This window comes from Triplophysa dalaica, chromosome 20, assembly GCF_015846415.1.
Source record: "Triplophysa dalaica isolate WHDGS20190420 chromosome 20, ASM1584641v1, whole genome shotgun sequence".
Classification (NCBI taxonomy): Eukaryota; Metazoa; Chordata; class Actinopteri; order Cypriniformes; family Nemacheilidae; genus Triplophysa; species Triplophysa dalaica.
Window position 1 is genome coordinate 16,172,307 of NC_079561.1, and position 105,453 is coordinate 16,277,759.

Consider the following 105,453-nt stretch of genomic DNA (forward strand, 5'->3'; position numbering starts at 1 on the left):
CACATTACTTTAGTAAAAACATGGTTAAGCTCTAAAAATGGTTTATATCCATGCCATGGATGCCATGTGTATGCCTTATGCTTATATTTTGGGAACAGTGGTTTGCACTCTAAGGCAAAGAGAACGGCATTCTACAGACACAAGGCCGATTCATTCCCTGCCTGTCTGTAACAGCACCATTTCTTATAGAAAAAAACAAGCTGCTCCCCAAAATGTGTGGGACAATAAATTATCACCAAAATACAATCCCTTAGAGAGGTTATAAAAATAAACCTACAGATATGAGTGTAGTAAGCAGAGGGAATGGTTCATTCATCACCTAGACTGGCTGTTGAGCTCTAAAATGTATCAAGCGCACACACACTGTGTGTTGTGGATTGAAGTTTATTGTGATGAAGTCTATTCGGCACTCCACTCCAGCCATCACTGCACCAAAGCGAAGACTTCAGTAAAACCCCGGCAAATTCACAAGAAAAAACATCCAACAAGTTTAGAATGACACAAAGCGATTTATGAAAGGTACAAGATCAACCAAGATGAACAGTTAAAATGTTAACCATCTATTTAAGTCTCACTTGTATTTCTGTGCTCACAAGTAGGTTCCTACACAAGGCCATGTCTTAAACCAGGTGCGACATCAGCGGTTAAAACTTTCTCTTTGCATGAGTTTTTGAGCTGACACTGAAAGTGCAGAGTATAATTTTGTGTCGTACTTGGTTAGGACGTGGTGTTAAGACATTTCAATACGTTGTGCTATAATGACATAACATAGCAATTCATGACAGCACCGTAAAACACACTGACAAATATCTTTAGTTCAGCTTCATGAGTAATGGATTAAAAAAAGCATACAAAAATGTCTGTAATAAAAACAATATATAAACATATGCGAGTACAATCTAAATAAATTTAGTTCAAATTATACATTGTCTATAAACTAATACAAAGAATTGAAAGGAAATCATTATTTGTTAAATAAAAAAGGCTGTCAAACGATTAATCGCATCTAGATTAAAAGTGTGCGTTTACATAATACAAATCTGTTTCCTATGCATATACATTTTTGTTTTATAAAAACTTACATAAATATATTTAAGAAAAATATAACAATGAATAAACATATATAGATAATTTCAATTATTGGTTGATATAAATAAACACATGTTAATATTTTCTAATAATGTATACATGGATGTCTATGTGTATGCATTTATAAATACAAAATTAACATGCATAGTCCACAAACATATCAAAATTTTATTCTGGATGTTTACTGATTGCGATTATTCCTTTGACAGCCCTAATAAAAACATTTTAGTCCACACATTAAATTAAAAAATCGATAGCGCATTAATGTTTACATTTAAACATGATAATTTATGCATAAACTAATTATATCAACTGTAAACCAAAAGATGGAAATCTATTTTAAATTAATTGTCTACACCGTAATTTAATGAATGAGTAAGGGCCGATTCAAATTTTGCGTCTTTTGCGTGCGCAAGTTCGTTTTAAATGTAAACATGCAGCAGGCGCATTTTCTATGCAATAGTTCAACCCGCACACAATCATTAGAATAGAGAAAGCGGCGCGGCTCGCATTTTCCACCAGTTTTATCCGCAAAATGTGAATCGCACCTTTATAAGAGATTAGATTAGACCTAAAAGCTGTTTGTCTGAATTCTAATGATAAACATTATTATAATATTAGGAATTTCTTTGCACGAACAAAACGGTATAAAATGATCACGTCCTGCACAGTTTGACCTGTTCAGTTCCATTTTTCTTAGAATGACAGCATTTATGTATCATTGCAACACATTTTTTTAATCGAGTTTATAAATACCAGTTTAGCTGCTAAAGGAGAGATATTGGCAGTCATTACTCACTGACTCACATACGTAGCAAAGACAGCTAAGATAAACATCTAAAAACATTAATTTGTCAACTAAACACTTATTTTAAATGTCTAGCCTTTTTAAAATTATTTTTTTAGACGGTTTACATCCATTTAAGTATAGCTGACCATTGAGGGCACATGTTTCTGGATTCTCCTGAACTGACTGATCAGCTTTGTAGATATCCAATAGTGTTTTTTAATGCATACTGCTACAAATATACTAAATTCACCACGATGCTAATCTTACTATTCCTGCAGTATATAATAAATTATATATACTGTGCACAGTATGCTAATTTTCTGTATGAAACTTCGGTGAAGAAAAATTTGTTTACCGGGATCATTAATTTTGATGATCAAGTTTGTGTGATGTAATTCTCAACAAAAGCATTTTTGGGGAAATGTGGACATTTAAGCATCTTATACAGTAGGTTAAGACTATTTAATGTGCTATGCAGCTTTGAAATGCCTTAAAGAAACTGATTAAAACAAATAAAAAGCTGTTATAAAATCTAAATAAAGAAATGAAACTATACACCTCCAACGACATCTCAATTTAAAACCACACATGTCAGACGTGTCCTCACAGGTAAGGGAACTGATTGAGTTTTCTCTGACTGAGGGGATAAGCTGCAGCACGCTGGTATGACTGCGCAGACAGCTGCTGCTGGTATGCAGCTGAGGTCGGGCACATGACGCCAATCACACTGTTCTTCTGCAGAAGACTCAGAGAGGTGGAGTACGGCCCGGCGGTGCGCGCATGGCGGCTGGAGGAAGAGGAACTGGCCGAATTGTGCAGCTGGTCCACTGCTTGAGACACGGAGGCCAGAGCGGCCGAGGCGGGGTATGCGTACAGGCTGGAGGTGGAACCAAAGAGTGACGCCTCATGTAGCCTGTAGGAGTGGGAGGGCCCGGTTGGAGGGTAGGTGGGCTGGCGTCTTAAGGATCCACCCCCTGCACGATCGTGAGATGACATCATTAACTGCTGTGCCTGTGTAGGTGCAATGAATTAGCAATGAATCACTTGGTCCCCCCTTTTTTAAATATGCGGCTATGTTCCTAGTTTCTAGTCAGTTTTTATCCATTTCACCAGTTTCATCATAAATGAATGGAGGCACAACTCTACAAACTACACTGTGGTGCATTAAACTTACCTGGATCAGGTTAAGAGGCTGATTTTTGTTGGACGAACCCCTTTGATGCCGGTTGCCACTGGATTGTGAGCTTACCCCTTTCTTTGATTTTCCAGAAATATTACTGCTTTGTTCTGAAATTCAGTACAAGAAATATTGTGAAGAGGTTTTGAAATAATATTACCAATGTACTATGTAGATTTTCGTCTCTCATAAACAGGTGGTCTCTTGTCGAGCACTGTTATGGGTGGAAGATTAAGTAACTCATTTGTTGCAAGTAATTTCCTGGATTTGTACGATATTTCACCGTTCATGTACAGAAATCATTTAAGAAATGAAAAAACTGACTGACTCAAGGAGCTAGCCATTTGCGATATATGCCTGTAAAAAGCATGCATTGATACTAGTTCATATTTGTTAACTCTTCTCAACTGAACTCAACTCAACTTTATTTATATAGCGCTTTTTACAATTTTCATTGTTACAAAGCAGCTGTACATGAGACACATTGACAGGGATGGGCAGTATTTCAAATACATGTATTTAAAATACGTATTTGAAATACAAAATAGTATTTTGTATTTTGTATTTTAAAGCCTTTGGAAAAATCTAATGTAATTTGTATTTAAATACATTTAAGATGAGTATTTTTGTATTTTCAAAATACTCAAAATACTTTGAGCCAGTCAACCTTTTTATCAGGGTGTTTTCGTGCATCAACCAACATAATTCAGGCCAGACACGCCCTTCCCCAGCCCTAACATTCATGCACGTGAGCTTCAGCTGTAGCTACAACCCAACAATCTGTATTGATTGTGTGCATCTGTGATGACACTGATTAATGATACACCACACAAAATCTTTAGCTTTTAGTAGAAAAAAAACAACCTTTGGTTGAATAATGCCAAATTCTAATTTTATTTATTTTTTATTTTAGACAAACTTTCTATTTTTGTTACTGAGTTTGAAGTTATGATGGTGATAAAACATCCATCCATCCATTTTCTACCGCTTTTCCGAACTACCTCGGGTCACGGGGCATCAAGGCAGGATACACCCTGGATGGAGTGCCAACCCATTGCAGGGCACACACACTCACTCATTCGCTCACACACTCACACCCTACGGACAATTTTTCCAGAGATGCCAATCAACCTACCATGCATATCTTTGGACCAGGGGAGGAAACCGGAGTCCCGGAGGAAACCCCCGAGGCACAGGGAGAACATGCAAACTCCACACACACAAGTCGGAAGCGGGAATCGAACCCCCAACCCTGGAGGTGTGAGGCGAACGTGCTAACCGTTAAGCCACCGTGGGTGATAAAACATAATAAAATAAAACATTTTATAAAGTGTCTTTTTTTGTAGTTATGTATTTCCTACCAGGCAGGGGAAGGGAAGCGGTAAATAAAATGAAAACGAAAGTTTCTTAGCAGTTAAACACATCATGCTTTTTGGCATTTAGAATAGGCCCAGATAGATTTTAGCCTAATAGGGGTACCTGCACTGAATCACCAATTTCACATGTATTTTGTGTATTTTCAAAATACAAAATACTGTATTTGTATTTAAATACATTTTTCCACACAGTATTTTGTATTTGTATTTAAATACACTTTTCCACACAGTATTTTGTATTTGTATTTTAAATACATTTACATGTATTTATGCCCATCCCTGCACATTGAATACAAGTATGAATACAAGTATGAATTCTTCTGCACTTGTGTACTGTAGCTATAGCTATTCTAAAGTAATAACTATTCTAAAGTAATGTCAAACTGATTCAAAGTCAACATAAAATGAAATTACATGAAAACATCCAGTCCAAACCATGACTACGACATGTCCAACAACCTTGTATAAAAACGCAGAGAGACAAAGTGGAGGGCAAAAGTGGAATACGTAGAAAAAGAAAAGTATTACCAACAAACATAAACCTGAATTAAGTTTTGCACACTGACCTTTCGAAGGTTCATCCCAGAGTCGCGATTTTACTGACGGCATGACCACAGCCAGAGATCTGGAGGAGCGCGCATAGTTCTCTTTAAAGTTTGGGAGGTGTCTGGGGCTGAGGGGAGTGCTGGTGGATGAGTCTGAATCTTGGGAGTCATGGACCGTCACACAGCTGATGACGTTGGTTCGCTGGTTCATGCTGCAGCTGCCGCTGAGAAGAAGCAGGTAACTCAATTCATCTCATGATTATTTTGATCAAGCTGTGATAAGTGTATGAATTATTTTCCACCTCATCCTACAGTAACTAGGCACATGATAAAGTGTTGAGTTATGAATCACATCTCCATCATGTTAATAATAAATGTTTTGTCCTAAACAGCCACAAGTGTCAAAATATGTGTAAAAATATTGCTTTATATTTCTAGTGTGATATACCATGTGGTTCCATGAACGATAAAATATCAACTGTTTAAAAATCCTGTTCCACCTTGTGTTGGCTGAGATGTTGTCATGTCATGACGAATTTGGTTTTATTGATAATTTATTGATCTTTATGCTTAGTTTGTGCTATAGTAAGATTATCTACATCGAGTTATTTTGCAAATGTAGGAGGTGTGTGTGGATTTCAAGTACAAGTCTTGTCTTAATAAAATAATCAAAAATGTTTTAAATAAGTCTATAACCACAGAATGAAGAGTTTTGGTTGTGATGCAAAGGAGAACGTACCTTTCCGGTGGAGACTTTCTGTCGTCCTCATCCTCTGTGTCACTGTGGATGGTGATGATGCTGACAGCAGGGCTTGGCGTGTCTGAGATGATGATTGGCTGGGACGCATCACCGCAGTTGTGTGATGCTGAAGGGGCCGACTGCAGAGAGGACACGGGTCTGCAACAGAATCATACTTTTACATTAAATCATTTTAAATGACGTTTAATTTTTTATATCAACAATGCATTCTTATGTCTAATGTATTTCAACAGAGTAAATCTGTAAAAAAAATATTTTAATTAAAATAAACAATATCAATCCAATAAATAAGTCATAACATGCTTATTGTTAGTTTATAAATAATCAAAAATGTATGTAAACTACCATCTGTGGCAAGGGGGGCGTGGTTTAGTGACGTCTGCACCGGACCTGAGAGAGAGATCAACTGGGAGATGCTGTGAGCACTCGAGGACTTTATCCGAATCATACGGAAGCAACCAGGAATAGTCGTGTGGACTTACGCCTTGAAAGTTATCCATTGAAGTTTTGTTAAGCGCAGTGGCTCTAAGTTTATTTTGGAACAAAATAAAAGTCTCTCGTCTCCCAGAAAGAGCCGACCCCGCGTCCTTCCTTCCAACCTCTATATAGAACCTGTTTACATTGGTGCCGAAACCCGGGTAGGAAGGACCAGTGCCGCCGCCATGTCCCAGCCAGGATCGCCATTTGCTGACGTGATCCAATCCCTCGCTGGTCTTCATCGCGAACACCATCAAGCGCTGCTTGGTCTTCGTGAAGACCAAGAACGGCGCTTCCAAGCACTCGTCCAGGCCCAGCAGGAAGACCGCGAGGCGTTCCGGAGCTGGCTGGACCAGGAAGCCACCACCAGGGGACTATCGGCCAGCTCACCAGCGGTAAGTATGCCGCAGCATAAAATGGGGCCTCAGGATGACCCGGAGGCTTTTCTGGAACTTTTCGAGAGGTCTGCGGAGATTTCGGGCTGGCAGCAGGATGTTTGGTCGGCCCGGCTGATTCCCCTGCTGACGGGCGAGGCACAGTTAGCCGCCCAACAGTTGCCAGTTCAGAATCTGTTAATCTACGCAGACCTCAAGAAAGCCATCCTTCAGAGGGTCGGCCTGAGCTCCGAACAACAGCGGCAGCGGTTCCGGTCCTTGGACCTGGGGGAAGCTGACCAACCGTTCTCCCTGGCTCAGCAGCTCCGGGACGCCTGTCGCAAGTGGCTGATGGCCGACGGAGGCGACGTCGACAAGATCCTCGACCGAGTGACACTGGAGCAGTTCGTGGCGCGGCTTCCGCCGAAGACCGCCCAGTGGGTCCAGTGCCACCGGCCGGCGTCTATGACGGAGGCCATCCAGTTGGCCGAGGACCAGATGGTGGCGTGCCCCGGGGTCGGCGTACCCCAAACACCTCTCTCTCTCTCTTCTTCTGTTTCTTCCTCTCTCTCTCCCCGACCTGTACCCCTTCCCAGGTCTCCGGCATCCTTCAGTCCCAGGCCCGCTCCAAGGTTAAGAGATGCGGGGGGAAATGGACGACAGCCTTTCCGGGGACCCGGCCGTTACCACCAGCCTGCAACCTCTCCTCCACCACAAGCCTCTCCTCACCAATCCGTCGGCCTATTTCCTGCCGCTAGGGCGGCGGAAAGGCCTGGGCCGACCTGTTGGCGGTCCGGGGAGCCGGGTCACGCGATCGATCGCTGTCCAGTGATGGAGGTCGGGACGGTGATCCGGGTCCCCGACGACCCACAGGTTGCCCTCGATCCAGCCGGCCTGTATCAAATACCTGTGAGTATTAAGGGGAATACATATCAGGCCTTGGTGGATTCGGGTTGTAACCAAACCTCCATCCACCAACGCCTGATTCGGTCCGTGGCAAAGGATAAGAGCCGCATGGTTAAGGTACGGTGTGTACACGGGGATCTGTTGAACTATCCTCTAGTGGCGATGCCCATACAATTAAGGGGTCAAAAGCATAGAGTAGAGATGGCGGCTAATCCCCATCTCAAACATCCGCTAATTTTGGGGACGAATTGGCCGATGTTTTCTGTATTATTGGGGAAATTATGTGCGGATGTTTCCTCGGGAAGTCAAGGGCGACGGAAGAGTGCGGTTGTGCAGGCGGGGGAGGCTGAGCCGGAACCTCGGGCGACTGCCCCAGGGGAACGTAGTGCTGTAGAGAGGCAACATCTCTCTCGGTGCGATGATTTTGCCTTGGAGCAGTCTCACGATGACTCGCTCAAAAATGCGTTTGGCCAGGTTCGTACCATCGACGGACAGCGTCTCAACCCTACACAGCCGCTTGTCTACCCGTATTTTGCCATTCTAAAAGACAGGTTGTATCGAGTGACCCGAGACACTCAATCAAATGATACAACACAGTTAGTTGTCCCAAAGAGCCGCCGGGAAATGCTTTTTCAGACGGCTCACCGTAATCCAATGGCGGGTCACTTAGGACAAATAGCAACATTAAACCGCCTAATGGCCCGCTTCTTTTGGCCGGTCATTCACGAGAACGTGCGCAGATGGTGCGCGTCTTGTCCTGAATGTCAGCTGGTAAACCCACCGGCCACTCCTAAAGCACCATTGTGTCCTCTTCCGTTGGTTCAGGTCCCCTTCGAGAGAATTGGTATGGACCTGATCGGGCCATTAGAGCGGTCGGCACGAGGACATGGTTTCGCATTGGTCATAGTAGACTATGCGACACGATATCCCGAGGCAGTGGCTCTCCGCAGCATTTCGGCTATAAGTGTTGCGGACGCCCTGTTTCGTATTATCTCCCATGTGGGAATCCCGAAAGAGGTTCTCACAGATCAAGGCACGGCGTTTATGTCACGGACCCTCCGCAAACTATACGGGTTATTGGGCATTAAAGCAGTTCCTACCAGCGTCTACCACCCACAGACGGACGGGTTGGTCGAACGCTTTAATCGCACCTTGAAAACAATGATCCGGAAGTTCGTACACGAAGACGCCAAAAATTGGGATCGGTGGCTCGAACCCCTGTTATTCGCGGTACGAGAGGTCCCCCAAGCCTCCACGGGGTTTTCCCCCTTCGAGTTATTCTATGGACGTCAGCCCCGTGGGGTGTTGGACGTCCTAAGGGAAGCTTGGGAGGACGGACCCTCGGATAGCAAAAATCAAATTCAGTATGTCCTGGATCTTAGAGCAAAACTCGATGCACTGGGGCGGCTCTCCATGGAGAATTTGCTACAGGCCCAGGATAGGCAGAGCCGACAGTATAACAGGGGTACTAACTTGCGTAAATTTGCACCGGGAGATAAAGTGCTTGTATTGCTCCCCACCTCGAGTTCCAAGTTACTCGCAAAGTGGCAAGGGCCCTTTGAGGTCACACGGCGAATAAGCGATCTCAATTATGAGGTAGTACGGTCGGATAGGAGCTGAGCACATCAGGTATATCATCTCAATCTCCTTAAAAAATGGAATGAGGTGAACCCAGTGATGCTGGCGACGGTAGTGAGCAGAGAGGATGATCTCGGACCAGAAGCGAGCTACCCAGTTCCATCCCTTGCTCTGGCCCCGGGGGATCACCTCTCACCCTCCCAGCTCACTGAGGTAGCCAAGTTGCAGGCAGATTTTGCGGATGTGTTCTCACCCCTACCCGGTCGCACCAATCTCATCGAGCACCATATTGAGACCAAACCGGACGTGGTGATTCGCAGCCGGCCCTATAGGTTACCTGAACACAAGAAGAAGGTAGTTCAGGAAGAATTAAAGGCAATGCTCGAGATGGGGGTAATAGAAGAGTCCCATAGTGATTGGGCCAGCCCGATAGTTTTGGTCCCTAAAACTGACGGCTCAGTCCGTTTCTGTGTGGATTATAGAAGGGTGAATGCTGTGTCGAAGTTCGATGCATATCCGATGCCACGGATTGACGAGTTGCTGGATCGACTTGGCTCGGCTCGTTTTTTTTCGACACTGGATTTAACTAAAGGATACTGGCAGATCCCCTTATCTCCCCTATCCAAAGAGAAAACCGCCTTCACCACGCCGTTTGGATTACACCAATTTGTAACACTTCCATTCGGCTTATTCGGAGCTCCGGCCACCTTCCAGCGCCTCATGGACCGCCTGCTGCGACCACATGCGGGGTATGCGGCGGCATATCTAGACGATATCGGTATCTATAGCAACGACTGGGAGCGGCATATGCAACATCTGAGGGCGGTCCTGAGATCGCTGAGAGGGGCCGGGCTGACGGCTAACCCGAAGAAGTGTGCAATTGGGCGTGTGGAGGTAAGGTATCTGGGCTTCCACTTGGGTCATGGTCAGGTGCGTCCCCAAATTAATAAGACGGCAGCAGTTGCAACCGCACCGAGACCCAAGACCAAAAAGGAGGTGAGGCAGTTCCTGGGGCTGGCGAGATACTATAGAAGGTTTGTACCTAATTATTCGGAGCTCACCAGCCCGCTGACTGACCTTACTAGAAAGGAGGCACCGGATACCGTCCAGTGGCCGGAGCCATGCCAGCAGGCTTTTACCAAAGTGAAGGCTGCTCTCTGTGGCGGACCGTTATTGCACTCCCCTGATTTTTCTCTTCCTTTTTCGTTGCAGACGGATGCGTCGGATCGGGGCGTGGGGGCGGTTTTGTCCCAGGAGACGGGGGGTGAAGAACGGCCGGTGTTGTACCTCAGTCGGAAGCTCTCGAGAAGAGAGACAAAGTACAGCACCATCGAAAAAGAGTGCCTGGCGATCAGGTGGGCCATACTCACCCTCCGCTATTATCTCCTGGGGCGCAAATTCACGCTCCATTCGGACCACGCTCCCCTCCAGTGGCTCCACCGCATGAAAGATACCAACGCGCGGATCACCCGGTGGTATCTGGCGCTACAGCCCTTTAAGTTTCAGGTGATCCACAGACCGGGGTCTCAGATGGTCGTGGCCGACTTCCTCTCGAGGAGGAGGGGGGAGGCTGCAGTCCGGATGGGGCCTCGGCCTGAGTCGGGCGGTAGGGGTATGTGGCAAGGGGGGCGTGGTTTAGTGACGTCTGCACCGGACCTGAGAGAGAGATCAACTGGGAGACGCTGTGAGCACTCGAGGACTTTATCCGAATCATACGGAAGCAACCAGGAATAGTCGTGTGGACTTACGCCTTAAAGTTATCCATTGAAGTTTTGTTAAGCGCAGTGGCGCTAAGTTTATTTTGGAACAAAATAAAAGTCTCTCGTCTCCCAGAAAGAGCCGACCCCGCGTCCTTCCTTCCAACCTCTATATAGAACCTGTTTACACCATCATTGATGAGTAAGCTTTGAAATTTCATCTGCTGTAAATTATGGAGCAATCCGACATCATCGTATTAGTATTCATGATGAATCTAGAAATGTGGGTGGAGTGATACCTGGCTCTGCTGTCGCAACGGCGACCCTTTGACTTCTTGGATTCATTCTGCTGTGTGTGACTCCTGACTGCTCCCGTGAGTGAGACCTGTGCGCCGGCGTTACGACCCTGTGCAGAGCCCTGCTGCTGCCGCCCATCACACTGACCTCCATGTCGACCCCTGACAGAGAGCATTAAACAAACACTTTTATGAGAATAAGGATTGTACAACGACCCTTTTACTTGGTGTGCAGCCATGGTCAGAAAACACATGTTATGCCTACCAAAACGTTTCACACTAAATCCTTTTTAATAAAGTAATTTTATACAGGAATAATCTGGAATAGAGTGCAATAGGTGTTGGTGAAGAAGGTGTGTCGACCTCCAACTGGTGTTCTGTTGGGTGTTGTTGTCTGAGACCAGCGGGGAGTTGGACAGCACAGGGTGGCTGGGGTTGTGCATGGCCATGCCTGACATCTGCTGCCATGAGGAGGGAATGAGGATTTGCTGTGTGCCCGCTGGCCAGCCTTGCTGAATACAAACACACAATCATACAGACAGATTAACAAAACATAAAGTCATCTTTGAGCAACATAACAAATTTAATGAAAAAAAATTAGACTCCAAATTTCATTTTACTGGGTTCATTGTATATACAACCTGTTTAATACACATTTTACATTTTAATAAATTGATAGAATGACAGAATTATATGCTAAAATATAAAAATTGTCATGTTGTCAACAAATGCTTTTAAAATCACGTAAACATGTATGTTACCACTATCAGTATATCACTATGTTCTCGCAACAAATTTATTTTGAATTAAAGGGATAGTTCAACCAAATATTCACTCTCAAGTCATTCTAAACCTGTATGACATTCTTTCTTCTGCAGAACACAAAAGAAGATATTTTGAAGAATGTTGGTAACCGAACAAGATTGGACCCCACTGACGTCTATTGTATGGACACAAAACCACGGAGAAATTTCAAAAAATATCTTCTTTTGTGTACCACAGAAGAAAAAGTCACATGGTCGTGAATAAATGACAGAATTTTTATTAAACGCCTTGAAAACACTGATTCGATGTGGTTGACAGATGCACAATAAGCACAGGATGAACAGGTTTTGTATAACGGCTATACATTTGTATAATATTTATCTCTTTGAACATAAAAGGTGATCATATCTAAAAAGCTTTTTAAAAATCATGCACAAGTAAAACACTTTTTAACAAAAAATTTAGGAAGGTTAAATTAAATATCAAAAGAACTAAGAGGTTAGTTAAAAAATATTATACTGTAAAGCAAAATGTCAGCAGAAGCGTATCTGTCCTAATAAAGTGGTGAATCGACCATTCGTGAAGAAGTGATCAAACGACACATGAAAGAGAGTAACATTTGCATTAGGAGTATAACTCATAACTCATTAATAAAGCAATATAGCTTGACAGGGTTATCAGTTATCATGAATAAAAAGGATCTGATTGGTGAGCAGCAGAAGGGGAAAATATGAGGACATCTGTTGGCACAGGAGTTGGTCTGCAACTGAGGTGTCATTTGGATTGCAAACAGCCAAGCAGCCATGCTTCAATGGATCAGGCCCCGGGGTCCACGATGGATCCCATTAGAAAAACAGCGTTGTTAAATCATGACAGAGAAAAGAAACTAAGCCTGACACTTCAACTTTTTTACAAATCACAACAATTCATGTTATAGCTTGAAGTTGCAACTATGATCCTGCAACATCTTCGTAATATGCATTGAAGTCCTACAAATTTTGCATGGTAATAACATAGACCTTGTGTAAAGGTACATTTACAGCCCGACATGCAACTCAATGAGAGGTAAAGTGGAAGGAAATAAGAAGATGGGCAGGAAACGAGGAAATAGTTGCTTATGCGGCAGGCCTGAGGTTTACCAGCATAGCGGGACTCTTCTCCAGAAGCCGAGAGCCCAGCGCTGTCAGTCCCGCCGCCGGAAGCCGCAGTGAAGCCACCGTCAGTGGCGTGCTGGCGCTCTGGCTGGGGAGGGGATAGAGTGATGTGTGGAGGAACTCAGGATGGAGGGACAGGGTGGCAGGGTTACAAAACGCTGGCTGAGCTGATGGAGAAAGTGACTCGCCAAGACTTTCCACCATCATCATTATAATATTGCCAAAACAGTGCAGATGTCTAAGTCAGATTAACATGAGCTATAGACGGCTTCACACAGCCAGTGATGTTCAGAGAGGAAGTGACAGTGCATTTTTGTTTAATTAATGTGAGTTTGTGATTGTACTATTTTATTATTGTTGTGGTTTTTAATTAGAATAATAATGAACACAATTTCTGTATTTCAAGAATTGGTTTTGTCAAGAAAAATCTCCACACAGTGGAGTACAGACAGAATGTGATGGAAGTAAAGACATGAAGAAGGAATCATAGACCATTTTGCAAGACATAAACACCTCCAGAAACTGATCCAGAAGCACTTCTTAAAAAGAATAATTTTAACACTGGACAAATGTTAAAACAAATACAACCAACAGAACATTTAGAACTGAATTGCAACGTATCTTCAAAACTTATGTGTAAAAAAATAAAATTTAGCTCTGGACTCTACCTGTGTCAGCATGCTGGGCTGAATGTGCAAGGGTTGTGTGGACTGATTCTGAGGGACTATGGGAACAGTGTTATCCATTCTCACCGGATAGCCAGCTTGTTTATTGGAAGTCTGCAGTCCTGGTGAATTAAACATGACAATTGTGTTATTTATACAATGCAACAACAACCAAGAAGTCACAAAAAAAGGATTTGTGCCTGCATGGCAATAACACCATGAATTTTAGACATATTAAAAACAGGGATGCACGATCAATTATCGGCCATAACGGTAATTTTTTATGTTATCAGTTATTATTATTTTAGCCAATAAATCATAAATCAATTCCTCTGGTTAGACTTCTTCAGCTGCATGCTGCTCAGAGTTAAAATACTGTACAGTACTATCTTTCTTTTGTGATCATTCAATAACTGCTGTAAGCAAAACATGTCGATGTAGGTAAAGTACTGCATGTAGAAGTTACCGTCTTTATGAATGTGTAAATTATAGGAACAAAAAAATATAGTTTGAAGCCGATAGCTGTCTGAATGCTTTCTGTCTTGAGACCTGTTAGACATGTGGCTATTAACAACATTTATCTGGGTTGCTCTGGAAGAACATATATAATTTGTTTATTACATTAAAAATATGGCAGAAATGTTTGAAGGTTCAAGAAACGTTAACTAGTTTAAAGTAGGCTTGGATAGAAGTAACGGTTACCCTGTTTTCTCCAGTCAATGTTTTCAAATAATCGCAGTTGTCCACTTTTTGCCTTTTGTTTCAGTCTTAGGGAATTTTATAATAATATTAAGATACTGTATATCAGCCATCATACTGATTATGGGTATTCAATATTAAAGAATGATAAGTAACCGTTATCGGCCAAAATGTCCGTATCGGGAATCCTTAATTAAAAGTACCATCTTAATTACTTACAGAATATCACATTGCAACGACATTTCCTGAGCAATGAAGGTCTTAATAGGATAGCAGGGTGGAGGTATAAGAGGGAAGAATGGTTAGGTAAAAGGGGTTGGAGCTCACCCTGTATGGTAGGAGGGCACACAATGAGGGTTTGCTGGAAGGGCTCAGACTGGGCACACAGTTGAGTGGAGCGAGCTTGTAAAGGGACGCTCTGCTGGGCCAGGCCTGGTATATTTATAGTGGCCTGCTGGTACAGACCAGGCTGGTAGTTCAATAAAGGAACGTTGCTGCTCAGAGACAAGGACTGACCCCCCGTGGAGGCCATCTGGTGGTTATGGAATAAGAGGGAGATTCTTAACATCGCAGTCTATGTACAGAAATGGCACTAAACATCTAAATACACAGCGGGCATGCACATACAGTACTATGCTATAATGCACGCTACTGCGTCTTGGCAGGACATGTGCCATTTTTTTGCATAATTCTTCAAGGATCAGTTCATGCAAAAAAAAATTATGTTTCAGTCATTTTCAGTTTAAAGCAATTTTGAATTACAATCAAATCAAATTTCCCACAGTGCATCTGGGCCTTAGTACACACCTGATTGTGCTGATTTAGCTGACTGCTGAAGGTGACGGTGAGGTTGGTAGCTGCGCTGGGGCCGTTATGGCTGGTGAACAGGTTCTTGTTGTTGTCGAAGACTGTACACCTGCGCTTACAGATCTCCATGTTCTGGAAACAGGATTTCACGCTACACACCGAGAGATGGAGATGTTGAAAGTCCTTCAAAGATTACATACGCTGTTTGTAATGTGAAAGATCATCGTCGGGTACTTACTGTGAGCTGTGCGGGAAGTGAAGAAGGTGAGCCATCGTCACAAATGGGTGGTTCAGGGTCCTGGTGGGCGTGATCCTCTTGTCTGCGTCTAGTGTTAGCATCTTCTTCAGCAGGTCAATGAACTCTCTCCTATCAGCCTTCTCTGCCAAGATGTCTGTGCCTTCCAAAGTAGTCATGTTGACCTAAAGTGAAACATGAAAGGCAATTAAACCATGTCAGTCTGTATTTTTTGGTAACACGCAAAGCTTATTGCTTTGGCTTATTATGGATTTTTTTGCGTTGCAAGGTTTGGATGTTTGAATGACCCAATTTTGTGGCTTTTTTATATAAATAAATCTAAATCTCTCACAACCTTCAAAAAAACGACTTAAAACCCATCTCTTATGTGAATACTTGACAGACAAAATATAAATGAAATAAAGCTAACCCTCTCTTTCTCTTAACAGGTAGTGGTTTAGCTTTTGTTGAAACCAGTAACTTTGTATTGGCACCTACCGATTATAGCTCCTGTATGACATATCGCTTATTGCTCCTTAAAACTCTTTGTAAGTCGCTTTGGATAAAAGCGTCTGCTTAATGACTAAATATAAATGTAAATAGTCTAACTCCCTATTTTTAAAATGTAAAATGAGCAAAAACAACTTGTTTTCCACACTGTGGCCTCCTTTAAAAACTTTATGGTTTAGAGAAAATCTACAGTTTAATTCATGGTTACGAATCATGCAGTACACAATTTCTTTTGACAGGCATTGTTTTTGACATTTTAGTTGAGAATCAAATTTATTCCATCATCTGATCAGATCATCTTTTCTTGCAAACATCATTACCTGCATCATGTCATCGAGGCAGTTAAAGATGTATTTGCGAGCCTCTTTGGACTTGATGCCATACTCTGCTTCATGCTCTGCAGGAGTCTGAAAACAGAAATAGACCAGTAAGGATTTACTCATAAACTGATGCCTTCTGAAATAAAACACACGGTTAGCTATGTAGAGCATGCCTTGAGTCTCCAGAGAGGATAGCTGGAGTCTGGACCTCTGTTGAAGAATCGGCTGGTTTTAGTGCCTGCGCTCAAGAGATACTCGGCTGGCAATCCTTGAGTCTGAGAAATATACCGAATCTGATGCAAATACAAGAATACACAACGATATGATTATATAATACAGGACACACATATAAGATAACTACTGACTTTTTTTATACCTTATTTACAATTTGTAAATAAAGTACTGATATCTCAGGCCTTTTTTATAAGCATAGGTTTGGTCAACACCTAAATCTACCGCCATCTCCATCAATTTGGTGTAAACAAAAGCTCAAATTATCAGCAAATAGTTGGAGTCGTTCGGAAACCTTGTATGTCCAAATTTGCTGTTATCAGAAAAAGGAAAAAAAACACTAAACCTTTTTAATGAATTGTTTAATCCTTAGATATTTTGCAAAACCCAGTGACAAACATAAAGGGTGACAAAAAATTATTTATGGCAAAAAAACAGCAGCAAAATGTGACCTTTTTACTGACCTGATCGTACTCTGAAGCTCCAGGATATAAAGGCCAGCCCAGAAACAGCTCCGCTATGACACAACCCAGTGACCACATGTCAATGGCCTCACAAAACGGCAGACCAAGAATAATCTCTGGAGCTCTGCACCAAAACCAACAAAATAAAGATGTAAACATGTGAGATCACATTATGAACATCTGCGCATGTTTTCTGCAAAACTGCTTTGCAACAATGCACACTCATCAAACGGATAGATTCATTCATCCAAAAATACATTTCTATCATGAATTACTCACCCTCTAGTTGTTCTAAACAAGTGTAAATTGCTTTGTTTGGTTAAATACAAAGAAAGATATTTGCAAGAATGTTAGCAACCGACACTTTCTGGGCCACAATTGACTACGATGGTTATCGTAGATGGATTTTGTAATTTGTTTTGCTCTTATGAAATATATTTCAGAAGATTTTTTGAGAAATTTAGAAAACCAAACCTTTGAATATCATTAAAAAATTTGTACTGTGGTAGTCAATGGTGGGGGGCACGGTGGCTTAGTGGTTAGCACGTTCGCCTCACACCTCCAGGGTTGGGGGTTCGATTCCCGCTTCCGACTTGTGTGTGTGGAGTTTGCATGTTCTCCCCGTGCCTCGGGGTTTCCTCCGGGTACTCCGGTTTCCTCCCCTGGTCCAAAGACATGCATGGTAGGTTGATTGGCATCTCTGGAAAAATTGTCTGTAGGGTGTGAGTGCGTGAGTGAATGAGTGAGTGTGTGTGCCCTGCGATGGGTTGGCACTCCATCCAGGGTGTATCCTGCCTTGATGCCCGATGACTCCTGAGATAGGCGCAGGCTCCCCGTGACCCGAGGTAGTTCGGATAAGCGGTAGAAAATGGAATGGAATGGAATGGTAGTCAATGGTGCCTCAGAGCTGTCAGTTGCTAACATTCTTCCAAATATCTTTCTTTCTGTTCAACCAAATAAAGAATTGTATACAGGTTTGGAACAACTAGAGGGTGAGTAATTCATGATAGAAATGTCAATTTTGGGTGAATGAAACTGTTCCTTTAATGTAATTTAATTCAATGTGCATTGTTGCAAAGCAGTTTTACAGAATACATAAATGAGGACAGGATTTTCATTTTTGGGTTAACTATCCCTTTAAAATGACAGATTTCCGTTTCTAATTGAATATGATTAAATAAGTGAAATGTTTTTACTTTATTATTATTATTATTTATTCATATGTGAGACAAGATATAGAAAACATAAGCAAGCTCTCAAATCCGTATATTTTTTGTAAAATAATTATCAGTCTCCTTACCTTATTCCAATTTACAAAAAAGTTTATAACAAAGATTTATAAGTTGAGCTGTCTAATACGATTTTGAGTGAGACGTCAACGTGATTTCTTTTGACTTCAACAGACACAAAGAAAGGTTTAGACAGCAATGCACAATATTTAAGTGACCGTATGGATCTGCCGCTCACCTGTAGTATCTAGACTGGAGGTAGGTAGAGCACACTGCTTTAGACACGTGGCTGGCGGAACCGAAGTCAATGACTTTGACTTTGTATGGTTGTCTGATGGGGTCCACCAGCATGATGTTCTCAGGCTTCAGATCGGCATGAATGAGACCCAAACTCTTCAGCTTCATCAGAGCCGTGGCCACCTGCTGCAGGACCGGCCGGATGCACTTCAGAAGCAGTGGACTGAACTTGCTGTGCTTGAGGAAGTCATAGAGGTTCTGTTCCAACATCTCGAACACGAGGCAGGTGTGGTTCTTGTGCTGGAAGCACTCGTAGGAGCGCACAAAGTTGAATTCATCTGCGTTCTCTGTGCTCAGACGGCTCAAGATGCTCACCTTAAAAAAAGATGATTTACAGTATATAACCTGGTGGAAACATCACGTCATAGCACAGCTAAAGCTCTTCTTTATCAAAGCAGTACTCACCTCTATCTGACCCTGGCGGGCATACGACGGATGATTCTTGAGAATCTTAATGGCCACTATTTCATTAGTCCCACGTTTCCAGCATTTGGCGACCTGTCCGAACGTCCCACGTCCCAGGAACTCAAGAACTTCATAGCTGTTGGACACAGAGCAAAGGATCTCGTGTTGAACCAGCTGATAGTCACCTTCACTGTGAGAGTTGCTGCTCTTGGTGGTAGACGCGGAATGAGTGATGGACTGAGCTGTAGCGTTGCCTCTGGGAACACGGTTGGGGAGCACAGGAGCCGAGAGCTCCTCTAAGATCTGCACGCTGTCGCTGCTGTCCACCTCCTCGCTCTTCCTCTTCAGACTGCCCCGTTTCCTGTTACCCTCGGAGGCCAGGGAGGTGGAGCCCGCGTCTTTTCCATGCCGACTTGATAGGGACGATGAAGAAGAGGACGACGAGGGCTCCGGAACGCTGCCTGTGCTGTCGGCGGCACGTACCACAGTCTGCTCCCGTGGTACGACCAGGCTGGAGGAGTAGTTGAAGAGGGATGTAGAGGGGGAGGAGCCATTAGTCTGACTCGGGCTCTGCTGGTAGCAGGTGCTCTCGTCTGATTGGCTGCTTATGTTCCACACAGGGTTTTCCAACTTTAGTTTCTTAGAGCGGGAGAGGCCACTGGAGGACACAGAGGGGGAGGAAAACGCTTGGAGTTGTGAGGACATACCTGGAAAATTCCAAGAATGTGAAATGTGGAAAAAATCTTTGGTGACTTTATTTATTTAAAGCATAGTTCACCCAAAAATGATTGGTGTGTAAGAGAAAACTATTCATATTTTCATTATTATTTACTACTGAGACATATTTTCTTTTGTGTTCGACAGAAGAAAGAGTCATATACAGGTTTTGAGGGTGAATAAATTATGAACGGTTAGGTAACATCTAACTCAAATCTAAAATTTACGTATAAACACACTATGGAATTTCAGTTCCTACTATATATCATGAGGTTCCCATAGATTCTGTTATGTTATCTAGGGTCGTTGCTATAGTAATGGCTGTAGCCAGGAGTTGTCGTCATAGCAACGGATAATAAGGAGGTGTGGCAGAGGTGGGTTTTTAGTATTTGATATAATCTCTAACTGAATTACTACATGCACGGATTTCAAATGTACAAGCCAAAGCATAACAAAACATATTTTATATAATCGGACAGTGTCGTCTAAGATGTCAACTGCAGAACATATGACATAGATATTTACAACAGTATGAATTTTATAAAGAAACAGTTATGCAGGTCGTGCAAATACGGCATTGAAAAGATCGTGACACAGATCGCTGGTTGCATAAAACCCCTCCTTAAAACACATATGGGATGCAACAAGATTGCATAAAACCTTGCATTTCCTCAGCATGTGCAAGCCAACGTTGTGTCAGATCAGCTGGTCTTTGTAACTCACCTGCTCTCAGCCTGAGACTTCCTCCGCATTTTCTGGAAAAGGCCTCATTGTTTTTCTTTTTTAGGACAATCTGCGGCTTTGAAACACTGCATTGTTCGAGCCGACGAGCTTTCAGAGACCGATAAATGCAGAAATAGTCCAACAAACCGTCAGGCACATCGTTAAAACATTAATATTCTGCAAGGACATCGCACAGAAATATGATTGACACTTGGAAAGGAATGTAGGACATTTAACTGGGCACCATTTCCGGCCTGTGAGGTCTAGCGCTGATTGGTCCGGCGAGCGTCACATGATGGATAAATCACTGGTTCAGACTTATTTTGGGGTTCTGTTCCTGTTGATGCGACAAAGTTATGTGGATAAATCACGCTTTGCATTTCCATTAATGCCCGCACAAACCAGGAGTCAAATGTTTGCACACACTCTTTTGAATCGGTTTATAAAAAAGTTTGAAATATCGTAAAGGCTAACGAGGAAACGCTTGACAAAAATGTGCATGTGAGTGCTTTATGACACGTAAATTAAAAGTGTGGCTACTTAATGGTGAATATACTCAATAATGACATTAACACGAACTGTGTTTCTTCTAGAATTTTTTATCAACCTTGATGACATGGACTTAATGAAGCAACTTAAATTAAATTTTTAAACATTTCAAGATGTAACATTTCATTAATCAATGCATATATTTTCATATATATTTCAACCAAATGAACTTGTCGTTTCTAATGCATACCTGTCTATATTGATCTAAAAGGTCCAATACAATACAATACAATATGTAATTCAACCACATCATATGTAAATGCAATTTTCTAAAAATAAAATCTCTTCCTTTAATTTTTGTTCTGGGAAAAAGTAATTAACAGTTATTAGTTCCTTAATAACCCATGAAACCCAATACTAAAGATGATTCATCAGTCAGTAAGTCGAGTTTGCATTGTACTTGTTTAGCTTTCTGTTAGTTTGAGATAGTAATGAAGACAGTGGAATGACAAGAAAGACTGCTTTCTTTAACAGAATATTATTTATTCAAAATGTAAACACAACATGACTATCTCAGATTACACGCTCCTCTAAGGGAAAGGATATTGAGCAAAAGTGTCCATGAAGATGCTGGAAAAAAGCATTACTTCTAGTATTTTTGACATGTGGGAACTCATCAAAAAGACCAGAACATACTGGTGTGATGTCACCTTTCATACTCTCGAGTCCGAATGAATGGTGACACGTCTGTGCCATTCAGAAAGAGATGTTCTGCAGTGCATGTAGATCACAGCAAACTAGACTTTGACTTATTCTTATTTGTGGAATAAAATGATTTTGGAGGAAGTAACTCACATTTTCCTTAGAAACACAAAGTTTTAACAGTACAACGGGAACAGTAAGAACCGAATGAGCTCAAATGCATATTCTCCTGCCTATAAGAAGAAAATTTATTTCAATTGAGAATTATTGCATAAATCACAACCCTTGAAAATAACAAGAAGTGCTGTATATCATGAAAGTCGAATTTTGCCAACAATCCTACATATTGCACAAAAAAACATAAATTATAGTGTTACATGGCATGACAAAATGAGTCTATATGCTTTTCTTCTCGCTGACACTCATCTTCCGACAGAAAGTTAATATACACTTGGAGCGCCGCATCGCAGACAAAAAATAATACATTTCAGGCCATTTCTGTCCTGTCCTAACTGGTTGTTATGGTTGCCGTAGTGCAAGCAAGCACAAATGCGTTTAAGAACAAATGAAGTTGCGCCAGTAAAGAGTCTGGGTTATCGGCCAAAGTAACAAATTTCACGGCACACATCAGAAGTGTAATATTTGTTTTAGCTTTAGGAATGATTGGACTACATTTTTTTTGCTTTAATCTTCCACATAAAATGTTGCTTGCCGTCCTACACGCAAATTTTAAAATCTTACATATCAATGAGAAATATGAAAAAATAACAAATGCTGACTCAACCGACAAAGCTTAAAATGCCTGTTCGGATTTAATTTGTGGTCACACGGGATTGGCTTTTCTAAGGAACAGGGTACAGTAAAAAAGAAATTGAATTTCCTTAAATATCAATAAAGCCATAGTGTGACGTGACTTTGACTGGCTGTTACACAAGGTGTGGTTTTCTTCCTTAAAGAGGAAATCACAAAGCTCTCAGTTTCATTATGGGACTTCTTCATTTTATTTGGTTGTGAGAAAACCTGATTTCGCGCTACCTATTTTGGTCGTGAGAACAGCTCCAGTCTCACGTCCCTCCTGCCAGATTTTCTCATGGGGCGATTCATTCCTGCGCGATGCTCCGCAGAACGTATTTGACCGTGTAGGCGAAGGCGGCGAAGCCCACGATGACAAACAAGTTGGCGAGCGCTCCACCCAGGAGTCCATGGTTACGATTGACCTGCTGTAGGTCGGGTGGGTGGGCCGCTCCCGGGGCCACATGCCCATTCAGGGGCAGATGGCCATTTTGCGCATTGTGGGCTTCGCCATCGGGCACCACGTCGGGGAGAGGCAGGGCTTGAGAACGAGACCTGAGCTCTTCCTGCATGCGCTGCTTCTGTTTGATTTCCTGTTGAAAACATCATTTGGATTGTTTCAATGGCGGTCTATGTGCATTAGATTTTTTTAAAGTAGTTTTACAGATCCTACACCTGTGCGAGTGTCTTGCACAAGACTTACTTCAACAACTTCTGGAAACAGTTCGCAAAACACTTTGTCTTTGATGTTGAACACAAGGCTTTGAGAGGCCAGCTGTCTTTTCTGTGAAAAAAAAACAAATGTTACAAAAGTTTCAATGCACTATATTTTTAGTACTAAAATACAAAAAAGTAATGATACCCAAATCTGCTCGCAGTCTGATACGCAGCTACTTATACTATAAATTATGTCCAAATTAAATATTTAAGCGAAATATCTTTTTTCTTCTTCACTCACTGTGAAATCAGAGGTTTCAATACTGCCGAGGGTGGGGCCCTTCTCAACCATGAAGCTCAGGAGCCCGGTTAAGATGGTGGAGACGGACCATGCTGGGTTCCATGTATCAGGGTGAAAATCTGTGATGGACAGACATAACCTGAAAGAGAATGTAAATCATCCCGTCACTAAAAAAACTGTATCGTGATCGTTCCTCTGACTTGCCCTGTTAAAATGCCCTGTAAATTACCTTGTGTTACATTTAAATCTTCCATTGGGTGTGATCATGTATATACTCGGAGGTTTGAAGGGGAATTCCCGTGGAAAAATGAGTTTGCCGTGATAAAACCCACCTGCAAAAATGACAGAAGAGAAAGAATGAAGCTCCTGCACATGATAAAGGAAATCAAATGAAGTGAAAATGAAACAGAGAAAAATCACCTTCATATGGGGTTTTCTCAGGACCACGTACTAGATAATGCCTGAAATGGAAACCGAACAAGATATATTTTTCATGGTAAAGACAAACATGAACATAAAGATTTAAATCAATGTGAATGTGATCAAATGACTATAGGAATTCAATTTTGGGAGATCTCTTTAAATGGAGGAGTAATGGGATCCCAACAGATGTTGCATATAAACCGAACTTGCCATTCCAAAATATTGGATGGGAGAGGTTCTGCGCAGATGTACGGGACCGGATCTTTCTTGATGCGCAGATAGTCCTGTTTTAACCTCTGTGTCGCTGTTGTTGGGGCCCTCTTGTTTAGGTTGTTGCTCATCTGTGAAATCACATGGCATTCATATTATGCAACACAAACACGTTTCCTTTCTGTTCAATAGAAACAATGTTTGTTGACATTAATATAAGCATATAGTAGAGGCGAATGCTAGACATCTGTACTAAGTTTACAAACTGACTGTTTATCACACGTTAACACGCTTTCCAAAAACATTTAACTGTAAGTGTAACAACGACAACACACGTACCGGTGGCATTTGGATAAATTATAAGTTATCCGCTTAATAGTCTGCAACTGATAAACATGAGACTGCAGTCAAATAAGACGACAACAACAGGGAATCTGAATAACGTTAAATAAAAACAATACAAGCACACGGCGAGGCTAATGCGCGTGCAAAGCTTGTATTTTATAAGTGAGCGGAACATCCCTGGGCATAGTCTGATCGTACCTACTGTATGAATAGACCGCTTGAAACGAGTCTATGATGACTGAAGTTGTTGTCTAGATAGGCAAGCAACTTAGCAGTAACACAAACACACTGAACGGGTATTTTTAACGAGTCGCTCTCACCTCTTTCAACGCCCTCCACGGGATCGACAAGGGTCCAGTTGTTGTGATATATCAATATCCTTTTATTTTATATCGAATGTGTCCTTGAAAAACTTTCAAAAATAACAAAAATGAAGCTCTTTGGCTAAGGTGAAATTGTCATCTATCCCCCATATCAATATGGCCGCCACAACACAAGGAAGTGATGATGTAAAAGAGAAAATAAAAGCTCTTGAGAAGCTTTCGGATGTTTTTCAAAATAAAGGTAAATAAAATAATACGACATCGATCAAGCGTAAAAATCCATAAAAAAGTGTATCTTATCTTGGAAGGTCGAACAGCCGTGTTTTATTATTTTATTAAATTTAGCGATATATAAATAAATGTGTTTCATGTTGCTGAAATATATAATGCAGTATAACAATGAACCGTCTTTTACCATCTTTCTCGCTTTGTTTTAATATGGAAGCCCGTTTCCGCCAGGGTTGGGAATTTTTTTTCGACTTACTAAGTCATAATAATGAGATACTAAGTCGAAATTTCGACATACTAAGTCATAAAAATGAGATACTAAGTCGAAATTTCGACTTACTAAGTCATAATAATGAGATACTAAGTCGAAATTTCGACTTACTAAGTCATAATAATGAGATACTAAGTCCAAATTTCGACTTACTAAGTCATAATAATGAGATACTAACTCGAAATTTCGACTTAGAAAGTCATAATAATGACTTAGTATCTCATAATAATGACTTAGTAAGTCATAATAATGAGATACTAAGTCGAAATTTCGAGTTAATAATGAGAAACTCTCTCAGAACAATGATGGCGTTTATGTATGCACGCATGCGCAACGGTTCCTGTTGCAAATTTTGAAATAGTGAACACATATGAAAGTAAGTATACACACAAATACACATTCAACGAGCTCTTCGATAGTTTATTCGTCTAAAATACCAGTTCTATGAAAGTTTACAGTTACATTCGCCAAATGCAGAGACGAGCAGTGCCGAATAAGTCTTCGGAAGCAAACAGACAATTCCCGGTAGCCTGCCGACTGATTGGCCGGCTGACAGAAAGCGCTTATTGCTTATGTGTACCAAAGAGAAAATTTAGGAATTTTGCATTCGAAAGGAAAGTCATCAATCTGTTTTACATGATTTCACAATGTAGCACAATATGCCCGTAGACGGGGGATGGGTTGCTGTTGGGCTACGCTATTCAGAATGAGAAAGTCCTTTATTGCCAAGTAACGTTATGTTTGCACAAACAAGGAATTTGTTTTGGTGACAGGATCATCTATCTAGTACACAACAACAGCAGTACACAGAGAAGATAACGCAAAAGAATACAGTACACAGATTTTCAAAAATATTGGGCTGCACGTTCCCGCTCTCTTTCTTTTTTCCGACAGCGAGTTGACAGACTTGACTCGTCTGCGGCAGTTATAGTGAAAGTAAAATATTATGTTATATAGAGTAATGTTAGAAAAGATGGAGAATACAGTCTCAGTAACACATCTGGCGCTTGGTGAACACTCGTTTACGTTTCCCATGTTTACCATAGCGCTCTATGTATGTGCATTGACCAATAATTTCATCCACTTTTTTCATTTGCCCTGCTTACATGTTCTTAATGTTAGAAAGATGCCTAGTACAGAGTCTCCGCAACAGTTCTCATGTTTAATGCACGCGTTTCTGACTTTATGAGCGCTCATCAATGATTTCATCCACTCGTCTCATTCGCTCCGGTTAAGTTGATGTTTGAAATGATGCTGGTGATGGTAAAGTCTCTACAACAGTTCTCGTATGTGATACACGTTTGCACTTTCGTGTTAACCATAACGCTCTAATCTGATGAATGATTTTCATCCACTCGTCTTGATTCGCTCAGGTTAAACGTTGTTAAAGTTAGAAAGATGGCCAGTGCGAGTCTCTGCAACAGTTCTTGCGTTTAAAGTTTGCGTTTCTGTCTATATGTATGCTGATCAATGATTATATGTGAATAAAAGGCAAATATTTTTTTATCATTCAAATGTAGGCTTTTGACATGTAATGAGCAATGAATGAGCAATTCAATTGTTCAAGTATTTATTAAACTCTTTAATCTCTTTATTAATCACTCAACTATTTATGTAAGCTCTGGTCCATTAATACTGAAAAATACATCTTTGATTTTAAATAGTAAATGTATTAGTACAATTTACATTAGATAACAAATAATACATAGTAGACAAATAATACATAATGTAAATATATACAGCAGGTATGGCATGGGCGTGATGTGCCTTGACATATGGCCATGGTTTTAAATAGAGCTAACCGGTTGGAGACGAATGAAAGAAAAAATGCCAACAACGAAAGCAAAATAAGAGTCATGTGCTTTTGTACTATTTTAAATTCTTATTTTGTTTTATCCAAATTATGCAAGTACATGTTTACAATTTCAGTATTTGAACACTGGCATAAAGTTGCTTGACGTTGGACGTTGACATTCGTGAATTTAGGTACCGTCTCCAAAGTTACATTAATACACGTTTCTAACTTCAGTTCCATTTAAAGGGAATAACTTAGAACACAAAACCATCTAAATGTAGGTTCAACCATAATGCACACCTTTAGATTTTTTATATTTATCACAATAAACTGTGGGGGGGCACGGTGGCTTAGTGGTTAGCATGTTCGCCTCACACCTCCAGGGTTGGGGGTTCGACTCCTGCTTCCGACCTGTGTGTGTGGAGTTTGCATGTTCTCCCCGTGCCTTGGGGGTTTCCTCCGGGTACTCCGGTTTCCTCCCCTGGTCCAAAGACATGCAGGGTAGGTTGATTGGCATCTCTGGAAAAATTGTCCTGTAGGGTGTGAGTGCGTGAGTGAATGAGTGAGTGTGTGTGCCCTGCGATGGGTTGGCACTCCATCCAGGGTGTATCCTGCCTTGATAGCCGATGACTCCTGAGATAGGCGCAGGCTCCCCGTGACCCGAGGTAGTTCGGATAAGCGGTAGAAAATGGATGGATGGACAATAAACTGTCAACTCATATGTAAATATTGCTATTTGTTTTGCTGTGTATATATATATATATATATCTTTCCTGGCTCATATTAAGGTGGAGCCATCCTGATTTCGTACACATGTGTAGGCCCACTGTACTTTTAAGTGGCTTAACCAAACACTTTACAAACAACATGTACACAAAAACAGTCAAATACTGCCTTAATTAAAATATGATATACAAATATATCCTAGGTGAAATAAAATAAATTGTTTTTAAGCTCATCATGTTTTTAATTTATTAACAAATCATTTTAATTTTTGTATTATTCAATTATATACCTAAATAATCTATATTAAAGAACAACATTTAACAACATTTAAAAGCAGACGATTGGATTATTTCACGTTCACAACATATTTGTTGTGCATATAATACAAAACCTCAACAGGCCAGTAAAAAATTAGCAGCATTAGTCGTTTTTTGGTGTCAAAAAATTATGTGATTGGGTGTCATGAAGTGCCGAAATACTTCACTGACATAAATGTCTTTTTCACCAGAAGCTCCTAAATGTCACTTAGTGTCTTTGACCAGTGACCCAGGCAGCAAATAATCCATTTATTTCATATACTTGAAGTCTGCCATGTTTGGTAGGATTTTCTCCCACCCGTACGTTAAAAAGTTTATTGAGATTTTTTCAGTAGGCTACTGTACATTGGACACTGGACTGCGAGAGCATCCTATAAGCATGTATCAGTTGGCTCTCAACTCTCTCCCGCGGTCACATGCTGATTAATCAGTATGTCACATGCTTCTGCCTTATACGGCCAGCCAGCGAGAAAAGCACAAATATCTGATGTTTGGCTGATATAACAATATAATTACTACAAAAAAGCATTTAAACATGGCCACCGACTCACAAAGCTCTCGGCTCAACAGAAATGTTCCGGATGAGATATTACTGTATATATACAGTTTAAAGAAAAAGTATGTGAACCCTTTGGGCTTACTTGGATTTCTTCATAAATTGGTCATAAAATGTGTTCTGATCTTCATCTAAGTCTCAGCAATAGAGAAACACAGTCTGCTTAAACTAATACCGCACAAACATTATACGTTTTCATGTTTTTATTGAACACAACATGTAAACATTCATAGTGCAGGGTGGATAAAGTATGTGAAACCCTAGGCTCATGACTTCTCCAAGAGCTAATTGGAGCCAGGAGTCAGCCAACCTGGGGTCCAATCAATGTGATGAGATTGGATGTGTTGATTAAAGCTGGCCTGTCCAATAAAAAACACACACCAGTTTTGAGTTTGCTGTTCTGAAGAAGCGTTGTCTGATGTGAACCATGCCTCGCACAAAATAGCTCTCAGATGACCTACGATCAAGAATTGTTGACTTACATAAAGCTGGAAAGGACTACAAAAGTATATCTTAAAGCCTTGATGTCCATGTGTCCACGGTAAAACAGATTGTCTACAAATGGAGAAAGTACAGCACTGTTGCTACACTCCCTAGGCGTGGTCGTCCTGTAAAGATGACTGCAAGAGCACAGCGCAGAATGCTCAATGAGGTGAAGAAGAATCCTAGAGTGTCAGCTAAACACTTACAAAAATCTCTGGCACATGCTAACATTTTTGTTGACAAATCTACAATAAGGAAAACATTAAACAAGAATGTACTTCATGGGAGGACACCACGGAGGAAGCCACTGCTGTCCAAAAAAAACATTGCAGCACGTTTGAAGTTTGCAAAAGAGCACCTGGATGTTCCACAGCACTACTGGCAAAACATTCTGTGGACAGATGAAACCAAAATTGAGTTGTTTGGAAAGAACACACAACGCTATGTGTGGAGAACAAAAGGCACAGCACACCAACATGAAAACCTCATCCCAACTGTGAAATATGGTGGACGGGGCATCATGGTTTGGGGCTGCTTTGCTGCCTCAGGCCCTGGACGGATTACTGTCATCAATGGAAAAATGAATTCCAAAGTTTATCAAGACATTTTGCAGGAAAACTTAAGACCATCTTTCCGCCAACTGAAGCCTAACAGAGGATGGACGATGCAACAGGACAACGACCCAAAGCATAGAAGTAAATCAACAACAGAATGGCTTCAACAGAAGAAAATACGCCTTCTGGAGTGGCCCAGTCCTGACCTCAACCCGATTGAGATGCTGTGGCATGACCTCAAGAGAGCGATTCACACCAGACATCCTAAGAATATTGCTGAACTGAAACACTTTTGTAAAGAGGAATGGTCCAAAATTTCTCCTGACCGTTGTGCAGGTCTGATCTGCAACTATAGGAAACGTTTGGTTGAGGTTATTGCTGCCAAAGGAGGGTCAACCAGTTATTAATCCCAAAGGTTCACATACTTTTTCCACCCTGCACTATGAATGTTTACATGTTGTGTTCAATAAAAACATGAAAACGTATAATGTTTGTGCGGTATTAGTTTAAGCAGACTGTGTTTCTCTATTGCTGTGACTTAGATGAAGATCATAACACATTTTATGACCAATTTATGAAGAAATCCAAGCGAGCCCAAAGGGTTCACATACTTTTTCTTTCAACTGTATATTATATATCTCTTTGCTGTTTATTTCTGTTAATCATTTCAATGAAAATAACTTTTAATTATCTCAAGGGGATACTTCACCCAAAAATGAAAATTCTGTCATCATTTACTCAAGTTCGAGTTGTTACAATTTCTTTTTTCTGATCAACACAGAGAAAGGTATTTGAAAGAATGATTATAACCAGACAGAATTTGCCCCCCACTAACTCATATAGTAGGAAAATTATTTTATAGTTTTTTTTTGTTTGTTTTGTTGAATACAAAATAAGCTATTTTGAAGAGTGTAGGACAGCAAACAGTTCTGGTGCACTTTTGACTATCATTGTATTTTTACCTACTATGGTAGTCAGTTGTTGGAAATATCTGTCTGGTTATAAGCATTCTTCCAAATATCTTTCTCTGTGTTTATCAGAACAAAGAAATTGTAACAAATGTATGAAATGTGCTATATGAACAAAACCTTGTTATTAGGGCGATGGCCATAATAATAAAAAATGAACATATATGTTTACAGGATGGAGAATCTCATTGATTTTTTGAGACAGAGGAATGTTCCTGAAGAAACAATAGAGTTACTGGAATGTGAAAAGGTGAGTGATATGTGTAAACCTAGCCTTATGAAATAGTTATGCAGTCATTCATACATGACACATTTACAAGCATTGCAAACATTTAAAAGTTTAATTATGTTTTTTTATATTATTTTTAGATTGATGTTAGTGTCATCGAACTAATGACTGATGAACAGCTAAAGAAATACTTTCCATCTTATGGTGATCGTCTTGCCGTACTGGCATTTTGCAGAAGAAAAACAAAAGAACCCAGCAACAGGAAATCTAAACTTTTTGAGTGACTGAAATCTAAGATATCACAAAATCGAAAATGTGATGATGATCCCGTAACTAGTCAACTAACGACAACAAAGAATGCTCAAAAAAGTATGAGAAAGATAGAAATGGGATGGATGAATTATGATGAAGGTGAAGAAACCTTCAAACAAGTGAGAACAAGAAAGGGTGGTGGCACTCGGAAAGTAAATGTATCAAAAGATTCCCAAAAATCTGATTTAATTCAGGAAGCAATTCAGCTGTTTTTTTTGATGGAAAAAACACTTTAGGAGACATTACTGATTTTGAGGTTGATTTAAAGAATTACAAAGATTTGTCTGTGGATGAACACACTACAGTTGGAAAACTTTATGCAGAAACCAAACTGCCAATTCTGAGATTCTACCTCACAACAAAGAAAAAAAAACATTCCCTTTCAGATGTGGAGGAAGATTTGGCTGTGACTGGGCAGGAATTGGATATCTCTTCACCAACAGAAGAAGGTACAGGTGACCCAGATGTGGGTTACATTGGGAGCAAAGCAGAATCAGAGGTGTCTTTCCTTTATTCCACAGAGCTAACTTCTTCGAACCTAGTAAACATTTTAGAAGACTGCAACATTGTCACTCTGGTTGAAGACATTATAAACTTTGGGGATCAAAGTTTGGATGATACGTTACCTCTGTCACCTGTTAACAACACACAACCTGAAAAAACAAAGAGGATCTTAGTAGTCCACCTTGGCCATGTACTCCCAGAGCTCATTGCTCATTTTTCTGATGAAAGTGTGTTAGAAAAGGACATAAAAATTCAACATATTGCACCGGATGGAAAACTTGAGAGGGGCCATGATGAAGGAGGGGTTGTAAGAGATTGCCTTGCAGAGTTTTGGAATGAGTTTTATGACCAATGCACTTTGGGCAGTTCTTTCAAGGTGCCATTCCTTCGCCACGATTTTGGACAACAACACTGGGAAATTGTAGGTCGTATCATTGTCTTTGGATGGCAAAAGGAAAAATACCTTCCTGTGAAAATTGCTCCAGTAATCATGGAGCAGGTCGCTTCTGGGTGTGTAAAAAGCAATATCATTGAAAATTTCCTGAAATATGTATCTGAGCCAGAACGAATAGTGTTTCAAGCATGGCAGTCAGACTTTAACAGTGTTGATAAAGAGGAATTACTTTCTATTAAGTCTTGGATGTCCACAGCTGTAGGAAAATGCCTACAGAGAATAACGCAGAAGAAGTCTTACAAGAACTTGCTCACAAAAAACTAATCCAAGAGCCTGCTTATGTCATTGAACAGTGGGCAAACATATTCGCAAATGCTGTCATCCGTATTGAAGACATTTCAAGCATGTATGAAAACTTGCAGCCCACAGTGAGGAAAGTTGTAAGGTCTGTTTCTTTTCCAGAAAACATGAATGCCCAGCAGAAGGAGATTCAGAGGTACTTAACCAATTATTTTAGGGAGTCCAGCACACAGGGTCTGTGCAGGTTTCTTAGGTTCAGATCTTTTGGTGGGAAAAAACATCACCGTTAACTTCACAGAAGTTCAAGGATTCCAAAGAAGACCCATTTCACACACATGTGGCTGTGTTTTGGAGCTATCTGTTTTTTATGATAGCTATCCAGACTTCAGATCTGAGATTAACAAAATCATGGAATCAAATGTGTGGGTGATGGACATAATATCAGTGGCGTAGACAGGGGAGGGGCCATGGGGGCACTGGCCCCTCCTGAAAACTGATTGGCCCCCCGGTGTGCCCCCACCCTTCTACTTGTCTGTCACTCAAAAATTCAAATCATAATCTTTCAGCTTGTAGTAGAATAATTTATGATTCCGCGTCGCGATGCTTCTCAAAGAGGACCAAGAATAGCAAACTGTTTTACAACGGAAAAAAACACGGTAAATTGATCTATTTTATACAGTTTATTTTCTTTCGATTAGCAAGTTGTTGCAGTGCTAGAGTTTGGTAACGTTACCGTCTTTCAGTGTTAGGACAGACCAGGCTCGATGTATTCTCTTAGAGCAGACCAACATAATGCTAATAATTACATTTAACGTTACTATGCTCCTGAGGCTGAATGTAACAGGGTTTTCCTGCGTTATGATTTTTTTCCCAGCCGATAAGCAAGTGATATTGCAAGCGAGGTGCCGAATCAAATCGTATGATGTTTATCTAGGCTACCGCTCAACACTTTAAAAGCTAACGTTACGTTAACTTTCAGAGGTGGAGGTCTTGAGTTACGTGACTACACTCTAAATAAAGAAAATTAAGTTACATGACATTGACTTCGAGTCTTGAGAACGAATATTCTAAAGTCTCGAACCGCATGCCTTGATAATGACTTGTTTTTTGGGGGTTTAAACATTTTACCTGTTTTTAGTTTATAATTTTCCAGCTGGGCTGGTTGTGATAAAAGGTAAAGTTTTTGTCATCCGCCAATAAAACCATAGCATTTAAACAAATAGTAATTTCCTCCTTTTTACCTCTGTTATCTCAGGCAGTGTAACAGGACGAAAAGGCAGGGAGATATTCAGTATTTTTTTGCAAAGAAAAAGCCATGCCAGCCAGTGAGGGAGAGTCCGCGTGATGGTTTAACGTTACACACAGTGAGTTCAGAGCCTGCCTGCTCAACAGGAGACCTCTTGGTTCAGGAAGATTCGAGCATAAATCAGAACAGCCCTGTACACCCAGGTTAGTAGACAAGCTAGAAAGTGGACAGTGACTAGTGATGCGTTGTTCGTGAACGAACGAATCTTAAATGTGACTCGGGAAGAACGGGTCGTCTTGGAAAGTGATTCGTTCAGTCGCGCATGCGCATTGCGCAACACGCTCCGACGTTTAACAAATGCAGTCAGAGCCGGAAAGAGAATTGATTAGTTCACCTCTCGAGTCTTCGGGTTTGAGTCGTTCGGTCTTTTGTAATGTGACGTGACTGCTTTGGACAGAGAAATTAGCTAATTTACAACCTTCCTAACAAACGGGTGAATAGCCTAGCCCTAGTGTTTGTCTATTGATAGAAAAAGACAGTGAAATGACAAATTAATCAAGATAAGAGGTGAGGTGAGCTACTCATAGACTAAATACCCATGTATACAAGTAATTCATCTTTTCTGTTTATTGTAGCATTATAGTTTTGTATTTGTTGTAATGTGATATTAAATAACGTTTGAATAAGTAGTAGATTTGTTAGGAAAGTGACATGTAACATTTTAATTATACTTTGCTTAAATGAACGAAAGGAACGATATGACTCGATAAAAGATTCGTTCATTTTGATGAACGAGACTCAAAGGTCCGAGTCAATAAAATGATCCGAACTTCCCATCACTAACAGTGACATGACTTTGGTAGGCTGTATTCAGGGCTACGCATTTATTTATATAACAGAATTCCCTATATTGATATATTGGTACTTTAGTATATTGGTAATTTCAGTATCATACAGAAAAAATGCACTCCTGATTGTTATTGTATGAATCCATACAGTTATGTAGTTAAAATCCTTGTATTTTACTAATATGCCTTTGTGTTATAGCTGTCTCTAGGGATGAAACAGATGAGAGTGAAAGTGATGTGAAAGAGATGGATACTTGTCACCCACCTTCAGAAGTGGAATCTGAGCTTCCACTTACTTCTGATACTGCTCTTACTGGACCTGATGGTATGTCTTTTTTATTTTACATGTAAAATAGCCAATACATAATTGCATTAAGGAACTGTTGCTAACTGTGTGTCTCATGTGCCTTTGAAACAGAAAGTTTGGGGGTAGAATTGTTGCATATTACCAAATAAATAGATTAAGATTCACAAACAAATGTAAAGAGATTCACAAAAGTATATCAAATTCACAAATAAATAGATTAAGATCCACAAATAAATGTAAAGAGTTTCACAAAAAAATATAAACTCACAAATAAATAAAATGAGATTTGCAAATAACATTTTTTTTACAAATGTTTTATTATTTTACAAACACAACTCTGCCTGGCATTTATTTGTGAATTGCTTTCTGTGCATTTGTAAATCGCTTAATCTATTTATTTGTGAATTTGATATACTTTTGTGAATCTCTTTACATTTGTTTGTGAATCTTAATTTATTTATTTGCTAATATGCAACAATTCTACACCCATAGGAAGTGCCTCTGTTAATTGATTCCCATTTCCTAATGCTTCTTCCCAGACATTGGATTATTTTATTTATTACAGTTTTTCTTTCACTTTTGTAAAGTGATAAGTTAATATAAATTGTATTTTATTGTTTTGATTTAGAGCAGTGAATTACTGCTATTAAAAGATAATAGGGTATCACTGTTTATTGCTGATTTTAAAGCTTACTGAACTTAAAATGATTTGGATATCTACAGTTCTACATAAATACACGACATAAGAATGGCCCCTCTATATTAATTGTGGCCCCTCATGTGCCCCCCAGTTGAAAAAATCTAGAATCGCCCCTGCATAATATAATAGAAAAAAAATGTAAAAAAGGTTTCTGAATGTATGTGAAGTGTACTACAGATGCAAATGCATCCACACAGACATCTTTTAATTTCTGTGATAGTGTCTGTATATGTGACTCTTTAGATGCATTACTTTAGTGTTCGGATACATTTTGGATGCACTACTCTAGCGTTTGGATACATTACTTTAGCTAGTGTTTGGATACATTTTAAGCACATTACTCAAGTGTTTGGATACATTACTCTATCCAGTGTTGTTTCTTTCTAATGATACATTTTGATCATACTATGCTACTGTATGGGAACATTTCGATTCGCTAGTCCATTGTTTGGCTACATTTGGAATCAACCATCTAGTATTTGGATACATTTTGAAACATTTTTATGCAGAGTTCACAATGTTTTAAATTAAAGTGTTTTATTATATTTTAAGATAACATTCAATGTTTATGTTGGAAAACTGTTTCCTTCTGAGCCTAATATGCTGTTTATGCTGCTATATTTAAAAGCTGCTTCCTAAGTTACACAGTATAAAAACCCCAGGTAAAAAAAGTGCATTCCCATAATGTACTTAGTGCTCTATTTTCTCATATTTTGTACTAAATATACAATAAATTATTTTTTAGTACTTCTTAAGATACTCTTAAGAACAGCTAAGAGTACATAACTGTGCTATATTGAGACCGCATAAATATGAACTAAAATGTGCTTTTAACATACTATGAAGTATACTTCAACACACTTGGGTTCAAATGTACTTCAAGTGGTAACTAAATACATTTTTTAATTCAGAGACAGAATGTTAAAAGCACATTTTAGTTCATATTTATGCTGTAGAAAATACAGTAAGTACAGTTGAGTAAATTTAGATGTTCTTAAGATTATCTTAAGAACTAATATAATTTTAAGTGTATTAAGTACAAAAATAGTACGCAAAAATGGAGAACTTTAGGTACATTATGGTGGGGACTTTTTTGCCTGGACTTTTTGCTATTGTTTTCTTTATTTTGTGTTTTAACATATAGGCCAAATTGAAAAGTTTAGTAAAGGTTACACTGTATAGAGCATTAAAATGTGACACCATGACATTATAAAGTTATGTGTAGTTCTACAAGTGATACATTTTAATAATTTCATAAAAAATACCATTTTTGTCGTTGTTTTTTTGTAATTTGAAACATGGGGGTTTGAAACTTCAAGTTTTAATCTCAATTTACTGACGATTACACATAAAAACATGAACAATTGACACCAACAAGTGGGTATCATTATGTGTAAGTCCACAAGTGATACATAATTTCATAACACTCTTCAACTGTAGTAGACTATTAAAAACGCAACGTGAAAGCTATTATGCTATACTAAAGCCCTTATGCAGTACAGAGTTCAGTATTTGTTTGTGGAAAAAATTAAGTGCAGTCAAAAAACTGAAACCAGTTCAGGCTTCTTCAGTCAGTTCATCATTTATCAACTCCCTGAGTTTTATGTAAACATCCAATGTTGAATAGACATCTTTTGACATATCCAGGTTGTGTTCTGCGATGAGATGAACACACACATCAAACACATCTTTGTCACAGGGATAGTCTTTGAACACACATTCTTCCAGACACACGTCAACCTCTTCGGGGTGAACAGGGTGCAAGTAATCTCTCGCACCATATAACTGAGGTACAGCATGCATAATAGTTGGACGGCCATTTGGAGATCGGGAATTATGAACTGGCCTTATTCTGTGAGTGTTCCACAATGATGTCACTTCATCCAGTTCCTCCTAAAAGAAGAAAAAAAAACTTTGTACATAGGTGGAATGTTAAAGTACCTTTAGTTACACTTTATATTAAGGTACATAACATTCATAATTAACTACTTGCTTATTGACATGCATATTGGTTGTATATTAGTAGCCTACTTGTAAAGCAGATATTACTGCTTTATTCTGCATTGCCTTGCTCTACATCCATTTATCCTACCCAATACCTAAACTACCTAATAAGCAGTCAGAATGAGTTTATTGAGGCAAAAATTGTAGTTAATAGTTAGTGAGAATTGCTCCCTATTTTAAAGTGTGATATAACTTTTATTGTGCTATCTCAACATCATTAGAATGGTAGGCAGGTGCTTTTAATCTTATCACTAACGCCTAATACTTGTATAAGTAGAATTTTACAATTACTTTCAAGCAATCTTTTTCAATTGTCACGTCTTCTTTAAAACATTACATTAAACTTGGTTACTATGGTAACTCTTTTTCTACCATGCTAAACAGTACCCAATGGTAACTAGGCACATATAAAACTCAGGTGGCAGGAGCAACTAATATCACATACCTGCCACATATACAAGTGCCAGCTCATATATACAGAACCATACTTCGGTTGAGAAGTGTAAATGTTATGGTTTCATCCAGAAAAAATGCAGCTCCTGCATTTTTTTGTGTTTATGGGTCAGTTTTACTTTGTTCAATTTTTCATCGCATTTAACCTGCTAGGCAGCTGAAGTGCCCAAAACGCTGTTTAAGCAATGACTAAACTTAAACGACAATTATTTGTTTAAATAGACACAATTAAATAAAATTATAGACTTACCTGAATCAAGTTTTGAAAACAGAACTGAATCAAACATTTGTCTAGAAAGGTGTCAGCATAATGTCCGTCCTCTTTAAGGTTGTCAAAAAGGTTCATCCAAAATTGGATGCACTGACTCCTAAGTATGAGCCACCACCTCTCAATCCGCTGATTTCCTGTGCTGGGCCCAAAACTGACAGATAATGAATTAGAATTATGCAGAACTTTCTGCATATCTGCCACATGACCGTTCTCAGTTCCAAGATCCAGTCTCACCCGTGCAGGGCAACCCTCTGCCTCTGTTACAGCTGTAATAAAGTATCCAGCAATGACCCGTGGATCACTGTTTGGTCTGTACGATTCAAGCCAAATCATTTTTCTAGAGAATCCATCTATGCACCCACTAATTCCAATCCCGTATAATTTAGTCATTTGGCAGACGCCTTTATCCAAAGCGACTACAGTGCACTTATCACAGGCACAATCCCCCTGGAGCATCATGGAGTAAAGTGTCTTACTCAAGGACACACTGGTGGTGGCTGCGGGGTTCTAACCAGCAACCTTTGATTTACCAATTCAGTGGTTTAACCCACTAGACCACCATCTCACATATCTCCGTATGGCTTTAACTTGTCGTATCCATCAATGTGCCATACTTCGTTCAGGTCCACGGCTGAAATACACTCGTCGGCGAAGTCTATTCCTAGACCTTAGATCAACGCCACTGCCGTCTAGCAACCGTAAAATAATTATTGCAGTCTCTCTGTCGGTGATTATTCCATTGATCCAGCATTTCTGGTGCATCCACCTGTAACCATGCAACTACCCTGATGTCTGTAATTGTCCTTGTATAAAAGCTGCCACCTCAGCTTCAGGAGTCTTGTTCTTCCTCCTCCAAAGCTGGTGTTTGCTTAAAAGTCGCTCAAGAGTTCGATTGCTAATTTTAACACCATGTACATTCTCCAGTAGAGTAAGAATTTCACTATTTGCAAGGCCCTGTCTGAAATAATGCTCTATGTGTATAAAATCCATGAATTACCACAATGCTGATCAAGGAGACTGCACATAAAACATAAGGACATACGATCAAAACCACATGGTGTCATAGAAGACATGTGCATTTACAGATTAGGCCAATATTATGAGAAACTCATATGAGTAAGTTTCTCATAATAATGATTTAATAAGTCAAAATTTCGACTTAGTATCTCATTATTATGACTTACTAAGTCATTATTATGACTTACTAAGTCATTATTATGAGATACTAAGTCATTATTATGACTTACTAAGTCGAAATTTCGACTTAGTATCTCATTATTATGACTTACTATGTCATTGATATGAGATACTAAGTCATTATTATGACTTACTAAGTCGAAATTTCAACTTAGTATCTCATTATTATGACTAAGTAAGTCGAAATTTCGACTTAGTATCTCATTATTATGAGAAACTAAGTCATTAATATGACTTAGTAAGTCGAAATTTCGACTTAGTATCTCATTATTATGACTTAAATTTCGACTTACTAAGTCATAATAATGACTTAGTATCTCATTATTATGAGATACTAAGTCATTATTATGAGATACTAAGTCATTACTATGACTTAGTAAGTCGAAATTTCGACTTAGTATCTCATTATTATGAGATACTAAGTCATTATTATGACTTACGAATTCTAAAAAAATTCCCAACCCTGGCAGAAACAGGCTTCCATAATTATTAGTGTAATAATGTTTGTTATTGTTTTTTTATTATAATAAAGTGTTGGGGCAGTGTTCACCAGATAAATGTAAGTAATTTAAATAATTTCTGTTAAATTTACCTGCAAAAAATTTAAGTACATCATTTTTTAACAGTTTGTGCGTTTTTCTTAGAAAAAATACATCAAATTATGCTGTTAAATGAAAATAAATATGTGATTATTCAAAAGTAAACCATTGGTGTCTATTTCTTCAATTATTGAAAATCTATGTAGAAGTCAATATAATCTATGATCCAGCAAAATTGTTATTAGTATATAATACTTTATCAGAACAAAGTAAAAAACAAACTACACAGAAGATACTTTATTTCACACATCAAACAGTTCAAGATATTTTACATTGTTACAAAATACCATTATTTTAAGATATATTATCAATTTGCACCTAAAAAGACAATGTACATTATTTGCATTTGAATGTGCAATGATATGTTTTTGTACAGATTATAAGAACAAGGTAAATATAGACTATGCCAGCATAGTCAACAGAGAAAAGTACATGATGGAACCCTCCAAAAAGAACTTTGGAAACCCTTTCCTATTAAAATATTCAAAGCTGGATATATTTCTGTAATAAAAGACATGATATGATTGTTTGTAATAGTATAAGATAAAATGTAAAATGGACTAAGATTCATGTCCTGTAGCCATACATAATCCATACATAAATCATATACGTTTTCAAATGAGACAGTTTAATGTTTCATAAGTGCTTGTTACTGATTTTGGCTAAACTAAAAAAAGGAGAATTCATAAAGAAAAGAAAACAAAACTGGGGGTTAGTCCCGCTGACAAATATAAAACAGCATTAAAATCATTACATACATTCAATACAAAACCATACAGTATAAAATTCTTCACACAACATTTCTATCCCGTTTATGAAATCAGCAAGTCAAAGTGTTTTCAGCTCCAGCTTGCTTAAAGTTGTTTAGTCAAACTCTAAATTATGGAGAAACAAATATTCTATTAATGACAATTGCATTAATATAACAGTACATGAATTGATCCATGTGACACACAGCTACCTGAAGGAATGACGGAAGTGAACACTCCTCCGTTTCAGCTTCTCAGGATTGTGCGAGGCCATATGAGAAAATTCACGGAAAATATCCAGGTACGTGGTGTCCCCTATAAACCCATGAAACACAGTTACACAACATTACATTTATGTGCTTATACAAGATAAAGCTGTAATGAGCTTTTGATCTTAAACAATACAATCACAATTATTTATTGAGTTTTTTTACGTAATAAGAAGATAATAGATTTGACACAAATAGTATTCAAAATAGGGTCTATTTTTTGTTACAAAAAAAGATGGTAAACCTCCATGTAAATATGCAGTTGAAAGAAAAAGTATGTGAACCCTTTGGGCTTACTTGGATTTCTTCATAAATTGGTCATAAAATGTGTTCTGATCTTCATCTAAGTCACAACAATAGAGAAACACAGTCTGCTTAAACTAATACCGCACAAACATTATACGTTTTCATGTTTTTTTCTTCACTATGAATGTAAACATTCATAGTGCAGGGTGGAAAAAGTATGTGAAACCCTAGGCTAACGACTTCTCCAAGAGCTAATTGGAGCCAGGAGTCAGCCAACCTGGGGTCCAATCAATGTGATGCGATTGGATGTGTTGATTAAAGCTGGCCTGTCCAATAAAAAACACACACCAGTTTTGAGTTTGCTGTTCTGAAGAAGCGTTGTCTGATGTGAACCATGCCTCGCACAAAAGAGCTCTCAGAAGACCTACGATCAAGAATTGTTGACTTACATAAAGCTGGAAAGGGCTACAAAAGTATATCTAAAAGCCTTGATGTCCATGTGTCCACGGTAAGACAGATTGTCTACAAATGGAGAAAGTTCAGCACTGTTGCTACACTCCCTAGGCGTGTTCGTCCTGTAAAGATGACTGCAAGAGCACAGCGCAGAATGCTCAATGAGGTGAAGAAGAATCCTAGAGTGTCAGCTAAACACTTACAGAAATCTCTGGCACATGCTAACATTTTTGTTGACAAATCTACAATAAGGAAAACATTAAACAAGAATGGACTTCATGGGAGGACACCACAGAGGAAGCCACTGCTGTCCAAAAAAAACATTGCAGCACGTTTGAAGTTTGCAAAAGAGCACCTGGATGTTCCACAGCACTACTGGCAAAACATTCTGTGGACAGATGAAACCAAAATTGAGTTGTTTGGAAAGAACACACAACGCTATGTGTGGAGAACAAAAGGCACAGCACACCAACATGAAAACCAAATCCGAAATGTGAAATATGGTGGAGGGGGCATCATGGTTTGGGGCTGCTTTGCTGCCTCAGGCCCTGGACGGATTACTGTCATCGATGGAAAAATGAATTCCAAAGTTTATCAAGACATTTTGCAGGAAAACTTAAGACCATCTTTCCGCCAACTAAAGCTTAACAGCGGATGGACGATGCAACAGGACAACGACCCAAAGCATAGAAGTAAATCAACAACAGAATGGCTTCAACAGAAGAAAATACGCCTTCTGTAGTGGCCCAGTCCTGACCTCAACCCGATTGAGATGCGGTGGCATGATCTCAAGAGAGCGATTCACACCAGACATCCCAAGAATATTGCTGAACTGAAACACTTTTGTAAAGAGGAATGGTCCAAAATTTCTCCTGACCGTTGTGCAGGTCTGATCTGCAACTATAGGAAACGTTTGGTTGAGGTTATTGCTGCCAAAGGAGGGTCAACCAGTTATTAATCCCAAAGGTTCACATACTTTTTCCACCCTGCACTATGAATGTTTACATGTTGTGTTCAATAAAAACATGAAAACGTATAATGTTTGTGCGGTATTAGTTTAAGCAGACTGTGTTTCTCTATTGTTGTGACTTAGATGAAGATCAGAACACATTTTATGACCAATTTATGAAGAAATCCAAGTAAGCCCAAAGGGTTCACATACTTTTTCTTTCAACTGTACATTATTAACATAAATTATTTAAACAATTATATTAATTTAATATTATAATTAGCCTAAAAGTAAATCTATTAAATATTAATGTAAATTCCTAAAATGAAAAAAAAAAAAAAAACTTCTGAATATTTTAATATTAAAGAATTACTTCAAAATCATTGGGCTATTTTGTGTCACTAATGTTTAAAAATGTTACGACACCAAAGCGTGCATAATTTGTATTAAGTGCCACTTGCTTTTCACGTGAAAGGCAAAATAATTGCACAGCTCATTGACCCCGTCCCCCCATCATCACAATGAACCAAAGTAGCACCTCCTCTAGTCTTGTCTCAAAATAGTTGTACCATACAAGGTCTTTGTACTGTTTATGTGACCATAGCAACGGCTGAAACTATGAAGAGTCAAAAGAAAGGGTTCAAACCCCTTTCCACACTGTGTGAATTTCTCATGCTAGATTTACAATGAGGATTCTGTGCGTGTCTGAAGTACTCACGCATACCGAGTCTCCCCAAGAAGAAAGATTCTGGGTTAAATGTGAATAAAACTCGATTGCTCATAGCCTTTGTGAAGTCTTTCAACTTCTGGTTTTGATAAAGTGAAGTATTTGGTGTTTTTGTGGTGCCATGGTTGGTATTAAAAAGGTTTTCATCCCTTCTTAAAATATATAAATATATATATGCCCTATAAATTAAAAAGTAGTACTGAAAGAATCCCACAATCATTAATATTAAGAAATGAATAAGAAATACATGTAGCAAAGAAACTGACAAGGCAACTACTGGAAACTTCCAGTGATGAATTTGAGAGTTCAGGTGTAAGTTGAGTTAATGCAGAAATAAAATAGGCATGTAGTGTTATATAACAGAGCACACTATTCAGAAGAGCACTAGACAGACAGCAAGAGAGCAGAAGGAAATGCAAGCACAAGTAGTTAGTAATTGTCACATTTTTCATTTATTGTCAAAATCTGTTTCTGTTTAAGAAGACAACAGATAACAGGGTAGAAATGCAGAGCAAAAATAAAAGGTTGCAGTGGATTACAGAAGAACGTTCAGACGTGTACAATATTGACACATATTTTACAAATCTCAGCATGATAGCGAAATAAAAATTACAGAAAGTCAAACCGAATTTTTAAAGCAAGCAGTAGAAGATTTTATGCAACATCCACAAAAAAAATCGGTGCATTGTTAATTCAAGGCTCTTGGTTTTTTCAACCAATTTTTATCACTTCAGAAGAGTGATTCTAAATTCACAAAGTGATTGTTCATGTAAAATATACAACCATATTACAGAACCTGCTACGATTTAATTGGCCGGAGAGATAAACAACACACTAGCAATCCAACACAAAGTCTCTTTCAGCCCAAATGTTCAGGCATAAAATCAGAAGCTACACATTGTATTTATACACAAACCTTTTCTTAACAAGTCCTGTTTATATGATTGCTTTGGGGAAGGTGTTATTATACACAAAGATGTAGGCTGAAATTTGGAATTACGGTGGCGACAGTAAACGGTCAATAGTCAAAGGTTTGGACAGCAAGTTGAGTATCACATACACATGGAAGTTAAACAGCCATACAATGAGAACACATCTCATAAATATATATTAATGAGTCCAACATGATCACTGATTCCCCCAGGGTTAAAATATATGACATCATGAGTTAGCTTGTCATGCTATTATAGCATTCCATGCATTGTAAAGCAGAAGTTTTGGCATAGTATGACCTTGAGACCAAAGTATGAGACTTGTTAAGTCATTTTTACACACACAGACCAGAGCAACAGCAATAACTGTACTAGAAATAACATTTAAATAATTATCTAGAAATTACAGTTAATTACAGGTGGTATACATTAATCGTAAATCAGAAATCACTAGGCATTTACAAAAAAAGGAATATTTCAATAATCCTTTTTCCTGCTCTGTGGGTTGTTGTTTCTTTCAATGTCAAACAATGACTCATTTCTGGGGGCGTTTAGAGTTCAGTTCAAAGATAATTTATAAGTATAAGTATATATATGCACTTAGAAAAATACAATCTGTTTTGACAAATCATAATATAAAAAGCACATCACATCATTGCACTTGCTCTGGACGGTTCTCGTAAAAGCTTAAAAGTCTTGTTTGAGCCGTTTTCTATAACATCATCCTAACAAGCAAAAAAAAAACAGTGAATAAAAAGTGCATAACAGTGGCATTCACTGTTGGAGGACCGATCACATTTTCTGTTGGTAGATTGTTAGTTGCTTGTAAACATGTAACATATAATAATCACAGTTCACTTTTTTCTTCAAAATAGTTTGATAGCCCAGTCCGTGTTTAAACCATGAACAAAATGTACAAATAATGCCACTTGAACACTGCTAAGATAGATGTAGACACAGCTGCCTAACGTACTATATATGATCATGAGTAAACTTTAGGTAAATAGAGTAAAAGTGCACCAAAACGTTTCACATGGCACTCTGCAAGGAGCCTTTGCTTTTAGGCAGGTAAGTATCGATCAGTTATAAAAATGTGGTTTGGATCATATCTCTAGCTGTCCAGAATGATCTGTCTGAACGGTCACATTAACGTTTTTCCGACCACATGACATGCGACGTACCTGAAATGCATCATTAGGGACACACCTGGAATGTATGCCTTAGAAAGTTCCTGTCCTTAAAGCTTTACAATCTCACTCTTCAACTCATTCTCTTCTGACTGATATCACCGTGGGTAGGACCACAGTCTGTTTTGAAATGGACAGCACCATAGCTTGCTAGATGTCAATCATGTCAGTCTGCAGCTTATTGTGATGTCAAACTATTTCTAAATAAAACTAGTTGGATGAGACCATGAAGCTGGAAAAAACAGCTTATACCAGTTTAAGGTGGTCTAGCTCAGCAACAAGTCCCCACCAGTTATGCCTAAGTGGTTTGCCAACCCTAACCAGTTTACCCAAGCTGGATGACCTCATCCAAACTTGGTAAACTGTCTGATCATCAGAAGTTGGTTTTCTCTGTTTTTACCAGCAAGGTCATCATTTTCAGACCCACAGACTGACTGTCCCTACAGTACACGAACATACGGTAGGTCTCTGAAAATAACATTGGTGGGACAGATGGAAATGTGTTCTGCTGGGCTCTCTAGCACTCGGCTATGTTGAGACAGATAAACTCTTGTATGCATTTCTTATACTGCTGTTCAGTTGGACTGCTGCTAGAATATTGACCTGGCTGACCGAACGGACCCTCCGACTCCCGCATCTCCTCATTCATCCGTGCCAGACGCAACCTGTCGAGAGAATTAGAGAGAGAAAAAAATGGTGAGATCAAGTTCGATTCAATCCATCCATTATTATTTTTCAATGAGACTAAATGGAGGGCAAATTTAAACTTCTGAGTCTCCTGCTTCTCAGATTGTAGAAAGATTCAAAATAGGGAAGGAAGGAGACAGAACCGGCAGACATTTAAATAAACATTTAATCAAATAAAATCAAAAGTAAAAACATAGCCGGCCGCCCCTCACGGTCGACGGCCGGCGAATAAAACATAAATACAAATACAAACATGTTCGGGCCTGGTCCTCTTTCTTTGACGGTCCGGTCGCTCGTTCTCTTATATGCTCCCGATCTCCTACGTCAGCGGTTCTCAACCCTGGTCCTCGCGCCCCCCCGCTCTGCATGTTTTTTGTAACTCTCTTGTTTAACACACCTGATTTAAATCTCTAGCTCTCTAACAATCTTTCTCTGGGAATATAAAGCATATTGTTTCAAAATATACTACACATCACATATTCTATAACTTACAGCGTAACTATGTCAGCGTTAGCGGCTTGCACGGCTATGCTCAGAGGGTCCTGCCCATCCTCATCACCATCATTCTGTGTCGCTCCTCGTTTCAGGAACAAACACACTTGACTGCAAATCAGATCCAGAAACATTGTCAGTTAACCTTGTGTTATAGTTAGATTCGTGTTATGACATGTTTTTCAGCATGCACTCACCCAGTGTGACCTAAATATGTAGCGTGATGCAGCGGGCCCCTCCCTCTGACATCTCTTTGGTTGACGTCTGCACTATTTTGAAGCAGGAACTCACAGGCTATCAAAGATCCCTGAACACAAAAAGCAGAGGTTTTACTCTATACAATTATTAAATATCTAGATTACAAAAATGATGGTTTATGAATCACCCCAACAACCTTAAGGTTTCATGACCAGAGGCTACAATATGTCCACTTGCAATGCATTAAAAAATAAAATAAGGATGGACTCACGCCAATCACAGCCTGAATGAGCGGGCTTTTCCCCTCATCCTCCTCATTCACTGAGTTGACGTCAGCCCCGTGCGCCAGGGCTTCAGCCATGACCGGCAGATTCCGGGCCTGGCAGGCCTTGCAAAGCAGCGCTCTGGGATCCAGATCTCTGGAATCCTCCAGATCTGACGCCTCCGGCTCCACTTCAACTTCATTGCTCGAGTCTTCAGAAACCTCACACTCTGATACAACATTCAAATCAACACATGAGATCATTCATGCTTTGAATAAAACAATCTGCTAAATGCAGGAATGTATTAGTGAATATAGACTGAAAAAAATAACATGGATACATTTTTAAGAAACATTTTCTACTGTAATTCAAGTATAACTTACTAACCAATATAAAGTAAATTATAGTTATTAAATACATTTAGTTTTTGTTAAAATATCAAGTAAATGTTACTTAAAGTAAAAAAAGTATGCCAAAAAAATACATGCGTCTAACTCAAACTCCACGGATTATTTACTTTCATATTGAAATATACATTTTACAACATAGATGGTCAAGTAAGAAGAGACTGGTGGTCTATAAACTGGCATTAGCACAGTTACTGCTCAATAAGTGAAATAACACATTTCCTAACAAATATCGTGCCTCCCTTACACTAGCACAAAAACACGAACAAGTCTTTCTTTTAACGGAAAAAACTTAAAATGACAGTTGATCTTGAAAATTAACCTCCTATTGTTATAGTCTCCTAATGTGTAGTTATACCTACAAAAATTATCTATGTAGTCTCAACACAAAATAAATAAGCAACTTAATTTGACCAATTTAAAAGGGTTTAACATATTAAAATTGAGTTGGATTTACTTAATAATTTGTTCGATTAAAATTAATCAAACAAAATAATTTAAATTTGACCAAAATAAGATTTTTTCCCCAGATCTTTTCGTTATTTTAACAAAAAAAAATTTAAAAACAGGAGCATAATTATACTAAGTATATTTTTATAATTTCTTTTCATAAAATCTACTGAGGCACATGATCATTTTTTTCAGTCTATAAACCGAACCCTATTGTGCTGATTATGCAGTGCATAATCATAAGATTCATCTGTCAGCGGTCACTCACCCTCTTCTGTGACGCTGTCCACGACAGTCTCAAACACCAACACGTCAGTGCTGCCGTCAGTACTACCACCCAACCCACTGTCACTGCTCAGACCTGCAGGACCAACACATGCCCGACACAGACGCATTACATTCTAGGGTGTCACGTACACTCCACCAGCACTAATTAATCATTTAAAAACACATCAATGTAATACAACGCAGCACAAAAACTAAACTGACATTTGGGTTCAGTTTGAAGTGAGCAGTTAAAGTGTGTGTGAAATCAGCCTGGTTCCATACGACAGGGTTGAAAAATATTTTGTTGTGCTTCATGAGAGGACTGAAGAACAAGGAACTTACTGCGAGGTCCTGAACCCGTGTCAAAATATGAGAAAAGTGAGTCCAGCTCATCTGGGCAGAAGAGAGATTCTCGCCGGAACTTCCTCTCCAGAGCAGCAGCTGCAGAAAGTTCATAAATACCACATTATGTTACATTAACAGTATGTTTATTTCACACAAATGTCCCCTTCTTACTGTTTTAAAAACTGTGGGACAGTGATGGTCTGAGAAGTCAATGACTTGATCCTAAAACATTTCTGGGCTGCGATCCCAAGAGGGCAACGCAGCCCAGCTCATTTAAATCAAGTAAAATGCAGGCCTAAAAACTATCTGAAAAACTGTAACTAAACAAAAAATAGAGACATTTTTTATCTGAAGCACTTAATTAGGAGAAAATGAATGAAAAGTAAATAAAAAGAACTGAGATAAAATTAAAACAATAAAATAAACCTATAAGCAATATTAAAATAGTTAAAAAGTAAAATGACAAAAGCACAAAAGATTAAATTAACATCAAAAATAATAAATGAAAGCTAATCCAATATTTGATCTAAAACTAATAACATTCATATTTGTAATATTTACAATAAAATTAAAACTGCAATTGAAATAATATAAAATATAAACCTATAAAGCATTGTTAAAAAATAATAAAAACATGACAAAATTGATTAAACAAACTAAAATGAACAAAAACTACATATATAAAAATAAAAGCTAATCCAATATCTGATATAAAACTAGACAAAATTAAATATATTCATATTAGTTATTATAAAACAAATAAAAGGATGTATGTTTATTTATGTATAATTTGTTCTATATATATTTAACATTAAGGTACAAAAACACATTTGTGTATATAGTATAGTATGATCTATTCGAATGAATGCTTCAAATAGTTAATTAATAAACAACTTTTTCATAGACGCTCCATACAAGGCAGAAGCTGTTTCCCAGACTGGTAGACAACCCCAACAAGGCACTCAATGATATTTTGAAGAATACCTTGGTATGATGCAAATGTCAAAATATAAATCATGATGTAACCCGGCAACCATATCAACTTCAAAAAAGCAAGCCAAAACAATTTGTTATTAGCTACGGCTAACAAAAAGCGTCCAGGACAGAACGAAAACCAAATCTCATCTGGACCGACTACCTGAGGAGAGTGTGGCAGGAGAAGCACTTCCTGGCTCTGCTCTGTATTTCCTCTGCATTTTAGGAACCGTGGTAGCGCTGTTGTGTCTCCTGCATTTCCTGGAGTTCCATCTGCGCTCTGATTTCCTCCCACCGTGAACCAAAACTTCACCAGTCATCATTTTCTTTAAGAACTTCTTCTCCACGTACTTCGCTTTGATCCAGGCCTCTTTTTCTTGCCTGCACAATTGAATTATAACAGTTATTAAAAACTGAACACTGAGAAGCAAAGCCTCAGTGTATAAGCATCTCCATCACCTGGAGCTGCTGGGTCCTGGTTTCTTCAGACCCTGCTCTTCACAGCTGCCTTCGTAGATGTGATTGATGATACTGTTTCCTAGTTCACACATGAGCTACATTCAAAACAGAAGAACAGAGATTATTCTATGGGGTTTGTTTGCATATACTGTGATGTGTTTGTTCATGTCAGAGTTAAGGTCATTACAAAAAACAGTATTTTAGCAGACCTTTAGTAATTCTGGTTCCCATGAGTCCAGGGTGAGAGAACGGACTTTTGAGCAGTGCACTCCCAAACTCCTGTGAAAAACATGGAAAACCACAAATGACAAATGACAATGAATTGTGTTTTTGTTAACTAGTAGATAAACTAAACTTTACGTTTTCTGAAGTACACACATTTACAATAAAATTACAAGATAGATTGACATCACAGAAGAGAAGAGTTTTAAATATGCAGACATACACCATACTGAAGATATCATCTCAACCGTAAGTGCTTTAACAAATGACTACCTCATTTCATCATGACAGTGATCAAATACACTGTTAAAACATTTTTGTCTTGTTTTCTAGCACAAATATCTCAAGTCTTTAAAAGTTGTTTACTTTTAAAACATGCAAATAAAAATCAGCCAATGGGGTAAGAAAATAAACTTGAATTTGGTATTTAAGAAAAAGGGAAAAAAGTTTACTTTTCTTACAGAAAGTTTTGAAAACAGTAAAAGATATGGAAAAAATAAATTATGACTTTCTGTGGTATAATAAATGTGGAGCAATATTAGTTCACCTCAAAAATGACTAACACAGTGTTTGACTTTTTTCCAGTAAAAGTATATAGGCTTCTTTAAAACAAAAGATTTTTAAAGAGAGCATCTAGTTTTTAAAGAAATCTTTTTAAAAGTGCCTGTCATTAGGATACATCTGAGTTTGAGTAAATGATGACAAAATACTCTTTATTTTTATTTGTTGCTGATTAAAAAAAAAGGATTAAATTCCCCATAGAAGTGTTTAACCTTACACACTTCAACTAAACTATTGTTTATTTATACGAAGTTGAAAATCTGACACCTTTCAAATTGGCAGAGAATATTTTTAGCTCAAAAAAACGTTGTTGCGTATTTACATTTGAACCTGGTGAACAAGTTTTAAATTTTTTACAAAATGTATTTCCACTATGGAATTCCACAATGTTTCCCATCAAGTCTTACCTGTGAATCCCAGAGCACTCGATGCAGAGCAGGACGCCCAGGTTGATGCTGGCCCAGCGGGGGTCGGCCTGACTGCAGTCACAGCACTGTTGGTTTCCAGGCAGACAGAGAATGCGCTGCAGAATGCTATCGCCCCGCCCACTGCGCTCTCTTGGCTCATTCGCTGAATCTATACTGCTGATGGAGGGAGAAGCGGTCCGGTCCAAATGCTACAGAAACACACAAATTAAACATTCTCAATTGATTTGGTAACAACAAGGGTATAAAGTGGCAAAGTATATAAAATGTTTTGCTACTATTTTATGTCCAAGTAACTATTACACAGTTGTTAGGTGAAGGACACTTAGCACGTACAGCGAGTACAAACCTCAATATAAAAATTGTCTGGACTCTCCCTGTAGGCCGAGGCAATGCTGGCCTGGACCGCCTGGATCCAGGCCTGTCGAAGTTTCTCTGACTCTGCCTGTAGCATACAGCTCCTACAACACAAACAACGACGATTATAAATGACCAAAATCAAGTAGGGTGCATTAATACGCTAAATGTTGACTTTCATTGGTTTGGACTCACTTGTTGGGCGACACCACTTCAAAACAAAACCTCCTCTCGATGTCCTCGCAGGGTTTGACAGAACACAGTCTCAGGTCTTCCACGACAACAGTCAGTGAATCCTGCGGAACGGATGTCAATAAGCATAATAAAGCACTAACTGAACAGAAAATGTATTTCCCCGGCTATGCTCTGAGCTGCATTCAACAGCACTGTTGTCGCAGTAATTTAAGCAAGCGCTTCGCAAGAACGTACAGAACGTCCCGTGAAGAGGGGCCATGATTGTGTTTATATTGATTTGTTGAAGATTGTGCTTGATCTCCAAAAAAAGTATTTTTGAGATATGCTGTTGAGCTCACCTAGAGCTACTGCAGCCAATAGAGAGGCGAGATGAGAGGTAAAGATTTCTCATTATTGATTCTGAGCTGTTATCTGCTCAAGAAATCTGCTGATCAAACGGCATTGGCACAACGCTGTCTCATTCACACTAGATTGACTCTAGATTGGCTTTAATGGTGCTGGATCCTTAAAGAGACAGTGCACCTAAAACTCATTTTTAAAGTCACCATGAAGTTGCGATTGACTTCTTTTCCGTAACGTGACGTGTATCCAAGTGAAACGGCTTCTGAAATGAGAAAAAAAAATGTAGGGTGGGGCTTTTCTTTTCCTTCCCTTTTTGATTAGTCTGTTTTAAGTTGGGCCATGGAGGGGAGGGCTAAAAATGTTTGGCCATTGGACAGTCAGTAAAGTCGTACCTCTTTTTTGTTGCTGACGTCATGTAGTGAAGAGTTGTTGTTGAGAGGGGGAGAGGAGCTTAACGTTTTTGATTAAAGATTACAAGTGCAAATGAATAAGAAAAAAGATGATGTCCACGTATAAATCCTTTATAATAATCACTCTAACACTACGAAAACATTTACAATTTTCCTGTTTGATTGCATGGTGACTTTAACAAAAAAACTTTTGTTGTATGCTCCACACATAAATATAAAATGTGTTTTTAACAAGTAAAATGATGAAGTAAAAAAAAGTCACAGTACTGAGAGTACAAACAGAGAGTACTGTTATTGCGATTTTTGTTCCAGTCCCCATTCACTTTCATTGGATGAAAAAAGAGCAGTTTGGGGTTGAAATATTAAAATATCTTTTTTACATTTACATTTAAGCATTTGGCAGACGCTTTTGTGACTTACATTGCATTATCATATACATGTATACATAGGTATGTGCAATCCCCTGGGATCGAAACAACAACCTTGCCACTGAGCTACAGGAAAAAAAAAATTGTCACAGATAGTTTATTTGTGACAATGGACCACAAAACCAGTCATACATTGCATGGGTATATTTGTAGTAGTGGTGGGCATAGATTAATTTTTTTAATCTAGATTAATCTAGATTAATTCCAAGATTAATCTAGATTAATCTAGATTAAAATGGCTCATTTGAATTCTGCCGAAGGCATTCGGAATATGTGTGCTACCCAAATAATGACTAAAAGTAAGTCTTTGAGAACGGGTTTCTCAAGCCAGGTGGCGCATTAGACCAGGGGCTCATCTCCTGTTTCCAAAATGCATCACAAACTGCTTGAGAAAGCTGTTCTACTATGATAATTGGTGATCAAAATTAAATTATGTTCAATAAGATGAACGTGTGTTTACTTCCGCATTAGCTAAGGGATGATTTCCGTTTAGGTGGTACTTGAGACTGGAAGAGCTCCTACAGTACATTTACATTTAGTCATTTAGCAGACGCTTTTATCCAAAGCGACTTACAAAGAGTGAGGGAGCAACAAGCGACCTGTCATACAGGAGCCATAATACATTAGAGCTCAATACAAAGTTACTGGTTTCAAATAAAGCTAGACCACTACCTGTTGAGAGAAAGTGTTTTTTTTAAACCAATTCCGCATTGCACAAGGTGCAAACAACCTTAGTCTTGTTGATGTTTCTATTGGGAAGGAAGCTTCTTAAAAATTAATATTCCCTGAAGCAAACCCGGCGGCTTCATAGCTGCATCCATGTTAGCACGTCACGTTTGATGCGGTAATTTCACAGTAACGTTATGTTGTGTTCAGACCAAACGCGAATGGCGCGTCAAGCGCGAGTGATTTATGTGTTAATGCAAAGAGCCAATAGACCTACTTGCTGCGCGAATCGCGCGAATGAAGCCCTGGTTATTAGATGATGAGGCGGCTTCTGCTTCCGCGAATGACGCGAATCACGCGAGTTGAAAAATCTCGTTCTCGCCCCGTACAGTGCAGTTAAGCTGGTATACATCCGCGCTAAAATATCAAGGTGAAAATCATCATAGCTTGCGTAGTATAGACCCAGCTCCCAACACAACTTTGAGAATAGATTAACGGCGACATTTTTTTTAACGCGCGATAAGAGTCTCACTGCGTTAACGCCGTTAACGGCCCACCACTAATTTGTAGCCAACAATAAATTGTATGTGTCAAAATTATACAGTTTTCTTTTGTTCCAAAAATCAATAGGATATTAAGTAAAGATCATGTTCTATGAAGATATTTAGTAAATTTGCTACTGTAAATACATCAAAACTTCACAAGCAATCACAAGCCAAAAGGGCCGCAAACATGACGACAAACTTCGCTTTGCTGCTACCCGCTCTTTGGGAATTACCCACTAAAGTTTGGTATCTATGTCATCTTAGAATTTCAGGTTTAGGGTTCATCTATTCTCCACATCGTCATTACAGTGGTAAGCCAATAGAAACGTTAAAACAAACCGGTTTCTTCATTGCAGCTGCCTGCTACAGCACATCTGATAGGCTACTTTAAAGGCCATTATCTGAATATTTTGATTCCAGATTTTCGAATAGTACAAATATTGTAGTATCCTAACAAAGCATACATCAATGGAAAGCTTATACATTCAGCTTTACATGTCATAATTTAAATTACCATTATGACTGGTTTTGTTGTCCAGGGTCACATGTCTGAGGAAAGGATTAATTTGTGGATTCATGTGAAAATGTGCTTCATGCTACAGTAATTTGAACTTGCCTTTAGTTTCTTCTGATAAACCAGCTGGCTGTTTTGGATGGAGAACCACCGTCTGAGAAAAGATAGAAATGTATTTTAAGGATGTCAGAACGGACTTCACTCCAAAGACACATGAACAGTGATGTAAACATGTAATGATTTTAACCTTCTACCAACCTGTTCCATGTTTTAAAGGCGTTGCTGGCCCTTTTGAACAAGTAGCCCTCCATCACCAGTCCGTTTGGCGCATCAACATTGAACTCCAGCTTGGGGTCGTCATACGCAAAATCCTGAATGACAGAAAAATGTCAGTTTACGAAAAACAGAGGAATGACAAATCTGCATTCAGGCAATGTAAACTGAAATAAACTAACGCAATGCTATGAAACAAAAAACTCTTTCCATTACAAAAATCTGTGACGTTTCAATATTAAAGGTTGTAAGAGGAACAAAATTTTTCACTCTCTGTGTATCCACACAGAAACACAAGGAATGACTCATCCAACAAAGTCCCACCAGACCATTCTGACAATGACGCAAGTTTCTGAGCACGACCAGCCGCTTACCGCCAACGTCGTGAACACTTAACACTCGCAATTATGCCTCTTTGCATTTCAGCAGCACATTAAATCCACTTGTACCAAAACTATGACCTACTGAGACATACGACTGGACTGAACTCTCTTTGCTGGAGACTAAACTCCTCTGCTCAGAAGATTTCTATTGATTATCTTTGAGTGGTGGAATGATACTGTCAGACTAACACTTTATCCATCACACGTGGTTAATGCTATAACACAGACTCATGTGAGACATCTGAAGCAGGGGCGGTGATTTCACAGGAAATACTTAAATGAAGTACAGCACTGCGTGAGAACAAGTCTGTAAAACTGCATAAATGATATAAGAACAAACGCAAATGAGATCTCCTAAACATCTCAAGAGTTTCTCATAGACAACTAGTTCAGAAAACTAGTTATGTCTTCTGCTGTTTACATTTCCCTCCAGAGAAAAAATTATCTCACATTAGTAGTTCTGAAAATGTGGTCAGGTTTGCCAAGACCTGGAATCTAACTTTTCAGGTAAATTATTTGATTTCCTTTTGAATTATTTGATCGTAATTGATTGCTGTCATCAATTGTTTCATACTTCAATGCATCTTCGATTTGACTGAATAACAACTTTTGAGAATTAAAATAGATTTGCAGACGATTCGGTATACATGAGGGAGATCATTGCACAACCCAAACAAACATCCTCAAAAACGTCTCGGCTGATAATCTTCATGACATCATCAACATCTTCAAAGTCTTCTGGCCTCTTTTCAAGCAAAACCCCTCATGTCTACAAGAGAAACACTCTTCAGAACGCCTTTGAAATGCTTCAGAGAATCAAATTCTAGTCAAAGAGCTCTTAAGGAAACAATGATTACATCGTTTGATGTTTCCTGATCAAATGACTGACAAAGTTGTGCAATATGTAAGAACAAAGGACACTTATTAGCGATTACATCATTAGATTAAAGTGTGCTGGTTGAGGAATGAGGTTGAATAAATTATGATATCATTCTGACTTTTGGGGAACTATAGCTTTAAGTGACTGAATTCCATTGGAAGTTAGACCAACTGAATAACATTAAAAGAGGGACCTGGGACCATATCTAGGGAACAAAACATCACATTAAATTAATGTTGGGGTCTATTCACTAAGCCCAGTAAGCAACCACCCAAAACACTGTAGAGACTGTATAGCAACGCACTATAAACCACACCGAACGCCTCAGCAACCGCACAGCAATCCCCTGGCAATGACCCACAACCACAACACATCAGGAGGAGAGTTTGGCACAGACAAGCACCAATCTTGTTTACTTCTCAAAATGTAAAAATCTAATCTTTTCATCCTTTTACAAGTCGTGACAATACAGCTATTTATAGTCAGTCATTTTACCCAAATCCTCAGCAGGGCAACTGTGCAAACATTCATTCCCTGCTCCGTTCAGTTGTGTCTCCTTACAGCCAGAGACCAAATGCTTCACTCAACTTTTGAATAGAACAGAAAAGCTCTCTCGGTTCCCATCTCCTGTATCCTATAATCCCACAAACTTTACACGTGAATATAATGTCGTTCCCACAGACTTTTAGCTATAGACACTGAAAAAAATGGGAAGAGATTATAAGAGAAAATTTCAGTTTTGCACATTTGGATGAGTAAATCACCACTTTAGTGTTTTAATACTATGAAATGTTAATATAACATAAAAAATGTTCCTATATCTTCAAGTTACTCGTTTGGTAGAGCATTGCACTAGCAACACAAAGGTTATGGATTTGATTTCTAAAAAAAAAAAAAAACACATACTAATCAAAAAGTCGCCTTGGATATAACTAATCTGGAAGACATGTAAAATAAACAGTAATTCACTTATATGATGAATATTATATGTTTCATGTATAACATTACAACTTTGTAAGCTATCTATATACACAATGTACAACTCTGTCAATACAGACAAACAATTAGATTTCTTCATACTGCATAGTAACAAATACATTGAATATTCTTAGAAACGATTTCATCATTTCACAGTCCAGCATCAGTTTCTATTTGGCAATTAAGTCTCATGCAAATATAAAGAACATTAATTGCACTAACTCACCAAAGTCAAGTCCAACCTGCCAAATATCTTCATCCTCAAACGTTTCAAAAATGTTAAAATCATTGGATCCAATAGACACGGCTGCTCTAAACTACAGAATGTGAAGACGGATGAAGAGTGCAGTGAGCGCGCTTCGAGTGAGTCACACGGCACGGCAGTGCTCGCAGTCCGCAGATCAAACTCATTAACATACAGCTGCCGTCCCACACGCCAACCTTCAGCCACTCAACCAAACACAACAATTCAACATTTCACCGTCACCTCCATTCACAACATTAACAGATTATTAGCTGATGCACATTTTAATACTTCTACATATAATAAACTCTCATAAAAACTATAAAGCAAATTTATTTATACCTTTTATTCCATATTATTCTATAAACTATCTTTTCCCAAGAAACATCTGAAAAGTGAAATACCTGCTGGCCATAGCTGGAGAACCTTCTATGCCGTGTCTAACAAACATTGTAAGACTGCAGTAGTCTACAGTCGCTATTTTAGTAACTGCCGATGACGCGTATGCTTAAAAAAGCCCTTCATCTGTCTGCGCTACAAAGTCTATCAAACTTTAAAGTATTCCACTGAGGAGAGAAAAACAAGGAATTAAATATTAAACCTTGAATTCGGGGCAACTTATTTGTAGTAAAGCATCGTGGAGGCATGAGAGCGTCTACATTCAAGAACATCATGTTCATCTTTCATGAAATAAAATATTCATAAAATACCACCATCATCGTCTGCTCTTTACATAACCACAACAATTCGTCACATTTCAACACAAATTCGAGTGTAAGAGAAATTTTCTACTCTCTATTTTCCTATAAAGAATATTGAGACACTTCATAATTCACTACAACATGATCTCCACTACATCAATAAATCCAGACATTTTTATGCAACATCATCTTATATGCACCTTATTGTTAAGGCTTTTACCCAGACAGACACAATTCTGTCATCATTTACTCACCTTTGAGTTGTTCCAAATCTATAAAAATGTCTTTGTTCTGATGAACACAGAGAAAGATATTTGGAAGAATGCTTATAACCAAACAGATCTTGCCCCCCATTATACAGGTTAGGAACAACTCGAAGGTGAGTAAACGATGACAGAATTTTCCTTTTTAGGAGAACTATTTCTTTAACATACACTGTAAACTGTAAAAAAATTATAGGAAAAGCTAATAAATAATATGCATTCAGATCCAGTCCAGCTGTATTTGATTCTGTTTGACCTTTTTAGTGGTTCTTGTGTAATTATTAATGTATTTTACTGATGTTCAGAGTTTTGTGGCAGGACAGACACTTCATACAGTACAAGCGGTTTCTTAAAATAACAAGCAGTGGTTTTGTGGCAGACACGAGGATATATGCTTAAACATTTAGAAAAATAAAACCAATGGGTTTCTGTGTTTTTAAAAACACAGAATTAAGGCAGTACAACTCCATTAAGACCTTTGCTTGACCAATACTGTCACCATCATACGTGGATCATTCCTACGATGAGGTGTAAGACTTTCTTAAAAAGTCACTGGAGATCTGAAATAATCCAATAAACCATTTTACAAAACAAAGAAGAAAGAATAATGTCTCTTTTCCATCAACCACAACAAGCAGCTTTAAAATCCATGAGGATGAAACATCTTCTGAATAATTGCTGTGCAGTGGAGGATGATGGGACGGCCATCAGCTGTTACGTAAGACAGATGTTTGTGTGACAAACAGTCATTGTAATTATATCATCAGTTACACAATCCATGATGCGAATCTACAATTTCAATCAATCATTGGAGTTTGGGTTCCTCGCCACAGCAGGGCAGTGTTGGCCTGCTCACCGGGAGACTGCATTCATTCATTTATTTATTTATTTAATTAGAAATTAGATAGTATTTATTAGAATGATCTTACTCGTTGTATAATACCATGCACTGTGCTGTGTTTTAACTTTTCTGTTTTCCTGTTTGCCCCTGTAAAGCTGCTTTGAAACAATACACATTGTGAAAAGCGCTATATAAATAAACTTGAATTGAATTGAATTGAATATACATTTCTTTGTTCTGTACCCAAAGAAAGATATTTGGAATAATCCTTGGCCACCATTGACTACACTAGTAGGAAAAATGACAATGGTAACAAAGTGCCCCAGAACTGTTTGCTTTCCTAGATTCTTCAAAATATCTTCTTTTGTGTTCATCAGAACAAAGAAATTTATAAAGAAATTGTTCCTACTATGGTAGTCAACAGTGGCCAAGAACTGTTTGGTTACAAATATTCTTCTAAATATCTTTCTCTGTGTTCATCATAACAAAGACATTTATGCAGATTTGGAACAACTCGAGGGTGAATAAATGAGGACAGAATTAAATTTTTTGGGTTCCTTTAAAAAACATTTAAAGGAAACTCGAAGACTTCATATAAACACTCACCTGTAAAAGAGTCTAAATCAGGATCCAGTCAGTCCCAGGCAACGAGCATCAGACGAAGGCAAACAGAACAAACATGAAGATAAGTCAAAATTCTGAAAACCATCATCTGAATGATGAACTAAGTGGACAGACTGTCAAAGACAAAGTTGCAGTTGAGTATCTTCTGACTTGAATCTTCATCAAGCTCTATTTTCAGTTTGCCCAAAATACATCCACAGCCTGTCTGCTCAACATCAATAACTGAAACATTTCATGACTGAATACCTAGTTCACAGCTGAAAGATTAAAGTAACCCTATAATGGAAACGATAAGGATATCTTCAAAAGTTTTTAAAACCAAACTCAAACACCATAAATAACTGGATTTAACAATATGACAAAAGCATTTCTCTCACCAAGTGTATTACAAGCAAAACAATATTAAGACATGCAGTTGCGTGTGAGTGTTTATCTCCCATAATGCTCATATTTATTCTTACCCGCTGCTGAATCGTGGAGTGTTTATGCTCCATTTCTCGCTTCTCCATCGCTGAGTCAATCACCAGTTGATCCAGCTGAAGAAAGTGAAAAATGCAGAAGTTTATTTATTCAGGCTCATGTCACTTTGAACCTCAATGACTTTCCTCTGCAGAACACAAAAGATATTTTGAAGAATGTTGAAAACCAAAACCACTGAGACAATTCTCAAAATATCTTCTTTTGGTGCCGCACAAAAGAATCTCCTGAAGGTTTGGAACATAGAGAATTGTTATTTTTGGCCTGTTCTTAACAAAAAGAATTCGGATTTTAAAAGAACCATTTAATAATTTATTCCTATAAGTTTGAAATACATTATTTTGTTAACTGAATGCTACAGAATGTTGATCACTGGGTCAAACAGACCAACAGCACAAAACAGCAACATCAATAGCACATGAACAGAAAAGCGCTGACCTCAGCAGCCAGTTTCTTCATGTAGGGGTCGATCTCATCCAGGAGGTTATAGCCCTGCTGATAGAGCGAGTACTGCGCGTGCATGAAAGACAACATCTGCACAAGATACAAGAGGTGTTAAACATGCCACAACTGGTTTAGAGTTGTATGTAGATTTACTAAAAAGAAGTTACATTTTACTGATACTCACAGCATCTAAGATCTCAAATTTTTTTTTAGCCTGAAGGACGTTGATCTAAAAAGAAAAATGAGATGTCCATATAAGATATAACACAAATATATATATACCCTGATAGCAAGTATAGATCTGGGAGACGTCTATTTGATGTAGCATTTACATCTCCAAGACATATTATTTTGATTGATTGCGCATCTGCAATACGTCTATGAGACTAGAAGATGTCTGTAAGATGTTTATTATATTTTATAATATGTTTGGGAAAATGCCTATTCTAAGACGTTTTTCAGATGTTTCAAGATCTTAAGCAGACATCTTACAGATGTACCTGTGCTATCTGGGTAGATAATACGGTATGTAATGATATAGCCTAAGAAGTATGCTCTTACACAATAGGACCTCATTGCCATACTGTTTCAAACATACAGTTACCATAATTTACTATGGTTTAAAACTAATCTTAAAGACAGATTAGGACACAGTGTCATTTTATCATTAGCTGATTACAATTCATGAAAGATCTCAAGATTGCCTTCTAGTGGCTGCTTAAAGTATAGTTCTCCCAAAAATTGATTTTTTTTTCATGATTTATTTACACTCAAGTCATTCCAAACCTGCATGACTTTCTATCTTCCCATTGACTTCCATTATATAGTTACAAAACCACAGAGACATTTCTCAAAATATCTTTGTTTGTGTTCCACAGAGGAAAGAGACATATACAGGTTTTGAACAACAAGATGGTGAATAAAATATTTATTTTTGAGTTAACTATCCCTATAAAAGGCCAGTCAGTCCTGATACTGTAGACCTCAGTTCAGCACAGAATAAGATGCTGACCAGACTTTACAAATATCGTGTGTTACCTGCAGAACATAGTCCAGGGCGAGATGTCGGAAACATTTGCGTGTGAAGTTAAGGGTGCAGGTGGCCTCCTCCACCTCGTGGGCTTTGTTTCGCGGTGCCTGGGCATTCTTCACCTGTGCGATCTCAAGATCCTCCCTCACCTTGTCAAACTGCTTCTTGGTGTCCTTAAATTTCCGCACATCTCTGAAAGCGCAGAATTATCTTTGTTAGACGAGCGGTGATGTGTCAACACAAGAAGTCACACAACGTTCTGAACAATCAAGGACTGTCTGAAATATTTATAGTATTTGCTAGACAGTGTATTACAAATCAGGTGGACCATACGAATAATTCATTTGACAGTGATTTGGTCTCTTACTTTCTGAATCTCAATTGGTTAAAGTTTATATATCTTCCAGCAGGATTAATGAATAGATTCCTCTCAAGAGTCCCATTAGCTTTCACATTAAAATGCTTTACATATTAAACAATACCTTGTAGGAAACACAATATTCAAAAACCTTGTGTGTGTGTGTGTGTGTGTGTGTGTGTGTGTATGTTCGTTGTAAGGATGTTTTGCAGCTGTAAAAATAAAATGTCACTTCCACATTTCTGACCTTTTTGAGAAATATTAGCAAGTCTAATTTTGTAGTTCTACTCATTGAAGCATTAAATGATTAATTAATTTATCAATTCAATCTCAGTATTACAAGGCAGAACGTTTTGGAGATAAAGTGACATATATTTAAATAAAAACTTTGTTTTAATTTAAAGAAAGTAAGTCATATACGTCTGGGTGGCAAAATTGGATTTTCATTTTTGGGTGAACTATTCCCAACAATATAGTTTAATAATACTCACTCCTTCACAAAGCTGTGCAACTGCTGCTTTACAGATCTCTGAGCTTGATCAAACAGAATCTGAAAAACACAAACATGACATTCTCTTTATTTGTTGCATGCAATGAAGCTCTTTTAGCCCTAGAGGGCGCTCTTGCGTGTGTTTAATTAAAGGATGCATGACCATCAAACACACACACACATCATCAGCTTCTCATGCCTGTGCCTCATTGAGATTCAGCCTCGGTCTATGCGCGAGGATGTTTGAACCGATCGAGTAAAAGTAGGTCACTCGTGCAGGGAGGGAGCGGATCCGAGCAAGGATAGAAAACAAAAGAACGTGATGCAAGATCAGAAGAGACGTAGAACCAGGCTGCAGGTGCTTTGTTTCAACATCATCCATCCTCACAGCAGCCACTGGCTTTACGCTAATGATCTTATTGCGATTCTGACTTCAGGAGAGTAATTTCAGAGGATTGCTTTGGAGAACTGGAGTACAGCTTACTGCGACTCAAATATTTTAGGAGGAGCTATTCAAACACTGAAAAGTGAGATGTGTTAGATAAGAAAGAGACATCCAGATTTCATTCTATGAAAGTAATGCATTGCAAAAAGAAACAATTTGGGGAGAAATATTGCTAGTATGTCACAGAATGAAACAAAAATTATAATTTTGCCAAAACATAGATTTAAATAGTAAATTGGTAAAAAATTCAAGACAAATTGAAATCATGCTGTATTACATTTTCATTTGCATTTAGTCATTTGGCAGACGCTTTTATCCAAAGCGACTTACAGTACACTTATTACAGGGACAATCCCCCTGGAGCAGCATGGAGTAAAGTGTCTTGCTCAAGGACACACTGGTGGTGGCTGCTGGCATCGAACCAGCAACCTTTGATTTACCAGTTCAGTGGTTTAACCCACTAGACCACCATCTCCAGTGTATTAGCAAAGAATGCAACAGATGAAAGTATTTTCACATTTCATTACGTTCAACATCAAGAACTAGATGCTGGTAACCTGTGGCTTTTCCTAATATCCCTATTAAAATGTACCTAAACCTCATTTTGATAATGTCAACATAAACCTCAGCGTACCTCAATAATTCCATCAACACAATAAAAAAATCACCTTGTTTTACTACAACACTCCCAACAGAAAAATGAAAAAAAAATGTCAGTAGGGTCATAAAATTGCACTGATGTGATGCCCCAAGGTGAAAACATTTCGACTTAAGCGGTTAACTTCATACGTTCCCAGAACAGGACATTTTATAGCCTCATAAACTCCATCAGGATCCAAACATTACGCTCTGTAAAGGATGTCGGGTGAAGCCTCTGTGTCCCTTCGTGCTTCATGTCATGGTTTACAGCCTCCTCTTCGGTTAGACAACAAAGGCCGTGTTATAAACACAAGAGCTGCTCAGTTGTTCACGTTTTCAAGCAGACTTCTGTAATGCACCTCAGTGGCGCATACCGCATCAAAACGGCCGTTGAATGAAGCAACAGGTTCTAGGAAAGCGAGAAGTAACCATCTTCCCGTCTGTCGCAGCGGAGGCCGTCTCTGTTCTTTGGCAGAAAGGGACAGAAAATGTTTTCCCTGTGTGTGGTCTATGAACGGACATATTGTGGTTTTGTTCTTTGCCAAATACTGAGCTGTTTTTTCATCTTGGCTCTGTTTGAGATCACACACAGATGTACCAGCGTAATAGATGCATACTGAACATATTTAATAAAGGGAACGTTTTTAAGTAAAAATACTTCAACATTTTTAGAGGACTTTGGAATATGCAGTGATTAAATATAAAGGTATTGCGGGGTTGTTCATGTGCACTGAAGCATGTATTCATTTTCCCGTATCCATTTATATAAGTGACCCTGAAAGCATTTATATTTCTGCTTGTCTGCACATACTGCTCAGGTACTCCCTCCCACACACACACACACACACCTGACCCGTGACATAAACCTCATCTGTGATGTCACTTTCCATGCGGGGGCTCATGACCTCTGCATGGCCTGCCTGTAACAACCCAATGCACGCTTTCTAGAAGAGCACATCAAACACTCAGCAGGCCAATGGGGAGCCGTTCCGGTGTGCAAGGGTCAAATTAAGCATCTCACAGAGAGCTGGAAAATAACGCCTATTGAAATAGTAATGATCACGTCACAGCCCACCATGTTATGTGTGAAGGCCAGTAGCAAATGAATATGTCAATCATTTTTATTGGCGTAGTTAATAAAAAATAGTTAAAATTGTACCTTCAAAACCCGTATAAGACCCTTTCTTCTGTGATAGAAGATATTTTGAAAAATGTCTTAGTGGTTCAATGGGGTTCAATGCTGTTTGGTTTCCGACATTCTTTAAAATATCTCATACTTTTTTTAAATACAATGAGCGTGAATACAAGATAACAGACATTTTTGGGGTGAACTCTCTCGAGTCACTCATATGATGAGAAAGAAACAAGAAAACAGGGACGTACCATGTGATAGTTGACAATCTCTTGTAAACTCTCGCCACACTTTTCCAGGCATTCCTGTAAACACAATAACATGCCTCGGTTACACACCACAAACCCTAAACTGACACACACAATAATTATGACGTCCTTCTAAAACAATATGTGATTTTGGTGCAAGAAAAATGCACAATACGACCTCCTCAATATACCTCTCTTTAACATGATCATCATCATAATTCATACAATGTTATACTTGAGATCTTAAGATCACTGAGATGTTCTGATTACATTTATGCTTAACTGATTCAGATGTTAAATCTCATTTAGTCATAGATGGATATGGTGAAGAGCACAGAGTCTTTATTACATGGTAGAGTAGGCTTCTGATAGGTCTCTGCTGACAGCTTTTGTCAACATGAAAATGTTATTGTGAGTCTTGATGTTTAACAAAAGAAATGAAAATACTGTAGCAGCAGGTTTTAATAAGATCTTCAACATTAGTCAGCTGGGTACTGCACAAGTGAAGCCAAAGAGACTCTGAATACCATTTACAGATGGCGGCAATAAGTCTAACCTTACTGGCAAAAAGCTGGAAAGCCCCGTCTTGCTTCTTTTTTGTCTAAATCCATGTCTGATCAGGGTCAAAAAGCATCTCAGACGCTCAAAACTGCAGTCAGCCGAACTGTATTGGTTAGTCTGCCAGTGAAGAGCTCATACGGTAAATTCACACCAAACTAGATATACAATCAGACACTTTTATTCAAAGCTTACAGTGTTCAAGTTGTACAATACTAAATATATGTGTTCCACCACAGCCATCAAAACTGTGAACTTTGCAATGCTAACAAAATTAACCGAATGAGATAGAAAATGTGTTGTCTATCACAAAAAAATTAACTGCGTAACTGGTGTAGTCAGGGCAGAGAATGATATATGGAAATAAATGTGTAACCCTGGTTAAATAATTGTTCAAATTGTTTATATTATTGCTCGACTAGAATATTATGCCATCTATATGAAGTACATTTTTTTCATAAATAAATGTGTTTTCTGAAAATTGTTTAAGAAATGAGCAACAAGCAGTCGGAGCAGTGCATTTTAAGCTCTGCCCCTTTTGTTTTACAAATAGCGCTGCGTAGTTAGACGACAGACGCAGAGTTACAGAGAGACACGTTATAATGTGAGCGTGTTAAAATGGAAAAATGTAATGCATAAACCGTGCAAACTGCATATCAACTGCGTGAATCGGATTGTCATTTCAATATTTTGGATCATCAGGTTTTAGTTGGGAAATCTAAAACCGATTTTATTGACTCGGCCGGACCGCATGGTGTATCGCGTGTTCGCAGTGGCTGACGCCATTTTGGTTATACCTGTAAAGAAAATTACAGAAAAGAGAGAGAACTTGAATGGACAGATAGGCCAGGTTTTTTTTCTATGTGGATATCTTTCTGAATTGGATTCTTTTGAATGATGGCGAGCCTCCCACCTTGACTCGGAAAGTATAACGGACCTGGAGTAAAGGACAATTCTTATTTATCATTTCTATCCAGACAAGTAAGAGAAATCGTTCGCAGAGACTGATTTTTTTTCTACTTTATGGGACTGAATGATTCGGGACCATAACTAACTAAAGGTGTCAAGAAGTTCTTATTTGGGAAAAAAAAGATTGTTTTATTTGAAACAAAATTTGGTATGGGAAACATACATTATTGATTTCATATTTTTTTTATTTGCGTTTACTTGATTGTGATTGTAATAACTATTAGAGGGTACACCCAAGGTATGGTTATATACATAGTTATTGTGTTTTCTATGGTCATTGTTGTTATACTTAAGTGAAGAGAAACACTAAAAATTCAAAGTAAATAAACTTTCATGGTTAAACTTACATCCTGCCTCTGTCTATTACTCAACACCACAACCACCTCCTTTTGTGTACCTTGTAGTCTTCTGATAATATTGTCCGGTCCTATAGTAAGTGAGTAAGACCCGTTACAATTGTGGCGAGCCAGCCAGGAGGTGGTGCTGTTGCTGAGTATTGACTATTGTGCAATTGAGTTTAACTCTTCGACTCTTAAAACACAACAATGGATATTGTTGAGGCTGAGGGCATTAAAGTCCCAAACTCTGTGATTGTGAGTGGCTTGACTAACACAGAGCAAGACGATGAGCTAATGGAGATTCTAAAAAATGATGGCTCCTTTGCCAGAACCCTCACCATTAGTGACAAAATGTCAGAGTTTTATCAGACCACAATAATTGAATACAACAGCGGCCAAGCCTTACAATCTCTAGAACCCCAGTTGCCTTATAGGCACCAACTGTCCGGTGATCCAAGTATCACTTACCATGTGAGGGCATTGTCCAGCGTCTTTACGCAACAACTAGGAAATAGCGTCACTAAATCCTACCTGGAAGGGTTAAAAGAAATAGCCAAAGTGAGTGGAACAAACTTTGAAGCAGTATTGAGTCAGATGTTGTCACAGATGAGTGCAGAGCTCACACCAATGTCCATTGATCTTGAACCTGGAGATGGAAACCCAAGTGAGAAGTTATCCCAAGTGTTTCCTAGCGAGAGCCATAGCATCACACTTGCTAAGCCAAGTCAAGTAGATGAACCACTGTCACAGCACACGCCTATCAAATCAAATGCTCCACCTCTCTATACTTCTCAGCAAGTGTACAATCCAACCGAAGTCCAGAAACTTATCATTGAACATGTTGTGAGGAGTGGTGAAGTGGCTGCTCAAGGGCCTGTGCAAACACGGCTCAGGGTGTTCTCTGGTAAATGTCCTAGACCTGGACATGAAGTTGATTACGATACTTGGCGCTCCAGTGCTGAGCTTATATTGAAGGACCCTGGCTTATCTGATTTGCATGTGTCCAGAAAGATAGTGGACAGTCTTTTGCCACCTGCAGCAGATGTTATAAAGCATCTTAGTCCAGAGGCTCCATCTTCGGCTTACCTTCAGTTGCTGGATTCAGCTTTTGGTGTTGTTGAGGACGGCGATGAACTTCTTGCAAGATTTATGAATACTCTGCAAGACGCAGGTGAGAAACCATCTGCTTACCTTTATAGATTGCAGACAGCCTTGAGGATGACTATCAAGAGAGGTGGCATTCCTCCAGAAGAGGCAGACCGACACCTTCTCAAGCAGTTTTGCAGGGGCTGCTGGGATAATGATTTGATCACTGAACTGCAGCTCGAGCAAAAGCGCAACCGTCCTCCATCTTTTGCACACCTTCTGTTAATGTTACGTACAGAAGAAGACAAACATACAGCGAAGGTCAATCGTATGAAACAACATCTTGGATCTTCTAAGCAGAGAGCTCTGATGCATTCTCAAAGAACGTGGACTTCAGATGAATTTGAGCAAAAAGAAGTTTCAAACATGGTTTCACTTGCCACTGAAACGCAGGACCTCAAGAAACAGATAGCTATGCTCCAAAGTCAGCTAGCCAATCTTGCAACCAAACCAAAGATCCAGAAGAAATCCACACTGCCAGAAGCAGTAAACAGACAGGACAAGAAGAGGGCAGGAACTGCTGGTACCGAGAGTGCGACTCCAGTTAATAGAAAGTCAACAGGAAGACCAAGACCATGGTACTGTTTCACCTGTGGTGAGGATGGCCACGTTGCATCTTCCTGCTTATCTGAACCTAACCCCTCACTTGTCACCACAAAACGGAAACTCTTAAGGGAGAAGCAGCTCCTGTGGGATTCGCAGAACCCCATTCCCAACCCTGATTTAAACTAAAGCCAGCCCCTGTTGTGGGACAGACGGGGGCTGAATTGAAATCAGACCGTCCCACTACTAAACATGTCTCAACCAACTGTCAATTTTCTAGAAAATCAGATGCTAGCCTCCCAAAGGGTTTAGTTGGAGCCAGATGCATTGCAGAAATTAGCATAGCTGGTGAAAGGTGTCATTGTTTATTGGACACCGGTTCTCAAGTAACTACTGTCCCCAAGTCATTTTATGAGCAGTACCTCACTGGATATCCCATTCATTCCATTAATGATATCTTGGAAGTAGAAGGAGCCAACGGTCTTTCAGTTCCATATGAGGGGTACATAGAAGTAGACATCACCTTTCCTGAGGAATTTCTGGGGGTTAGAGCTCAGGTGCCAACGATAGCATTAGTTGTCCCTAATGTGAAACCTCACAATCAGTCTATGGTTTTAGTAGGCACAAACACCTTGGATGTTCTCTATGACCAGAGTTTGAAATCAAATTCCCCAACTTACCGACCATCTTCATTCGGCTATAGAGTGGTTCTGAGCACACTGGAGACAAGGCAGAGGCAAAACACAAGTGGTGTTCTTGGCTACGTACGATTGAAAGGCAAGGTACCTGAGATCATGGCTGCACGACAAACTGTAGTTGTGGAAGGTTCCGTAACGGTACCCCTTGAGGTTGACAAGTGTGTGGTGGTGGAGCATCCATCTAACTCGTCTTTGCCTGGTGGGGTGCTTGTTAAACGATGCCTACTTACTCTTCCAAATAACCCACCTTACCATTTACCAGTGGTGCTTACAAACGAAACTGACCATGATATAGCTCTCCCTCCTAGGTGTACAGTAGCAGAGCTCCAGGTGGTGGAATCTTTGCTTCCTCCATCAAACTCAAACGATGAGCCTTTACCTGTAAAGAAACTTGATTTCTCCCTAAATTTTGGTGACTCCCAAGTACCTCAAGAGTGGAAAGATCGTATCATGAAAAAACTCAAAGAAATGCCGGAGGTTTTCAGCCAGCACGACTTGGACTTTGGTCATACTCAGAAGGTGAAACATCGCATACAGTTGAATGATGAGACTTCTTTTAAGCACAGAGCACGGCCAATCCACCCACAAGATGTTGAGGCCGTCCGTAAGCATCTGCGTGATCTCCTTGCCAGTGGGGTCATTCGAGAGTCCCAGTCGCCCTTCTCCTCACCGATAGTGGTGGTGAGAAAGAAGAATGGAGATGTACGGCTGTGTATAGATTATCGAAAGCTAAACCTACAGACAGTGAAGGATGCGTATGCACTACCCAATCTTGAGGAGACTTTCTCAGCACTTACGGGATCCAGATGGTTTTCTGTGCTTGATTTAAAGTCTGGATACTACCAGATAGGAGTTGAGGAGTCAGACAAACCCAAAACTGCCTTTGTCTGCCCATTGGGGTTTTGGGAGTTCAATCGTATGCCTCAAGGTGTGACCAATGCACCAAGTACTTTTCAAAGATTGATGGAGAAGTGTATGGGAGACATCAATCTGAAAGAAGTACTGGTTTTTTTGGATGACCTGATCATTTTCTCCGACACTCTAGAGGAGCATGAGAGACGTCTGTTGAGTGTTCTATCTCGGCTTAAAGAATACGGACTGAAACTGTCACTGGAGAAATGTAAATTCTGTCAAACCTCCGTTCGCTATCTAGGACATATTGTGTCAGAGCGGGGAGTGGAAACCGACCCAGAAAAGATACACACCTTAAAAACCTGGCCGAGTCCGAGTAACCTTATAGAACTGAGGTTATTTTTAGGCTTCTCCGGCTACTATCGCAGATTTATTAAGGATTATTCAAAGGTCGTGAAGCCGCTCAATGACCTTACCTCAGGTTATCCACCACTCAGGAAAGGTGGTAAAAAGACAGATAAGAAGGGTCCATACTACCATCCTAAGGAGCTTTTTGGGGACCGTTGGACTCCTCTTTGTGAAGAAGCTTTTCAGTCAGTTATCGAAAAGTTAACTGCCGCGCCAGTCTTGGGTTTTGCTGACCCCAAACTTCCCTACTTCCTTCATACAGATGCCAGCACCAAGGGATTAGGAGCTGCATTGTATCAGAACCAAGGTGGACAGATGCGTGCTATTGCATTTGCGAGTAGAGGGCTGTCACACAGTGAGTCTAGGTATCCTGCTCACAAACTTGAGTTTCTTGCCCTTAAATGGGCAGTAACTGAAAAGTTTAGTGATTATCTTTATGGCGGCCAATTCACTGTCGTCACCGATAGCAACCCTCTAAATCATCTTCTTACCACAGCAAGATTGGACGCTACTAGTTATCGTTGGCTTGCAGCCCTTTCCACTTTTTCATTTAAGTTGCAATACAGGGCAGGGAAGTTGAACATTGACGCTGATAGCCTTTCAAGGCGACCTCAAGAGCCGTTTCCAGAGAACCCCATGTCTCAAAAAGAATGTGAAAGGATTGACATGTTCATACAGCACCATCTTACCGAAACAGAGGATTCTGTTAGTGCGACAGATGAAGTTGTCCAAGATATCTGTGAGAAGCACCTCGTTAGACAATCAGCTGATTTAGGGTCGGGCATTGCTCTTATAAACTCCCTCTCACTCTGTTCTGACTCTGTTTCCGACTATTATGAGCAAGAGGGTAATTCTGATGGGTCATCTGTTTCTCATCTTTCTGAAAACCTGGGTGACAAACAAAGAGCCGATCCAGTTCTTCGAGAGGTGATGTCACACTTGGAGTTGGGAGAAAGACCCCAACCTACAGTAAGGAGGGAACTTCCTGGTCTTCCGTACTTCTTAAAGGAGTGGAACCGCCTTGAGTTAAAGAATGGAGTACTTTACAGGAGGCGGAAAGATAAAGATTCCATTATTTACCAGCTGGTGCTCCCGGAAGAACTGAGATCATCTGTGATGAGCAGTTTACATGATAGTATGGGTCACATGGGCATCGAGAGGACCTTGGATCTAGTCAGAGCCCGATTCTATTGGCCAAAGATGGCTGCTGATGTGGAACAGAAGATCAAGACATGTGGTCGTTGTGTGCGGAGGAAGTCCCCACCTCAAAAAGCAGCACCCTTGGTCAACATCCAGGCCACCAGACCACTACAGTTAGTCTGCATGGACTTTCTCTGCTTGGAACCAGACAGAAGCAACACTAGAGACATATTAGTGATCACGGATTTTTTCACCAAATATGCTGTGGCAGTCACTACACCAAATCAAAAGGCAAGAACAGTAGCAAAGTGTCTTTGGGAGAACTTCATTGTTCATTATGGATTTCCTGAGCGCCTTCATAGTGACCAGGGCCCTGATTTCGAGTCACGCACAATCAAAGAACTTTGTGAAATATCAGGCATCCAGAAAATCCGAACAACACCTTATCATCCAAGGGGAAATCCAGTTGAACGCTTTAACAGGACTCTGCTGGACATGCTGGGCACATTAGAAGAGAAAGACAAAAGTCGGTGGAGAGATTTTGTCAAGCCGTTAGTTCATGCATATAACTGTACAAAGCATGACGTCACAGGATTCACCCCCTATGAATTAATGTTCGGGCGTCAACCACGGCTGCCTGTTGATCTTGTCTTTGGGTTACCATATCAGGACACTCCGCAGGTATCCCATTCCGAATATGTCAAACATCTAAAGTCTCATCTGGAAGAAAGCTATTCACTTGCCTCCCAAAGAGCACTAAAGAGTGCTGAGAGAAACAAAACCAGGTTTGACAATCTTGTGACAAACTCTTCCCTGGAAGTCAATGATCGTGTGTTGGTGAGAAATGTTCGGCTGCGTGGTAAGCACAAATTAGCAGACAAGTGGGAGTCCGAGGTGTATGTAGTAATAAAGCGAGCTGGTGACTTGCCTGTTTACACAGTTCATCCTGAAACAAGGGATGGTCCTCTTCGTACACTTCACAGGGACCTCTTGCTTCCGTGTGGATTCTTGCCAGCACTGAAAATGTCAAGTCCTACCTTGACCAAACCTACTCCTAAACTTAGAACACGGAGGAGTCCTGGTATTGAACCATCTGATGATGACCGCTCTCTCTCTGATCAAGAGGATGAATATCCTGATGGTCCGTATGATCCCCTTCCAGTCATCGAAACAGTACAATTTTCTACAGCTCATGACATCTCTAGGTCAAATGGAGCTTCGGAAGTTTCTATGGAAACAGACTTGATTAATCCAAAACTTTCAGATGGTAATACGGTGCAATCACATTCAGCTGACAACTCACCTGTTGACGCTCCAGTGGACAACTCACCTGTTGGCGCTCCAGTGGACAACTCACCTGTTGGCGCTCCAGTGGACAACTCACCTGTTGGCGCTCCAGTGGACAACTCACCTGTTGGCGCTCCAGTGGACAACTCACCTGTTGGCGCTCCAGTGGACAACTCACCTGTTGGCGCTCCAGTGGACAACTCACCTGTTGGCGCTCCAGTGGACAACTCACCTGTTGACGCTCCATTGGACAACTCACCTGTTGACGCTCCAGTGGACAACTCACCTGTTGACGCTCCAGTGGACAACTCACCTGTTGACGCCCAAGGAGTCCCTGAAATGAGTAAAATGGCAAACTACGACCATATCGAATCAGAAGAGAACTTAACCGTTTTCAGAGATGAAGTAACAAACGTAGCTGGAATCCAGGATGCTCCTGTCGAAGTGAGAGACCAACACCCAGAAATTGAGGAAGAGCAGCATTTGAATGTTCCGCTCAGATGCTCTAGTAGGCAGAGAGGTGAACCTGAAAGACTTGCCTACTTTCAGCGTGGAAACCCCTTGTCTTATATTGTTCAGTCTTTGTTCCAGGGGTTAAGCACTGCCTTTGTGAATACCCTTGATGGTGTTGAAGATTCAGGGGTCCCTTACAATTTACCTGATACCTCACCAAGTGTAGTGATTAATCAGCCACGCAGAGCATGCAAAGGGGCTTGCATGATTTCAGGGGGGGAAAGTGTAACCCTGGTTAAATAATTGTTCAAATTGTTTATATTATTGCTCGACTAGAATATTATGCCATCTATATGAAGTACATTTTTTTCGTAAATAAATGTGTTTTCTGAAAATTGTTTAAGAAATGAGCAACAAGCAGTCGGAGCAGTGCATTTTAAGCTCTGCCCCTTTTGTTTTACAAATAGCGCTGCGTAGTTAGACGACAGACGCAGAGTTACAGAGAGACACGTTCTAATGTGAGCGTGTTAAAATGGAAAAATGTAATGCATAAACCGTGCAAACTGCATATCAACTGCGTGAATCGGATGGTCATTTCAATATTTTGGATCATCAGGTTTTAGTTGGGAAATCTAAAACCGATTTTATTGACTCGGCCGGACCGCATGGTGTGTCGCGTGTTCGCAGTGGCTGACGCCATTTTGGTTATACGTGCCTGTAAAGAAAATTACGGAAAAGAGAGAGAACTTGAATGGACAGATAGGCCAGGTTTTTTTTCTATGTGGATATCTTTCTGAATTGGATTCTTTTGAATGATGGCGAGCCTCCCACCTTGACTCGGAAAGTATAACGGACCTGGAGTAAAGGACAATTCTTATTTATCATTTCTATCCAGACAAGTAAGAGAAATCGTTCACAGAGACTGATTTTTTTTCTACTTTATGGGACTGAATGATTCGGGACCATAACTAACTAAAGGTGTCAAGAAGTTCTTATTTGGGAAGAAAAAGATTGTTTTATTTGAAACAAAATTTGGTATGGGAAACATACATTATTGATTTCATATTTTTTTTATTTGCGTTTACTTGATTGTGATTGTAATAACTATTAGAGGGTGCACCCAAGGTATGGTTATATACATAGTTATTGTGTTTTCTATGGTCATTGTTGTTATACTTAAGTGAAGAGAAACACTAAAAATTCAAAGTAAATAAACTTTCATGGTTAAACTTACATCCTGCCTCTGTCTATTACTCAACACCACAACCACCTCCTTTTGTGTACCTTGTAGTCTTCTGATAATATTGTCTGGTCCTATAGTAAGTGAGTAAGACCCCATACAAATGACTCAGTTTTTTTTTTTAATTAATTTATCCAAATTAGTCTCGAACTCATGACTGAGTTCTTGAATGACTGACTCAACCTTAAGTCATACGTTTTATCACATGTTAAACTGAAAATGAACTGAGAACTGTGTTATGTTTTAGATAATGCTTGCGTGACTTAATTTACTTTCATTTTACACGCATGAACGCACATGCACACACATACACACAGTATTACCGATATCATCTCGTCTTTCTTGCACTGCTGAGACAGATCCCGGATACCGTTGATGAACAGTTTGTTGGCAGTGACATAAGCTTTGCCAGCTTCAATCATACCACCACACAGCTTTACCAGCTATTGGAGAGAGATAGAGAAAGAGAGGGAGAGAGAGAGAGGGAGAATAAACTATTCATAAACATTTTTATATATAGAGTACCAGCAGGAAACCTGAATACAAGTAACATCTTATTGAATAAAGATTTAAACTTCAGTTGTGCTCAGCGAAAAGAAAAACTAAAACCTGTTAAAATTGTAATATAATTTCAACAAATATTTTTCTAGTCATATTTCCCTAAAATTCTATCCAAATTCCACGCAACAGAGAAGTTTTTGGTACATTTTTAGCTACAACCAATCAGAATGTTCTGCTTCCCATGATTGTTTAAATCTCTAAAATGATTCACAAATTTTCTTACCAAATCTCATATGTAGTTAAACATTATTACTTCATTTTTTGTCTTGCAATTGACAAAATTTTGCATTGTTGCAAAGTAGCTTTACATACACTACAACGATACATAGAAAAAACATAGAAAACATTATTGCAACATGAAACATCGCTAAAATTGTCTTTGTAATTGGACTGTTCTATTCGTAGTACTAGAAACAGTAATCACAGAGTGAATCAAATGTCATCATAAGATTATATATTAGTAATACTAGATTGTCTGCAAAATTTTAATTAGTTTCTAAGTAGAAAGATGACTAAAGATGTCTGCATTAAATCAGCATCAGAATTTTATCGATTCTGATACTGCTTATCGATTCCGAGTTTCAAAGTAAAACCTTTAGATATCAACATGTATAGTCATTTAGCCTTCTTATTGACTGGTTTGCAAAAATAAATATTTATGAGCACCATTTTGTGTAGCCTATATAAACACATAGCAACCATGTTTTGTCGGATTTATTACAATTTGTATTACTATAGTTTCACTACATTGTGGTTAAAACTAGTCACTACACTGAGACTATGGTAATGTGCGGTTCCTGTGCTTTACTGCAAACGCTACAGTTAAACTATAGTTACTATAGTAACAATGGTATGGTTAGTTTTTTTTTATTATCAGATCACATATGAACACATGCACATTTCTGAAAATATGCGCACAGGAATTGATAAGAGGAAGTATCCGACCCAAATCTTAGCCATTCAAATCCAATTCTGAATTGGAATTGATTTTCGATTCCCAACCCAAATCACCACATGCAATTTAATGTTAACCTTTTCAACAGAAGACAGCCCTTTTTATATGACATTAAAAGACAAGTTTGGAATATATCTTTAAAACATACTTCGGGTGTGGTCGCATCTGTGTAATAATTCCTCTCACTAATGTGCCAATGGGCAGTAAACGGCAAGGAAAAATGTCTCACATCTCCACGTGTCACAGGCGGTCAGAATGAGCGTTGGAGTTTTCACATGTGACTGTGTGTTTGTTTTCTTCTGATGGGACTGATGCTCAGATGGCCTCCATGTGTGAGGCCGTACATGCCCAATGTTTGAGTCTAGTTCCTTTTTTTGGTTACTTCTGTATTTAATGTTCTCTTTAGGTGATTTTTAAATTATGTTCAGCCTTTGCGTGAAAGCTTGAAAATATCAGCTTGGGAAAATCTTTTAATTTCCCACACTTTTGTACAAACCTATGAGTCAAACTAACAAACAGAGAGTCCTTGTTTTACACAGCTGCTGAACAGACCCAACAGCCAATCACACACACACACAGCAATTCAAACAGACCACTACAACATAGCGGGCAAAAATGTTTGTTCACCAGTCTGAACGCTTGGAAAAGTAACAGCATAGCATTCAAACACGTCGCACAATTAGAAATTTAGCATGTGCCAAAGTTAACTAAACAATGAGAAAAGTGATGAAAAAGTGACCACTAAATGTCTTTCATTTCACAGCGTTGAGTCAATGTCATCTAATAGTAGCATGACTTTGTTTTCTGGTTTATTAAAATGTGTGAAAGCAGAATCAAAACTGCAGGATCACATGAGCCTAAATCAAAACCCGTCCATGATGACATCACTATCAGCTGTTATGTTGTGCCTAATCACATGATCAAACACTGAAATTCCACACCGATGTGATACATGGGAAATAAGTCTGTTCAACGATTAATGGCGATTAATCGCATCCAGAATAAAGGTTTGTGTTGTGTACAGTGCATATTAATTTTGTATTTATAAAACACATACACATTACATACATGTACAGTATATATTTAAGAAAAATACAAAATATAAAATGAATTCATGTTTATTCCATTCCATTTTCTACCGCTTATCCGAACTACCTCGGGTCACGGGGAGCCTGCGCCTATCTCAGGAGTCATCGGGCATCAAGGCAGGATACACCCTGGATGGAGTGCCAACCCATCGCAGGGCACACACACTCACTCATTCACTCACTCACGCACTCACACCCTACGGACAATTTTTTTCCAGATATGCCAATCAACCTACCATGCATGTCTTTGGACCAGGGGAGGAAACCGGAGTACCCGGAGGAAACCCCCGAGGCACGGGGAGAAATTCATGTTTATATGTAATTAAAATCATATATAAACATACATTTACATAAATATATATGTAATATATATATAAGGGCTGTCAATATATAAAATAAATTAACTTGGATTAATTGCACAAGTATAGTGAAATAAAACATATACCATTTATTTTGTTTAACATGTATTTTGGTGATGTCAATCGATTAAAAAAAATTAACTAACTGATCGCACACAGCTTTTATGTTTTTATACATACTTTTAAATTATAATAATTTCACATTTTATCTCTAAATTAATGTAGAAACAACAGATTTCTTTAACATCATCCTTTTTTTGCAACTAATGTCTTTATTAAATAAACATATTTTTCTACGAATCAAATCCATTATAATAACAGGTAGGAAATATAAAGAAAATAAATAAAGCTCTAAAAAATGTAACATTCTTTACTGTTAAAAATACATGAAATACAGAAGAATCCTATATTAACGCTGCGAAATCACATTGATTTCTTATTTTCTTTTGTTCTTTGATTAACATTAGTGACAGCGCATTTAAGAGCCAGTCCTATTTTCACTACTCTTCGCATTCATTTTAGACTTGATTTAACCCTTTAAAGGCCGTGCTTGCAAAATACTAGACAAAATGTGCTTTCTGACAAAATCTTGTGTGTTTTGTTCATTCAAGTATGAAAGACAACTTAATACTGTTGCGCTGTCTGACAGATTCTGACACAGCCTTTAGCCCTTGACTGTATGCACCAGACTGGACCTCTGTCGCGTTGAGCCGTGTTCCACACCAAGAAGCTATCAATCTACACTGGACATATCAATACAACCATTTCAAATTGCATTTCAAAAATTGTTTAAAGGCCTTTATATTAATAAGAGTGATTATATAATGTAACGCTAAGTTACATTAAGTGGTGGGCATAGATATATTTTTTTTTAATCTAGATTAATCTAGATTAATCTTGGAATTAATCTAGATTAATTTTGTGAGCACCTACCTGCTCACTTCAGGTAGGTGGAGAGTTCCTGCCTCAAGTGGAGGAGTTCAAGTATCTGGGGGTCTTGTTCACGAGTGAGGGAAGGATGGAGCGGGAGATTGACAGACGGATCGGTGCAGCTTCTGCAGTAATGCAGTCGCTGTACCGGTCTGTCGTGGTGAAGAAGGAGCTGAGCCGCAAAGCGAAGCTCTCGATTTACCGGTCAATCTACGTTCCTACTCTCACCTATGGTCATGAGCTGTGGGTCATGACCGAAAGGATAAGATCCCGGATACAGGCGGCCGAAATGAGCTTTCTCCGCAGGGTGGCCGGGCGATCCCTTAGAGATAGGGTGAGAAGCTCGGTCACTCGGGAGGAGCTCAGAGTAGATCCGCTGCTCCTCCACATCGAGAGGGGCCAGCTGAGGTGGCTCGGGCATCTTTTCCGGATGCCCCCTGGACGCCTTCCCGGTAAGGTGTTCCGGGCATGTCCCACCGGGAGAAGACCCCGGGGAAGACCTAGGACACGCTGGAGGGACTATGTCTCCCGGCTGGCCTGGGAACGCCTCGGTGTCCCCCCGGAAGAGCTGGAGGAAGTGGCTAGGGAGAAGGAAGTCTGGGCATCCCTGCTTAGACTGCTGCCCCCGCGACCCGGCCCCGGATAAGCGGTAGAAAATGGATGGATGGATTAATCTAGATTAAAATGGCACATTTGAATTCTGCCGAAGGCATTCAGAATATGTGTGCTACCCAAATAATGACTAAAAGTAAGTCTTTGAGAACTGGTGTCTCAAGCCAGGTAGCGCATTAGACCAGGGGCTCATCTCCTGTTTCCAAAATGCATCACAGACTGCTTGAGAAAGCTGTTCTACTATGATAATTGGTGATGAAAATAAATTATGTTCAATAAGATGTACTTGTGTTTACTTCCGCATTAGCTAAGGGATGCTTTGCGTTTAGGTGGTACTTGAGACTGGAAGAGCTCCTAGAGTACATTTACATTTAGTCATTTAGCAGACGCTTTTATCCAAAGCAACTTACAAAGAGTAAGGGAGCAACAAGCGATATGTCATACAGGAGCCATTATACATTAGGTGCCAATAATTAAACAACCAATTAAACAACCTTAGTCTTGTCGATGTTTCCATTGGGAAGCTTCTTAAAAAGCAGCTTTGGATGCAGCTTTGAAGCAACCCAGCGGCTTCAAAGCTGCATCCATGTTAGCACGTCACGTTTGATGTGGTAATTTCACAGTAACGTTATATTGTGTTCAGACCAAACGCAAATGGCGCGTCTAGCGTGAGTGATTTACATGTTAAGTCAATGCAAAGACACGATAGACCTACTTGCGGTGCGAATCGCGCAAATGAAGCCCTAGTCATGAAATGATGAAGCGGCGCGAATGACGCGAATTGCGCGAATCACGCGAGTTGAAAAATCTCATTCTCGCCCGGTACAGTGCAATTCAGCTAGGTATACATCCGAGCTAAAATATCAAGGTGAAAGTCATCATAGTTTGCGTAGTATAGACCCAGCTCCCAACCCAACTTTGAGAATAGATTAACGGCGACAATTTTTTTATCGCGCGTTAAGAGCCTTACGTTAAAGCAGCACGTTAACGCCGTTAACGGCACACCACTAATATATATATATATATATGCAAAGATTTTGTAAATACAGTATGTACATGTATGCACAGACACAAACTTTTATTCTTAATCGTGATTAATCGTTGAACAAAAACCAACAGCTAAATCACAAATATCCTTCCACTCCTGCCAATTCTGCTTAACAATGACACACACTGCATTTTGGAGATCCGGAAGTTAATTTCTGAGATTTCTTCTGTGGTGGATTAACACCAGCAGACATACAGATCAATCCTTAAACCTGAGTTTAACCTCTTGAACTTGTTGTGGGACAATCTGACAGTAATGTTCGGTTACAGAGATCCTGGAGGGGATTAGACAGCGATTTCTCACAAACGATTAAGCTTTTATTTTCTCACGTTTGAATAAAAAAAAAACTCTGCTGGGGACAGAAGGTCAACTGACAGCTTTAACGCCTCTTACCTTATCAAGCTTGGCTTCAATCTCCACCACCTCTGTCTCCACCTCGTCGATATTTGCCCTGGAAGACAACAAAGATGAGACGAGAGTCATCTCAGCTCAGGATTTAAAACACAGAAATGCACAGATTATCTTGATCCTGTAATGACTTTATCGTTTTAACTTTCGGTGCAGAATATTTCAGTTTTACAGTCAGGATGTTTGGACTAATCTCTCTCTTTTAGTTTTGTGTGTGTGGTTTGTGTGCTGCAGGCCGCATCGATGCACTTGCCAACCATTCAGAGCAGAAGTGATTTTGCGTTAAGAACAGAAACGCACACCCAGTAGGATCAATGTCACACATGTCTGCTAACAGTCACTTCCCATCGTTGTTCCTCACGCTTGCGGTATGTGGCAGAGTACATCAAAGCCAAGTGTAGGACTGGAGATATATAATGTAATAAATATAATTTAACTTTCATTATTTTTGTTCAAACTATTGTGATACTATGTTCATATCGTTAACCCAGTGTTGTATAAGTGTATGGTCACCGCCCTTCACATGACACTGACACACAATCTCTGAGACAGAAGCAGATCTTTGTAACCTCTGCTCCAGCTGTTCGAATGTGTTGAACCGCTGGCCGGGAGGACAGCTGCTCTCTCTCACCCACTACAATGTCATTTCACTGCACATGGCGTGCTCAACCAGTAACCATAGCAACAGCTGTGGGGCCCGGTCTCACTCTCATGCATTCAAACCCTATATTCCATGCTCTACTTTTGAGCAGCCATGAGACCACCGGTCAATTAATCTTTAATGGCTGTTTTTAACCTTCAGTGACATCTCAATCTTATAACTAAAGAGAACATAAAATCATTGTTTTAAGATCATATAATATTAAACATGATAATACAAATGCAATGTTTGAGTTTACACAAGAGTAAACACAGTTTTTATAATCCTACACGAAGTGCAAACACACAGACATTGTTCATGGACCGGCTTCGCAGGGTTGCCAGATCTGTGTAACAAAATCAATCATCACTAGTCTAATTTTCCCTAGTCCAAAAAACATGCCGATAATAAATAAAGTTATTTTAGGATTGACGGCTAAATAACAAAATCCTTCCATCCTTGAACCACGAAAAAAACCGACCTGCACCAACAGTTTAAAAGAAGCCCAATTATGCAGACTTGGCAATACAAGTTCATAGATTGCACTATTCCAATATGGCATCATCCTACGTGAAAAGGCCCATAGAAACACCTTCTAATGTGGCATCTAGTATATATATATATATATATATATATATATATATATACACAGTAACTGTTATTTAAACAGTTATGTGGAGTTCTTAAGAAATGTTTCATTGTAGAAAAGACCTGAGGCACTATGAGAGATGTTTGATGAATTACTGTCTGGTTGACTTGACATCCTCTAGCAGGGCTGGACTCGGTTTACACCCACAGACCCGTCTACAACACTAATTCCTTCTCAAACATTAGACAGAGGAAAGACATGTTTTGTTTATAGACTCTGACAGTATGCTAAATCAAATTCTCCAGTTCTAGGTTCTGGGACAAGTACCACTGTAAAATCTTTCTTTATGGTAAGACAATATAAACATTAATAAGATATCAGATATTGTATTTCTCTGCCCTGATGTGTTTTATGCGAAAAAAGCATTAGTGCGTCTGTGTGTCATGGCATAATTGATCTACATTATTGACCTCTTTTTTATGTGCCAGAAGGTACCATCTGAAAGCCTCATCCACAGGGAACCCCCGTAATGTGAAATACTCAAGCAAACACAATGAAATTTCTCACCGATGTGGAAACAAAACTGATCAAAGAACAACATCTACTAATAGTGGTATCCAATGTTATCTCAAACACATATCACACTTCCATATGCATCAGAAAATAGTAGCCATTGTAACCACATGTACTGTACACCGCTTTGGAAAGGCGGTCTCTCCATCACCATTAGGTCATTACTGGGGTCTGTCTGGCTGATGGCATCATCAACGGTACGAGTATTGATTGATTGATCGCTCTGAGTGTTTTTAGTTCAGATCTGAATCTTGTAATAGCGTGTTTGAGTGAGTCATTCAAAGAGAGGGGTGTGTGTGGGCAGTCCCCCTTTGGCTATTCTTAGGCGGTGCATATGTTCACTGAAAGCAGACCTTAATGGTCCTGCGGTCGCATCAAGCTAAAGCGTCCACAGAACAAATTGCATCGGTGTGTGAAATAATTGAATTACAATGCACTTATATCAAAGTTGGTTTATTCATTTATTTATTCAAAACAATTTAGTGGTTGTGTGATAGCTATGCAAATGCACCACTGCCGGTGACCCAAGTTCGATTCTTGGATCAAGGTCTTCTGCCTATCCCATTCCCCTCTATCTGCCTACACTTTTCTGCCAAAATCTATACTGTACTATCACAATATAGACATGCAAATTTCAAAACATAATTAGGGCCGTCAAAAGACTAAATATGATTACTCGCATTCAGAACAACAGTTAACTTTAACATAATATATGTCTGTGTACTGTGCATATTAATTTTGAAAATACAAACATACACATACATATATTTAAGAAATATTAACATATAGTTAATATTATTTGGTAAATATAAATAATACATGTAAATATTTCCTAAATATACATTTATATATTTATGTAAATAAAAAAATTATACAATGACAATCTTGGGGTATACAAAATAACAAAAAACAATCTGATATCTAAACATGCTCTGAAACTGCCGGGACAATCCAACTCCCTCAATGCACTGCAGACAACTCCAAACCCCAGATACATTAGCACCTCAGGACGTTTTGTGACATTATCTCCCCGGCCGCACAGAATTGTCGGGGAAACTCTTTTCTCATACATGATCCTCATAGGCAGGGTTTCGAAGCCAACGTTGGGGAATGGTCTGCACGGACGAGCCAGCTGGGTTCACTTTGCTCTGCCAGATCGCTGCTAAACAAAGATAACTCATAGCATATCTGGCCACGGTGGTCTCGGCAGGGTTGTTGATACTAAACTGCTGTCTGGTCTGGGATGAAGAGCGGTCAGGGGCTGCTTTCCTTGCCGCTGCTCTTGTCACATGTTCGCCGCTTGACTGCACGCTGACCCCTACAAAAAAATCTACATGTCTAGAGCAGCAATGGGTGACTCTGAAGATCTGGCCACGCCTGCTGTTTTGTCTGTCTGCTTTTGACATGTCCATCTCACACACCCTGATCACAGAAATACATACACAAACATGGAGAAGCCTAAGAAGGAAACCAGCTTGGTTAAATCTGTCTGTGGCTTTTTGGAGAGGTCTCAAAAAAACTTAAATTACTAAACAAACACAGACGTGGCGAGTAATTCAGCTCAAGGGAGGAGATGTATTATCACATGTGTTTTCTGAAGTTTTAAAGGATAATTTACATCCAGACTACCAAATAGTGCTTTATTTATAAAGTATTTAAAAATCATAAATAAAAAAAAAGAGGATGATTTAAGACACATGAAACCAGCAGTTATGTATGATAGGGCTTGGCAATGTGACGATGTAATCATATATCGCCGATGTCTTGTTAATATCCCGATGTCGATTACAACAGACAGATTCCAGATGATAATTGATAATGGAAAATACGCATTCTAATGTAGGCTTTAGCGTGAACGTTAATGTTCATATGCCCAGGCAGTCAGTAACATTGACAGAAGTTTGGAAAATCTTTTTTGTTGGGTCAGTTGAATGTGCTGCTGCTGTTGCAAGCGCACCGCAGGTCATGTGACAAGAAGTAGGTGACTATATCTAGTTATTGCCAGGTGTTTTCACTGCATATAATCCATATATCGTGGCCCATGGTTACTTAGCGAGGGAGACCGCAAAGTCCAGGTGCTTTGGAAAAAAAGGAGAATGCCGTGCAGCTCGCGTTTTCCGCACGGTTTTAGACACAAAATGTGAATCGGGCCGTAAGTGTGTCAAAAGCTTCTGTGTCCGGGTTGCAGACTAACTACAGCAGCTGATAATGACGTTGGACGGCTATCTGTTTTTTATTTTTAAAAAAGACAGCCTGCATGCCCAGAAAAACTCTGACTCACTGAAACATTTATAAAAGTAAGATGTATATAACTTCTTTCCACATCAAAACAATCTTAGTTGGTCAGCAAGTTAGTTACACAAACACATTTTTTCTTTTCTTCCTTCTCTGTTTGGGTAAGTAAGGATTTCTGCCTGTTTCCAATTAAAAGTGGGTTTGTGCTCGCATGAAGAAAAATGCTTTTAACAGCAGAAACACTATATTTGAGACTAAACTACACACCAATACACTAAAACCAACATTTTATAAAAATAAAAGAACATTACATTTAAAGACATGCCAATAGGAGACATAATTCATGCTGTAATCCTTCATTTTTGCCTCTATATTGCCATCACTGTTTGAAACATTAAAATGTAAGTTAATTTATTAACTTTTCTTTATAGGTTTTGTTGGACACACACACCTGACCCAAAGTTAACGTGTGATCTGTTTATTATTATTATAATATAAAAAATATATATATTAATTTAATATTTTATTTTATATTAATTGTATTCAATTACATTAAAACTACTCAACAGTTATTGATATTTTGCGGCGGTCTACCGGAATTTAAGTTTGGGCCACTTAACGTTTATGTTGTCTATGTGAGTTGAAGTCAAATGACAACAAATTGACATTTCCACATACCAAACAGATCATATAAATCATTATTATAAGCTTATTACATGGCTCGTTGGAATACTTGATTCTGATTGGCAAGTCGCGAGATTTACAAGTTCGTTAGTCCCAGATAACAACCTCTAAAAATGTATATCAAATGGTAACACGGAGGCATATTTACAAATGATTAGACCAAACTTTGAACGTCGTTTCTAACCTTAAAACAGAAAGTAAACGGCTTTTCCTCACAGAAGGTCTGCAATCGGTAAAAAATTGCTACTAAAATAATTCAAATTCACATTTCATGTCCAGTTTTTCTCATGTGCCAAGTAGCTGTGTAATAATCGGTATAATCTGCGATAACAACTGGCTGCGTTATCCCTTACTTAAAGAATGTGGTCTAAAACCGAGAGACAGTAAACTTGTTTAAGAGTACACTAATAGCATACCGATGATTTCACGGTCAATACGGATGGGCTCAAAGCCACAAAACTGCAATTTCCATTGCATTGCAGGAAGAGTCACAGATTATAGCACATGAAATGAAGCGATTCAGCTCTCAAAGGTCAACTGAAATGTTGGCTGGGACAGACAGAGCTCCCACAGCTCGGGCTGTGTTGATGGAGCTGAGCTGCCATCACTGGAGGAATGTCCTTCTGCTGCCCACTGAACCTCAGGGTCACTTCCTGTCACCGAGTCATGGGTGGGAATGTCAATAGGAGGTCTAGTAGCGTGTGTAGCCTAGTGGTTAAGATCTATGCTGATAACTGAAGAACTGAAACATGATCTATTGCCATTGTGGGACTGTGGAACATTCATGTATATTTTACTGTGAGGTCTGGTTACAAAACAAAAGGTTGATTGGGCTTTCCAATAGGATTTAAAGGGACAGTTCAACTAAAAACAACCTGTCATCATTTATTCACCTCAATGTCATTCAGAATCATTACTTGACTCTTTATTTTGTGGAACACAAAAGAGGATATTTTGAGAAATGTCTCAGTGGTTTTACGTCATACAAAGGAAGTCAATTAGGGTCAATGTTGTTTGGTAATCAACATTCTTCAAAATGTCTTATTTTGTGTTCTGCACAAGAAAGAAACTCATGCAGGATTAGAATGAAATGAAGCTGAATAAATGATCAAAGAATTCTCATTTTGGAATAAATTATCGCCTTAAGACTTCTCTGCAAAGGAGAGAAATAAAAAAAGCTTTATCATATCTTGGTTTTTGCTTGATATAGTCAGAGGAAATGAGCGAGGACGGACACAACGATCCGTGCAGGGGTGTGAAATCACTTCCTTCCTGACATCCTTGACCACATCCAATATCTGCATGAGGAGATAAAGCCCCGACAGGTATGATATGGAATATTCTGCAAGACCATTCAATTCTACCCAAGTTTACATTTTGGCTTTGACAAAATATTTAAATAAAATTGATCGATATGATTGCCAAGTCTGACGGCTCAAACTGACGCAAGATCGCACACATTTGCTGAAACAAGCTCAGGGCGCCACAATAAATCCTTTGAACCAAATATATACGTATCTAGAATAAACAGCGCCGAAATAAATCACAGAGCTATTTTAGCTTGTTCAGTGCTGGCACAGTTTACTAAAATGGATGCAATGCAAGAAATCTACTAAAACAGCCAATTACTGCAGGCCTTCCATAAGCCAACACTGCCAAATCTCTAGTCGTCCTAACGTGACCCTGTCCCTGCAGCCTGACCTATGACCCCTGCAGGGAGAGCAACTGGCCCCGAGGTCTCCCAAATATCAGCCGGAAAATAAACATGTTCATGTCTTACCTCACACACACAAACGCACAAAGCAACATTGCATCTCCAAATTACATGTCAGCAGAGAATGGAGAGTGTTTATGCCCCATAGCAATATATTACAATGGTAAATTCAGAGTCAGACCTAGATATAGAAGTGACATCTGTCAAAAGAATATCCCGAGACTATGAAAAACAATCAACTGTTTTTATATATATATATTATAATATTAATATTAATTAAATGATTAATGCTATGCAATATGGAGTACTTTTAATTTTCAACAATTGATTAGATATATTTTTACATCATAGCTTTTATTATGTTTTGGTGAAAGCAATATAAAAACAGTTGAGGGATACAAAAAATTATTTTTGCCTGAATTTAAATCTGATTTCCAGAGCTTTACCCGTTCACTGTAAAAAATGATACAGTTATTCACTTCAAAAAATGATAGCAACAATATTACACAAAATATTTTTAAGTACTTTAAAGCATTTTTTAACGCAATATTCCATGAATAAATCAAGTAAAATGACCTAAATTATTTAAGAAAAAGTCACATGATGAATACTATATTGAGCATTGGAGTTCTTAATCTTCTTTAAATTCTGTTTAATTCAGTTTAACATTTATTATTGTTTACAACATATATGATGTACTAGTAAGCTGAGAGTTGTCTCAGTACAGGCATTAGCACCATTAATGTTCACGGAGTGAAAAAAAAACACACATCATGAGCTCTCCCCTAAGCTTAAGCACCACTCTTTCAAAAATACAAACAGAATCTCTTCTAAATCTTAAATGACCTAAATTCTGAACTAAAACCTTAATCAACTGAACAATAAACTCAATCAAGTCTTCCATTTTATTGTAAATCACATAAAATAGCACTTTTTCACAAAAAAAAATCTTAGGCTGTCACAATTGTGACTTTATTTTTTTTAAACAACCATTACAGTTTGGACAGGCTGTTAGCATTATCATTCTCCACCTTGGCCTGCTGGGATTTGATTCACACTGTATGTTTGTACAAGAGTTGATGCTAAACCCTGAGAGCAGCCCGCCCAACGCTGAGGTTTATGGGTAAATCCTTAGGGATTGAAGCCTAAGCATAGAAAGGGTGGGGTCATTAAATCACCGGCACGGGTCTTGCGGGGTTGAGAGGGATGGATGTCAGCCGGCTTTCAAAGCACTGACCCGTTGCATCCTCCTGAACCGTGTTACAATCTGAACAAATGATCCCAAAACCTTGTTTTCCTGTGTTTTAAAAATCACACGATTTGGTATCTTGCAGTGTCAGCAAACTATTACATAATAAAGGGATGTGACGGGTGAGCAAAGGAAAATGACTGACAAAGTTGTCATAGAAACAGGATGCTGGAAGGACCAGTCATGAGATGACAAAGAAAATACAAAAAGGCATTAAGGTCAATGTGAAGGGTATATGTCAGGTATTGGGTATAAGTCTAGTCTGTCTGAAAGACTACTGTACCATGGTAATAGTATAGTATAGACTCAACATCTTACAAACCCATTTTCTCTATGATAAATTAAATTTACTTTTTCCCAATAACTTTCCAGGTGGGTATAATTCTCCTGTTTCTCACTGTACCAGAAATGTCTCCGTTTAGGCGGGCATCAATGAAATGGATGCTTGGGTGTATACAACGGCCCTTTCTTTGCTGATGGGCTGCAATTAGGCCACCGCCCATGCGGAACAGACACTTCAGACATAAAGTCCGCCAGCCAAACAAAGGCTGTCATGAAGAGGAAGTGATGTCATTAACCCTTTCAGGTCAGGAACACAATACTCTTATACATTTTGTTCCCGCTAAAGAGCTGAATGAACATTCCAGACAAAGCACATCTTCCATTACTCCCTCCAATTTTTCTTCAATATCTCCAAACTAAAATAAAAGATAAAGGATCACTTATACATGATGCACATCCTTTGCACTTTGTTAGTGATAAACAGATGAAATAACTTTCATTCCAACCAAATTTATTTCAATTTGACTCTAAAATATGCAAACTGGGTAAAGTTAAAAAAAACACATTTTGTGGCTTCAAGTTAAATGACACATGTCCAGCAAAATCCTACCTAAGATTCAATTTATAAATGATTAATAAAAGTTTACAGATGTGAATCACGATAAGTTAAAAAGACAGTTTTATGTACCTGCTCAATAACTTATTGTTTGTTTGATTTTGACCAAAAACAAAGTTATGGATTGTAGCTTTCAGCATATTTCACTTGGCACGCAAGTATAATCAAAGAGGTCGAAGTGCTTTAAATGTTTAAGCTTCTTTTGTTTTTTTAACCCACTTGGCGTTACAGCGGAACACCAAGAACATGAGTAGTACCATGACAGCAAGACATAATACAAGCACAGGAATGTATCAGACACAAACGCAGGTCCATAAGAGAAGACTCAGAGCAGACGGTTTCAGGATGTGAAGCGTCCTGGCTGCTCAAGCTGGTTTATATTAGCTCGGGGTGGTCTGACGTGACGCCAGAGCGCAAAAATGTCAATGGAGATATGAAGAGTCACACAGACGGGGTACGCTGACTGTGAGAATAAGACCTCACAATGTGGTATTAGTATGGGCTAATAATTGTTTGATTGTTACAACCTTCAGTCTAGTCTGTCAATGAAAGAGAGGGAGCAGAAGAATCATGTCAGTTTCTGACCATATGCTGAGAAAAAGAGACAAATAAAAGAAAGTCTTGATGTTCCAGCAGTCTTGGCTTTGGTTGAAGATCTTGCATTTTTGTGGGCTGCACTTGTAGTTTGGACAGCTCTGGAAAAACATACCAGACACAAGAAGCTTTAGTTCCTATAAGGGAATTCTGTAAAAATTCCTGAAGTAGATTCAGAACGAACTGTACAGTCAAACTGAAATATTCTCTCATTTGTTTGATTGCTCGATGCATACATTCAACAGAATGCGAATTGGTTTGTGGCCATTCCGATGGAAAGCTGGAGACAGGATTTCCAAGAATACTACAAATGTTGCACTGTCCATAATAAATGCACAAAGAAACCTACAGGGAGGTCAAAGGTCATGCCAATTCTTCCTGTCTTATTCCAGCAGATGTTTCCTCAGACTTCTGTTCAATAATACGCTCGACGTAACCATGTGTCATCCTGTGAGTTCAGGACCAGGATGTTGATAAACTTTCCATAATCTGAAGTAAACTGACACAGGCCGGTCACCATTGACAGGAACCTACATTACAGAGTCATATAAACTCCTGTGAATAATATTTATCATCGTTGTACTGATAGAATGTGTCTACACAGGATGCGACCGACGTGATGAGACACTACAAAAGGCTTTAGAAACTCATAAGAACCCATTTCGCCCAGTTCAGACTTGACTTCTTTTTTTAAACTGCTAGCGTCTGTTTTACATTATAATCCTATGGAGTAAACCGTGTTTTCAAAAAACGTCCCGAGCGCTTTTTTAAACCCCTTACGTATACAAGCTCCTTTTTCACAGCTTAACAATGACAGACACCTGTCGTTTCCATAAACATGCAAGGAACATTATTGGTAGAGAAGTTTCAAGGTCTAAAAATTAAAACCCCCATTGTAGTATAGTTTTGTATAAATGTAAGTTTAATTTTCACTTTCAACAACTTCTGAACGCACTTCTAACGAGAAATTCAAATTTGAACACGGCCTTATAATTTTACATTTTTATGTGGCGTGGTGGTGCAGTCCGGTGTGAACAAGGTAATATACTGGATATCACAGATATCCTGAACTTACAGCAAATACAGTGCCCACTTTTTCAGTATCAAGTATTTTCCGATAAGCTTTGAACCTTTTATTCAGTGTAAATTATTATATAGAGTCATATTTTGATTGAAGACATAAAACAAATAGTTTAAATTGCAGGAGTCCTGCACAAAAAAAGAAACGGATAGTGAGGAATGTTAGTTCAGCTGTTTTGTGCTGATGGACATGACCCCTATATATTTAGTGCTCTTGAAAACGCAGCGGGTCTTCAGGGACCCAAGCACGTAGTGGTGTGCAAACATCAGGAAGTTCCCTCACGCCTCAATGAGCCCAAACACAAACCGCAAGCTCTCCCGAGACATGCCAGCGTCCACTTAACATTGACATAAAACCATTGAGGAAGGAAAACCCAGTACAAGGCAGATTAAATAACCACTCAGCTACTATCCGCAACACCCTAGCAAAACCCAAGCAAACCAAAGATCACTTTCACTTGTTAGCAGGAGAGAGAGAGCATAATTTCGCGAAGTTCAGGTGTTTGTTTGTTCACTGCCTTTGGGTGATGAATGTTATATAAACAGTGGATATAAATCCAAGATCTTTTGAAACTGATATATGGAGCCGTCCCAGCGCATGAACCACATGCGGTGAGTGAAACTGATGTCTGTGTTTTGTTGACAATGGGTGCGCATGTGCTTTGGTTCAGCCTACCCCTCCCCGTGTGTTACTCCCGCTTTAAAAAAAGATATAAAAAATGTGGTCATCATTTATTCATCCTTCAAGCTTCAAACTCTTTCTTTAGTTGAACAAGAGAAGATATTTTGAGGATGTCTCGGTGGTTTTGTGTCCATACAATGGAAGTCAATGTGGGCCAATGTTGTTTGGTTACCAAGATTCTTCAAATTAGAAATAAAAGAAATAAAAGTCATACAGGCTTGGAATGACAGGAGGGTGAGCACACGATTAAACTAAACAAAAGCATTTTAGCCTCAATGATTACATATCATTTAAGGAAAATACTTAAACAATGTGCATGGCAAAAAAGACCCACCGATTAAAAAAGGGCTTCAAATCCTTTGGAGAAAACCATCGTACGCACACAAACACACCCTGCTTACTTTGCCTAACCTCCATTAAAATTCCTGTAGGCCACTGTCATCCATTTGTGTTTCCTGTGCTACACAGGGACAGGACTGCGTAGGGCGTGGAAAACACCCCAAGAGGGCTGAGAAAGCTGGTTCTGCGATCAGAACCAGATGCCTGTATGCGTTCCAGATGTGCATCAGCATCATCTCAGAACGCAGACCCGGCCGCTGAAAAGCATCACGATTCAATAACACACTTCTTCACCACGGGAGGAACTGGAACGCACGAGAAGCAGGCTAAGAGGGAAGAAAAAAATCAAAATCAAGAAGTCAGGTTAATGCCATGTTCTCTCTGAAAACATCCTCTTCGCTTTACTGTACATAAAGAATCACATCTGTTAAAATCTACACTTCCACCTCGTTCATTAAATCAGATACAGTGAAATTAATTGTTTCTTTTTTAAACAGCTGTAAATATACCCACAGGGCAAAGTACAGCAGTATACACTACAGAGGGTAAAACAAGTCTACAGCCACATTTCTCTAGATTCCCAACCAGGCGCATAGTATATCTTTAAACTACTAGAAAACAGAAGGGTCCTAATACCCACCCTTACACCGGCTAGCAACTTTAAAACATATGAATCATTTCCCAGTGTTTTCTGCCCAGATACAACCACGCCAGCAGAATCTCAGCTATTGACCTTGAGAACAAGGACGAAACCAAAAGATACAGCAAAGCACCTGCACTTACTGAGAATATCTTGGATTTGGTCCAATTATGTCCCTTCCAGCATACTGTAAGTGCATTAATGGTAATTAAATAAAGGGAGCTGTATCAGTTATGTTGTTGACACACTGCTGGTCGCACTTGAAAGCGAGTGCACTTCCCAAAGATGACCTCTTCAGTTTAACATCCACATGATTTTTACAAACTCCGTTAAAAAAATTTTGCATTTAAAATCCAGATGCCATATTCTTTCAGTCCACAATTCAAACTAACAGCATACTGTATCCCATAATGCAATGCACTCAATGTTGCTATACTAACTGTATAGCAAATGAACCAAAGGTATAGCAAATTGTAACAAAAGATGAAATAATTAATTTGCCTGAGATAATTGAATGAAACAAGCAACATGCATGCTTTGAAAGGTCATGTGACCACATTATAATACACTATTATTTCAGCAGTATAAAGGAAGTTCATCCAAAAATACATTTAATTTCATTGTTTATTCATCCTCATTTTGTTCAAAACCTGTATATGACTCTTTCTTCTGCAGAACACTAAAGAAGATATTTTGAGAAATGTGATAATATAATGGATATCAATGGGGCCAATGTTGTTTGGTTAACAAAATTCTTCAAAATATCTTCTTTTGTGTTCTGAAGAAGAACGTAAATCATACAGGAATTATGTAAGGGTGCGCATCTTCATGTTTGACCGGAAACAGTTGAATGGAGGGCTTTGGTCCCAGTCAGCATTCCAGTGGCGATTCCTGTGGAGGCGTCATCTCTGGAGGTTAGCATCATCTATCAACAGGGGGGATTCATGGAAAACTCTTTAAACCCATTGTTTTTTATTATCTTTTGGTTTTGCTTACAAAGCGTGTAACTGTAAATATCTCGAACACGTATAACTGCCTGAATTGAACATAGAAATCAAACCCTCCTTCTGTAAAATAAGTGATTTCCTCCTAACAGACAGAAATCTGAGAGCTTGGTTATTTGAGAACATACGCTGAGAATTGAATTGGACTTTGGAGGTAAGGCTGATAATCCTGAAACCAACAGCAAAAACAATGTGATTTTCCTCAGCAGTGTGACGGCCTGAAATCAACAAAAAACACCCCCAACAAAGCTACCACATCACCCAAACAACAGTAGAACTTCTCAAGAAAGAGTCAAGCTATGTTATTGGATTGGCTGACATTTAATAAACCGTTCACACATCTTTGGCTCAGTGGGTCTTCACTTGTTGTGGTCTCTCCTAGACTTTTTTTTTCAAATCAGATTTGCAAACCTTTAAAATGCAATGCTTTTGTGTGTTGGTCTGTGAACGGAGGAGCTATTCAGCTTTTGTAGACAGGAAGAACCGCCAGGCTGTACACAAAAGCCTGTAAGGACATCACCCCTGCCTCATACGATGACACTGTGTAATGACTTAAAAGGGATACTTCACCCAAAAATGAAGCATGTGAATATTAGATCTGTCATGTAAATGTATTTTCGTAGGCTAATGCAGAAGTGAGAGCGGCATCGCTCCCCTTGACCCAAGGCCTATTGATTTTTTCCATACTTTTGAAAGAGTGCATAAAATAAGATCTGTGATTAACGAAGGTTTATGATGTTCACACATTTTGTCTATCAAGATAATCTTTACAGATTAACACAACATTTGTATTTAGGTTTCAAAAGTAGCAATTGGCAGAATAAAAAAGCTTTAAACTGAATACACTACACTTAACTGAAAATAATTCAACCTTGTTGTGAGGTGTGATACTACTTTTATAAAGGATCTGACTATATACACTGAATATATATATATATATTTGCCAAAAAAATGCATGAAAACATGCATTGAAGAGACTGTGGGCTCTTGCACTATGCTGATGATGTATAATGTCCCTGACAAAGGATGTAGTAGCTTTTAGCAACTTGTTATCAACTGTCATTTTAAGACACGATAAAGCTTTATAAAAATCACGAGCAGAGAGACTCTGCGCTCTTTTGACCTAGAGCCAGAAATAAAACGACAAAACTCCATAAACACCCAAACAACTCCCTAGCAACCACTCACAAAATTGCAGCATCATGGTCGCAAGTTTTGCATAAAACACTCTTTTTTTGCATAAATCACTAATTTTTATAGTTTAATTAATCTTTATCTAAAAAAGTCTATTGTTTTATTTGCCTTATCTTATGTCAAGTAGTTGCCAGGGTGCTGATATGTAGTTGGCTTTCTGAGTGGTTTGAAGTGCATTACAAGACTTCTAAATGTTAAGAGTAGTTTTTAGAGGATTGTTTTCCAACGTTTCACTTGTAGTCCTCAGATTTGGCAGATGGATTAAGCAAAGGTGAACCATTGCCACCCACACCTTGACATTCCGGGACTATGTACAGGTGGGAATGTGGGCTAATCTGCGATTAGCCAAAACGTTGAAACTGCTGAGCTAATCCCTGCTTTTTTCACATCAAGGCCGTCGTCCGAGGAGGGAGAAAAATCGCTGATGGTTTTAACAGGATGAGGAGAACATCTCTGTCAGCCTCAGTGACTTTCTCTCACAGTCTTATTTAATATTTGAGAAATGGGTCAATTGAATTAACTGGCTTTCAGGGCAAGACTGACTTGATTTCGTTTCTAAAGCCATGAAGTATGGGGCTGTCAAATTAGCTCTTTATAATGTACACAAGATTGTTTTAAAACTGTCTGCTCTTGCAATTATCCTAGAGACCCTCGGCTGTATTAGACATCATAGTACGACCTCTACATAATCCTGGAAACCAGTTTCAACCCTCTGCTTCAGGGGCCGCGATGTACAGCGCAAAGATAGTAACCCATTTATGGGAGTGGCTGTCTGAACCCATCTGGCTCGCCGATCGCACGGGTCCACTGAGGAACAAAGACATCGGGCCCTGCTGACATACATTCAGTGCAGAAGGAGGTTGATATGAAGTTAAGCAGAAGAAATAAGAGCATGTTGCAGAAATTCCTTCAAGCGCAAAACAACTGCAACTCATATAGAACAACTTCAAAAACAAGCAAACCGCACCGGACGGACTCTCAGAGGACTTGTGGGATGGGGACGGTCCTTGAGAGTCAGCCATCCATGACTGTTATTTCGCTCTGACTACAGGAGACACAAAACATTATTTCTACGCAGTGCAATTGACCCCAAATGATGCATAGAAATTGCAGATATGTAGCAACAAGGTGACCAAGAGCCAATCATTTTTAAGGAGAATTGAGACGACAAAAACCATTGTCGATGCAACTAAATTCAACACAATTTAATTTTGAGGCCTGGTTCACATTATAGTAAAATACCTTGTGAACATGACATTGTTTCTAATTCCAGCCAAACCATCAGCAAAAATTATTTAAGACATCTAAAGTAAAATACATTTAATCTGTTTAAAATAGCTTTAAATATAAACGACTTGTAAACATATACTAAGATCATCATCTTAGTTTAAAATGAAACCCTATGGATCAACGAAGTCAATTTCAAGTTCAGAGATTAAACTGTTAAAATTGTAAATAACAATTGCGGCAAAACACATCAGTGTTTGTTCAATAAACAAATGACCCACTGAACAGGAGGACAAAGTTGCTTTGGAGAAAAGTGTCTGCTAAATGAATAAATGTAAATGCAAAGTCATGAGACAACAATTAGCCTCAGGACAGAGCAACAAAAAGGGTTTGGCGGAAGCCGGATCATATCAGCTGAGCTATTGGTTTAACTACTTCGATTCTGGTCTTTAAGATTATTGTCTGATGTGGTTCCACATTCATAGTCATACTCCTCACATGACCATGAGTCAATGCTAAGAGACCCCGCTACACTTCTAACAGCTGTTGGTCTCCAATCATCTTGACCCCATCAATCCGTTGCAGTGAAAGAAGCCAGTGTGATGGAGAGGTTTCGTGAACAATGAGAACATTCTGCTGATAAGATGGAGAAGATACATGCGTGAATCATACACAGAACTTCACAGTAGCACAACGAGGATATATCCCCCTCCCTAAATTTCTGCCAAGAAAAAGGCAGAGCCATTCATGAGTTTAACACAAATTGGTCGATAACAGTCAAAGTCAGGGACTTTAAAGACATCTTAAAATAAGACAACCAAAAACAGAATAGTGCCCAGATTGAATTTAATACCAATTTATAATTTTGTCTGATTTTGAAATAATTAGTTTGAATGTCAAACCACTTAACAGAGATATAGAACAAAAATATGCCGTTTTGTTTACCAAATGTTCTGTACTAGGATCATAATAATACAAAACTAACACATCTTCGTATTTAAATACGGTTTTGTACCAGAAAGTAGGTTTTAGTGGTCATAAATGAATATGGGCGCAGTTAGGTGTCTTCATTATCAAGGGTTAGAAGACATCGGCATCCGGCAATGCCCTCAAGAAAACCGTAAGATAACTTGAAAATGACCACAGGTTTTGCACTGCCAGCAACTCCTATACCCAAGCAAGAAGCAAAACAGCCTAAGATAAAACTTATATTTGAGACATAAAATTAAATGAGTAACTTCTGGAAAGTATTGTAGCGCTCACTGTGGGGGTTGAAAGGGAAGGTGACAAAGCAGACTTGAGTTAAGAAAGATGAATAATATTTGGTCAGGTGGCTACAATCAGCTTCACATTCCAAATGTTTCTGTACTTCACAAATGAGGGACAAGCTAAATTCTTAGATCACTAATCCTGAAAGTCGAATTACCAATATAATACAAATTTTTAATAAAAGCAAATGAAATTGTTGATATATTTGGAAAGTGACACTATAGGAGACGGTTAATGGTCAACTAAAAAAAATCTGTTGAAATTTGATCAGTGCACAAAATAGTATGACTAGTAGACTTTTTCAGCATTTTGGTTAAGTAAAACAATCCTGTATTGCATTTTTCTCTTCTTAACTGCAGTAGATAATGAGCAAAGTGAAAGCATGCCATGTGATGCTACATGAAAGCTACTGGTGCTTTTGTGGCCTCGACCTTTCAAAACACCATTCACAGAGTGACTTGTATTCACAGCGCAAAGGTTTTAAAGATACTGGCGAGAACAAAACCGATCCAGAATACAGCAATGGATATTTGTGAATTGCAGAGATGTGTGAGGAGTCAATCATGCGCCAGTAATGCACAGCATGCACCAACAAGTGAATGAGGTTGATTGTATTCAGTGTTTAAGATGGGACGAGGAGTTTGACTGTTTCTTGGCTCTTGATCTCTTGGGATCTTACGTAACAGCTTTTACCTCCATAAAAGAGCCATTATTGCACCGGCCGTGGCCAAAATGCTTTAAAAGTCAATCCAGGATAGCACCAGTGTTAGGAACCTCAAAGTGTTACAAGACTTCATAAATCAAGTAGCATCCTTTTCCTGCAAGTCTGACTGAACAACCTAGACCAAATAACTGACAGAGCAATAACAGAACGAAAAGGATGAATAGATTTTTCTGAGTGCTACGGACAAGAACAAGCATTCAATTTTACCTAAAATCAAGTGGCTTTTCTAAGCGACAAGACTTACTCTTTTTTTTGTTTGCCAGGCACTATGATGAGTGAAAATATCTTATCTCGGTACACAATTCGGTACTGAAGCAAAACACCAGTACATGCTAATTGAAACACAATTTTATTAATAAAGTTCACTGTTGATATAAATGTATAAAAAGCAATGCCATTTTTTATACATGAAGTGCAAGTTAATTGTTGCTGAAACTTTTGTGTGGACTGGGGTCTTTTATGCTGATGAACATCCTCCTCAGACTGCTGATGTATAAGACAAATAGAATAAACTTCCGTAAATCAACTGACTGAACAAACATGCATATGCAATATTAAAACAAACCTCAGTTTTTATCCTGCATTCACACAAGATTGCTTACATTAAGTTAACTGTATATTAAAATAATAAATGCATCTGATAGATTTTTCTTTATTAGGTTTAAAAAGCTAAATTTAAACTAAAAATAGAGTTAATCTATCCAATTTATATCCATAGATTTTGGATAGGCCTATATAAAATAGGTACTCTAAACCCCATCATGTCCTCCAATTCATTTTACCCCATTACAGTTATAAAAGCATTCAATAATTAATTAGGACAGGTGACTGGATTAGTGTTGGCGCCAACAATTAACAAGCAAATAGGGACGTTTATTTTAATGAAACTTTGAACTTAACATATCCTAGCAACATTTTCATAATGCACGTCTTATTGCATCTCTCTTATCTCGTCTTATAAGAAGTTTCCGATGGACAACCTGTGACCGGTTGACCATGGACGGCGGTGGTAACAGGTTTTATGAAAATTAGGTAGTAAGTACCGCCAACTTTTTTATTTTTAGGTACAGACTTGGACCCGAAATAGAGGGACTTTTGACAAAACTAGTTGGGCCAGTGTTGTTTAAGTTTTCTGAAGTCGTCTACACCTACATTGGAGGAAGAACCTGAGTCGTACTGTATATAGAGGTCAAGGGCACAAAGAACACCCCAGCAACCACAAAGCAATGAAAGGCAAATAGTTAGAACACATCATCAACACCACAACGCACTGGCAACCACCCACTCAAGCCTCTCATCACCTGAGCAAAACTCATGTTCTCTAGAAAACATATAAACAAAGTTTACCCATTAACATTAGAAAGTTTCTACCATTCCCTTCAAAAGACCGAACACATCTGACTCACAAAGGCAGATGGCTTCCATTAAAGCACTGCCTCCAAACCTGGAAGTCTTTGATTTGGAGCAGGAATTATATCTGCCGCCCTCTCACACACTCCCACCCCCACGCATTTACTCACACACATGCTCGCATGGGGAGTAACTGGAGCTGATGGTGGGGATGTGTGTAAAAGGAATGCCGGTTTATTTGTCTAACCTAGGGTTCTCTGGGCTAACCACAGTCACAGCGAGAGCCGGTGCGTGGGACATTCGGAATTCTTTAGATCCCATGTTTCGCCATAATGTTTGAACCATCGTACCTCCTTCCTCTCTGAATATATTGTCAAGAGAGTCATTGGAGGGGAAGGAATTTTCGCAGTCATTTTGAGTTACACGTCTGCTAAGCTGCTATGTTATGTTTTACCCTTCTCATGCCAAGAAAAATTATCCGAGGAATAATTTCATAAGGAAACCATCAGACTCAAAATATGTGCAAATCTTGCTTGAATTCTTGTCACGACGATGTGCCGTTCCTCGCTCTGCATCCCGATTACAATGCATGGCCTTACGACACTAAACTAGACGTCACATCACTACCTGCATTTTAGCATTCACATAATTTGCTTATATCACACAACGTAACTTAAAGATGAAGTGTGTCATTTAAATATTTTTAAAACTTTAATATAAGAAGTCATTATGTTACATTCATTCTAATGAAACAAGAAATCAACTATCAAAAAATAAAAGCATGAATCATATTGTCTTGGTCATCACAGTCAGTAAAACTGGAATTCCCAGAGATCAACATCAACACATTAGCGGATGGGATGCAAACCACGTCTACTGAATCATGGAAATCAAAAACTGTTGGCCATTGCAATGGCCAACAGTTTTTGATTTCCATGATGTGAGTTAGCCAAACATTGTTCTCACACATTTAGTAAACACTGCCATCACAAGTGAGTGAAAGGTCTTAAATTAGCAGTGATAATGCTATATAATAAAAAAATGACTACATAAATACTACAGCTAGTCATTAGAAGTACATATTAACGCTGAGAGTTTTATACAGAATTATCCAAATGTTCCAATCCTGACAAAAGACCTGCAGTTTTTTTCCTGTGATGATTAAGGTTTCCGCATCACCATGACTAATGTAATGTCTGATCGTATTCAAAAAACATTTAGAGGTTTTCCAACTGACTTCATGGCCACATACAGTATCACTGCTGGTAAAGGGGATGGTTCACCCAACCAATATCAACCATGGTTGATATTACTTGGAATATAGGGGATGAATCATGTGGCTCTTTTATAAGGATGCTTTTTGGAGACTGAATGCTACAGTCACCCTCCACTATTATTGTAAGGAAAACAGCATTTTTTGCATGCAAACTTATTTTGTGCCTTTACAGAAAACAATGACGTCTTACTTCAACAATGACGTCTTACTTCAATAACATCATGCTAAAAATAACATGAGGGTAAAAACAGATGAAAAATTACATTTTAAATGGGTGAACTGTGGCTTTAAATAATGTGTCATAAGGGCACAACGGGCATAGTACATGATAATCCTTTTGGGATTCGAACATTCATTCTTTCAAATGTCCCCCGCCATATAAAGCGCCTCGCCTATCACACTGTTGCTGAGAGTTTTCTTAATGTCTTAGCCAATATTGCCTGTTATGTTTAATAAATGTATAGATGGGCACAATTAATTTATAAAAACTTAACATGAAACAAGAACCTATTGCCTTTATTTTTTCATTAACATCGCTTGTCAGAGAAACAGGTTGATCAAACCCAGACAGATGCATTCATTCATAAAACTACTGAGTACACAACAACTGTATTGGATAACTGAAGAATTGGCAGCTGGAACCGAAAGCAACTCAATATCAACGTGAATTCTTATAGTTTGACTTTAAGGCAAAAAAATAAATAAAAGTAAAATTCACAGAATCAACCATGGTAAACGGCGTGCAGCGCGGCGTTTTTTTAAAAAACACGAGAAATCGCGCATCTTACCGGAATCGGGGCGAGTCTTTGATGCAGTCTTCAAAATCCACCGTCATCGTGGACGATTTGCCTTAACGATTAAAAGTGAAATATCATCGCCGTTAGGGAGGAGAATATAAATGTAAGAGATCCCAGGGGCTTGTACTTCTCTTCTGCACACGCAGAGAGTGAGTGAGTACAATAATCTCAAACACTCGCTCCAAAAAAGGAAGTAAGGGATCATCGACGTGTTCTCGTTTCTGAAAAAAACGTGTGAATGTAACTTGAGGTTTGTACTAAATAACCGTACATAAAACATTTATTCGTTGTTGCATCATCATTACGTGCATGTTTTATTGGTTTAAAAAAAGTTATTTTGAATTTTGAAAATACCTTAGCTCTTGACGGTCTGATTATATAAATTGGCCAAAGAGATGAGAGATGATCCCTTAAGATCTTAAAAACCACACACCCCTTTGTCAATCTGTATTTGCATGAAAGAGGTTGGTGCAGCAGTGATTTGTTAAAGGTCATGTGTCTTTTTACATGTTATATAATTGAGATTTATAAACAACCTTTCAAAATACTTGTTCCAATTCTGCTTCACAGAAGAAAGTGAAGTCAAGGGTGATATTGAATAGGAAATCTTTCTATTATGTGGTTAAGAATGAAGGATGCCGTATAAGACTGTAAAACTTGCCCTTAGTGAACTTCGCATTGAGGAATATTTGTGTTTAACCGTTTAAATCATGAACGCGTAGGCCATACACAGACACTCCACTATAATTCATCCGTTTCACCTCAAGAACGTTTAGACTATGAATTATCCGCTTTCCGCTCCTACGGGAAACGTAACCGTAGCATGGAAAAAATCTTTCAACAGATGTTTTAACTTTGATGACAGCTTAAGGTCTGAGAAATGTTCTTTTCTCTATCTTGTTATAAGATTTTAATTATTCATATAAGGACACGGAAATGGAACCAGTTCACTTAAATGGATGGAAAATGTCTGGAAAATCACCTTCCAGACAACCACCACCATGATATTTAACAGGACATTTAATCACATTTGGGATGATATTGTTTTAGTGCCTGGTGCAGATGACCTTGGCTTTAACATGAAGGACCCTATAGTTTTTATTGACTGTGACGTGATTTTTCATCTCCACGTTTTGATTTCAACTATTTTTTGTGTTAAATTGATTTGTCCATCCATCCATTTTCATCCGCTTATCCGGGGCCGGGTTCACGGGGGCAGCAGTCTAAGCAGGGACACCCAGACTTCCCTCTCCCTAGACACTTCCTCCAGCTCTTCCGGGGGGACGCCGAGGCGTTCCCAGGCCAGCCGGGAGACATAGTCCCTCCAGCGTGTCCTAGGTCTTTCCCAGGGTCTCCACTTGGTGGGACATGCCCGGAACACCTTCCCGGGAAGACGTCCAGGAGGCATCCGGAAAAGATGCCTTAGCCACCTCAGCTGACCCCTCTCGATGTGGAGGAGCAGCGGCTCTACACTGAGCTCTTCCCGAGTGACTGAGCTTCTCACCCTATCTCTAAGGGATCGCCCAGCCACCCTGCGGAGAAAGCTCATTTCGGCCGACTGTATCCGGGATCTTGTCCTTTCGGACATGACCCACAGCTCATGACCATAGGTGAGAGTAGGGACGTAGATTGACTGGTAAAACCTTCTTCACCACGACAGACCGGTACAGCGACCGCATTACTGCAGAAGCTGCACCGATCCGTCTGTCAATCTCCCGTTCCCTCACTCGTGAACAAGACCCCCAGATACTTGAACTCCTCCACTTGAGGCAGGGACTCTCCACCCACCTGAAGTGGGCAAGCCACCCTTTTCCGACTAAGAACCATGGCCTCAGATTTGGAGGTGCTGATTTGATTTGTAAGAAGCATAATAAATGGAAATACAATGAATTACATAAGAAAGCATTTGGACGCAAAAGTGAATGAAAAGAGTTATACAGTAATTATCTTCTTACTTTCCCACTTTAACACTGCACATGGCCAAATGTGGCAAACATCACAGAAGTAGCTTTAAATCGTAATATTTGCCAGTTAACAATTTTCTTTCTCAGCTAGACCACAGCACTAAAGTGTGGTAGTATTTAATGCACTGAAATATAACACATGAGCCAAAACAATATCCATAATTTTACCTATATTTTTATCTTAGAAGAAATAGTTCATCTGTGAAAATGATGAATATGTATCTCTAAAAGAAACATTGCAAGTATGTCCTGACAGATTAAAAATATGCTGTGTCTTTTTTATAGTTTAAAAGCTACACCATCAGATAAAAGGATTTGTCAATATTTATCGTTATTGGAGATGACAGTTAAATGCATGTATCACACTGTGTTGCGTGATAAACAAGAAATACATTTGATCCTCTAGCCTTCAGTTCATAAAACGTTCCAAATGTTCCAAACCTGGATAAAATGTGTGCAAAACATTGTACAGTCAAATTCACAATTGCGAACGTATGAGCAAATAAAGCTTTTCATATGGTTTGTAGATTTTCTCACAAAGAAACCTGATAAGTAGTTGTATTCCTGCAGTCTCCAATAAGTGCTACGACAAAGATGGAAACATCTGTGGGCATTTCCGGTTCAAACATTGCCAGCTGTCGCAAGCAACTCAAGTTTCAGTTTACAGAACACTTGGACTACCTCACTGTCAATATCTCACATTATAATACCTTTTGAAACTGACCCAGTTAATACATGCATTAAAAGTCTATTTCATAAGTGCATTAACTGTCAAATGAAAGACCGCCATGAAATGTAAGATCTTGCTCATCCTCCAACTTAAAGAAACAGCTCACCCAAAAATGAAAATGAAAATTCTGTCATGAATTACCCACTTCTAGTATAAACCTGTTGAACAGAGAGAAAGATATTTGGACAAATATTGACAAAAACAGTTCTTGGTCCCTATTAACTACCATATAGGAAAAATGACAATGATAGTCAAAATTGCCACAGAACTGTTTGCTGTCCTAAAGTCCTCAAAATATCTTCTTTTGTGTTCAACAGAACAAAAAAATATAAAGTAATTTTAGTTAATGGTGTTCAAGAATTGTTTGGTTATAGACTGTTTCATTGGATGCACACTCCTGGACTGCAGTTAACGTCTGGTCTGTGTTTGGCAAGTGGCAAGTGGCTAACTATTTATATTTTTATACGTTAATTTCCTGTAGTTTTGTCGCATTGAAACCATGCGGTACATTGTCATCTAACGGTTGAGCTAGGTATCGCAGTTCAAAATTATAAAATATTACAGAATCAAGTTTAGCCAAGTAACGGATCTTCTCTGTTTCTTTTGCTTATTATCAGAAATAATGTACAGGCACTCTATTGTTTGCGAAAGTGCACTGAAAGTTAAGGGAAGTCCACGAACGCAAGCATGCGCAGTAACGATTGTTTATGTTGTTTCTTTGAAACCCATCGTTTTTCTTCCAAATATCTTTCTCTGTGTTCAACAGAACAAAGACAGTTTTACAGATTCGGAACAACTCGAATGTGAGTAAACGATGATTTGTATATTTGGGTGAATTATCGCTTTAAAAGCAAATGAAATTCATAGTTTGAATGTTTAAGGGATAGTTCGACCAAAAGTGGTCTGCAGAACACAAAAGAAACGTTGGTAACCAAACAACACTGGACCCCATTGACTTCCTCTGTATGAACACAAAATCTTCTTCTGGTGAATACATGATGATGAAATGTTCAATTTTACGATGAACTATTCCTTTAACTGTTGGAGAAGTAGAGACATTGTGTTTCCCATGTCTATTTATTAAATAGTATTTAACAATAACAAAATCATACACAAAGAGTTCCTTCCTATTTAAATACAGTAATAGCCTTTTTGAATCTAAGCTTTTCATAGATCTGTGATCCAGCTATTAGACCAGCATTTAGATACATTAAAACTTCAACTGTTCTTATGGACTTTTTGTAGCAAGTACTAAATTAGAGCATTTCAAGCCTGCATTTCCTATTTGAAGCCAAAAATAGAGGCCAATATTAATTCACAGGAAGTGGGACAGCCTGGGGGAGGGATGCACACCGATTTTACTCCAAACCTACACACAATGCTTTTGTTTATTTTGTGCCACAGAAAGAAAGTCCTTCTTGTAAATCCAAATGTCATTTCCTGTTATT

At 39.0% G+C, this 105,453-nt stretch overlaps 4 protein-coding genes across 8 annotated transcripts; all 4 read right to left on the reverse strand.

Moving 5' to 3' along the window:
* Nucleotides 1–368: 368 nt before the first annotated feature.
* Nucleotides 369–20,677, reverse strand: hipk1a (homeodomain interacting protein kinase 1a). 3 transcript variants are annotated; one of them, XM_056732587.1, is made up of 17 exons: nucleotides 20,287–20,673; nucleotides 18,847–19,553; nucleotides 18,383–18,756; nucleotides 16,916–17,039; nucleotides 16,394–16,513; nucleotides 16,221–16,307; nucleotides 15,394–15,575; nucleotides 15,156–15,306; nucleotides 14,676–14,880; nucleotides 13,653–13,771; nucleotides 12,970–13,104; nucleotides 11,429–11,577; nucleotides 11,069–11,227; nucleotides 5,717–5,875; nucleotides 4,999–5,201; nucleotides 3,054–3,166; nucleotides 369–2,890 (listed from the first exon to the last, which is right to left on the reverse strand). In XM_056732587.1, the coding sequence occupies exons 2-17, from the start codon at nucleotides 19,549–19,551 to the stop codon at nucleotides 2,483–2,485; spliced, it is 3,393 nt and encodes a 1,130-aa protein (XP_056588565.1). In that variant the 5' UTR covers nucleotides 19,552–19,553; nucleotides 20,287–20,673; the 3' UTR covers nucleotides 369–2,482. The 3 variants fall into 3 exon arrangements, with proteins under 3 accessions (XP_056588565.1, XP_056588566.1, XP_056588567.1); XM_056732589.1 differs by having other exon boundaries at nucleotides 2,703–2,853; nucleotides 20,287–20,677; XM_056732588.1 differs by lacking the exon at nucleotides 12,970–13,104 and having other exon boundaries at nucleotides 20,287–20,671.
* A 620-nt stretch (nucleotides 20,678–21,297) lies between these two features.
* Nucleotides 21,298–24,714, reverse strand: ube2j2 (ubiquitin-conjugating enzyme E2, J2 (UBC6 homolog, yeast)). The gene is made up of 7 exons (XM_056732590.1): nucleotides 24,526–24,714; nucleotides 23,861–23,991; nucleotides 23,648–23,688; nucleotides 23,457–23,559; nucleotides 23,228–23,366; nucleotides 22,973–23,053; nucleotides 21,298–22,862 (listed from the first exon to the last, which is right to left on the reverse strand). Exons 2-7 carry the CDS (start codon nucleotides 23,989–23,991, stop codon nucleotides 22,578–22,580), a joined length of 780 nt encoding a protein of 259 aa, XP_056588568.1. The 5' UTR covers nucleotides 24,526–24,714; the 3' UTR covers nucleotides 21,298–22,577.
* A 12,012-nt stretch (nucleotides 24,715–36,726) lies between these two features.
* LOC130409678 (uncharacterized) lies at nucleotides 36,727–39,065 on the reverse strand. The gene is made up of 2 exons (XM_056733809.1): nucleotides 37,974–39,065; nucleotides 36,727–37,159 (listed from the first exon to the last, which is right to left on the reverse strand). Exons 1-2 carry the CDS (start codon nucleotides 38,451–38,453, stop codon nucleotides 36,824–36,826), a joined length of 816 nt encoding a protein of 271 aa, XP_056589787.1. The 5' UTR covers nucleotides 38,454–39,065; the 3' UTR covers nucleotides 36,727–36,823.
* A 947-nt stretch (nucleotides 39,066–40,012) lies between these two features.
* acap3a (ArfGAP with coiled-coil, ankyrin repeat and PH domains 3a) lies at nucleotides 40,013–101,455 on the reverse strand. Of its 3 annotated transcripts, XM_056733499.1 has the most exons (26): nucleotides 101,303–101,455; nucleotides 80,539–80,596; nucleotides 74,916–75,035; nucleotides 64,964–65,017; nucleotides 62,498–62,556; nucleotides 61,657–61,840; nucleotides 60,803–60,847; nucleotides 60,613–60,708; nucleotides 60,159–60,233; nucleotides 59,680–59,691; nucleotides 54,769–54,881; nucleotides 54,613–54,664; nucleotides 51,606–51,706; nucleotides 51,403–51,514; nucleotides 51,036–51,244; nucleotides 50,055–50,124; nucleotides 49,846–49,940; nucleotides 49,550–49,767; nucleotides 48,409–48,507; nucleotides 48,068–48,160; nucleotides 46,951–47,171; nucleotides 46,679–46,788; nucleotides 46,482–46,592; nucleotides 45,906–45,967; nucleotides 40,752–40,854; nucleotides 40,013–40,665 (listed from the first exon to the last, which is right to left on the reverse strand). In XM_056733499.1, exons 1-26 carry the CDS (start codon nucleotides 101,347–101,349, stop codon nucleotides 40,659–40,661), a joined length of 2,526 nt encoding a protein of 841 aa, XP_056589477.1. In that variant the 5' UTR covers nucleotides 101,350–101,455; the 3' UTR covers nucleotides 40,013–40,658. The 3 variants fall into 3 exon arrangements, with proteins under 3 accessions (XP_056589477.1, XP_056589478.1, XP_056589479.1); XM_056733500.1 differs by lacking the exon at nucleotides 74,916–75,035; XM_056733501.1 differs by lacking the exons at nucleotides 60,613–60,708; nucleotides 60,803–60,847.
* Nucleotides 101,456–105,453: the final 3,998 nt, after the last annotated feature.

What these genes read in the sequence shown, in the direction of transcription:
- hipk1a (XM_056732587.1), bottom strand. Translation starts at nt 19,551, where the DNA reads ATGTCCTCACAACTCCAAGCGTTTTCCTCCCCCTCTGTGTCCTCCAGT. An exon ending in CGTTGCGACAGCAGAGCCAG is followed by an intron (nt 5,876 to 11,068) that starts GTATCACTCCAC and finishes ATTCTGTTGCAG; the next exon opens with ACCCGTGTCCTCTCTGCAGT. An exon ending in AGAAAGTCTCCACCGGAAAG is followed by an intron (nt 5,202 to 5,716) that starts GTACGTTCTCCT and finishes GCTTCTTCTCAG; the next exon opens with CGGCAGCTGCAGCATGAACC.
- ube2j2 (XM_056732590.1), bottom strand. Translation starts at nt 23,991, where the DNA reads ATGAGCAACAACCTAAACAAGAGGGCCCCAACAACAGCGACACAGAGG. An exon ending in AGATTTAAATGTAACACAAG is followed by an intron (nt 23,367 to 23,456) that starts GTAATTTACAGG and finishes ATTCTCTTTCAG; the next exon opens with GTTATGTCTGTCCATCACAG. An exon ending in TTGAAACCTCTGATTTCACA is followed by an intron (nt 23,054 to 23,227) that starts GTGAGTGAAGAA and finishes TTTTTTTCACAG; the next exon opens with AAAAGACAGCTGGCCTCTCA.
- LOC130409678 (XM_056733809.1), bottom strand. Translation starts at nt 38,453, where the DNA reads ATGATGCTCCAGGGGGATTGTGCCTGTGATAAGTGCACTGTAGTCGCT. An exon ending in GTTTTCAAAACTTGATTCAG is followed by an intron (nt 37,160 to 37,973) that starts GTAAGTCTATAA and finishes TTCTTCTTTTAG; the next exon opens with GAGGAACTGGATGAAGTGAC.
- acap3a (XM_056733499.1), bottom strand. Translation starts at nt 101,349, where the DNA reads ATGACGGTGGATTTTGAAGACTGCATCAAAGACTCGCCCCGATTCCG. An exon ending in TTTATCAGAAGAAACTAAAG is followed by an intron (nt 51,707 to 54,612) that starts GCAAGTTCAAAT and finishes TCCGTTCCGCAG; the next exon opens with GATTCACTGACTGTTGTCGT. An exon ending in CCAGGACCCAGCAGCTCCAG is followed by an intron (nt 49,768 to 49,845) that starts GTGATGGAGATG and finishes TCAATTGTGCAG; the next exon opens with GCAAGAAAAAGAGGCCTGGA.